We start from the raw sequence: 119,304 nt of genomic DNA, 5'->3' as shown, positions 1-119,304 counted from the left end.
CCGCATGCTGGATTTTCACTCCGCCTCCGCTATACCCCAATGCAATGCACTGTAATAGACTGTACATGGATACATATTGGCTTGTAAAGAGAAAACTTTTCTACCTGTCTCAGCTAAAGTGGTATGGGAATTACTCAGTCGTACATATCCAGCAGCACTTCATATTATTTTTGTTAGATGTTACTATGGAATACTGAAGTATAATTACAAGCATTTCATAAGTGTCAAAGGCTTTTATTGACAATTACATGAAGTTGATGCAAAGAGTCAATATTTTCAGTGTTGACCCTTCCTTTTCAAGACCTCTGCAATCCGCCCTGGCATGCTGTCAATTAACTTCTGGGCCACATCCTGACTGATGGCAGCCCATTCTTGCATAATCAATAATTGGAGTTTGTCAGAATTTGTGGGGTTTTTGTTTGTCCACCCGCCTCTTGAGGATTGACCACAAGTTCTCAATGGGATTAAGGTCTGGGGAGTTTCCTTTGTGGCAGGGCTGAAATGCCCTGCCACAAAAGGACCAGCTGACATCTTGTCAGTGATTCTCTCGTTAACACAGGTGTGAGTGTTGACAAGGACAAGGCTGGAGATCACACAGTCATGCTGATTGATTTCGAATTACAGACTGGAAGCTTCAAAAGGAGGGTGGTGCTTGTTCTTCCTCTGTCAATCATGGTTACCTGCAAGGAACCACGTGCCGTCATCATTGCTTTGCACAAAAAGGGCTTCACAGGCAAGGATATTGCTGCCAGTAAGATTGCACCTAAATCAACCATTTATCGGATCATCAAGAACTTCAAGGAGAGCGGTTCAATTGTTGTGAAGAAGGCTTCAGGGCGCCCAAGAAAGTCCAGCAAGTGCCAGGACTGTCTCCTAAAGTTGATTCAGCTGCGGGATCGGGCACCGCCAGTACAGAGCTTGCTCAGGAATGGCAGCAGGCAGGTGTGAGTGCATCTGCACGCACAGTGAGGTGAAGACTTTTGGAGGATGGCCTGGTGTCAAGAAGGGCAGCAAAGAAGCCACTTCTCTCCAGGAAAAACATCAGGGACAGACTGATATTCTGCAAAAGATACAGAGATTGGACTGCTGAGGACTGGGGTAAAGTAATTTTCTCTGATGAATCCCCTTTCCGATTGTTTGGGGCATCCGGAAAAAAGCTTGTCTTTTGAAAACATCGATATTTTGGGTCCATGGCCAGGAAACTCCCCAGACCTTAATCCCATTGAGAATTTGTGGTCAATCCTCAAGAGGCGGGTGGACAAACAAAAACCCACAAATTCTGACAAACTCTAAGCATTGATTATGCAAGAATGGGCTGCCATCAGTCAGGATGTGGTCCAGAACTTAATTGACAGCATGCCAGGGTGGATTGCAGAGGTCTTGAAAAAGAAGGGTCAACACTGCAAATATTGACTCTTTGCATCAACTTCATGTAATTGTCAATAAAAGCCTTTGACACTTATGAAATGTTTGTAATTATACTTCAGTATTCCATAGTAACATCTGACAAAAATATCTAAAGACACTGAAGCAGCAAACTTTGTGAAAATTAATATTTGTGTCATTCTCAAAACTTTTGGCCATGACTGTACAGTGTATTGCATTGCAGTGAATGAGTGGGTGGATTAAGGAGTCACCAGCACTCTGTATTAAACCCGTTGCCTAGCACAAGGGACCATTTAACATTTTGCAGATTGAGTAAACCAATAACATATAGTTGTATTTTATTAAAAGTGTGTTTCTTTGAATATAGCCTACACCATGACTTTCAACGTACGAGCATTTATGTAAACTTTCAAAATAAATGGTATAAATAATACAATATTACAAACAAATACATCAAACTATTAAAGGTGGTTGCAATGCTGTGAAAAACAGTTGTATTGCCCTAGAGTGCATTTCCCCCGATATTCCCAGTTTAGCATTTCTTTGCCAACCGACTCTGATTTTGAAAAATGAAATCCAAGATCTTGCTGCCATAATATCCTGCTGCTTGGAGAACGATGATGTATTTCAGAGCACAACGAGGGGCGTATCTTCATCACCGGTATATATTGTCATCACTGCTATAAAGCTGACGTCTCTCAATTTACATTTTTGTCATTAAGCAGACGCTCTTATCCAGAGCAATGAAGGTTAACATCGGCAGATGGCACATCAACCGATTTTTTCACCCTGTCGGCTCGGGGATTTGAACCAGCAACCATTCAGTTACTGGCCCAACTGTTTAACCGCCAGGCTGCCTGCCAGCCATACGGTCATAGTTTCCAAATGAAGCCATTATCGTTGCCTTATACCACATATACACCGTGGATTCTCTTTCATAAATCATAATATATATTTTCCATGCACGTAGTTTTGCTACATCTATTTAATAAACTTAATAATCACCCAGTCAATCAACAAATCAATCAATTAACATATCAATCACCACAAGGGTTCTCCCAAGTGTAAACTCTCCCCAGGGTTTACTACCCCGTTGGGCATGTGCGTGCGAGGGCTTACTACCCCGTTGGGCATGTGCGTGCGAGGGTTTACTACCCCGTTGGGCATGTGCGTGCGAGATGTTTTTATGAAATTGAAAGAAAAAAAACTTTCAACAAAACAATAACCGAACTGGTGGACAATGACATTTTTTTGACAGGGCTTTGTTTCAGTGAAAAACACCAAATGCGGATTATTTTCTTCATTCCGGAGCAACAACAATACCTTATTATTTACATAAATGCCATGGCACTGGTAGGCTGCCGTTCACTGAGCATAACAAGGCTGTAGGCAATAGCTGCCATTTGTATTTCGGTTTATGCCTCTGATGGTTTGTTGCTGAGGAAGTGCAGACATTTGGACAGGAATCAACATTAGTCGAAAGACAGCGCGAGTCGAGGCAGACGTTGCTGCGATGGAGGCAATTGGTGTCTCCTACTCGAACCCGTTGGAGGACTACGAGTTGATTCACCGAATCGGGAGTGGTACATACGGAGATGTATTTAAGGTATTTTAAATTCGCAACGCTCTATTCTTTCTTACTTTAGTGAAACTTAGGTCTCCTTCGTAGGCTTCTGGATATGCATCAATCCCCCTGAATTGTGATTGTTTTGCATATGACTGTATTACCTGAGCAGACACATACCTGTTTGAATAGATGGTAATTTATAGCATTAGTCGTATGTTGACTGCGTCAACGTTAAACAGAATGTGATGGTTTTCTTAAAAAAATGCTAGAAATTGTTTTGTGATTAAAACACTTTTTTTGTTGCTGATATAATGTTGCCAGAAAAGTGATATTTCGCCATCCTTAGTATCATCAATGTGTGAATGGAGGCATGCTGCATGGTCTCTCTCCATAACTGTATTGGATGTTGGGTTGTCATGAACACAGAGCTAAACATCAGAATGGCTCTAGTCTCCCTAGGGCTAGGCAGACTTGTTGCCTCCCACTGGATTTTTGCCTAGGGTCGGGTTTACGAGACTAACAAGGCTCAGGGAAATGCTGATTAAGCTTTTACTTTAAGTATACAGTGCATTCGGAAAGTATTCATTCAGACCCATTCACGTTTTTCACATGTTGTTACGTTTACAGCCTTATTCTAATATGGATGTATTTAAAAAATCCTCAATCTACACACACAGCCCCATAATGACAAAGTGAAATAGGCTTTTAACTAATACCTTTACATATTAACTAATTAACTAATACCTTTACATAAGTATTCAAACCCTTTGCTATGAGACTCGAAATTGATCTCAGGTGCATCCTATTTCCATTGATAATCCTTGAGATATTTCTACAACTTGGAGTCCACTTGTGGTAAATTCAATTGATTGGACATGATTTGGAAAGGCACACACGTCTATATAAGGTCCCACAGTTGACAGAGGATGTCCGAGCAAAAACCAAGCCATGATGTCGAAGGAATTGTCCGTAGACCACCGAGACAGGATTGTGTCGCGGCACAGATCTGGGGAAGGGTACAAAAAAGTCGGTAGCGTTGAAAGTCCCCAAGAACACAGTGGCCTCCATTCTTAAGTGAAAAAAGTTTGGAATCACTCTTTCTAGAGCTGGCAAACTGAGCAATCAGGTGGAGAAGGGCCTTGGTCAGGGATGTGACCAAGAACCGGATGGTCACTCTGACAGAGTTCCAGAGTTCCTCTGTGGAGATGGGAAAACCTTCCAGAAGGACAACCATCTCTGCAGTACTCCACCAATCAGGCCTTTATGGTAGAGTGGCCAGACGGAAGCCACTCCTCAGTAAAAGGCACATGACAGCCTGCTTGGAGTTTGCCAAAAGGCACCTAAAGGACTCTGACCATGAGAAACAAGATTCTCAGGTCTGATGAAACCAAGATTGAACTCTTTGGCCTGAATGTCAGGCATCATGTCTGGAGGAAACCTGGCACCATCCCAACGATGAAGCATGGTGGTGGCAGCATCATGCTGTGGGGATGTTTTTCAGCAGCAGGGACTGGGATCGAGGGAAAGATGAACGGAGCAAAGTATAGAGAGATCCTTGATGAAAACCTGCTCCAGTGCGCTCAGGACCTCAGACTGGGGTGACGGTTTACCTTCCAACAGGACAACGACCCTAGCACACAGCCAAGACAACGCAGGAGTGACTTTGGGACAAGTCTCTGAATTTCCTTGAGGGGCCCAGCCAGCGCCCGGACTTGAACCTGATCTAACATTTCTGGAGAGACCTGAAAATAGCTGTGCAGGGACGCTCCCCATCCAACCTGACAGAGAATGAGAGGATCTGCAGAGAAGAATGGGAGAAACTTCCCAAATACAGGTGTGCCAAGCTTGTAGCGTCATACCAAAGAAGATTTGAGGCTGTAATCGCTGCCAAAGGTGCTTCAACAGAGTACTAAGTAAAGGGTCAGCATCCTTATGTATTGTGATATTTCATATACAGTTGAAGTCAGAAGTTTACATACACCATAGCAAAATACATTTAAACTGTTTTTCACAATTCCTGACATTTAATCCTAGTAAAATGTCCTTGTGTGAGGTCAGTTAGGATCACCACTTTTGTTTTAAGAATGTGAAATGTGAGAATAATAGTAGAGAGAATTACTTATTTCAACTTTTATTTCTTTCATCACATTCCCAGTGGGTCAGAAGTTTACATACACTAAGTTGACTGTGCCTTTTAAACAGCTTGGAAAATTCCAGAAAATGATGTCATGGCTTTATAAGATTCTGATAGGCTAATTGACATCATTTGAGTCAATTGGAGGTGTACCTGTGGATGTATTTCAAGGCCTACCTTCAAACTCAGTGCCTCTTTGCTTGACATCATGGGAAAATCTAAAGAAATCAGCCAAGACCTCAGAAAAAAAATTGTAGACCTCCACAAGTCTGGTTCATCCTTGGGAGCAATTTCCAAATGCTTGAAGGTACCACATTCATCTGTACAAACAATAGTACGCAAGTATAAACACCATGGGACCACGCAGCCATCATACCACTCAGGAAGGAGACGCGTTCTGTCTCCTAGAGATGAACGTACTTTGGTGCAAAAGGTGCAAATCAATCCCAGAACAACAGCAAAGGACCTTGTGAAGATGCTGGAGGAAACAGGTACAAAAGTATTTATATCCACAATAAAACAAGTCCTAAATCAACATAACCTGAAAGTCCGCTCAGCAAGGAAGAAGCCACTGCTCCAAAACCGCCATTAAAATCCAGACTACGGTTTGCAACTGCACATGGGGACAAAGATCGTACTTTTTGGAGAAATGTCCTCTGGTCTGACAAACAAAAATAGAACTGTTTGGCCAAAATGACTATTGTTATGTTTGGAGGAAAAAGGGGGATGCTTGCAAGTCGAACACCATCCCAATCGTGAAGCACGGGTGTGGCAGCATCATGTTGTGGGGTTGCTTTGCTGCAGGAGGGACTGGTGCACTTCACAAAATAGATGGCATCATGAGGGAGGACAATTATGTGGATATTTTGAAGCAACATCTCAAGACATCAGTCAGGAAGTTACAGCTTGGTCGCAAATAGGTCTTCCGAATGGACAATGACCCCAAGCATACTTCCAAAGTTGTGGCAAAATGGCTTAAGGACAACAAAGTCAAGGTATTGGAGTGGCCTTCACAAAGCCCTGACCTCAATCCTATAGAAAATGTGTGGGCAGAACTGAAAAGGCGTGTGCAAGCAAGGAGGCCTACAAACCTGACTCAGTTACACCAGCTCTGTCATGAGGAATGGGCCGAAAATCACACAACTTATTGTGGGAAGCTTGTGAAAGGCTCCCCAAAACGTTTGACCCATGTTAAACAATTTAAAGGCAATGCTACTAAATACTAATTGAGTGTATGTGAACTTCTGACCCACTGGAAGAAAAGGGTGCCACTGAAAGGAGTGATTACTGGGGTAGCCATAAATGTAAAAGTTAACCAGCTGAAGGGGAAGATTGCCGGTGTTTGTGATGTTTGATGCGACGCAGACAGGGTGGCGACGCAGACAGTTCTTTTGAGTTTTGGTCTTGTCTTTGCCCGACAAAGTGAGGTTATATATAAGTTTCCTGTATGAGCTTTTGTGCCGAAATACATATTACGTTGTTACAGGTGTCAAGCTTATGGGCATGTGGCAGCAGTGTGTAGGGGGAAGGTTCCTAGGTGTGCAGAAGGGCATGAGACAAAGGAACGTGTACCATTGGGGAAAGTAGTGGTATGTGTTAATTGTAGGGGTGCCCATGGGGCTGGGGATCAGAAATGTCCCGTGTGAAAGAGAGGCAGGTTCAGGTTTCCAGGGTTAGAGTAGTGCAGAAGTTGTCATATGCTGAGACAGTGAAGAAAGTAGAGGAAGATGGTTCAGTGGGGAGGGATCCTGAGAGGAGTGGTGTGAGTAGTAGATCTGTACCAGTACAGAGGTATAAATCAACAAGTGATATGTTTCAGTAAGACTGGATTTTTGGCATTTATAGTAATGGTTATCAACTGTACTGAAGGGATGGAACTTAAGACGCAGACAATTGAAGTTGTGGTGGCAGCTGCAGAGAGGTATTTGGGTGTGCGAGACTTGATGTCGGAAGAGTTACAGGGTGTGTTAAATGGTGGTGTCTCGTCTTTTCAGGATGTTGGCCTGAGGAAGGACTAAATAGATATAAGTAGGGTGGTGTTATTTTTTTATGTATTTGGCAAAGTTGTATGTAAACTTCCGACTTCAAGTGTGTGTGTGTGTGTGTGTCATGCACGAAGTAGATGTCTTAACTGACTTGCCAAAACTATAGTTTGTTAACAAGAAATTTGTGGAGTGGTTGAAAAACGAGTTTTAATGACTCCAACCTAAGTGTATGTAAACGTCCGACTTCAACTGTATACAGTACCAGCCAAAAGTTTGGACACACCTACTCCTTCAAGGGTTTTTCTTTATTTTTACTGTTTTCTACATTGTAGAATAATAGTGAAGACATCAGAACTATGAAATAACACATACGGAATCATGTAGTAACCACAAACTGTTAAACTAATCAAGCAATTATTGAAAGTAGCCACCTTTTGCCTCGATGACAGCTTTGCACACTCTTGGCATTGTCTCAACCGGCTTCACCTGGAATGCATTTCCAACAGTCTTAAAGGAGTTTCCACATATGCTGAGCACTTGTTGGCTGCTTTTCCTTCACTCTGTGGTCCAATGAATCCTAAACCATCTCAATTGGGTTGAGGTTGGGTGATTTGTGGAGGCCAGGTCATCGGATGCAGCACTCCATCATTCTCCTTCTTGGTCAAATAGCCCTTACGCAGCCTGGAGGTGTGTTTTGTCCTGTTGAAAAACAAATGGATAGTCCCATTAAGTGCAAACCAGATGGGATGGCGTATCGCTGCAGAATGCTGTGGTAGCCATGCTGGTTAAGTGTGCCTTGAATTCTAAATAATTCACCAACAGTGTCCCCAGCAAAGCACCCCCACACTATAGCACCTTCTCCTCCATGCTTCACGGTGGGAACCACACATGCTGAGATCATCCATTCAACTACTCTGCGTCTCACAAAGACACGGCGGTTGGAGCCAAAAATCGCAAATTTGGACTCATCAGACCAAAGGACAGATTTCCACTGGTCTAATGTCCATTGCTTGTGTTGCTTGGCCCAAGCAAGTCTCTTCTTCTTATTGGTGTCCTTTAGTAGTGGTTTCTTTGCAGCAATTCGACCATGAAGGCCTGATTCACGCAGTCTCCTCTGAACAGTTGATGTTGAGATGTGTCTGTTACTTGAACTCCGTGAAGCATTTATTTGGGCTGTTATCTGAGGTGCAGTTAACTCGAATGAACTTATCCTCTGCAGCAGAGGTAATTCTGGTTCTTCCTTTCCTGTGGCGGTCCTCATGACTGCCACAGGAAGAACATTTCAAAGTTTTAGAAATGTTCCGGATTGACTGACCTTCATGTCTTCAAGTAATGATGGACTGTTGTTTCTCTTTGCTTATTTGTGCTGTTCTTGCCATAATATGGCCTTAGCCCTATTTGGTAAAAGACCATCTGTATACCACCACTACCTTGTCACAACACAACTGATTGGCTCAAATTACCTTTTAACAAGGCACACCTGTTAATTGAAATGCATTCCAGGTGACTACCTCATGAAGCTGTTTGAAAGAATGCCAAGAGTGTGCAAAGCTGTCATCAAGGCAAAGGGTGGCTACTTTTAAAGAATCTAAAATATATATTTTTGGTTACTACATGGTTCCATATGTGTTATTTCATAGTTGTGATGTCTTCAATATTATTCTACAATGTAAAAAATTAAGAGAAACCCTTGAATGAGTAGGTGTGTCAACTTTTGACGTGTGTGTACATGCATGCACACACTACCGTTCAAAAGTTTGGGGTCACTTGAAAATGTTTTTTTTTGTCCATTTTAAAATAACATCAACTGGATCAGAAGTACAGTGTAGACATTGTTAATGTTGTAAATAACTATTGTAGCTGGAAACAGCAACTTTTTTATGGAATATCTACATAGGCATACGGAGGCCCATTATCAGCAACCATCACACCTTTGTTCCAATGGCACGTTGTGTTAGCTAATCCAAGTTTATTTTAAAAGACTAATTGATCATTAGAGAACCCTTTTGCGATTATGAAAACTGTTGTTCTGATTAAAGATGCAATAAAACTGGCCTTCTTTAGACTAGTTGAGTATCTGGGGCATCAGCATTTGTGGGTTCGATTACAGGCTCAAAATGGCCAGAAACAAAGAACCTTCTTCTGAAACTCGTCAGTCTATTCTTGTTCTGAGAAATGAAGGCTATTCCATGCAAGAAACTGAAGATCTTGTACAACGCTGTGTACTACTCCCTTCACATAACAGCACAAACTGTCTCTAACCAGAATAGAAAGAGGAGTGGGAGGCCCCGGTGCACAACTGAGCAAGAGGACAAGTACATTAGAGTGTCTAGTTTGAGAAACAGACGCCTCACTGGTCCTCAACTGGCAGCTTCATTAAATAGTACCTGCAAAAGACCAGTCTCAACGTCAACAGTGAAAAGGCGACTCCAGAATGCTTGCCTTCTAGGAAGAATTCCTCTGTCCAGTGTCTGTTCTTTTGCCCATCTTAATCTTTTAAATCGCCTCTTCACTGTTGACGTTGAGACTGGTGTATGGCGGGCCATTTTGAACCTGTAATCAAACCCACAAATGCTGATTCACCAGACACTCTAAAGAGGGACAGTTTAAAAAATAAACTTTTATTGCTGCTTTAGTCAGACAACAGTTTTCAGCTGTGCTAACATAATTGCATAAGGGTTTTCTAATGATCAATTAGCCTTTTTAAAATGATAAACTTGGATTAGCTAACACAACGTGCCATTGGAACACAGGATTGATTGTTGCTAATAATGGGCCTCTGTAGACTATAGATATTCCATAAAAAATCTGCAATTTCCAGCTACAATACTCATTTACAACATTAGCAATGTCTACACTGTATTTATGATCAATTTGATGTTATTTTAATGGACAAAAAAATAGCTTTTCTTTCAAAAACAAGGGCATTTCTAAGTGACCCCAAACTTTTGAACAGTGTGTGTGGTATGTATGTATGTATGTATGTATGTATGTATGTGTGTGTGTGTGTGTGTGTGTGTGTGTGTGTGTGTGTGTGTATGTATGTATATACTGCTCAAAAAAATAAAGGGAACACTAAAATAACACATCCTAGATCTGAATGAATGAAATAATCTTAATAAATACTTTTATCTTTACATAGTTGAATGTGCTGACAACAAAATCACACAAAAATAATCAATGGAAATCCAATTTATCAACCCATGGAGGTCTGGATTTGGAGTCACACTCAAAATTAAAGTGGAAAACCACACTACAGTCTGATCCAGCTTTGATGTAATGTCCTTAAAACAAGTCAAAATGAGGCTCAGTAGTGTGTGTGTGTGTGAGACTATCCTCCATGTGCCTGTATGACCTCCCTACAACGCCTGGGCATGCTCCTGATGAGGTGGCAGATGGTCTTCTGAGGGATCTCCTGGGGAACGGGCGGGCCAGTCCATAGCATCAATGCCTTCCTCTTGCAGGAACTGCTGACACACTCCAGCCACATGAGGTCTAGCATTGTCTTGCATTAGGAGGAACCCAGGGCCAACCGCACCAGCATATGGTCTCACAAGGGGTCTGAGGATCTCATCTCGGTACCTAATGGCAGTCAGGCTACCTCTGGCGAGCACATGGAGGGCTGTGCGGCCCCCCAAAGAAATGCCACCCCACACCATGACTGACCCACCGCCAAACCGGTCATGCTGGAGGATGTTGCAGGCAGCAGAATATTCTCCACGGTGTCTCCAGACTGTCACGTCTGTCACATGTGCTCAGTGTGAACCTGCTTTCATCTGTGAAGAGCACAGGGCGCCAGTGGCGAATTTGCCAATCTTGGTGTTCTCTGGCAAATGCCAAACATCCTGCACGGTGTTGGGCTGTAAGCACAACCCCCACCTGTGGACGTCGGGCCCTCATACCACCCTCATGGAGTCTGTTTCTGACCGTTTGAGCAGACACATGCACATTTGTGTCCTGCTGGAGGTCATTTTGCAGGGCTCTGGCAGTGCTCCTCCTTGCACAAAGGCGGCGGTAGCGGTCCTGCTGCTGGGTTGTTGCCCTCCTACGGCCTCCTCCACGTCTCCTGATGTACTGGCCTGTCTCCTGGTAGCGCCTCCATGCTCTGGACACTACGCTGACAGACACAGCAAACCTTCTTGCCACAGCTCGCATTGATGTGCCATCCTGGATGAGCTGCACTACCTGAGCCACTTGTGTGGGTTGTAGACTCCGTCTCATGCTACCACTAGAGTGAAAGCACCGCCAGCATTCAAAAGTGACCAAAACATCAGCCAGGAAGCATAGGAACTGAGAAGTGGTCTGTGGTTACCACCTGCAGAACCACTCCTTTATTGGGGGTGTCTTGCTAATTGCCTATAATTTCCACCTGTTGTCTATTCCATTTGCACAACAGCATGTGAAATGTATTGTCAATCAGTGTTGCTTCCTAAGTGGACAGTTTGATTTCACAGAAGTGTGAATGACTTGGAGTTACATTGTGTTGTTTAAGTGTTCCCTTTATTTTTTTTGAGCTGTGTGTGTGTGTGTGTATATATATATATATATATATATATATATATATATATATATATATATATATATTCCATAAATCTGTTTTTCATAAATCTGTTTTTCTTTTATGGGGTATTGTGTGTAAGGGGGGGTCTGAATATTTTCCAAATGCACTGTATATGATCATGTGTGTTTTTTTTTTGTTTTTTTTTGTTGTTTTTTTACATAATTTTTTTAAAGCTCCAGCACACCAAATAAAGTTAATGAGTTTTTTTCTGTTCTATACTGCATTGAGTTTGTGGTTATGTGAGATGGCGCCTTGGTAGTAGCAGTTGGTAACAGGAAACCAAAAATTTGTTGAGAAAGGAAGTTATGTCAAAACCGTGAGAAACTCACTGTACACACCCAGGCCAGAACCCTGACCTAAACTCTGATATTTGTCATGGCCAGCAAATATAGTCTATAATTTTCACTGTGGCATACCCAAGAAACCCTTGTAAAGTATGGGAAAGATTTCTGTAAAAAAAATATATAAAAATCATCATAAAATAATAGATGGATTAGTTGCCTAAGTCATGTCTTGAGAGTGATCTTGAGCTGAGATTAGCAATAATAGTTTCATTTAGTCGAGGATGTAAAAGTTCTGCTGCATAATATACATTACTTTTACGTGACTTTCATCACAGGAAGTCTTTGTTTCTGTAGTAAAAAACAGGAAGTGAGCACCGCTCCATATCAGATGTTTTTTTTTTTTTTTTCAAGGGTAGCTGACAAGGGCCTCAGTTCCCACATGTCCTTTCACTGCTTTGCTTGGTAACATAATCACTGTGTCTGTATGATCTGTAGACATACAGTAAGGGTGTACTTCCCCTTATCACCCATGTTTTACCAGTGGAAAACAAAGTGTGAGCACGAGGCCCTCAAATAGGATACTTAATCGGCTGAGGTGTAATCATTATCCCACAAAGTTGCGTAACGCAACGAAAATGAGAGTTTCTATCTGACAAATTCAGCTAGTTCCCTCGCAGTTTTTGTTAAGTTTGTTTCCGTTTGGTTCAAAGTGACTAAAACCCTGGTTTAAATCTAATATATCTAGAAGTACTTTCAACTTGATGTGTGGTCGGCTATTATTCGTTTTCCCATTTTATAACTGAGTCCGTGGCCCTCATGACTTGAACGGTCATGCCAGTACCCATAACATTCGCAGCAACAAAAAAAATGAAATCGCAATGTCAAATGATCAGGAAAACGTTCAACTTTTTTGTACTCTCTCTTCTCTATAGGCCCGAGACATCAAGACGTCTGTGGTATCTGCAATCAAAGTTGTAAAACTGGATCCTGGTAGGCTATTTATCCCAAAGTACGGTTGTGTTTTTTTTATCTTCATCACATTATCACAGTATTCCTGAATATAAATCAGTTTGCTCCTCTCTCTTTTCAGGTGACGATATCTCATCTATCCAACAGGAGATCACCATGATTAAAGAATGCACTCACAAGAACATCGTGGCCTATTTCGGCAGCTACTTCAGGTTTGTTCTGCGATCAAACGTTAAAACGTGATATGAAACTCAGACCTATTCCTTTAACGGTGCGCCTCTTCCTTTCGGTAGAAATAACAAGCTGTGGATCTGCATGGAATACTGCGGAGGAGGTTCCCTGCAGGACATTTATCATGGTACAGTAGGGGGAACATCATCCCCCTAACACCCACCCTGATAGATAATGTATATGAATGGCATCATCCAGTGTTTCAAGTAAAGATTCAACCAGTTACTGTGTCCCTCATATTGTCTTTTTTTTGAATGACACACTTAATTGTTACGTTTCCATAGCTACTGGCCCCCTGAATGAGAGGCAGATTGCATATGTGTGCAGGGAAACACTACAGGTAAGAATGAAATGATATGCAGCGTTATTCATTGGATAAAGCGTTTAACAGTTTTCTATTGTGAAACTTTCCGTTTGGATGTAACATTTATTTACATTGTAAATTCGTAAACGTCATGTTTGACTGTTGCCCTGAGATGCCACTGTCATTGGATTTTCTGTGTTTGCAGGGACTGCGTCACTTACATGAGACCGGGAAAATGCATAGAGACATAAAGGTAATGTATAGAATCCTGTTGGAAATAAAACGTGTAAACAATTCGCTCTACCACTCATCTGAATTGAATCATTTGGTCTGGCGCTTTGGAACTACTTAGAGAAAGTAGTTTTGCAAATGTATGTGTCTCTGTGTATTTGGAGCTTGAGACTGTCCTCATGGGAGAGTGTGAGACGGTGCACTCATTGTGTCAATGTGGGTCCTTCACAGGGAGCCAACGTTCTTCTAACATCGCAAGGAGATGTCAAACTGGGTCAGTGACTGTCCTCCACCCTCACACTGTCACTCACTTTCACATATCCTCTCTGCCTCTCCTGTGGACAGTTGTGGAAAAAGTACTCGTGTCATATTTGAGTAAAAGTAAAGATACCTTAATAGAAAATGACTCAAGTAAAAATCATCCAGAAAAATGCTACTTGAGTAAAAGTATTTGGTTTTAAATATACTTAAGTATCAAAAGTAAATGTAATTGCTAAAACTCCTAATATTAAGCAAACAAGGCGGCACCATTTTCTTGTATTTTTTAAAATGTATTTACGGATAGCCAGGGGCTGGCACACTCTTACACTCAGACATAATTTACAAATGAAGCATTTGTGTTTAGTGGGTCTGTCAGATCAGAGGCAGTAGGGATGACCAGGGATGTTCTCTTGATAAGTGTATGAATTGGACCATCTTCCTGTCCTGCTAAGCATTCAAAATGTAACGAGTACTTTTGGGTGTCAGGGAAAATATATGGAGTAAAAAGTACATTATTTTCTTCAGGAATGTAGTAAAGTAAAAATGGTCAAAAATAGTAAAGTACAGATACCCAAAAAAACTACTTAACTAGTACTTTAAAGTATTTTTACTTTACACCACTGCCCTTGGACACACCCAGTCCCTGATTTATATATATTTTTTGATTTACTCAAATATTTGTCTCCACCTCTCACGCCATCGTTTCCCTCCAGCGGATTTTGGCGTTGCAGCTGAGATCAATGCCTCAGTTGCCAAGAGGAAGTCCTTCATAGGCACGCCTTACTGGTGAGTGATCTAAGTCCATCCATGGCACCAAAACAAGGCCCATTATCATGGTTTACCACAGTTATCCACGGACAGCGTTGCTCTTCTAGGATGGCACCCGAGGTGGCAGCAGTGGAGAAGAAAGGCGGGTACAACCAGCTATGTGACATCTGGGCAGTGGGCATCACCGCTATTGAGCTGGCAGAGCTTCAGCCTCCAATGTTTGACCTGCACCCAATGAGGTGAGGGCACAGTTGCTGGGATGTCACCTCTCATAATTATAATTATACAGATTCTGTCATAACAATGTTGTAAGTTAAATCTAGTTCTTGTATCCACTCATATTAACAGATCAGATTTGGATAATGATCACTGCAGCATGTTGCACAACAAGTTATTGTTATGAGATTTTGATTTATTTATTTATTTTATCCCCCCAGGGCCTTGATGGTGATGTCAAAGGGCAGCTTCCAGCCTCCCAAACTGAAGGACAAGTCCAAATGGTAGAAGTTAGTTTACAATTAAAAAGTAAAATGAGCTACATAACTAATAATGTATTTATGTAATGAATACGAACGAGTATGAGAGGCTAAAATGATAATGCATTAAACCTCTTTCTGCAAAAGTTAAACCCAAACTGCTTCTCCAGTAGATTATCTGGCTCATCCTTTGTTCAAAAATTGCCTTTTTGCCTTTATCCAGATTACAAGTTCTCCTTGTCGGTTAATTGAAAATGAAACCTTGTTCAAAGTATCGCCTTTTTTTTTTTTTTTTTCAAACACGCCATACAAAGCTGGTTACAATTTAAATATCATCCTCCTGAAAGCCAGAACAGATATTACAGCAAATATTATAGTTAAACTCAAATATACTGATTGATACTAAAAAAAACGAGTTGCTGAGGGGTGCGATTTAAATGCTCAAGATCCGAAAACACCATATCATGTATACTGGATATGTCTGAGTACCATTTAATGTGTATATCAAAATGTATTTCTGACATGTAATGCTGTGTATAAGGTTATGTAGGAATAATGTATATGTAACAAAATACTAAAACAAAGCACATGTTGTCCTCTGAAGGGAAGGGCCAATAAAATGATAATAAATACAAATGAATAATATAAATGTCACTGTGTGTCTAGGAGCCCATTAGCCCCTGTGGTAATAACCAGTGTTCTCTCTCCTGTTTTAGGTCCGTTGACTTTCACAGCTTTGTGAAAGTATCCCTCACCAAGAACCCTCGCAAAAGGCCCACTGCAGAGAAGTTGTTACAGGTACTACCTCAGAGTTCCATCCTTTTCAGGCGAACAAGAAGATGGCATCAAAGTTAATAAAAACCTGTCGAATTTACAGTGCCTTTGGAAAGTATTCAGACTCCTTGACTTTTTCCACATTTTTGTTAGGTTACAGCCTTATTCTAAAATTTTGTAAATAGTTTTTTCCCCCCTCATCAATCTACACAAAATACCCCATAATGACGAAGCAAAAACATATATATTTTTTTTTAAACATTTTTGCTAATTTATGAAAAATAAAAAAACAGAAATGTCACATTTACGTAAGCATTTAGACCTTTTAGTCAGTACTTTGTTGAAGCACCTTTGGCAGCGATTACAGCCTCAAGTCTTTTTGAGTATGACGCTACAAGCTTGGCACACCTGTATTTGGGGAGTTTCTTCCATTCTTCTCTGCAGATCCTCTCAATCTCTGTCAGGTTGGATAGGGAGCGTCGCTGCACAGCTATTTTCAGGTCTCTCCAGAGATGTTAGATCGGGTTCAAGTCCGGCTCTGGCTGGGCCACTCAAGGACATTCAGAGACTTGTCCTGAAGCCACTTCTGCGTTGTCTTGGCTGTGTGCTTAAGGTCGTTGTCCTGTTCAAAGTGAACCTTTGCGCCAGTCTGAGGTCCTGAGTGCTCTGGAGCAGGTTTTCATCAAGGATCTCTCTGTACTTTGCTCCGTTAATCTTTGCCTCGATCCTGACTAGTCTCCCAGTCCCTGCCACTGAAAACTATTCCCTCATGATGCTGCCACCACCATGCTTGGCATTCAGGCCAAAGAGTTCAATCTTGGTTTCTTCAGACCAGAGAATCTTGTTTCTCATGGTCTGAGAGTCTTTAGGTGCCTTTTGGCAAACTCTAAGTGGGCTGTCATGTGCCTTTTGACTGAGGAGTGGCTTCCGTCTGGTCACTACCATAAAGGCCTGATTGGTGGAGTGCTGCAGAGATGGAAGAAACTTCCATAAGGACAGCCATCTCCACAGAGGAGCTCTGTCAGAGTGACCATCGGGTTCTTGGTCACCTCCCTGACCAAGACCCTTCTCCCCCGATTGTTCTGTTTGGCTGGGCGGCCAGCTCTAGGAAGAGTCTAGGTGGTTCCAAACTGTTTCCATTTAAGAATGATGGAGGCCACTGTGTTCTTGGGGACCTTCAATGCTATAGACATTTTTTGGTACCCTTCCCCATGTCTGTGCCTCGACACAGTCCTGTCTTGGAGCTCTACGGACAATTCCTTCAACCTCATGGCTTGGTTTTTGCTCTGACATGAACTGTCAACTATGGAACCTTTTATATAGACGTGTGTGTGCCTTTCCAAATCATGTCCAGTCAATTGAATTTACGACAGGTGGACTCCAATGAAGTTGTAGAAACATCTCAAGGATGATCAATGGAAACAGGATGCTTCTGAGCTCAATTTAAAGTCTCATAGCAAAGGGTCTGAATACTTACGTAAATGTTGCATTTTTAGTACATTTGCAAAACATTTTGCTTTGTCATTATGGGGTATTGTGTGTGTGTGTGTGTGTGTGTAGAGAGCTGAATTAAAATGCATTTTAGAATAAGGCTGTAACAAAATGTGGAGAAAGTAGTGTCTGATTACTTTCCAAAGGCACTGTATGTCCCTAGTGCAGAAACTATACGTAGTTTCTAAACATAGTCCTTTAGGTGACCGACACTCCCCACATGACCTGTTTTCTTCTCAGCACCCCTTTGTGAGTCAGCGGCTGACCAGGACCCTGGCCATTGAACTGCTGGACATGGCCAACAACCCTGTTCTGCAAACTTCACACACTATGGATGAGAGTGATCTTGAGGTGAGCTCTCCTCTCCTGTCCTAAGATGTATGCTTGGGCACAACACTGTACTATGTGGATTAGTACTACTAAGATAAATACGTCACTAATGGCCTGTATACTACTGTGTATGTGTGGGTTTGCAGACATGCAGTGCATTCCCTGATAAGATCCAGTCCTTAGGGAAACCCCTGTCGGTCCAGAGGACTCAGTCTGAGGAGCAGTGTGAGTAACTCTCAGATCCTAGCATCCACAGCTTCTCAAAGACTCTGGAATTACTGATGAGCCATTGTTATGGCCGACGTAGCATTACCACATGCAGGGGCAAGCAGCCAAGGTCAGGACACAAGGGGATTGTCACTGGCACCGAGACTGAGCATCCACTCAAATAAAATGAGAGTAGTTTTAGAACAAGTGTGTGTTTTTGTTTACTGGTATCTCATATAATTTTCATAACAAAAAATGATGATGAAATTGAGGAGGATTTTCTAGTACAGTATTCAATATTTTAAAGGTGTTATTCTGTATTATATGTACAGTACCAGTAAAAAGTTTGGACACCAACTCATTCAAGGGTTTTTCTTTATTTTTACTATTTTCAACATTGTAGAAAAATAGTGAAGATTTCAACACTATGAAATAACACATATGGAATCATGTAGTAACCAAAAAAGTGTTAAACAAATCAAAATATATTTTAGATTATTCAAAGTATCCACCCTTTGCCTTGATGACCGCTTTGCACCCTCTTGGTATTCTCTCAACCAGCTTCACTTGGAACGCTTTTCCAACAGTCTTGAAGGAGTTCCCACATATGCTGAGTACTTGTTGGCTGCTTTTCCTTCACTCTGCAGTCCGACTCATCCCAAACCATCTCAATTGGGTTGAGGTCGGGTGATTGTGGGGGCCAGGTCATCTGATGCAGCACTCCATCACTCTCCTTCTTGGTCAAATATCCCTTTCACAGCCTGGAGGTGTGTTGGGTCATTGTCCTGTTGAGAAACAATGATGTATCGCTGCAGAATGCTGTGGTAGCCATGCTGGTTGTGTGTGTGTTCCTTGAATTCTAAATAAGTACCATCACACCACCTCCTCCATGCTTCACGGTGGGAACTACATATGCAGAGATCATCCGTTCACCTACTCTGCGTCTCACAAAGATACTGTGGTTGGAACCAAAAATCTCAAATTTGGACTCCTCAGACCAAAGGACAGATTTCCACCGGCCTAATGCCCATTGCTCGTGTTTCTTGGCCCAAGCAAGTCTCTTATTGGTGACCTTTAGTAGTGGTTTCTTTGCAGAAGTTTCACCATGAACAGTTGATGTTGAGATGTGTTTGTCTGCTTGACCTCTGAAGTATTTATTTGGGTTGCAATCTGAGGCTGGTAACTGAAGTGAACTTATCCTCTGCAGCAGAGGTAACTCTGGGTCTTCCTTTCCTGTGGTGGTCCTCATGAGAGCCAGTTTCATCATAGCGCTTGATGGTTTTTACAACTGCACTTGAAGAAGCTTTCAAAGTTCTTGAAATGTTCCACATTGACTAACCTTCATGTCATCAAGTAATGATGGACTGTCGTTTCTCTCTGGTTATTTGAGCTGTTCTTGCCATAATGTGGACTTGGTTTTTACCAAATAGGTCTATCTTCTGTATACCACCCCTACCTTGACACAACACAACTGATTGGCTAAACGCATTAAGAAGGAAAGAAATTCCACATATTAACTTGTAACAAGGCACACCTGTTAATTGAAACACATTCCAGGTGACTACCTCATGGAGCTGGTTGAGAGAATGCCAAGAGCGTGCAAAGCTGTCATCAAGGCAAAAGGGTGGCTACTTTGAAGAATCTCAAACTATAAAATATATTTTGAATTTTTTTAATGCTTTTTTTTGGTTTCTACATGGTTCCATATGTGTTATTTCATAGTGTTGATGTCTTCACTATTATTCTACAATGTTGAAAATAGTTTTTTTTTTAAATAAAGAGAAACCTTTGAATGAGTAGGTGTGTCCAAATTTTTGACTGGTACTGTATATGTGGGGATTGTGACTCTCTTTTTTTCCCCAGTTGATCTGCTAAAATTTGGCCCTCCCATGAGGAAGGAGACTGACCCCTCTCCTGACCTGGTGAGTAGCCTATCATCTGTGTCTAACCTCTGTTTTTATATGAACGTCATGTTCAACATAGAAAAACAATACATTGATTTGTCAAATTGTCAGTACATAAATATATTTTCCCCAACAGGGATCATATGACGAATGGAGCATTACAGGAGATGAAAAGAACTCCTCGTAAGCTATGGTTTATTTTACTTCCTATGACAAATCGGCCGTAATAAATTACAAATGAAGGCAGTAATAACTTAATCTACTCTACATTTGAGGTGCAGGAGTCTACTGGAGTGTGTTGAGGAAGCATTGCTTGAAAGGTGAGGCTATAAAACCATCTACATACATCTCTTTATAGCACTTACCTGCATTACCAATAACACACCAAAGGCAAAAGGGAACAAAATATAATTCCCATTACAAACAAACCAACAAACCAAGTAAGCTGAATGCAAAGGAATTCAAAACAATTCTGCACATCTGGAATTCAAAACAATACTGCACATCCAAATCACTACACATGTTTAATTCCCATAACATGGTCTGTTTGATATCCATTGCAGGAGGTTAACCGTCAAGAGAGCGCCCTCTGCTGAGGTGAGGGGGAACTACAGACTGTATTATCTTATCCTCTCAGGCACTCCACACTGTTTCTTTGGAACCGCACCAGCGTCTGTGTTCATCTGTTGCAGCACTCTCCTGAAGATGATGATGATGATATGGATAAATGTGGCACAGTGAAGAGGAGTGGGGTCCTCAGTCCTGCCCCAAGGCATACCATCCCCCTGTCCACTGACACTACTAGCCCCATAGAATGCGCTGGCAATTGTGACTCCACCCCTCCCACTGTCACACCTCCATTCACAGACCCCACCCTGGCTGACCCCTCTCTCTTCAACTGCTACTCTCCCTCTGAAGGTGAAGCATCCACTCACACGCAACACATCCTGTACACACAGAAACACTAACTAAAACAATCTATGAAGTCATTGTGTAAAGGTAATGACATCAACTACTAATTATGTCAATCTGCATGACCAATTTTTAGAAAAGGCTCAAATCCATCATCCTGAGACACTATACTGCACTGATGGGTCTGGACAGAGGCCGGGAAAGACGGCGGCCAAGGCCCAGCAGCCCCCACTGTCTCCAGAATGGAGCACCCTCAGGAGGAAAACAGAGGACTCGGTGAGTCACCATCAGACAAGTTACTGACACACCTCTTAAATGCATCTCTTGTGCAAAAATTATGACTGATAATTCTGTGGAATTTGTTTTTCTTCAGAGAGGTGATTGCCATGGACTTCCACCAACACCCAAAGTCCATGTAAGTCAAGATGTCTGGAGATATAGCTACCAATAAGAAAATAACGCATTGAAATTATACATATTGAACCACACAATCTTTTCTAGATGGGGGCCTGTTTTTCCAAGGTGTTTAATGGCTGTCCATTAAATATCCACTGTGCTGTCACATGGGTCCTGCCAAAGACTAAAGGTAAGCGCAGGCTATAAAGGATAACAATCAGTCAATAGAGCTTCTGTCAAACCAGTCATAGCTTGGGGAGAATATCTGACTATCCTCCCTCAGATCAACACCTCATCCTGGGGACAGAGGAGGGCATCTACACCCTGAACCTCAACGAGCTCCATGAGGACACAATGGAGAAGGTACCATCACGTTAACACCAATTGTACAAAAATGTAAAACAAAGGTAAAAAAAAAAAAAGTTTTTCTACCAGTCTGTTTTTAAAAAGCTTTTCTGTGTATTTCAGTTATTACCACAGAGGTGCAGCTGGCTGTATGTCATGAACAATGTGCTAATGTCTATCTCAGGTAGGGCCCTCAGTGTTCCTCACACCAGCAACAATGACAACACACCCTAATACAGTGTGTTCTATCTAGACGTGTGTTTACTGTCTTTGTGCTCCACAGGGAAATCATCGCAGCTGTGCTCCCAGAGGCTGACCACCCTGTTTGATCAGCGCAGACACCTGCCGAAGAGGCAGGGCCACCTGTCCATCAACACCCACCGCCTCACAGAGAGGATCAACTCAAGGTAGGGACACCCCACCCCTGGGCAGAGAGAGGCCGTAGAGAAAATACCCAAGCATCGTTGCTTTTCACTGATATTAGCATAAGAGGAAGGGAAATTATCCTGGAAATTGTACATACATTTTTTTTTTATAAATAGGTAATGTTAATGTGTTTTCTCTGTAGAAAGTTTTCTGTGTCTGGAAAGATACCAGACACCAAAGGCTGTCGACGCTGCAGCGTTGGTAAGGAACATGTTATTTTAGTCAAAAATGGAGTGTACCGTCTTTATGACTGAGATGACATCTCTATCTTCTGCCTTATCTATTCTTCTCAGTGCGTAACCCGTACACTGACAGCACATTTTTGTGTGCTGTTGTACCAACTGGCCTTGTCCTACTGCTGTGGTACGAGCCCCTGCAGAAGTTCATGCAACTCAAGGTGTGTATTCCCAATGCATCTCTGTACAATGTTAGCATTGTGTTTTTTTTAAATAGAAAAGCATCACAAAGCATTCTTCCGTTCCGCTTTCTCCTCTCCCTCTCAGCATATCGCTGTGAGTCTCCCAGAAACCCTCCCCATCTTCGAACTGCTTGTCCTGGAGAAAGAGGAGTTGCCACAGGTGTGTGTGGGTGTGAGCAGGTTACAGACCCCTGTCAAGACCTGTGAGCAGGTCCACTTTGACATCATCCACCTGAATGACACACCCAGAGCCCAGACAGGTACCTCCATCGATATTTTATCTAGTTTAATCTAGACCTGTAGTCACCAACCTTTTCTGAGTCAAGATCACTTTCACAGTCAAAAAGCAAGCCGAGATCTACCACTCAGAATGTGTTTTCAACATGACTTAAATGTTTTTATTAGGTTAATGTAAAAAAAAAAAATATGTAGGAATCAGTGGTGGTTGGTGCCGTTTTAAGATGAGGGGGATAATTATTTTTTTTATCAGCATGGTCTTATTTCTATTACAGCATATTGGATGACTGTCATTCATATTCCATTCACCCAGCTCAATGTAACATCGATAGGTTTAGGCTATTACATGATACTTGAATTTTCCCTGTACCCATCATGAGGTTGCTACAACCTAGCCTACGAACGAAAGTTTACAACGTAGAGAATTTTGAGTAATCAAGGTGACAGAGAGTGACACATTCAATACCGCCTTGCACACTCTTGCCTGCATGTAGCTGATCTAGGAGGTAATCATTAGTGAAACAGTTGCAAATGGGAATTTCTATTAGACAAATTCAGATATTTTTATCACCGTTCCGTTTGCTTCCATTTTAAGAAACGCTCTTTCAACAATCGGCGGAATGAATAGTATTGGTATTTTATTAGAATCCCTATAAGCTGTTGTGAAATCAAATCACATTTTATTCGTCACATACACATGTTTAGCAGATGTTTTTGCGGGTGTACCAAAATGCTTGTGTTTCTAGCTCCATCAGTGCAGCAATGTCTCTAACAATGCACAAAAACCTAAAAGTAAAAGAATGGAATTAAGGTGTGTGTGTGTGTGTGTGTGTGTGTGTGTATATATATATATAAATATTAGGATGAGCAATGTGGGAGTGGCATAGACTAAAATACAGTATGAGTAAAGCAAAAATATGTAAGCATCATTAAAGTGACCTAGTGTTCCAATATTAAAGTGGCCAGTGATTTCAAGTCTATGTATATAGGGCAGAAGCCTCTAAGGTGCAGGGTTACGTAACCGGGTGGAAGTTGCCTAGTGATGGCTATTTAGCAGTCTGATGGCCTTGAGATAGAATCTGTTTTTCAGTATCTTGGTCCCAGCTTTGCTGCACCTGTACTGACCTCACCTTCTGGATGATAATGGGGTGAACAGGCAGTGGCCCTGGTGGTTGTTGTCCTTGATGATCTTTTTGACCTTCCTGTGACATCTGGTGCTGTAGGTGTTCTGGAGGGCAGGTAGTTTGCCCCCGGTGATGCGTTGGGCAGACTACACCACCCTCTGGAGAGCCCTGCGGCGCAGTTGCCGTACCAGGCGATGATACAGCCCAACAGGATGCTCTCAATTGTACATCTGTAGAAGTTTGTGAGGGTTTTAGGTGCCAAGCCAAATTTCTCCTGAGGTTGAAGAGGCGCTGTTGCGCCTTCTTCGCCACACTGTCTGTGTGGACCATTTCAGATTGTCAGTGATGTGTACGCCGAGGAACTTGAAGCTTTCCACCTGCTCCACTGCGGTCCCGTCAATGTGGATAGGGGCGTGCTCCCTCTGCTGTTTCCTGAAGTCCACAATCAGCTCCTTTGTTTTGTCGACATTGCGTGAGAGGTTATTTTTCTGGCACCAGACTCCCAGGGCCCTCACCTCCTCCCTGTAGGCTGTCTCGTCATTATTGGTAATCAGGCCTACTACTGTTGTCGTCTGCAAAGTTGATGATTGAGTTGGAGGCGTGCATGGCCACGCAGTCATGGGTGAACAGGGAGTACAGGCGGGGGCTGAGCACGCACCCTTGTGGGGCCCCAGTGTTGTGGATCAGCGAAGTGGAGGTGTTTCCTACCTTCACCACCTGGGGGCGGCCCGTCAGGAATTCCCGGACCCAGTTGCATAGAGTGGAGTTCACACCCAGGGCCCCGAGCTTAATGATGAGCTTGAAGGGTACTATGGTGTTGAATGCTGAGCTATAGTCAATGAACAGCATTCTTACATAGGTATTCCTCTTGTCCAGATGGGATAGGGCAGTGTGCAGTGCGATGGCATCGTCTGTGGATCTATTGGAGCGGTAAGCAAATTGAAGTTGGTCTAGGGTGTCAGGTAAGGTAGAGGTGATATGATAGTTAACTAGTCTGTCAAAGCACTTCATGATGACAGAAGGTGAGTGCTACAGGGCGTTAGTCATTTAGTTCAGTTACCTTTGCTTTCTTGGGTACACGATCAATGGTGGACATCTTGAAGCAAGTGGGGACAGCAGACTGGGTTAGGGAGAGATTGAATATGTCCGTAAACACACCAGCCAGCTGGTCTGAGGACGCGGCTAGGGACGCCGTCTGTGTGGTTTTCCCTTTGTAGTCTGTGATTGTCTGTAGACCCTGCCCCATACGTCTCGTGTCTGACCCGTTGAATTGCGACTCCACTGTCTCTATACTGACGTTTTGCCTGTTTGATTGCCTTACGGAGGGAAAACTACACTGTTTTATATTAGGCTATATTCCCAGTCACCTTGCCATGGTTGTAATAGTCACAGTGGGTACAACATCTCCTATACACTTCGTGATGAACTCAGTCACCGTATTCGGCGATGTTATTCTCAGAGGCTACACGGAACATATCCTAGTCCGCATGACCAAAACAATCTTGAAGCAGCAGCTACTCTTCCTGGGGTCCACACAACATGAAACATTACATAATATAGAACATTAATAGACATAAACAGCTCAAGGACAGAATACACTCCTGATCACACGCAAACACAGTTCACTTTCATAGCAGCCTCATGAAAACAGCGTGATGACTTTGCTCGTTGTATATGTAATTCCTTCTCGCTAATATCTATGCCTTCTCCTCCTCTTACCTTTTTTCTTCGCTTGTGGACTTCTAGCTAACATAGCATCCCTATCTGTTTGAGCTGGGTGTTTGAGTAGGCTAAACTAGTTAGCTGTATTCTCTAGAAAAGTGAAAGTTTTAAAAAATACAACCGACTATAGCTAGCTCTCTCTCTCTCTCGCTTCGCCTTAATTTTGGAAGAAATTACTTTTTTCAAAACTGTTCAACTATTGTATTTTTCTCTTTGAGTCAACTACTCACCACGTTGTATGCAGTGCTAGCTAGCTGTAGCTTCTGCATTCAGTACTAGATTAATTATCTAATATTTTGATTAGGTGGACAACATGTCAGTTCATGCTGCAAGAGCTCTGATGGGTTGGGGGACGTCCTCCGGAAGTTGTCATAATAACTGTGTAAGTCTATAGAAGGGGGTGAGAACCATGAGCCTCCTAGGTTTTGTATTGATGTCAATGTACCCAGAGGAGGACAGAAGCTAGCAGTCCTCCGGCTACACCATGGTGCTACCCTACAGACTTCTGCTGAGGCTACTGTAGACCTTCATTATAAAACAATGTTTTAATCAATTATTTGGTGATGTGAATATAATTAGTATAGTTTTATCTAAAAAGGATAACTCCACTGGAAGGACTGAGTTTTGTGTAGTAGGCCTAATACATTATCACAGCTTATTGGCTATATACCTGGCCTGCCAATATTCTTCTCAGACCATATTATATTAAAAAAAACTTGAGCTTTGATAACAAAATAGATCAGTTGGTGTAGCACTTGCGAGGCACAGCTGAGCATAAATTTAAATAATTCGCAAATTAACTTTTTACTTTTATTTTACTGGACTGATGGTACCTGCATCTCATGGTCATGGTGCTTTCAAGACAATTAGGAACTCTGGAGGGGGAAAAAAAGAGGTCAAATCGTGACGTCGGTGATCTTCAGTTCAGAATTGGAATTCTGAGTTGGATGACTGGTTAAAAAAAAATTATGTCGCCGTCTGATCCCAGTTGTCTTGAACGCTCAGATGTTGAAGATGGCTCAAAATGGGACCACTTTGCTTACCCGGTGCACAGGGCTTCTGAACCAAGTGCACCCAACAACAACAACAGCAAAAGCCTTTATCGTTGGCTTTTCTACAAAAATGTTTGGTGATCGACTAGGAATCGCGATTGACAGGTTGATGACCACTGATCTAGACAGACGAGCAGTGTGCAAGCTGTGATGTTATTTATGTAACGTTTTCACAGGTAGTCAATCTCTGAAGGTGATGCAGGTAACTCAGCTGGACAGAGACACAGTACTGATCACTCTGGAGAGTGAGTTCCTTTCTTTCAATACTCTGCTTTCAGTATAATTTGATCAGGAACATTCTATGTGCTAGTGTTCTATTTAGAGTGGTAAGAACCCTTGAATGAAGAAGAGAAAAAAAAGCAAGATTGAATTGTGACTATTTTCCCATTTGACCTTTGCAGACACTGTGAAAATTGTGAATCTGAATGGAAATCCAAGCAAAGGGAGGACCTCAAAGTTGACCTTTGACTTTTCCATTGAGACTCTTGGTAAGGGAATGGATGAGTGCTGCATTATAATCATTTAGCTTTGTGTCTTTGGATTGGAGGCGACTAAATTGTTCTTTGCAGTATGTTTGCAGGATAGTGTTCTGGCCTTCTGGAAGCATGGGCTTAAAGGTAGAAGCTTGAATAGTGATGAGGTAATGCAAAACAAAACACCAGTCCAGCTTTTCTGTATTGTCAGACTGTATTGTCAACTCACCTATTGACAGTAAAATAACATTGAGACGTTTTACATTTTTCATAGGTTACACAAGAGATCACGGATGAAAGTCGAATATTCAAAGTCTTGGGAACCTCAAGGCATGTCTCTTAACTATGGGAGTTTGATAGCAAAACATTTGTCAAATTACTGAAGCAAAATAAAAAATGTACATTAACATATGCTTTTATTCTTCAGGGACATTATCTTGCAGAGTACTCTCACGGACAATCCATCTGCCTTAAGCAACTTGTACATCCTGACGGGTCATGAGAGTAGCTACTGAGGAAATCCGAGAATGGAGGACATTCTGTCTCGAGGAAGTACACAGCAGTCTCCTACTACTCCTAAAAGGACAAGCACAAAGTCAATAAGGATGGAGCAAGGATGCCTAAAATGGCGGTTGGTTGGCCAAAGAGACACAGCTGGGACTGTCTGAGCTTTGATTGGAGTGGGATTTCCTCACGGCTTCTTCGCATCCAACCGCCAAATGGACCTGTGACAATCAGTGGTTCAAAACAATACCAGTGGCCTGGTCTACATAAAGATCTTGGCATTGCAGTCAGATTTAAAACCACACTTGTCATAACTCTCCTGTGACGATCTGAAGGATCAGGTTACAGTGGGTCTGCTCTACAGCGTGCCCCCTCTAGTAGAGGGGGAGAGCGGGAAGTCGGCTGTTTTTATGACGGTCATAAAATACGCTGCCTCTATGCTCTGTAGTGTTCGATTTTGGAATGTAAACTGTGGAACACAGAGACCCTTGGACATCAAAAGTTTGAATAATTAAACAATATTTCTATTTTTGAGAATGTGGGAGTGGTCCGTGGACACTTAAGGGACAGTCATGACGAGTGTGTTTCATTTGGTGATCTCATGAAGAACAGGAAACCCTCTACTGTGTCTTTGGTTGTGTACACGTCTTAATTATGGAGTTTACATCTAAATATTGTGAAATGTTTGTGATTAAACATGAAACTATTTGTGAAAAGATGTAATGTGACCTTCTAAATGAGAAAATATGGGTTTTCATATAAAGTTAACCAAATCAGTGGCCACGCCCAAATGAGCGTAGACATTACGTCGGCGTCACGGACCGCTCTTTTCTCAGACGTGTATAAAACCCACTCCTGACTAAATTTACATTAGACTAGAAAACATGGAGCTGATGCTACATGTTGAAATGGTTAAGAACTACAACTCTATAGGCCCAGGACACCAGACAGCGTGTAGTGTTGGCTACACGGCTGGAAATGGTTAAACTCTGAGACTATCGATCACTACAGAATAAGAGCAAATCCTAGACGTAGAATTATTAGTCTACAGCTGGAAATTACGTAAATCTAGTACGAGAATAACGACAACCACGGAAGCATCTATTCTATGCAACGGCCATCTGTACGCCTGACGTATCCATTACAACAGACACTATCCAGAGCCGCTGAGAAAGCTACAACCGCGAAAGACATTGTGACTTCTGTGGACGTTAACCAGAGACTCTCTGATGAACTGACTCTCCAGCAGATGGACCGGCGATTCCAACAGAGAAGACGACAACGACATACGGGCGTAAATATATACATTGCAATTATTTTCCAATGAGCGGCCGTTCATGTGCGAAGGATTAGCATTTCAATTAATATAATTATCAACTGGGTAGTGAATCCATTTCGTCTTTCCCGCTCTTTCTGTCCCCACCCCTTTCCATTGTCTACCAAGCCTTACATAATGGTTTAGCCCACTAGGGACTTTTCAATGCGTTGTGTTAGTAACCAATAACTATATTGTTTGTTTATGTATTTCTGTGATTTGTGTAGTTAGTAAATAAATAATTAAGCCAATTTGTATATCGCTGATTCATTATGGAGGCTAGGGTTCGTGCAGATATCCAAGGGTTTGCGATGTTCAGTAATGAGAACTGATGAGGTAATAAAATTCATTAATACAAGACTGTACTCGATAAGTTAAGAAAATATCTGAAGAGTTTTTTTATATTCGGGAATTAAAACTCTATAAACAACATATTCCCGTGGTGCCCTGACTTCCTAGGTAATTGAAGTTACATGATTGTGTAATTTAATTACACGATTAAACTAAAGAGAATTGATTTGATAAGATACAGTCTTCACATTTAATTACATTTTAGTCATTTAGCAGACGCTCTTATCCAGAGCGACTTACAGTAGTGAATGCATACATTTCATACATTTTTTTTTTTTCTTCTCCGTACTGGTCCGTGATAGTCCAGACACAACACTTGTGTGAATTCTTCAGACTGGTTGTAACTGGGTAAAAACTTTGAACTGTAGCCCAAGACTGTCTAAGTCTGCAGTAACCCAATACCATCCTGAGCAATACTTTCCCATAGGGCTGCTGTGTCAGTACTGAAGACAAGTAAAGTGCAGAACCCAGTTTCCATGGATTGAGGTGGAAAACAATGGCATCATGCAGCTCTGTGTGTAGGCTAACTAACAATAAGTTCTATGTGGTGAAAAACACTTATTTACAAGCAGAAAAAAATGTCTGCCTGTTCACCATGGGTTGATATGTTATAACAGAGACAATTGTTTTGTTTTTTTCAACAAAGCTGACGAGAGATATTTAGTACCGTGTCAGGCTCTGAATCACAAATTGTAAATCATTCATAACCATATTGGTTTGTTATTGTTTTTGTCAGTTTTGTCTATATAGCTACAGTATATCTATATACTGTATACACTCGAAGATATGTTGCAGAGTCACTTTTACCAAGGATTGTCTATTATATTGACAAAATATGTGAAAAAAAAGTGACTGCTCTAACAATGGAAATACATGTCCTCAAAGATGGAAGACAGGTGGGAGGAAGCGAGTTCAGGTGGGACCATTCTGGCAAATGAGAGGGAAGATGATACGCGTGTGAACACAGGCCATAGAGATGGAGGACTCTGTATCTGTGCCATTATATTGTCTATGACAGCATAGGCAGCGCCATTTGAGGCTATCTCCATTTTAAAATAGTACATTTTCTTCTTCATTGGCTGATTGCTACCAACTCATAGAGGGAGTACAACTATGACCATAAGTGACTTCGTAGCAGGTTAGAAGAGCATTTTAGCTAACCCTAACCTTTTCCTAACCTTAACCTAGGTCTCCTAACCTACCACGTTAATTATCCTAACCTGCTGCGTAAATTCTAACCTGCTACGAAAAAGTCACTTCCAGTTGTAGCTGCCCGCCAGTCAGGCGTCGCCAGAGCCGCCCGCCAGTCAGGAGTCGCCAGAGCCGCCCGCCAGTCAGGAGTCGCCAGAGCCGCCCGCCAGTCAGGAGTCGCCAGAGCCGCCCGCCCGCCAGTCAGGAGTCGCCAGAGCCGCCCGCCAGTCTGTCAGGAGTCGCCAGAGCCGCCCGCCAGTCTGTCAGGAGCCGCCCACCAGTCTGCCTGGAGCTGCCAGAGCGGCCCGCCGGCCAGCCGCGGCAAGAGTCGCCCGCCAGTTGGGCGAAGTCAGGTGCGGCTACTAGTGTTCCGGAGCAGCCAGGGGCACTACCGAATTGGGCGACGACGAGGGTGGAGCGGGGTCCACGTCCCGCACCTGAGCCGCCTCCAACATGGGGGGGTGTAGCACAGTGCCGTCGTTGACGGCAGCCACCCTCCCTTCCCTCCCTGTAGTTAGGGGGATTTTTTGGTTTGTTTTGGGTTTTCTGTTTTTCTTTTGAAGGTGCATTCGGGGTCTGCACCTTTTAGGGGGGGGGGTGTAATGTCACGTCCTGACCAGCAGAGGGAGTAAGTGTATAAGTTTTGGTCAGGGCGTGGCAGAGGGAGTTGTGTTTTGTATGTTCTGTCTAGGTTGGGTTGTTCTATGTAGAGTTAATTGGGGTGGACTCCCAATTGAAGGCAGGTGTGTTGTGTTGCCTTTGATTGGGAGTCCTATATTAGTAGGGTGTGTTTGTCTGTGTGTTTGTGGGTAATTGTTTGTGAGCACTGCTTGTTTAGCCTGCCACACTGTTTGGTCGTGAGTATCGTTTATTGTTTGTTTTTCCTGTGGATGCTTTGCGTTTTTTTTCATTAAAAGAATGAGTATCCACATTCCCGCTGCATTTTGGTCTTCTCTCCACTACGACACCTGTGACACCAACCTGCCACGGAGTGTCTACTTATATCAGTGCATTCGTAACAACCTAACCATTAACAAACGTATATTCGATCAAATAAGCCTCACGTAGCAAATTTAGCAATGAAATGTTTTGTTGATGAAATTCGACACTCATTGACCTCCAAAAATTCCTTATTTCCGTGGACAGATTTTGGGGCGAAGTAAAACCTCTTGCTTTGCCTCTTCCTCTCTGCTTTTACACAACATTGTCTAGAACATGCCAAGGAGAGAGTGGTGTAATTGCAGACCGCAATTCGGGGAATTTTCTGATATCGGTGTTTCTTGATGTCAAGTTACGCATATTGATGCACGCCATTGATCAGTGGCTGTTTCTTTTAAGTGCATGTATTTTTATCAACTAAAAATTGGTAGTCAGAATTAAGAATAGATTTCGACACTGTCGGTAATTCCACATAAGCAATATTTAACTTTTCAACGTGTTCAATAAGACACTTTACCTACCCAATTCTTTATTTTAAGTTGAAATAATCCAACCTGGTCTCAGAGCATTTCATATTATTCTCTATGTAAATCTGCAAAACTCCTGGTAGATGTTACGTTTTGTATGGTATGTATTAATCTGTCCATCACCCATTTCGTATGTTACGAATTACAATTCAGATGTGTTATGAATTTGCAAAATGCATAATATGTTACGAATTTGAAAAAACGTATGATATGTTACAAACTTTAGCTAGCTGGCTAACGTTAGCTAAGCTAGGAGTTAGGGTTAAGTTTATGAGTTAGGTTATTAAAGGGTTAAGATTAGGGGAAGTGTTGGCTAACATGCTAAGGAGCTAAAAAGTAGTGAGTAGTTAAAAAGTTACTCAAATGCTAATGTTATCCATGATGACTTTTGATCTCACAACCTTTGGGTTGCTAGACATTTGTGTTAAAAGCCCACCCATCCACCCTGACCAAACACCCTACTTAAATTGTCTTAAAGGAGAATTTCATTATTTAAGACACTAATCTTTAGGGTCCTAAATAGTCTCATTCTAGAGATCCAGGGTATCCAAAAACATTAACAAAGGATAAAACATATATTTTTTTAAAAGACGTCAATGCTCTCAGTATCGTGATGCAGGTCTTTAGATGTTGTACACATGAAGTTTTTTTTTGCCAGAGATAGCACTTGTATAGCCTAAGAAAGTACCAAAAATGTGCAGAATGTAGTTCTGAATGCATTTTATTGAAGGGAAACAATAAGTCTTGAACTTTTTTTGGCAACATAGTGATATATTCTTATATACTGTACAATGAGGAATTCAACTATACAATGCTAGTCTTCTCCCATTTTTTTACCATTGCCCCCACCCACAAGGTGTATAAACAATAAATAAGAATAAAATAAGAGTGTATATAAATCAATCAACTCCAGTTAGCACATGTAGGACAGTATGCAAGTGTGTGTGCATGGACTTTGTAGATGTATTTCTCACATGTGCAGCACATAGTATTTGATTTACAGTCCTTTGGGGGGCAGAATTGGCTGCTCCTCCTCTTGCCTGCCCCATCTGCAGCCTCCGGTGGATCAGGACAAGATTTATCCCCCTGAACAGCTTTCACAAGCGCTGCAGAGACTGCTGTGCGGGGGAGACGCTCCCTTCTTTGAATGTGTGGGGTTACAAGTGCCTTTCCCAGCTGCTCCAGGAACACCCTCTTGTTCCGCTTATCAGGCATCCAGGTAGGGTTGATCTTGTTCCATATCACGAAGGCATTGTATGAGGACATCAATGATGATGATGTTATGGAAGATGACCAAGGGCCAGCTGGTAGTCATTCTCCTGCAACTGTAAGTTCCTATCACTTTGTCCAGGTTGTCCACACCTCCTTTGTTGTGGTTGTAGTCCAGGATGATGACTGGCTTCCTGTCCTCATGATCACTGATCTCAGCTGTTTTGTGCAGTGTGCTCAGGAGGACCACATTCTTGTTCCTCTTTGGGAGGTAAGAAACTGATGAGAAGGCCTCTCTCCCCCTTGTTGCGAGGAGTGCAGGGGGGAGCTCAGGCTTGTTCTTTCTAACTGTGCCAACCATGGTGATCTTCTTCAGGAGCTGCTGGCTGAGTTCATAAGAGATGAAGAAATTCTCACACGTGACATTGTGCCCCCTCAGTCCATCTGTCACATCAAGCACAACCCGCATCCCCTGGTTCTTCACCGGGCCTCCACTGGTCGGCTTTCCTGTGTAGACTTGCATCTTCCAAGCGTAGCTGGATTGTGCTTCATAGGCCACCCATATCTTGATGCCATACTTTGCTGGCTTGCTGGGCATATACTGCCGGAAAGGACAGCGACCTTTTGACAAAAAAAGACTACTATCAGTGTCACAGAAAACAATCACATAAATCAATGATATTACAGCAATACATAAAATTAACAGTAAATCATTTACAGTACAGATATGAAATTAAAAATGTACCTCTGAATGGAACCAGTTGCTTATCCACTGTTACTTCAGGCCCAGGGTTGTAGAGGTATGGGAAACACTCCACCCACTTCTCCCAGACCTCTCTTATGGCCACCAGTTTGTCTCTCGCACGTCTTGCAGGTCTTGACTCACGGTTATCAAATCGTTGCATTCTTGAGAAGGTGTGAAGACTTTCAGTGGCATGGAAAATCACCCTTCCACTCTCTGCATCCCAGAGACGACATGTAGCCTCGCCTCAGGACTTATACACACCCGCTAAGATTAGCATCCATATGTAGACATGCAGGTCAATCTCATCCATCCAAATATGTCATCTCCAGGATGATTTTGTTCGATGGCTGGTGTGATTAACATGTAGAATGTTGAGGCGATGTCCTGGGAATTGTCAACTGCATGTCTTGTGGGCCCTAAGGTCATCCTTATGACATTTTGTGCTGCCACCCTGCCCTGGTTGTCATATGGTGACAAGGACCATGTTATTTTGCTGTTCTTTGACAAAAATGTCTTTCAGTTTGGGGGGATTTCTTCTTCATCTGAAGATGATGCATCGTGGTCTGGGTTGTATTCTTCCCCATGTTCTTCTTCAGATACCTCCTCCTTTTCTAAATAATTTTTCTCTTGTTCCTCCTGGATATCTGAAAAAAATCAGATCTACGACCTGTTGGGCATTGAAACGTGCACTCATGGCTTCCGCAAAGAGAGAACTGGGGGGGACTGTCATCTGCAGCACCTTTATAGCCTCTGACTGCATTCCCCATTAGTAAACAATGCTTTCAAGAAATGTTTATTTTGTCTGAATTTTTTTTACATTTTGTCTGTGAACTTGAGTCATGTGTGAGGTCGTGGAGGGGAGATGCTGCACATGCACAAGAACGTTTTAGTTTTGTCTGAGTTCAATCAGAAGCACACTGTGTGTGTGTGTGTGTGTGTGTGTGTGTGTGTGTGTGTCTTTGTAGTGTGTAAATGATTTTATAACTGCTGGGTCAAAAATGACCCTAGGACAATCTTTGTACCCTGGTGGTGTACAGCCTTCATGGAAATATGAATAAAGGCGATGTTTCACTTTTTCTAATGTTGGGGTCTGTCATGTCTGGACTATCCTTACATGTGAAGACTTATATCAAATCGTTTCTCTAAGTTTAATAATTACGTGATTAAACTAATCACACAAACACATGAATTAACTAGGAAGTCGGGGCACCACGGGAAAATGTTTAAATGTTAGTTATAATTTCCAGAATATAACTCATCAGATATTTTAATATCTTATCAATTGGTCTTCCGTTAATGATAATTAATTGCCTCATCATTTCTCATTACTGACGTCGCAAACCCTTGGATATCTGCACAAACCCTAGTTAAAATCATAAATCAGCGATATACAAATTGGCTTAATTATTTATTTACTAACTAACTAAATAATCACACAGAATTACATAACAAACAAACAGTAGATATTGGCTACTAACAATGATAGAAAAGTCCCTAATGGGCTAAGCCAATATGACGGCTTGGTAGACAAAGGAAAGTGGTTGGGACTGAGAGAGCGGGAAAGACTAAATGAATTCACTACACACAGTGGGTAATTATAATCATTGAAATGCTAATCCTTTGCACATGAACGGCCACTCATTCGAGAATAATTGCAATGTATATATTTACGCCCGTATGTCGTCTCTCTGTTAAACACTTGATCATCCTGTAGAGTTCATCAGTCTCTGTTTAACTTTCCCAGAAGACCACGAAAGACATTGTGACGTAGGTGGTTAGAATGGCTACCATTAGGCTACCATTAGGAAATGTTCTCATAGAATAGGTGCTTCGGTGGTTGTCAGGTATTCTCGTACTAGGTTTACATAATTTCTCGCTGCAGACTAGTAATTTGTGTCGTCTAGAATTTGCTCTTTCTGCTGTAGTGCTCGATAGTCTGAGTTTAACCATTTCCAGCCGTGTAGCCAAAACTACAGCTGTATGGTCTCCGTGGCTTATAGAATTGTAGCCATTCCAACATGGGGACTCTGTCCCGGCGTTCTCTGACTCATCCTTTGGTAGAGTTGTAGTTTAAACCATTTCACATGACGCGTCAGCTGCATGTTTTCTAGTCTAATGTGAATTTTGTCAGGAGTGGGTTTTATACACTTCAGAGAAAAGGGCGGTCCATGATGCCTAATGTGATGTCTGGGCTCACGGGGGTGTGGCCACTGACTAGTTAAAACTACTTCGGTATCGGAGTCCCGTCCATGGGACGGTTGAGCTAGTGTAGGCTAATGTGATTAGCATTAGGTTGTAAGTAACAAGAAAATATGCCAGGACATAGACAAATGTGATATTGGCAGAAAGCTTAAATTATTGTTAATCTAACTGCCCTGTCCAATTTACAGTAGCTATTACAGTGAAATGCTATTGTTTGAGAAGGGTGCACAGTTTTGAACAAAGTTATTAATAAACAAATTAGGCACATTTGGGCAGTCTTGATACAAAATTTTGAACAGAAATGCAATGGTTTATTGGAATGTCTAAAACTTTTCACATACACTGATGCCATCTAATGGCCAAAATTGTTATTTTCAAAAAATAAAAACCTGTTTTTTCTTTGAAAACAAATGATTTAATCGATTTTAGAATAATGCTGCAACCAGTGGAGGCTGCTGAGGGGAGAACAGCTCATAATAATTCCTGGAACGGAGCAAATGGAATGTCTTCAAACACATGGAAACCATTTGTTTGATGTATTTGATGCCATTCCACAATTTCCAGTCCAGCCATTACCACGAACCCATCCTCCCCAATTAAGGTTCCGCCAACATCCTGTGGTTGTACCATTACAGAATGTGGAGGGGTCTGAATGCTTTCCTAATGCACTCTAAGTTAAGTAATTATATTACTTTCAGAGAGCACTGTATGAGTGTATCAATAACCCCCATCCACAGACATTCATGCAAAGTATGATATCTAAAGCATTCCTTTAAAACGAGTGCTTTTTAAACATCGTAAATCGAGTAGTCTCCTCAATATCAACTGCATGGGACTGTGCAGGAACTGACCTTTAATGATGGGTCATTCGTGAACGAGTCAGCTCTAAGTGCCAGTTTTGTAGGTGAACGTTGGGAGCCGGCTCGCATAACAGAAGAGCCGAAACTATTTATAAAAATATTTTAAAAATAAGATATGAATAATCAAAAGATTTAAATGAATAGAATGAACTAATTCAAAGAACAAAAAAAATGTAATAATATAGGCCTAAATGCTCAAGCTGACTGTCTGCTCAGACTAACAGCCTTACCTGTTGTTCCTGTAGATCAGACACGCAGTGTCAACCAATGAACCAAAGATGCGTGAGGAAGGGCTGAGCCAACAGTCACAGTCACAGTCTAGTGATGGGCATTCCGGCTATTTTTAGTGTGCCGGCTCGTTCAGCACAGCTCACCAAAAAGAGCCGGCACTTTTGGCTCCCAAACGGCTCTTTAAAAAAAATATGTTTTGTATTTTTTTCAAGTCAAACAGTTTGCGATAGTTTGACTATGACTGGTGTTAAAACAATTATAATTAAATGATTAAATGAAATCATACTCTACCTTAACCACAATGTATTTAAAAATGCATTGGTTTGTTATGAAAAAGAATGCTATTAAACATTTGCATTTAAAGTATAACTTTTTAATTGTGTGTGTGTGTGTGTGTGTGTGTGTGTGTATAAAACAAAGTGCAAAAATTGATGAGGCTCTTCAAAGAATAACCTCAGCAGCACGGAGGGGCAGCCCCAGCAGTCAGCTGGCTCAGGCACCAGGGCAACAGGAAGAAGAGGGATCAGATGGAGCGGAAGCACCAGCAGTAGTGCCACAAACGTCTGCTGTTTGGATGCTGTTTGACGAGAGAGCAACTGGGGATGCAGCACGAAGGAATCCCTCAGCAGATGCCATAATGGAGGTCCGATCCTATTTGGAGGAGCCCCTCCAAAGATCTGTAGTCATGACAGGGAGACTCTGCATAGTTGCCACATCCGTTCCCTCTGAGAGGGTCTTCTCTAAAACGGGACAAATAATTACTGAGAGAAGAGACCGCATCAGCCCCTCGAAAGTGAGGCAGCTTGCATTTCTGAATGCAAATCTCTCATAAAAGACAGAAAAATATGGTCAGCATTGCTGTGTGCTGCTGGGTATAACGTGGCAATAAAGAGAAACAAGGGACCAGTTTAATGTTTTAAGTGGGATGCTGCAGTTTTGCACATTGTTATTTATTTTTCTTTGATATGGTGCAGTATTCTATTATTATGCTGTTCAGATTGTATTCGTTTTGAATGGTTAGATTTATATGCACTTTGTTTATTACATTAAAAAAGTTATACTTTAAAGGCAAATGTTTACTAGCATTATTTTTCATAACAAACCAATGCATGTTTAAATACATTGTGGTTAAGGTAGGGTATGATTCATTTAATAATTGATTAGAATTGTTTTAACGCCAATGATAGTTTGACTATCGCAAACTGTTTGACTTGAAAAAATACAAAACACATTTTTTTTTTAAGTGCCGTTTGGGAGCTAGACGTTCTGGCTCTTTTTGGTGAGCTGAGCCGAACGAGCCGGCTCACTGAAAAGAGCCAGAATGCCCATCACTACTGACCAATGGCAGGCACCAGTGGGCGTTTCCTGGTGAAGGCCCACATCAAGAAACGGCCGGAATTGAAATTACGCGATTTTAGAGCAAATTGGCAAAAGCAAAAGGGTGCAATTGCGGCCAGCAATTTGGGGCGTTCCTGCATGTGGGCATTCCTGCATATGCAGGAGCCCTTCTTTACTTTATACTAGTTTTAAACTAGAACTCCGGTACACAGCAGACGTAGGAATGCCCACACGCAGGAACGCCCCAAATTGGGGGCCGCAATCACACAATTGGAGAGAAAGCAGTGACGCAAATGTCTCTGTACAGTTTTCGGCTCCACCCAACTGCTGAGCGCTAATAACGTTTGCTGCGTTCAACTACTAGTCAGATCTAGGAAACTTAGAAATGTTCGACTTGCTGACTGATTGAACGCAGCACGTGTATAACGATAATCAGTTTGCAAGTTGGAAATTTCCGAGTTCCCACTTGCATATGGACGCGGCATAAAGCCAGCCAGCCACATCAACGTAGTTCTGACAACAAGTCGTCGACTGCTTGCACTTTTGGATTGTATTTTTTACTCGCTAAATACACAGATGAATAGCCTGTCGTAACATCAAAGACATTGTTTTACAACTATAAATTAATGTTGAAACATCAAGATCGATGTCATGGAATAGTCAGTCGCCTGTTGTTTTGAAGTAGCTAGCCTAGCGTTAAGGCTGGGTGTGTAATGTCAGCTAGCTACGACGACTTTAGCAGTTAGCTACGTTTTTCAAAGGAAAATAGGTTGCTACCGTTAACTAGCGAATAATAAACCGCAAACTGGGTTGCCTGACGTTAGTTCGCTAGGCTAGTTATCTAAAACGATTAACGTTAGTTAATCGGTTGGTTTTCGGTTATTCCTTTGGATGCGGAAGATGGCCCAGTCACCGGTTGCGGTGCAAGTGCCTGGGATGCAGGTAAGTGGAGGCCTCCCAACTTTTTCAACAACAACCATTTCACGTTGAATAGCTTTCTTGCATTTAGTTGAGTAACGTCAGCTAGCAAGATTGCAGGACGTTGTTAGTGTGTAACTTCATAACTAGCTAGTTTACTAACGTTAGCGGCTGTAGTTAAGTTACTTAGCTAACTTAGCTAGTTTTGTATCCAGTTGGTGTATTGTTGCTAGACCGTTTTGAGGGCATGACACAAATCAGTTAGCTAACCAGCTTTATGAGCACTCAGGTATATATCGGCAGTTCACAGGAAGGAATGACACGTCTGTCAACGTACGTTTAGCTACACGTACACTAATAATTTGATATTAAACTGATTATGGCAGTACAAGACCGAGTAACGTATGGAAATAGTCATGTACACACTTTACTCTGCTTATCTTAATCGGCGTAATGTCAAAATCAAAGTAAGCATACGCCGATTAAAACGCCTGGTTTTCTGAGCAATCTTTAGGCTTATTAGGACACGTAACTAAACTCAACAGTTTAATCAGCGTTCCAGCGGTGTGTTTGATCTGCACAAGACTTCGTAACCTATGCGTCCCAGTCGGAACAGTTCGCGCATATATTATCGCGACATTTTGGGACGTTTGTGTTCGTTTTGGTGTTCGGCAGGGTTCAAGCACTTTTTGTTGTTGTTGAGGCTTGCCGAAGTCAACTCCCCTTCGTCGGTGATTGGTTGACAGTAGGGATTCTTAAATGAAGTGTTTGCAGTTCAATGACAGATGACTCTTCCGTTCACGTTTGATCACGTGAGAAATACATAACCAAACGTCATAGTTAGACGTAAAATTGAACATGCGAAAATAAACTGATGACACTGACATGCCACCACTGCCAATGGCAGATCTGGGTTAATTGTGTGAATTATTAAATCGTTTCAATGCCTGTTTTTTTTTTTTTTAACGTTTGCAATGCATCAGTGCAACAAGGTATGGATTTAGCCAATGTGATCATATCACACCAGAGCTAGGCTACATGTCACTCTCGCCATTCAAACTTCCCCTCCAGTTCATTGTCAATTTATAGTACAATATTTACATGTGTTGGGGGAAAGTGTCTTCATGACCCCCATTGCTTCACTAAAATTGATCAATGGCTGATCATTAGGCTATGGACAGGCTGATCATTAGGCTATGGACAGGCTGATCGTTAGGCTATGGACAGGCTGATCGTTAGGCTATGGACAGGCTGATCGTTAGGCTATGGACAGGCTGAACGTTAGGCTATGGACAGGCTGATCATTAGGCTATGGACAGGCTGATCGTTAGGCTATGGACAGGCTGATCGTTAGGCTATGGACAGGCTGATCGTTAGGCTATGGACAGGCTGATCGTTAGGCTATGGACAGGCTGAACGTTAGGCTATGGACAGGCTGAACGTTAGGCTATGGACAGGCTGAACGTTAGGCTATGGACAGGCTGAACGTTAGGCTATGGACAGGCTGAACGTTAGGCTATGGACAGGCTGAACGTTAGGCTATGGACAGGCTGAACGTTAGGCTATGGACAGGCTGAACGTTAGGCTATGGACAGGCTGAACGTTAGGCTATGGACAGGCTGAACGTTAGGCTATGGACAGGCTGAACGTTAGGCTATGGACAGGCTGAACGTTAGGCTATGGACAGGCTGAACGTTAGGCTATGGACAGGCTGAACGTTAGGCTATGGACAGGCTGAACGTTAGGCTATGGACAAGCTGAACGTTAGGCTATGGACAGGCTGAACGTTAGGCTATGGACAGGCTGAACGTTAGGCTATGGACAGGCTGATCATTAGGCTATGGACAGGCTGATCATTAGGCTATGGACAGGTTGCGTGCATGTTTCTATTTTCTAATAGTTGTCAATTGTCTCTATATCCTCGTCAGTGGCGTTAAGTTGTTTTTTTGGGGTATCTGTACTTTACTATTTATATTTTTGCCAACTTTTTGTTCACTACATTCCTAAAGAAAATAATGTACTTTTTACTCCCTAAATTCTCCTTGACACCCAAAAGTACTCGTTACATTTTGAATGCTTAGCAGGACAGGAAAATGGTCGAATTCACGCACTTATCAAGAAAATACGTGGTCATCCCTACTGCCGCTGATATGGTGGACTCACTAAACACAAATGCATCATTTGTAAATTGTCTGAGTTGTGCCTGTGGCTAGCCATACATTTAAAATAAGAAAATGGTGTCGTCTGCTTTGCTTAATATAAGGAATTTGAAATTATTTTTACTTTTGATACTTAAGTATATTTAGAACCAAATACTTTTACTTGAGTAACTTTCTATTAAGGTATCTACAGTGCGTTCGGAAAGTATTCAGACCCCTTGACTTTTTCCACATTTTGTTATGTTACAGCCTTATTCTAAAATGTATTACTTTTTTTTTTTGTAAATGCCCTCATCAATCTACACACAATACCCCATAATGACAAAGAGAAAACAGGCTTTTAGAAGTGTATGTATGTATGTATGTATGTATGTATGTATGTATGTATGTATGTATGTATGTATGTATGTATGTATGTATGTATGTATGTATGTATGTATGTATGTATGTATATAAGTATTCAGACACTTTACTATGAGACTTGAAATTGAGCTCTGGTGCATCCTGTTACCATAGATCATCCTTGATGTTTATATAAATTGGGAGTCCACCTGTGGTAAATTCAATTGATTGGACATGATTTAGAAAGGCACACACCTGTTTATACACTGCTCAAAAAAATAAAGGGAACACTTAAACAACACATCCTAGATCTGAATGAAAGAAATAATCTTATTAAATACTTTTTTCTTTACATAGTTGAATGTGCTGACAACAAAATCACACAAATAATAAATGGAAATCCAATTTATCAACCCATGGAGGTCTGGATTTGGAGTCACACTCAAAATTAAAGTGGAAAACCACACTACAGGCTGATCCAACTTTGATGTAATGTCCTTAAAACAAGTCAAAATGAGGCTCAGTAGTGTGTGTGGGGCTGTAAGCACAACCCCCACCTGTGGACGTCGGGCCCTCATACCACCCTCATGGAGTCTGTTTCTGACCGTTTGAGCAGACACATGCACATTTGTGGCCTGCTGGAGGTCATTTTGCAGGGCTCTGGCAGTGCTCCTCCTGCTCCTCCTTGCACAAAGGCGGAGGTAGCGGTCCTGCTGCTGGGTTGTTGCCCTCCTACGGCCTCCTCCACGTCTCCTGATGTACTGGCCTGTCTCCTGGTAGCGCCTCCATGCTCTGGCCACTACGCTGACAGACACAGCAAACCTTCTTGCCACAGCTCGCATTGATGTGCCATCCTGAATGAGCTGCACTACCTGAGCCACTTGTGTGGGTTGTAGACTCCGTCTCATGCTACCACTTGAGTGAAAGCACCGCCAGCATTCAAAAGTGACCAAAACATCAGCCAGGAAGCATAGGAACTGAGAAGTGGTCTGTGGTTACCAACTGCAGAACCACTCTTTTATTGGGGGTGTCTTGCTTATTGCCTATAATTTCCACCTGTTGTCTATTCCATTTGCACAACAGCATGTGAAATTTATTGCCAATCAGTGTTGCTTCCTAAGTGGACAGTTTGATTTCACAGAAGTGTGATTGACTTGGAGTTACATTGTGTTGTTAAAGCATTCCCTTTATTTTTTTGAGCAGTATATAAGGTCCCACAGTTGACAATGTAAAAACCAAGCCATGAGGTCGAAGGACTTGTCCGTAGAGCTCCGAGATAGGATTGTGTCAAGGAACAGATTTGGGAAGGGTACCAAAACATTTCTGCAGCATTTGAAGGTCCCCAACAACACAGTGGCCTCCATCATTCTTAAATGGGAGAAGTTTGGAACCAAGACTCTTCCTAGAGCTGGCTGCCCGGCCAAACTGAGCAATCGGGGGAGAAGAGCCTTGGTCAGGGAGGTGACCAATAATCCGATGGTCACTCTGACAGAGCTCCAGAGTTCCTCTGTGGAGATGGGAGAACCTTCCAGAAGGACCACCATCTCTGCAGCACTCCACCAATCAGGCCTTTTATGTTAGAGTGGCCAGACGGAAGCCACTCCTCAGTAAAAGGCAGATGACAGCCCACTTGGAGTTTGCCAAAAGGCACCTAAATGACTCTCAGACCATGCGAAACAAGATTCTCTGGTCTGAATGCCAAATGTCACGTCTGGAGGAAACCTGGCACCATCCCTACAGTGAAGCATGGTGGTGGCAGCATCATGCTGTCGGGATGTTTTTCAGCGGCAGGGACTGGGAGATTAGTTAGCATCAGGGGAAAGATTAACGGAGCATAGTATCGAGAGATCCTTGATGAAAACCTGCTCCAGAGCGCTCAGGACCTCAGACTGGGGCGAAGGTTCACCTTCCAACAGGACAACGACCCTTATCACACAGCCAAGACAACGCAGGAGTGGCTTCGCGACAAGTCTCTGAATGTTCTTGAGTGGCCCAGCCAGAGCTCGGACTTGAACCCGGTCGAACATCTCTGGAGAGACCTGGAAAAAGCTGTGCAGCGACGCACCCCATCCATCCTGACAGAGTTTGAGAAGATCTGCAGAGAAGAACGGGAGAAACTCCCCAAATACAGATGTGCCAAGCTTGTAGCGTCATACCCAAGAAGACTTGAGGCTGTAATTGCTGCCAGAGGTGCTTCAACAAAGTACTGAGTAACAGGTCTGAATACTTATAAAAATTTAATATTTCATTATTATTTTTATGCAAATGTATTACAATCATTATGGGTGTGTGTGTGTGTGTGTGTAGATTGAGGGAAAACACGATTGAATCAATTTTAGAGTAAGGCTGCAACGTAACAAAATGTGGAAAAAGTCAAGGGGTCTAAATACTTTCTGAATGGACTGTATACTTTCACTGAAGTATGACAATTGGGTACTTTTTCCACCACTGATCCTCGTCAATTTATATGATGGGCTACATTGATTTAGCATTAATTTTGATATTCTACAGAAAGGATTTGAAGGCAAGGTTTTTAATGTTTTTGGGAAAGGACAAACAGGATTTGCTTATGTGTCTGAGTTAGATGCGCTGCAGGCAGCTTGATTGATGGGTCCTTTTAGGTGGGTGGTGTGCATGTATGAGTTCACTTTTTCCTTACGTCCACTTCCTGAAATAGGCCTAGCCTGTCTGGACTTCATCTCTTTAATCAGATGGGTTGTTGTCTTGTTGCAGAGTCAGCATATGTGCGAGGAATGACGACAGGTGCCAGTTTTGCGTTTCTTCTCATATTAAATGTGGTGCAACTGAATGAAACGTAGCCAAGCTCTCTTCATGATTCATCCGATAGGATGCATAGCCTATATCATATTTTCAGTAGTGTATTATTTTTCCAGTAATATATAATTTTTCTGTCATTACTGCGTCCTCTAGCCACTTTGAACAACATATTTCCATAGAGAATGACCACAGTAGCATTGGTGACGTTATGCGACTCGATCGGGGAAGTGGAGGGAAAAACGTATCGGACGTGGTGGGAATGGTTTAGTGCGTCAAAATTGGAATCTGCATTTTTCCAGAATTCCTCTCCAATCTGACATTATTTAATTTGTATACTAGACTAATATTTAGAGGTAAAAACTTGAATAATAATAATAATAATAAAGTACTACTGATAATAACAAAGTGTAATAGCGAAGTTGCAGAGAAGCCCCTCCATGGCTTTGCCCACAGGATGATAAAGCCCCCATCCATCCACAGGGCACGAGCGGTCACTGAATGGTTTGATGAGCATGAAAACGATGTAAACCATATGTCATGGCCATCTCAGTCACCAGATCTCAACCCAATGGAACACTTATGGGAGATTCTGGAGCGGTGCCTGAGACGGCGTTTTCCACCACCATCAACAAAACACCAAATTATGGAATTTCTCGTGGAAGAATGGTGTTGCATCCCAGCAATAGAGTTTCAGACACTTGTAGAATCTATGCCAAAGTGCATTGAAGCTGTTCTGGCTCAGCCTGTTAAAGAGATTCACAAAGCCGTATTAAAGAGCATCTGTACTTTCTGTATACTTTTTAGCCAGTAGTTCTGAAGTAGCGCTCATGAGCCAAAAGTGGTCCCAGAAAGTTGCGTACTACGTCACATATGTGCACCATGTCATTGCTCTTGCTCTGCTGTGTGTATCTTGCTCGCTGTCACTCAGATGGCGAGGGCCGGAAGCTCATTGGCTAGTACTTGAATTGCTAGGGGGCTGGCCCACGTGGGGGAAATGGCACAGCTTCCAGAAAAACGGTCTCTTTCAAACAAGGTATTTCTGTTTTTAATTTTAATACATTTCCCAAAATGTCTAAACCTGTTTTCGCTTTGTCATTATGGGGTATTGTGTGTAGATTGACGAGGGGGAAAAAGTAATTTAATACATTTAGGAAAAGGCTGTAATGTGGAAAAGACAAGGGGTCTGAATACTTTCCGAATGCACTGTGTATATGTGTATGTTCTTATATATATATATATATATATATATATCACACACACGCATACACGCATACATACAGTTGAAGTCAAGTTTACATACACCTTAGCCAAATACACTTAAACTCAATTTTTCACAATTCCTGACATTTAGTCCTAGTAAACATTCCCTGTCTTTGGTCAGTTAGGATCACCACTTTATTTTAAGAATGTGAAATGTCAGAATAATAGTAGAGAATTATTTATTTCAGCTTTTATTGCTTTCATCACATTCCCAGTGGGTCAGAAGTTTACATGCACTCAATTAGTATTTGGTAGCATTGCCTTTAAATTGTTTAACTTGGGTGAAACGTTTCAGGTATCCTTCCACAAGCTTCCCACAATAAGTTGGGTGAATTTTGGCCCATTCCTCCTGGCAGAGCTGGTGTAACTGAGTCAGGCTTGTAGGCCTCCTTGCTCGCACATGGTTTTTCAGTTCTGCCCACACATTTTCTATAGGATTGAGGTCAGGGCTTTGTGATGGCCACTCCAATACCTTGACTTTGTTGTCCTTAAGACATTTTGCCACAATTTTGGAAGTATATTGGGGTCATTGTCCTTTTGGAAGACCCATTTGCGACCAAATTTAACTTCCTGACTGATGTCTTGAGATGTTGCTTCAATATATCCACATCATTTTCTATCTTCATTATGCCATCTATTTTGTGAAGTGCACCAGTCCCTCCTGCAGCAAAGCACCCCCACAACATGATGCTGCCACCCTCGTGCTTCACAATTGGGATGGTGTTCTTCCGCTTGCAAGCGTCCCCCTTTTTCCTCCAAACATATTGATGGTCATTATGGCCAAACAGTTCTATTTTTGTTTCATCAGACCAGAGGACGATCTTTGTCCCCTGTGCAGTTGCAAACCGTAGTCTGGCTTTTTTATGGCAGTTTTGGAGCAGTGGCTTCTTCCTTGCTGAGCGGCCTTTCATGTTATGTCGATATAGGACTCGTTTTACTGTGGATGTAGATACTTTTGTACCTGTTTCCTCCAGCATCTTCACAAGGTCCTTTACTGTTTTGGGATTGATATGCACTTTTCGCACCAAAGTACGTTCATCTCTAGGAGACAGAACGTGTATCCTTGAGCGGTATGACGGCTGCGTGTTCCCATGGTGTTTATACTTGCATACTATTGTTTGTACAGATGAACGTGGTACCTTCGGGTGTTTGGAAATTGCTCCCAAGGATGAACCAGACTTGTGGAGGTCTACAGTTTCTTTTCTGAGGTCTTGGCTGATTTCTTTAGATTTTCCCATGATGTCAAGCAAAGAGGCACTAAGTTTGAAGGTAGGCCTTGAAAAACATCCACAGGTACACCTCCAATTGACTCAAATTATGTCAATTAGCCTATCAGAAGCTTCTAAAGCCATGACATCATTTTCTGGAATTTTCCAAGGCACAGTCAACTCAGTGTATGTAAACTTCTGACCCACTGGAATTGTGATACAGTGAATTATAAATGAAATAATCTGTCTGTAAACAATTGTTGGAAACATTACTTGAGTCATGCATAAAGTAGATGTCCTAACCGACTTGCCAAAACTATAGTTTGTTAACAAGTCATTTATGAAGTGGTTGATAGGCTTAGGTTGGAGTCATTAAAACGAGTTTATGTAAACGTCCGACTTCAACTGTATATAGAAAGGCACAGGTGTTTGCCTCTGGTCTACTGAAAGCATCTTTTGTGTATCCCTTGCCTTGGCAAATTATACATTGTTTGGGCTGCCATATGGTCACCGTTCATTCGATTTGGGACTTGAAATAGGCCTAAGCCACTAGCTACAACTGCTGTTCTGCATTTACAGCCTGTAATCCGATATGGATGAGAACATTTCAGTGCAATAACGTTACATCATTAGGTCTAGTCTCTGTCGTTGATGATTTGAACATTAGAGGGAAGATTGCTCCGTGAGAAGAACCCTTGTGGGCGGAACTATGACATTGGTAAAGTAAAGTGAGATGTTGAAAGATTCCATGCTTTTTCAGTTATATTTTGTATACCAATTTATTAAATTGGGGATTAGGCTTTAGGTGTTTTCTATTTCAGTTTAGCCACACTTATCTAACACGTCTGAAATTTAACATATTATAAGGCAAGGAAAGTCAATTGTGACAAATATGGACATTCTCTCATTGTCCTATCTGCAGATTATTCTCTCCCTGCCAAGTTCTAGTATGGTCATAGCAAAACATAGGCATTAAGGCTACTTTGCAGAACTCCAGTACACAAGCTGCCTTGTGCAACAGCAGGAAGGCTGCATTGATAAGAGGTGGTTGATATTAGTAATTTCCCTGGGGCTTTAGTAATGACGTTTGTTCACCATGCTTCATTGCTCTGGCAAATGAATTCCTAACTGCAGGATACCCACCTGTCTCTCTCCCTCCAGGGAGATCAGCAACTCCCTTGTGATTTCCTCTTGTTTTCTCGTATAGGCATTAGGCCTACCTGCAGTCCAAAGTCTGATGCTAAATCAGGTGGCAAGCCTTACTGTTTTGTGAGACTGGTATGATACTGGCAACAATGACCAGTAGCATTGGCCACATTGAAGTGTTCTGTCATCTTGAAGAGGGTGTGGCCTGAGAGGAAGTTTTCCTTACTCTTGTTTGCTGTGGGTAACACCCGAGTCTGCGCTAGGTTAGTTGTCAACAGTGCATTGGAAACGGGCCCATGCACACGACGTGTGTATGTTAAATGTTGAGCATGCTGCCTGCTTGTTCTTTCCAAAATATCCACAGGGGCCTATTCTCTTAAGCTTTTAGTTTTGAATCAGAATAGGCCTGTTGAATTTAGACGGCTAGCTTCCTCCCAACAAATTCTGTTGACTGAAGTTATTTCCAGCCAAACATGTTCTGCCATGTGGTGGTAACAAACTGATTAAGGTCCTGGCCTGGCCAGTCTCCAGATTAGTCTAGTGCTCACAGCTTTATCTGAGACAGAACGGTCTAGATGCGTGAGACTTGGTGAAGGATACAGCATCCTATAGCTGCTCTGGCCCTCTGTGACACCATGAGCCAGGCTCTGCCCAGACACTGACGCTGCTGCCATTCTAGGCAGTCCTGTCACACTGAAGCCCCACACACCCAAAGGTGACCAAAGACAAAGTCCTCTATTCCTGCCTCTGTGCCAACCTGCCAGACAGGGCTCTTTAGGGACAGACGTTCCGCTAGTGGAACGCCTCACCAATATCCAATGGTAGAGCGTGGCGCAAAATACAAATACCTTAAATGATATAACTTCAATTTCTCAAACAATCAACTATTTTACACCATTTTAAAGATAAAACTCTTGTTAATCAAACCACATTGTCCGATTTCAAAAAGGCTTTACAGCGAAAGCAAAACATTAGATTGTCAGGAGAGTACCCTGTCAAAAATAATCACACAGCCATTTTCAAAGCAAGCATATATGTCACAAAAACCAAAACCACAGCTAAATGCAGCACTAACCTTTGATGATCTTCATCAGATGACACTCCTAGGACATTGTGTTATACAATACATGCATGTTTTGTTCAATCAAGTTCATATTTATATCAAAAAACAGCTTTTTACATTAGCATGTGATGTTCAGAACTAGCATACCCACCGCAAACTTCCGGTGAATTTACTAAATTACTCACGATAAACATTTACAAAAAACATAATTATTTTAAGAATTATAGATTCAGAACTCCTTTATGCAATCGCTGTATCAGATTTTAAAATAGCTTTTCGGCGAAAGCACATTTTGCAATATTCTGAGTAGATAGCTCGGCCATCACAGGCTAGCTAATTTGACACCCACCAAGTTTGGTGCTCACTAAACTCAGATTTACTATAAGAAATTGGATTACCTTTGCTGTTCTTCGTCAGAATGCACTCCCAGGTCTTCTACTTCAACAACAAATGTTGTTTTGGTTCGAAATAATCCATAATTATATTGAAATAGCTCTGTTTTGTTCGTGCGTTGAGGTCACTATCCGAAGGGTAACGCGCGGGCGCATTTCGTGACAAAAAAATTCAAAATATTCAATTACCGTACTTCGAAGCATGTCAAACACTGTTTAAAATCAATTGTTATGCTATTTTTCTCGTAAAATAGCGATAATATTCCAACCGGGCGACGTTATATTCATTCAAAGACTGAAAGAAAAACATGGAGTCGTCTCGTGGACGTGCATCTCCAGTGTCATTGTTCCCTGCCTGACCACTCACAAAAACTCCTGCTGTTTTTCGCCCAGAGACTGCAGAGACGTCATTCCACTTTCTGGCGCCTTCTGAGAGCCAATGGAAGCCTTAAATGTCACGTTACAGCAGAGATGTCCCAGAAGGAGAACAAATTGTCAGACAGGGCACTTCCTGTATGGAATCTTCTCAGGTTTTGGCCTGCCATATGAGTTCTGTTATACTCACAGACACCATTCAAACAGTTTTAGAAACTTTAGGGTGTTTTCTATCCAAATCTACTAATTATATGCATATTCTAGTTTCTGGGCAGGAGTAGTAACCAGATTAAATCGGGTACGTTTTTTATCCGGCCGTGAAAATACTGCCCCCTATCCCAAACAGGTTAATAGTCAGGGCAGGGAGAGATCAAGGCTGGTGCCACTGACTTCCACCACTCTCTGTACAGATTAATAAATTGGTGTTTCCCCTAGTATTTTTTTTTCAGCAGCGGTGGCTACCAGTTTGCTGTTTTTAAAGCAAATTTCTTGCAATTCTACACATTTTTCCATGGGGCTGAGAAAAACAGCAGTTTTAAAGCAAATTTCCTGTAATTCTACAAATTTATCCATGATGTTCTTATGCCATCTGAGTGACTCAAACATTATAACCATATCAACGGGGGCCCCATGCCATGACTTTTTTTGAATTTTAGATTCTCCCTGACTGTCTAGTTTTTATTTAGTTGGTTGTTAGTTCTCAAAGTTGATCTTTTTTCAAAAATATATAGCTCCATTATCTTTTCCACGTACTTAGTTTTTTGGAGTGGAGGACATGATTAAAATATCGAAAACACTGAGAAATGCACTAGGGCATAAGTCTGTCTGTTGAACCTCATTTTCAGGTCAAAACACGTCTGCTTCCAAGTGAACTCAATGCCACACCCTTTCACCTTTGCTGTATTTGAAATGTCCCACATTTCGAACGAGGTTTGGCAATAATCTTCTGTTAAGCTTATAATTTATTTGGATCCAACAGGCTCTCTTTGCAAACATGCTTGTGGTTATCCAGTGATAGGTTACATTGCAACAACAGTGCAGATTAGGCTATATGGATTTTTCAAATTGGTTAGGCTATTCTTTTATAAAACAGTTGATCATCGGTTTTATATAGCCGGCCTATCAATAAACTATGTAGCCACACCGTTCAACGTTAAAGAAATGGCAACTTCCTGTTTGACTCATTCAGCAGTACAAACTAGTATCGTCGCCTGTTGAGGTGTCCTGGGGTAAGGAATGTTTTATTTTTTTGCCACATAACTGCTATGTCTCTGTCTCTGAATCTTCAGAACAGCCGGACAGACCCTGAGGAGCTGTTCACCAAGCTGGAGCGTATTGGGAAGGGCTCCTTCGGTGAGGTGTTCAAGGGCATAGACAACCGCACTCAGAATGTGGTTGCCATCAAGACCATAGACCTGGAGGAGGCTGAGGATGAGATCGAGGACATCCAGCAGGAGATCACTGTGCTCAGCCAGTGTGACAGCCCTTACGTCACAAAGTACTACGGCTCCTACCTCAAGGTAACACACACGCACACTGCAGTCGTCCCACCTCAAAAAAGCACCAGAAAGAGGATTTGACACCCACCGTCTCGGATTGTTCTGAAGTCGTTAGTTGTTAGAAACATCAAATGAATATTCCTGAAAGATTTGGTTGAAATATAATTTGATATCTGAGAAATGAAGATAATTGATTGCACCCAAATTGGCATTTCTTTTTTATTTATTGGTTTCATATAATCGTCAACAAATATAGAACCTTACATCCGATTTGGCTCATAAGTTATCCTAACAATGAGTAAGACATGAGGAATCCAATAAAAATGATCAAAAGCCCTCCATGGACCCCCCCACACCCCCCATCCCACCCCAACAACCAGTATACAGTATCAGTTCTCTGTCTGATAAGTAGTATGGAGCTGTGGCTTGGAGTATTGCTTTTTTATCCTATGTGTTTTCTGTAAGTATATGGCGTAGTCAGCCAAGTAGAAAATGTAGCCAGCCAGGGAGTTCCGGGCTGGGGGGGCCATGCCCGTGCAACATTTTTTTAAATAACGATAATACATTAAAAAAAATGTATTAAAAAAAAGTCTGATTGCGCTCTATTTTGGTGGCCTCTGGTAAATTTGAATGCCTTGATTCTGTCCGAAATACACAGCTAAATTATTGAATACTTTAGCAACTTTACATCCTAGATTGGTAAAATGAGTTGTGGTATTGAGTAGAAAACATGACTTTACAAAATTACTGAATTTATGAATTCAGTGTGTTGTTTTGGATATCGTCCTATATGATCAGAACTATTTTCTCAAGTAAAATGACCTTTTTAACATTAAACCTGTCACCTCTTGAGATTAATCATATTTACAGTTTTACCTTAAAATATGAATAAATTGCCACAATGATGTTTGTTCTTCAAATTATGTATTTTATTTGCTCTGTTGCTGTGGACACTTAGGGTAAGGAAACAAATGTAATTTGGGTGAACTATCCCTTTAACAGTTCGGCCTATCAATCACTGTGGGTGGGATTGTCAGGGAGGGGGCAGGATGTTTGAGTCACAGTTGGTAGGGTTTTAGACCTGTCAATCAATCACTGTGGGTTTGACTTTGTGGGAAGGCAGTAGATTAGTAATCTACTCAGAAAAAGGAGTCTACTCTTTCAATTTGATTTGTGGCAAAAAGCTAAAAAAGGTTGTGTTCTGTCAAGTAAACATGGATTCCCTGTTGAGAAACAATATAGAATGGCATATTGTAGCACACAATTTCAGGGGGAGGAAGTAGGGCTGTGGTCGTGAAATTTTGTCAGCCGGTGATTGTCAAGCAAATAACTGCCGGTCTCACGGTAATTAACATAAACACATTTAGCATCTCCTGGCCTACAAGCCGCTGATGCAGACCTTTGGAACATCTCCATTTAAATCCATGTTGCCTACACCATCACAATAAATCCATTATTTTAGACCGGGCTAAAGAAACATGATATGATGAAAATGTAGTCTATTTCAGAACAGAATAGTATACTCTGAGATGTCCTTATGTTAGGTCCTGATCTGGCTATGTCATATGGCTGATGGCTACAATAGATCATTTAGCAGACAAGATTAGCTTAGAATGCCGTGGCATTTTTTTTATATTATGAAGATTACAATTGAACATAGCTGAATAAAATATAAATAATATTTTCTCCAAGCGATTTGAGGGAGTGCGCACATGCAGCTATTCTGTGTTGAGCGGTTAACAAAGAAACAGGAACTCCTATATGCTTAATTTTAGAGTTATTTATGTTACTTTAGTTGTGATACAAACGTTGGGCTATATGTTTTGATTTTTAGTACATTCTAAGGCTACATGATGCGACTAATGATGATTTGAAAAAAGTCACATGAAAGGCATGAGCTCTGCTTTGTTTTCTGCACAGGTTGTACACACTTCATCAGTCTCGCATTCACAATTAGACAAGCACTCGATAATGCCTCGAATTTCCCGGAGGCATCCCCTTTTTGTGGCCGTAATGCCCCCTAAACAAATCCATGCCTTTTGCTGCCAGTGGCCGTTGTGCCCATGGGTTGAATACAATAATGAATTATAATTCCCTCCTCCCGGCTGCGTGCTCCAAAGCACCTCTCACTCACATGGCTCTCTGTGACGTGATCGGGTCTTTCTCACAGGCTACAAGTGAAGACCGAGACATCGGGGATGCAACCGTGCATCCTTATCCAATTCCGTGGCGCATATTTAAGATATGGAAAGAACTGTCTACATTTACTTTTCGTCAGCTAACGAGGAGTATGCCTAATGAACAGCAAAAATCTACTATCCCCAATAGTCCAAAAGTTGACCTATTCTGTGCAATAACTTTTTTAAGCAATGAGACTGACACAACAGATCAGAACGTTTAGCTTAAAACTTTGGTAAACTATTCTGGTATTTCTTCACATTATAAGCGCAGCAATGCACACACGGCAGTAGGCTATAAGCGTGAGTATACCATTAGTGGGAAAACAGCATTCTCAAAGTGACCGCAAATGCGATTATGCATGTAATGCAGTTATTATCAAGGTGCATTTTTCTGGTGAAAATAATATTCTCCCAACTTGAAACTCGTGCTGCGTATGTTTGCCAGTTAGGCTCTACACCCATTGTAAAGCGGATTAGTGTGCTTAATTTTAAGAAGTTATTTGGCCTCTTCAGTTGTGATACAAACCTCATCAAAACATATAGCACTATGGGCTAGGCTACATGAGGTCACAAAAAAAGGCATGGACTGTTTTTTGCCTTAATCCACACAAGCTGGGCATCATTCACAAGTGGTAATAATACAGCGCGTTCGGAAAGTATTCAGACCCCTTGACTTTTTCCACATTTTGCTACGTTACAGCCTTATTCTTAATTTTTTACCTTGTCAATCTACACACAATACCACAATGACAAAGCAAAACACTTTTGCAAATTTATAATAAAAAAATAAAACTATCAGTCAAAAGTTTGGACGCATAGTAGAATAATAGTGAAGACATCAGAACTATGAAATGACACACATTTTATATTTGAGATTCTTCAAAGTAGTCCCCCTTTGCCTTGATAACAACTTTGCACACTCTTGGCATTCTCTCAACCAGCTTCATGAGGTAGTCACCTGGAATGCATTTCAATTAAGTCTATTACTTTAAGACATGAAGTCCAGTCACTTTGAAAGTTTCTTCAAGTGCAGTCACAAAAACCACCAAGCGCTATGAGGAAACTGGCTCTCATGAGGACCGCCACAGAAAAGGAAGCCCCAGAGTTACCTCTGCTGCCAGGGACGGACTGGGGATGAAAAAGTCAGAATAAAATAAACATATTTTCTACCTCAAATTAGACATTTCTGCAGCTCACTTCTCTCAGCAATGCCATCTATAACCAGGTCACTGTCCAGGGCCATTAAAACATATCGCTCGGTAACCACGAGCATAAAAGCCTCCAGGTGCTGTTGAGTGCTCCTGAGCATACTCTTGATGAATTTCAGAGTAGAGAAGCTCCGCTTGCAAGCTACCTGGGTTATTGACAGGGTAAGTAGGAACTTGTAAGCAAGGACCAGGATGTGGTACGTGTCAGTCAATAGGTTGTACTGACTAAAAATACAGTAGCAACACACTGGACAGTCCTTGCAAGATGAACAGCTCTTGTTCACCATCTCCACCTCGTCTTAATTTCCTTCAGGTCCATGATCCTCCATAGTCCAGGTTGTGTATTCTTCAAATCCATATTGTTTAAACCTAGACTCATGAGCTCACTCTGTAAATTGGCCACCGTTGCTCTGCTGTCAAAATTTGATCAAACATTTGCTTAGTTCTTGAAGGGCTCTCTGTGGAAGGCCACTGGCACTGGATGTTATCTGACTAAAGTTTTTAGGGTCCAGAAGAGCCATGTCCGCATACAAAGTGCCATTACTCAGAAATCGCCGATGGATGCTATCTATAACTATATATCCAGAATTTGAGTATGGACACCAATCCTGTATGCTCACTCTGCCCCAGTAAAAGTCTCATCTTGTGCCATCTCTCCAGGAATGGTTTTCTTCTTTCGAGCACTTTTCGTTTAACTCCAGCTCTGTTTCCTCATCCTGTTCCTGCAACTTCCTGTTGGCCCACTGAACAAATGTGTCTGCAGTTGCCTTGACTTTTTCAAAATCTCCTGCCATTCCTTTCAGCTGCTCCTCTGTAGACACAACCATACGCAGACGGAATGTCCATTCCACTTGTTTGAAGATATTTTGGGACTGGTGAGGTGACCTGAAATGTTCTGAGGAATATCTGAGCTGTAAGTATTGTTTCATACTTCAGCAACCCCTCAATGTATCCTTGTGCCTTGACCCGTGCAGTAGTGTTGATGTTTTTCTGAACTTGTATGGTTGAAAGAGTGAGAAGGACATCAACATACAGACCCTCATCTGGATTTCCAAAAGCCCCAAAGACCTTCTTTAAGGTACAGTCTTTATCCCACCAGCGTGTCTCTCCAATTGGAGCAAGACTTCTGTGTCTTGGGTCCTTGCTCTCCTTTTCCCAAATGTTCATCCTCTGGTAGGATTCACGGAAGAACGGAGCTATGTTGTTAATGAGAGAGAAAAAAGTGACCCACTTACCAAGACACGCTCTGTTGTCTACCAAAACAAGGTTCAAAATGTGTTCATAGCACCACACATGCACTTAATTGTTGGCATTTGCAGAGAGCAGGGCAGAGAAGCCTTTATACTGGCCTTACTGGAGGCTCCATCAGTGGAATTGCCAATGCACTTGCTGATGTCAAGCTTCATGTTTTCCAGCACTTCACACAGTACCTGGACAAAGTATTGTCCAGTGGATGCCTCGCATTTCACCACAGCCACAAGCCTCTCATGGATGATGTTCGTCACATATCTGACTATGACAGAGCATTGATCTTGTTTTGTAATGTCCTGCGTAGTGCCAATCTGGATTGAAGACATACCAGCTTCCTGGATTTCACTTGCTATGGTGGCCTGTATTGTGTGTTGGATGACGGTATCGATGGTAGTCTTTGATAAGAGTGATTAGAGAGCCTCCGCCGCCTCTTGACCCAGACTCATGCAGTTTTTTTATTTTCTCTATGCAGGCAGAGAGATGCTCTTTCATACACAGGTCGTACTTTCCCAGCAAGAATGATCGTCTCTAGAATGTTGCCATGGTCAATGCTGCTGTCATTTAGCGTATAAGCTGCTTCAGACTGCATGCCTCTGTAGCTCAGACCCCTCTTGCCTATGACTTTAACGTCTATAATGCGCTCTAGCACTTGCCTTCTTCTGCGCACTTGCTCTCTATGAGCAGACATCTGACTGCCGATGAGCAGGCTCTCAATGTTACCGTTGGAGTGCCTTAGAAAGTCTGCATAACCTCTATGCATGACGCTCTTCTCATGTTCTCCCACTGTCTGATGGATCTGCTTCCAGTCTGCCATTCCATTCATGAAAGGGCTGTTCTCTGTGGGCTTTGCAAATGCCGTACAAAGGAAGCAGAATAAAGCATGGTTCTTTTCGCTGTATGACAGCCACTTCCTGTTGGTCCCATTTTTTTTACAAAAGAAAACCTTCTGCAACACAGACTTTTCACACTTTTGTTGGGGGTGGAAACTAAAAAAAAACATCTAGATCACCTGACTTCAGCCTCTTTAAAATAATCAAAAATTAGAGTGGCATTGGTATCCTGACTCCGGTTCAGTCCACATCTGTCCACTGCAGATGCACTATCCTCAACCTGGATGAGTAATTAGTATAATATTAAATGAGAAGTATAATGTTAGTATATTCATATAATTTCATATAGTATACTATATACCACTAGTATAATATTAATTCCAATTGGACAATACAGCAGTTTAAGAAATAGACAACCAACATTTTATAATTTTTGTAGCTTTTGTTCTGTCCTTAAATCCTTGTCTCTAATTGGTTAATGCTAAGTACTAACAATGAGTTTAACATTTCCAAAGTTTGCTGTAGTACGTCAACCTTTTTAATGTCCCGCCCCATCCAGGCTGTGATTGGTTGGTTCACGAAAAGTGACATTGACGAGAGCTTGTTTCAACAAAAGGCACCCGATATAGCTGAATAACCAGCTAGCCAAACCCAAACATTGCTTGTTCTATCCCTATTGTCTTCTGTCTTACCGCTTCAGCTGCAAAACCTTGGCTAACAGTTGAACTGGTATCGCTGGGCTCAATGGGCTCCTCTCTGCTGCCAGTGCCTTCGGGCTCATTAGGCTGAGATTAACTGGTAACGGCGCCAAATGAATCATTTATTTTAAAACATTTGGCTGCATCAGCCTCAAGGGACGTCAACCTCTTCCCTCTCTGCTTTTCAGCACCACCTTTACGTTATTTCTCTTTTTGTTTGTCCGTCTTGCTCCACTCGACTATTAATCCAAATGTCACCACTTTACAGAGATGGGAAAGGGGCAGGGCCCAGGTAAAGTTAGAATGGACTGGACCAAAAGTAATTGGCTGGGGGAGAGAGGCTGACAGATGTAATACCCAACCAGAGTGGCAGAGGGCCGGCAGCACTCTCGCCTGGGCCAGTCAGACATACAGCACTTGGTTATTTTTATTTAAGCGGGGGCTGGGGTTATTTATATTTTGCTTTGCTCAGGCCCAAATTGTCAAGCGGCCCACGGGGAAAACTCCCGGCGTGCCAGATGGCCAGTCCGTTATTGTCTGCTGCAGAGGATAAGTTCATTAGAGTAAATAAGAATTTGTTCCCAACTGACTTTCCTGGTTAAAATAAATATAAAACATTTTAAAAAGGTAACACATCTCAGCATCAACTGTTCAGAGGAGACTGCGTGAATCAGGCCTTTATGGTCGAATTGCTGCAAAGAAACCACTACTAAAGGACACCAATAAGAAAAAGAGACTTGCTTGGGCCAAGAAACACGAGAAGCATGGTGGTGCTTTGCTGTTGACACTGAATTCAAGGCACACTTAACCAGCATGGCTACCACAGCATTCTGCAGTGATACGACATCCCATCTGGTTTGCGCTTAGTGGGATTATCATTTGTTTTTCAACAGGACAATGACCCACCATACCTCCAGGCTGTGTAAGGGCTATTTGACCAAGGAGAGTGATGGAGTGCCGCATCACCCGACCAGAACCAAATTGAGATGGTTTGGGATGAGTTGGACCCAGAGTACAGGAAAAGCCGCCAACAAGTGCTCAGCATATGTGGGAACTCCTTCAAGACTGTTGGACAAGCATTCCAGGTGAAGCTGATTGAGAGAATGCCAAGAGTGTGCAAAGCTGTCATCAAGGCAAAGGGTGACTACTTTGAAGAACCTAAAATATATTTTGATTTAACTCTTTATTATTATAATTTTTTTTTGGTTACTACATAGTTTTGATGTCTTCATGATCAATTATTGTTCTACAATGTAGAAAACAGTAAAAAATAAAAACCCTTGAATGAGTAGGTGTCCAAACTTTTGACTGATACTGTATTTATTGAATATTATGTGAACCCCAAAAATTCAACTGGCCGATTGAGTACAATTAATTTAATTTCTCAGCGATCAAATTACGTTATGTAAAGCTTTGTTTCACAGTTGCGAGTGTAATCGGCTACAATTCAAAAGGTGTTGATTGTCTGTTCGACTCAATCCGTACCATTACAAATACAGTGACGCTTAACAGAAGAACCCTCTTCTGCTATGTTACAATACCTGTATTTCTAGAAGAGAGGGTGAACGTGACCCACCCCTGATTTTGCCAGGGCCTTGAAATGTTTGCTGAGAGTGGTGTGGCGTGATGAATGCCAGATTTTCCACCTTTCACTCTTAAGTATGCTCTTGTTCTACAGCCCACCTTCTCCCTCGTGCCTCAATCTGGAGCGTCGCGTGATTTATATGCATCAGTTAGGGAGTCTTATTGGATGATCTCCCAATATATGTTTGAAGTGGACAAATCCCAAGCCTCGCACATGTCAGGACTTGGCAAGGACTTGGCATCTGGGCTTGGGTTGAGGGCATTGGTGAGGTTGCCGCATACAGTAGGTTATTTCTATTTGCGCATAAGACATTCTGGCATGAGGTTGAAATGAAAATCATCGGAGTGGCTGGGGATCTGACTTTTCTGGACCCCTCTTCCCGGAAGTGAAAGGTCCCGAAGCTTCTGCGCGTGTGCGGAATTCTACTTATATACACAGTCTCTGCTTTACTCGTAGAGGACAGGCTACTCTGGTGAATGGCGCTCGTTTTAATAAAGTTAAATCAAAGATAAAAAATGACTGCAAGATCATATATAATGATAGTATTGTACATGAGAACCGACTATAATAGTATAACGTTACTGTAAGACAAAACACCACGTGTATTATGAGATTTTAGGATGATTGTGCGAATGGTGGCATCTTCCTGAACAGCGTGCGCCACTAGGCAAAATATGGGCATAATCTGAAGATTTAAATGCATATTCCCATGAAACCGATTTGAGATCAGATGGTCGGCAATGCAAATGCTGCATGGACGTTTTCACCGGTAAAACCGTGAGAAATGTGAATGGAGAGTGACAACTGTAGCCTGGAGGTAAAGAAACCGGTACAGAACATGATACAAATATTTCACCGGTTGGGGGGGGGTTTAACCTACGGCGCCTCAGCCTAAAATCATGTCTAATGGTTCCCTCTTTTCTACCTCTCTCTCTCTCTGTACAGGGCAGTAAACTATGGATCATTATGGAGTACCTTGGTGGTGGCTCTGCTCTGGACCTGGTAAGAGTTACAATATGTCAGTTTTTTTTTTTTCCCCCCAATGTCTGTTGGTGGGTTTGCGTATGTGTGCTCACTGTATGTCTTGTGTCTAGCTGCGAGCAGGGGCATTTGATGAGTTTCAGATTGCGACCATGCTGAAGGAGATCTTGAAGGGCCTGGACTACCTCCACTCTGAGAGGAAGATTCACAGGGACATCAAAGGTGTGTGTGTGTGTGTGTGTGTGTGTGTGTGTGTGTGTGTGTGTGTGTGTGTGTGTGTGTGTGTGTGTGTGTGTGGAATATCTTCCGTAGAGACGAGCTGCAGTATTAGGATTAATATATCCGGTAGTCTAGCTCTTGTGCCAGTAGTGTGTCATGTATTGATTTCACTCATTGCTGTTGACGTGATCATGGTTGTGTGTGGGGTTTGGCAGCGGCCAACGTGCTCCTGTCCGAGTGTGGCGAAGTGAAGCTGGCAGACTTTGGCGTGGCGGGCCAGCTGACAGACACCCAGATCAAACGGGAGACGTTCGTGGGCACGCCCTTCTGGATGGCCCCCGAGGTCATCCAACAGTCTGCCTACGACTCCAAGGTTACCAGCTTTCTGTTCTCTTCTGTGTTTAGTGGAGGGTACTTGGAATTGAAGGCGTGTCCTCTTTTCATGACATGCTGTCAAATCCCGCAAACTTACTTTCACTGAATTCCAGTCCCTCGCTAACACATTCGCCCTCCTCCAGGCTGATATCTGGTCTCTGGGCATTACTGCCATCGAGCTGGCCAAGGGTGAGCCTCCCAACTCAGACATGCACCCCATGCGGGTCCTCTTCCTCATACCAAAGAACACCCCACCCACCCTCAGCGGAGACTTCTCCAAGCCCTTCAAAGAGTTTATAGACTCCTGCCTCAACAAAGACCCTTCATTTGTAAGTACAAGGCCTGAGCACTTTGTCTTTTATTTCTCATAGTTCCATTACTTGACGATCTTGCATTATTTAGGGGTAGTCGATGGTTAGCCTGCCTTTAATTGTGGGCCAATATTCCCCTTTATAGAGGCCAACAGCTAAGGAGCTTCTGAAGCACAAGTTCATAGTGAAAAATGCCAAGAAGACATCCTACCTCACTGAGCTGATAGACCGGTTGAAACGCTGGAAAGCCGAGGGACACAGTGACGGAGACTCCAGCTCTGAAGACTCTGACTCGTGAGTAGTGAAGGCTCTAAACATTGTACCCTTGACTAAGAGTTGGTAAAGGTTTGATCTGAGACCCTGTCTGGATTACAGTAACATTAAACCTGTGGATAATCCTATCTGTTGTGTGTCTCCCAGGGAGTCCAGCAACAAGGAGAACGACTCCTCCCAGGCAGGCTGGTTCTTTACTACTGTTCGCAAGAAGAAAGACCCGAATAATGTGTCCAATGGAACGGTGAGTTGGCCTGAGCGGGAGGACAAGGAAGTGAATGTAATTACAATGTTAGTTGTGGGATAATGCAAACAATTCGGGAGAGTATCATGGGTCTATAATGTTCTCCTCTGATGACAGGACCAAGACCTCCTGAAGAAGTCTGCCAGCTTGACCACACTGATCGCCCCGGTGTTCACTGAGGTAGAGACTCTACATCGGCGCTCTTTTATAACAGTTGGAAAGATAAGTTGAGTAATCTGTTGTTTTGCCTTTCTGTCTCTCCATTTCCACCGCTCCTAGCTGCAGCGCAGGGATGGCCAGATGAAGGGAGGGATAGAGGAGCTGGAGAAAAACCTCCACCTGGCTGAGGACATCTGCCCTGGAGTCACAGACAAGATGATCAACCGGATCATCGACAAGTTCCAGAGGTGAGTTAGGGGACAGCAGGGGAGGGGGGGACTATAGTTAGTGACGTAGACTAGACTATTGGCTAGATGGTTCTGCTGGAGATTACATGTTACAATTTGGAGCAGGTGGCCTTCAACTGTGTTTTTCTTTCTGTGGACTTTTCCATCAGATTTTCTGTGAGTTAGTGGCATGTGGAGGGCAGGTTTAGACGCTTGATGAGGACCACGCCTCCAGAGTGCATCATCAGCCTCTCTGCCTTTTCCCATCATTCCCCCATTCCTTTTCCCACCATCCTCCATGCCTCTCCTCTGATCAGCTCCCCCAGGACCATTGGATGCAGGGAAAGAGGGAGGACTCCTGCTGTGCACACTCACTGATCTTATAACCAAAAATGTCTTCTATTTTTTTTGTCTTTTTTTGTATATTTGTTGAAATATGTTTATGCTATTTTATTTAACCCCTGTTAAAAGTAGGCGCCCAAAGCAGAGCGTGTTACTGTTATATTAGTCAATAGTATTTTAGTTTTGTAATATTTTAAGTCTTATAAAAGATTATAAGGACGTAACATCAATCTTCTGCTGAGCATAAGACGTCTACTAAGGATAGTTTAGTTTTTCAATTTTGAGTTCATTTTTTTTTTTTTTTTTTTACTGCTACTAAAAATGTTTTAAGTAGCTATATTGTAGATGTTCAGTGTACTGCACTTGTTTCTGATATCTAGCTTACCATCTTCATGTCACTTGTAGCATTTAGAAACCTGCTGTTTGGAGAATTGCATATCTAGTCAAACCACAGGAGTTCAGTACCTCTGCTGAGAGTAGTCCGTGGGTGGGGGAAAGGCTCAGACCAGTGGATGTCCATAAATGGAAACTTCTGTTCGGTGACAATTGGAAAGGGGGTCACTTGTTTGGGCATTAGGAAAGACTGTATAGGAAATGGGAAGACTTTGCTGCGCAAAAGATGTATCACGCTCTCTCATTCCAAAAGATACAAATCATATCTATCTTATGGGATCTTAGCTCTAGAAGGGCAATCCTATTGGAGGCTTTGGAGATCTACTTCTGAAGGAAATATGCACTGCACACACTTTGATTGGGAGGGTGCAGCATTTTCTAAATATGCTTGCTAGTTATTTCCCTACTTAGACTAGAGCTGAAGGGAGACGGGGGGTACTTTTCTGTCTTAAAGACACTACGCTCTCTACCAAAAATACTTGACAAGTGAAATGGCAATGTCGGTATTGTAATGTTGGTCTGAGTCCTTGAGTACTCGACCGGGGAGTCGCGTCCTTTTTGAACAAATCCCAAATGAAGATTTTCTTATCAGCCAAGCTCAGACACATACAAAAGGGTGCCATCTTTGGTGTGGTGGTGACAGAGCCCCTTTTTGGAAGGGAGGAAGGATGCCAACTTAACATCCAATGGTGCCTAAAACTTAATTGTAGTCATGTATCATCGAATGCATTAAATAGTTATAATGTTTGAAGGCAATAATGCATTTGATCATTGCATATTTTTGTATTTCCTCATCAATTACATGCAGATGGAAAACAAGATTTTTTTTTTTATATTTCTGTATCTGAACTTTATAAAAGAAACTTGACTTAGCTTTACAGTAAGCTGTCAAATGTATATATTGAATAGTCTGCTTCAATCGTTGCAAAATTCATTTTGGTTTGGTCTTGAAAATAAATATTTAAATTATGAATTCCTGTGTTTTTTTTATTTTTATTGATTGTGTCAGTATTCCATGAAAATACATTTAATTGCATCAGTATCTTTCAACGGCAGAAGGGTGGACAAGTCTACAGTATTCACATTTTGTTTCTGTAGACGGTCCACTTTTCCTGTTATGTGCAGCTAAGTAGTTCATAGAAACGTCTTATTCTTTCCACAATCCTTGCAGTCTTCGGAACCAGTGTCTATGTGCAGAAACCACATTTTCAAAAGACTTGTTTCATTAGGAATATTCCAATAACAGTTGACAGTGAGGTGAGACCAGTACAGTAGCCTATAGGGCCCATCAAAATTCAGCTCTCAAATATTAAGACTCAGGGAAGCGGGGCTATTTGTCTTTCATCAAAGTACTCATCTTATGTGGTGCAAGTAATTACATTTGTTAATGTAAAGTCTATTCCCAAAAAATGTTAATTGTCTGACGGTTTCTTCAAGGCATACTTATTAAGTCAGGTCCATCAGTTTGGTGTGTCTCTCATGCCTTCATCTTCAAATATGACTAGTGACCGGAACCATCAGGGCCTGTGGGAATGGTCACAACCCTTTTTTAGAGATTTATTGGGTCAGGAGGACTTCCCATTGTGACCACAGGCCCACCAAAGAGAATAAGCTGTGATTGACTAGGGATAGCAAGGGGGTTGTCCCAGTACTAACGCTCTGATTGGCTCATGACCGCTTTGTTGCTGCACTGCCTTCAGGGTCACTTAAGTTAAAGGAGTCTTCCTCCCCCTCGTCCAGCTGCAGACTACCAGATGAAATGCGCATCCGAGCCAGGGGGCCAGAGCGCACCAGTTTCCCTAGCCCTGGGCAGTAGTATGGGAACATGACGTCTGAGTCACTGAGGCTGATCTCTCCACTCCCTGTCCTGCTCCCGGCCCCTAGCACGCACACAGAGGCGGGCCGTTCAGGCATGGGGGACAGGTTAAGAGGGAGGTGTGTTGGGCGTGCAGGCGAGTGTCGGCGTGATAGGTGAGGGTAGTGACCTAGAGGGCGGAACTCTGCTGCTGGGGCAGAGGGTCGGAGGACCTTCATATCAGACTGGCTCCAGGAGCGCTTGGGCAGGCCTGCCTGGTAGCTGGAGTCATCACTGAAGTGGCCTGCCGTCTCCTCTCTGCCAAATTCCCTTCGACCAGCCCCACAACCAGCCAGAGTGGCAGCATACAGCCCCGGAGCGATGGCCATTCCTGGAGGCACGTTGTAGCGATGACGCTGGCGCCGCAGACAGGGAGACAATGAGGAGGGGTTGGAGAAACTGGAGGAGCGGATGAAGTCGTCCAGGAGGGCGGCCTGGGGAGCGGGCCTGGGGCCGTAGTGGGACAGAGGCAGTGGCGCTGGAGCGTGGTCCAAGGAGAAAGAGGAGCAGCCGGACATGTAGGCCTGAGCAGAGAGGGGCAGAATGGGGTGCAGCTCCAGGCAGGGGTAGGGGTAAAGGTGGGAGTGAGGGCTGGGGTAGAGCAGGACCAGCTGCTGTGTATTGGCCAGCAGTCGGCCCCTCTGAGGCCCCTCAGCCACACTGCTGCTGCTTCGGTTGAAGCTCTGGGTGGCCCTCTCACTGTGGCACCGCAGCCCCTGTAGCGCTGTGGTCCCTGGCTCAGCCCCAGCCCCAGAGAAGGAAGAGGAGCGGGACTGGCCGAAGGCAGAAGTGTGGGCAGAGTGGGGCGGGGGGCCCTCCAGATCCATAGTGGTGAACAGCACCTCCACAGCAGACTGACTGCGCTTCCCACCCGGGGCACAGCCAGCATGGGGGAACCCACAGGTCTGCTCATACACCTGGAACACACACACACACCCTGATATCACTGACAGCAGGTGTGTAACTTTCACCATTGTACATGACCCCCCCCCCCCACATTCATAAATGTATTTTTTGTCCCCCAAAATGTTATTTATCACAGTGTGATACAGGACCATGCAGAAGCCTTAGAGCGTTGGGTAGGCTGTTTTCCGGCACAGCGAGATGAACAGAGGCAGCTGCTTTCTGTTGCGCTTTTTCTCTGAGTTTTATAAGAAAGCAGAGCAGAAACTTGTCTACTCCTTAGTTGATTGATCTAGCTGGCAAGGTAACTGCTGTTTGAAAACAATTATTTACTCCCAGTGCTGAGCTAGTAGTGTAACTGACATGTTAGCTAATGTTTAATACCCTCTCAACTGAAGTGAATGAACTACTAGCAGCTAGTTAGCTTTCTAGTAGCTGGTGCTTCCACAGCCAGTTCAGCTTTAGCTAGCCTCTAGCTATCTGTCAGGTAGCCGTATTTAACAGCTGTTGTGTGTATGGAAATGTTTGTAGCCTTTGTTTTGTCCCGTTTCAACAGAAGTCAGTTTGATGTTGGCTAACTTTAGCCTCAATCACACTACACCTGAATCAAACAATGAAACCAGCAGGCAATCAATTGAAGACTAATATTCTGATGTTTTTTCAGAGCAATGTGAGTTTTTATTAGTCACTATAGCAATGTAAGATTATTGAACTGTCAGTTGTCCTAGCTAATTCCTTACTTTTTACACTGACACGGTATAAACAGCTCTACAGGCATCATTGTCACAATGCACAGTCAGTACACAACACTATGCTCATCATGTCTTAGCAGAATCAGATGGTGTCCCTGCAGCTTACGTGAATTTTGAGCTATAGTGAATGGACGCAAAGATCCATCTTGTGTTGATGGGTATACCTGCTACAGTCTGGGATCTGGGAATAATGGTCATTTCAATTATTGAACCGTTGATTCTATTCTTGGATAATATAATGTATAAATATACACCAAGGTAATTCTTTGTGCAGGATCAGATGGTGACAGGGGTTTCAGCAGGGTCAAGCAGCCAGGGAAGACCAGTCTGTGACAGCGCAGAGGTGAACTTTGCAGATACAACACTTTATTCTCTCATTGCAGCAAACACTGGACAAGCAATAAGCTTCAAAGATTGAAACTATTTTAAGGCAGTCTGACAAACCTTTAAAGTTGATATCCAAACTGTATCAAGGGTTGCTAGAGGCTTTTCCCGATGACACAAAACATGTCAAACAAAAATGTGAGGAAAACGCTATTGATGATGATGATGATGAATGGATACAGATGTTAGAATGCCCAGTCGTGCTCATATAATCTCAGACATAAATTACTGCAGTTTAGGATCATCCATAGAACTAACTATATACCAGTTAAACTGAATATCATGCACTCAGAAATGTAATTATTCTGCTGGAGGAGTAAAACACAAAAGGGGACATATTTACGGTCTTGTGAAGGCTGGCTGAATTCTGACAAAGAGTAAATTCTTTAATCTCTGCATATTCTCACTGTTTTGGTTTCCTTGGAAATGTTGATACTGGAGGCTGTTATCAGATGAAACTGTGTAATATAGCATTTATAGCGGCTAAGAAATGCAAATACCATTAATTGGGAAGGTTGGTTATCCTCCCACAATGGATGGAAGAAATGACAAGTTATGTATCACTAGATTTTATTTATTACAAGATTAAGGGTACACTGTGCAACTTTCATAAGGTCTGGATGCCTTATATGGAATACTGTACAACAAAAGGAGTCTGTATTGAAAACATGTCCACGTCAGGGGAGATACCTATTTAGGAAATCCCAAGGTGCTAGGCTGCTCATTCCTGGCCCTGGGGGTCTGCCGTACTGTTGGTTGCCACTTTGGCCTTGGCCTAACACACCTAAAACCAGCATTGTGCTCGAGACCACCTAAAGCGAGACCGATTCAAGACCAAGACCGGAGCAAATCGAGTCCGAGTCAAGACCAAGACCGCAGAGGGAGCGAGACCGAGTCAAGACTGAGACCGGGATGGGGACAAGGGTTCTGAGACCAGAAAAATGTGAGTCCAATTCAAGACCATGATTGTAGTGAAGAGGCGACTCTGGGATGCTGGCCTTCTAGGCAGAGTTCCTCTGTCCAGTGTCTGTGTTCTTCTGTACATCTTAATATTTTATTTTTATTGGCCAGTCTGAGATATGGCTTTTTCATTGCAACTCTGCCTAGAAGGCCAGCATCCTGGAGTTGCCTCTTCACTGTTGATGTTGAGACTGGTGTTTTGCGGGTACTATTTAATGAAGCTGCCAGTTGAGGACTTTTGAGGCTTCTGTTTCTAAAACTAGACACTTTTCACTCTAATGTACTTGTCCTCTTGCTCAGTTGTGGACCGGGGCCTCCCACTCCTCTTTCTATTCCGGTTAGAGCCAGTTTGCTCTGTTCTGTTAATGGAGTTGTACCAGATCTTCAGTTTCTTGGCAATTTGTCACATGGAATAGCCTTCATTTCTCAGAACAAGTATAGCCTGACGAGTTTCAGAAGAAAGTTATTTGTTTCTGGCCATTTTGAGCCTGTAATCGAACCCACAAATGCTGATGCTCCAGACACTCAACTAATCTAAAGGCCAGTTTTATTGCTTCTTAAATCAGGACAACAGTTTTCAGCTGTGCTAACATAATTGCAAAAGGTTTTCTAATTATCAATTAGCCTTTTAAAATGATAAACTTGGATTAGCTAACACAATGTGCCATTGGAACACAGGAGTGATGGTTGCTGATAATGGGCCTCTGTACGCCTATGCAGATATTCCATTAAAAATCAGCCGTTTCCAGCTCCAATAGTCATTTACAACATTTACACTGTATTTCTGATCAATTTGATGTTATTTTAAATGGACAAAATATGTGCTATTCTTTCAAAAACAAGGACATTTCTAAGTGGCCCCAAACTTCTGAACAGTAGTGTATGTCAATCTAGCAAACCAGGCAACTAAAAGCAACTTTATAAACAATGTTTTGGTTCGTTGTTAGCTGGCTAGCCAGTTCAAATAATGACCACATCATATAGCTGACAACGTCTTAACTTTAGCTAATTTGTATTTCTTATTACAGGAAGATAAACTCGCTATAAGATCATTATTTACAAGTTAATGGCGAGCTAATTACAGAAAATAGCTCACGGTTCTGAGTGTGACGAAATAAAAGCAGGGCATTCTAACTGAGAATTTTTTAACTTAGACACTGTCTCGTTGGCCTAACGTTGTATCCTAATTTGACTTTGGTGCAGGTCATACTGTTCTTCACATTACCGTCTCTGGTAAACACACATATCAAATAAAATCTGTTTATTTGTCAAATGCACAGGATACAGAAGATGTAAACAGTACAGTGAAATGGTACCTTGCATAGTGGAGTCTTTTTTTTAGACATGTAGCTAGCTAGCTAAACAATTAACCATAATCCCAACTCATAACATTACTACCCTACATGAATCTGCAGGTAGTTAACCAACTAGATTCAATGTTAGCTAGATAGCTGACATTAGGCTATAACTAGCAATGCAAATGGCTCTGAGATATGAATAATATTACTACACAGATCATACATGTAACGTTAGTTAGCGAGCCAGCCAGCTAATGTTAGCTAGCTAGCTAAGAGTACGATTTAACTAGATGAAAACTACTTTCTAACAAAATTTGAAATGTATAATATCTGAAAATGTAGCTAGGTAGACTCTCTTACCTGTATACATGGATGAATGCTTCTCCCTCTCTGCCACAGATGCCATGGTTGCCCTTAGTTTTGAAAATGTAATCTGGAGACAGGTGTTTTATAGAACAGCCTGTATGTTCTCTTTTTGACTCCCTCCGCATATTTGAACTTTCGACCTACTAAGCTATCATACTCTACTTCCACCGTGCATTCCACAAATTTCAAAGCTCTGACCTCCAGAAGGTGGAGGGCAACACTTTTGCAGTTATTTGTGCCATCTTTCAAAAAATCCACGTTAGAAAGCATTACCTACACATACTGAGCAGCCCTTTGTTATAGACAGAAGCGCGCTACATAGCAGACCAACCCAAACTCATCTCTCGGCATGTCCAGCGCAGCCATTATCTCAGCCAATCATGGCTAGCGGGAAGGTTCCTGACTTTTTCTTTGGCTAAACCAACTAGGCTCCTAATTCAACAATTTGATTTGTTTTTACAGATAGCATACAAGTTTGTTATTAAGGCTCATGAAAGTTCACATTTTCTGCCCAAAAACTAATTTTGATAAAAAGAAAAAATACCAAAAATTGATGGTCTATGTCCAAAACAATGCTTACACCACATCAACCTGATTGGGTGGACCTGTCAAGGGCCTGGCCCCCCAGTGGGTGGGCATCTGTCCAACCAGGCCCATCCCATGTCTACGCCCTGATGCAAACAGCGCATGATGACAATTCCACATCGCAAAATGTGTATTGAATAGCGTGACCAACACTTCGGACTAAACATTTTCAGTACTTGGTTTACATACACATTTTGTCTTAGTTAGCATTTACTGGTAGATATCAAACGTTGTAATGTCTTTCCTACCCTACCAGCTACCGATGTCATTCTTCTGTGAGCTGCTTCATGCCAAAATCAGTTGAGAGCTGCACATGATAGTTGAGAGCTGCAGATGATATTCCGTTGAAACTAGGGTGTGTGCGGCGCGCATGTGAATATTTTTAAAGTGCTTTGCGATTGTGTAGGCTACTTTGTGCATGTTTCTCTATAGTACTACATAATCAATAAGTCATATACCTCCACTACACTACTTTTGATATGCATCATTAGGGATTAAGAAGAGAGTATAAGCAATGCCCACTGAAAAAGTGGGTAAACGGTTTATAGCTGTGTATACCCTCCACTACACCACTGGCCCTTTTGTGTTTTACAAAAAGTGCACACTTCTACATGTGACACTCAAGATGTGGTCTCGAATACTACAACACTGCCTGGAACAAATAATGAATGTTTCACTAAGCTGCTAAAGCTGAGTGGGGTGTGTTGAGTTGGGGTGCTACAGGGCCGTGGACCCCTAGGGGCAGGACAGGGTGACCCAGCTATATTGTGTGCAAGTAAAAAGAGCTCTACGGTACTATTAGGCCTATGATATGAATTATATGGAGGATATACTGTTTGTGTGTGTTAATGTGTATGTGTGTTTGTATTAAACGCTGGTTTTCCTTGAGACATAAAATAAAAAAGATAGGAAGGAAGTTGTGTTATTGACTAGACTGGTGGGGGTCGGGGGTGCAGGCGGCTCCGGCTGGCTGATATTTGATGTAGAGGATGTGTTAAAAAATACAATCAAAAGTCTTTGTACTTTATTTGTGAGGGTTGTTCATTCGTGAGACTATTGGAGAATAGACATTGTCGTGCCCTCTTCATGGCTGTCTTGGTGTGTTTGGACAGGATAGTTTGTTGGTGATGTGGGCACCAAGGAACTTGAAGCTCTCGACCCGCTCCACTACAGCCCTGTTGATGTGAATGGGGGCGTGCTCGGCCCTCCTTTTCCTGTAGTCCACGATCAGCTCACGTTGAGGGAGAGGTTGTTGTCCTAGCACCACACTGCCAGGTCTCTGACCTCCTCCCTATAGGCTCTCATCGTTGTCGATGATCAGGCCTACCACCGTTTTCTCGTCGGCAAACTTAATGATGGTGTTAGAGTTGTGCTTGGCCATGCAGTCCTGTGTGAACAGGGAGTACAGGAGGGGACTGAGGGAACCTGTGTTGAGGATCAGCGTGGCAGATGTGTTACCACCTGGGGGTGGCCCGTCAGGAAGTACAGGATCCAGTTGCAGAGGGAGGTGTTTAGTCTCAGGGTCCTTAGCTTAGTCATAAGCTTTGGGGGCACTATGGTGTTGAATGCTGAGCTGTAGTCAATGAACAGCATTCTTATGTAGGAGTTCCTTTTGTCCAGGTGGGAAAGGGCAGTGTGGAGTGCAATAGAGATTGCGTCAACTGTGGATCTGTTGGGGCAGTATGCGAATTGGAGTGGGTTTCTGGGATGATGGTGTTGATGTGAGCCATGACCAGCCTTTCAAAGCACTTCATGGCTACAGACATGAGTGCTACGGGTCGGTAGTCATTTAGAAAGATTACCTTGGCGTTCTTGGGCAAAGTGACTATAGTGGACTGCTTGAAATATGTAGGTATTACAGATTCGTCACAGAGAGGTTGAAAATGTCAGTAAAGTAATTTACCAGTTGGTCAGTGCAATCCGTCTGGCCCTGCAGCCTGTGAATGTTGACCTGTGTAAAGGTCTTACTCACATCGGCTACGGAGCGTGTGATCACAGTCATCTGGAACATCTGGTGCTCTTATGTATGCTTCAGTGTTGCTTGCCTCGAAGCGCACATAGAAGTCATCTAACTCGTCTGGTAGGCTTGTGTCACTGGGCAGCTCACGGCTGGGCGTTCCTTTGTAATCCATAATAGTTTGCATGCCCTGCCACATACGACGAGCTTCAGAGCTGTTGTAGTATGATTCAATCTTAGTCCTGTATTGACGCTTTGCTTGTTTGATGGTTCATCTGAGGGCATAGCGGGATTTCTTATAAGCGTCCGGATTAGTGTCCCGCTCCTTGAAAGCGGCAGCTCTAGCCTTTAGCTCAGTGCGGATGTTGCCTGTAATCCATGGCTTCTGGTTGGGATCTGTGTCATCTGACCACTTCTGTATTGAGCGCATCGCTGGTACTTCCGGCTTTAGTTTTTGCTTGTAAGCAGGAATCAGGAGGATATAATTATGGTCAGATTTGCCAAATGGAGGGCGAGGGAGAGCTTTGTATGCATCTCTGTGTGTGGAGTAAAGGTGGTGTAGAGTTTTTTTCCCCCCTCTGGTCGCAGTTGTAAATGAGAACTTGTTCTCAACTAGCTTACCTGGTTAAATAAAGGTGAAATAAAAAAATAAATGTGACATGCTGGTAGAAATTAGGTAAAATGAATTTAAGCTTTCCTGCATTAAAGTCCCCGGCCACTAGGAGCACCGCCTCTGGATGAGCATTTTCTTGTTTGCTTATGGCTTTATACAGCTCACTGAGTGCAGTCTTAGTGCCAGCATCGGTTTGCGGTGGTAGATAGACAGCTAAGACAAATTCTCTTGGTAAATAGTGTGGTCTACAGCTTATCATGAGGTACTCTACCTCAGGCGAGCAAAACCTCAAGACTTCCTTAATATTAGAGATTGCGCACCAGCTGTTATTGACAAATAGACACAGACCACCACCCCTTGTTTTACCGGAAGTAGCTGTTCTGTCTTGTCAATGCATGGAAAACCCAGCCAACTGTATATTATCCATGTCGTCGTTCAGCCACGACTCTGTGAAACATAAGATATTACAGTTTTTATGTCTCATTGGTAGGATAGTCTCAAATGGAGCTCATCCAGTTTATTCTTCAATTATTGCACGTTGGCCAATAGGAAGGATGCTAGAGGCAGGTTACCCACTCACCGACGAATTCTCACAAGGCACCCGGATCTGCGCCCCCTGTATCGGCATCTCTTCTTCATGCGAATGACGGGGATTTGGGCCTGGTCCGGGAGCAGCAGTTTATAATTTGCATCAGACTCATTAAAGAAAATGTTTTTGTCCAGTTCGAGGTGAGTAATCGCTGTTCTGATATCTAGAAGCTCTTTTCGGTCATAAGAGACAGTGGCAGAAACATTATGTTCAAAAGAAGTTACAAACAACACGAAAAAAAATAAACTATTGGTAAGGAGCCCGTAAAACGGCAACAATCCCCTCCCACGCCATTATTAATAATGATCTCTTACCTAGCTTGATGACTGTGGGCATTTTTGCTTACTTTTTGTTATTCTAAATAGAATGGCTAGAAGTGCCATGGGTCATATTAGATTGTGTAGAAATGCAGGAAATTAGCTTTAGATGCCCCCAAAAATGAGGACCCCCAGACCCCCCGCCAAGTTATGTCCCCCCCACTTCTAAAACTAAAGATGCGCCCATGACTGACAGAATAATATTTACAGAAGCAGGGATGAGGAGTCCTAGGTACACAGTCGGTGTCTGTATTCACTGCACATCAAACGATAGTGTATTCTATCCCGTCCTCTATGTTCTGTACTAGCATTGCCGTTTAGCCTACGGTAGGCTGTGTCTGACAGTATCAACATCGATTTGGCTCACTTATACTTGGCAGAAAAAGATTGCATTGGCAAGATGGTGAAACCCATTCAGAAGTAGAGTACACAAAGTGCTGCTTGCTTGATGGCACATGTAATCATAAATGATTTATTTGGCCGTAGAGTACGAGGCATGCGGACCAATTTAAGGGAATGGAGGTGGCGTGTATAACACGTTGCAAGAAAATTCAGCTTCAGCAAGAACAGGAGTCCATTTGCACCTTGAGACACAGGAATGCATTTAGAACAGAGACTGGCACTGAGCCGGAGGTTTGAAACGTATACAGGAGAAACTGAACTGTGTGACACCAAGTTCTGGCATCTCAAAAGAGCCTGCCTAAGGATATGTGGTCATACTACAACTTTACCTCACATTACAAACTTCAGTTGTCAAAACAAACTGACAAAAAAAATGCAGAAGTGAGCCGTTGGAATTGACTCACAGGAAATCTCCTGTTGCACTTGTGCATCTACAAGTTTGGTTTAGAGCACATGCAATTCTGCTAATGGTTTATCTATCAAATCACAATTTATTTCAAGTGTATTTCACTAGGCCTCAACACCCTTTCAATTCTGTTTATAATAATAATAAATGAAACAACAAAGAAATCAACATGCAACAAAGAAATCCATATAACAGAAGGCACTGTACCTGTTTGGAGACATCAGTGAGGAGGTCAGGAGAGGACCTGCACTGCCTGTTGTCATAGTGGGCCTTGTAGAACTTCCTGGAACGTAGAGGTTTAGAAAGACAAGGGTTTATTGCTTTGCTTAACCATTTTCAAGCAACGCAAACTCTTTCTTTCTGGACTTAAAAACATCTTCAATGAAGATTCTCCATTAAGATTGCTTTTCAGTCCAGAACTAGGCTTAATCCGTGTTCGGGAAACCTCCCCAATAAGTTTAGTAACCTTTCAAAAGGCAGGTTCTTCCTCCCACCTCTCCTGACACAGTCCAACAGTTGTTTCTGCGTCCTACCACTAGAGAGAGGGGTAGCACAGTGTTATCAAACTGAGTAAACGGTAAAGGCTTTTGACAAATGAATAAACTCCCCCTTACGTATCTAGTGGTCTGACCTGTATCTAAAGCAAGAGCCTTTACTGTAGAGGAAGGACTTGTGTCGGGACTTGGGCTCCTCAGAGAGACGGAAGAAGGCATGGTACTCTACACACGTCTTCCAGAAGGCCTTACACACATCACGGCTGGCCATGGCTAGCTCTACCGTGTCCTTACGAGAGGGCTGAACACACACACAAACACACACAGATGTAATAGAGGTCATTTCTATGGAAATAAAGCAGCATGTTGTTTGAATAAAACCACATGTAACCAACAAACAAACAAACACCTGGTAACTAATGAAATCCTATTTGACCACTCAGTCACACTTAACGTCTCAAACTAAAAAAAACTCACCACAATCTTAGCATGGAGTTTTATCAAAAAATGCTTTCTTTTAAAACTCAGTTTGCGGATTGAGGCCCAGCTGAAAGTATTTATCTTAGTGTTGCCCTGGGAGAAGAGAGAAACATAGATCAAGAGTACAAACTGACAAACAGTCCAAATGTAAACCTCGGTAATAAAAACTTCTCTCTTGGTTCTGTTTACTTCTTGGCATATCCGTTTCCAGCGCCTGTCTCTCTAAAAGAGACATAGTCCACGCTGTACAATCCACTGTAATTGCATGAAATAACATAGTATATTACACATGCCCGATGTGCAACTCCTGTACATCTCATTAAGAGGTCTTTGTGACGAGCCCAGCCATTACCTGGAAGACCAACACTCCAGAGTGTGTGATGGCCAGGTTGATCTTGGTGCCCTCTCCATCACTGGCAGCCTGTGGGCGGATCCCGTACATGTCCAGCTTCCGAGCCACCTCTAGCAGCTGGCTGTCTGCCTCACCTGGTGTCTGGCCCCTGGAACACACGCAGCACCAGCAAAATCCTAAATTCACCTAACCACCAAACCCCCTGTCACCTCAACACGATGCGACAGTCACCTCACCACCAGAAGGCCAGAACCATCACACCTTCACACCTGGTATGCCTGAGTCACTAACTACTTCAGTAAGCAGTGTTGGCCCTATTCTGCCCCCTCCCAGCTGCCAGAGAGCCTCTAGCCTCTGACCCTTGAACCCGGGAGGTATCTACCTGTGCCTCTTGTGGAAGCGCAGGATCTTCTTGTGGAGGCACTCCTGGTTGGGTACGTACTTCTTGCTCTCTAGATGTTGCAAGTCAAGTTCCTCCTCGTAGTCACCTAGCTCTGCTACAAGTGTAAGGAAATAGTGGAGACATCACCACAAACACAAGCCACTATTATGATAAAACTGTAGTTCAATTGTAATCATGATCATATTTTGTGACTTTACTCTTCAACGACAAACCCCAGGGTACCCAGGGTACTTACACTGCAATAAATGTGAGACGAGGAGAGCAGCGCTGTTATCATTGCACGTAAGACTCCCATTGGACAAATCCTGTTTAATCTGCAATGCAAACAGGTACCTGCAAGAGGGAACTTGAATAAGCTTGAATGTGTCTTGAATAAGCATCATGTCTCTCTGTACCAAATAAGTTCCCTTAGTCAAGAGGTCGAAACCATTTGTATAGCTGGGGCAAATGTCAATTGGCACAACCTTTTTCAACAAAAGAACAAGAGAGAGCGACCTACCTGGTCAGTTCTTTCTGCAGCTGCCCTGGGTCTGGGGGGAAGAACTTCACTATGAAGCGGAACGTTGGATCACTGGTGTCTGTAGGAGAGAGGAGCAATATCCTTGATGCTCATTCCCCATTGTCGTAGTACGACAGATAGCATGATTCAGGCCACAAAGCAGAATTCACAAGCCTTTGCATGAATTACAGTTGAAGTCGGGAGTTTACATACACTTAGGTTGGAGTCATTAAAACTTGTTTTTCAACCACTCCACAAATTTCTTGTTAAACTATAGTTTTGGCAAGTCGGTTAGGACATCTTCTTTGTGCATGACACAAGTCATTTTTCCAACAATTGTTTACAGACAGATTATTTAACTTATAACTCACAGTATCACAATTCCAGTGGGTCAGAAGTTTACATACACTAAGTTGACTGTGCCTTTAAACAGCTTGGAAAATTCCAGAAAATTATGTCATGGCTTTAGAAGCATCTGATAGGCTAATTGACATCATTTGAGTCAATTGGAGGTGTACCCATGGATGTATTTCAAGGCCTACCTTCAAACTCAGTGCCTCTTTGCTTGACATCATGGGAAAATCAAAATAAATCAGCCAAGACCTCAGAAAAGAAATTGTAGACCTCCACAAGTCTGGATCACCCTTGGGAGCAATTTCCAAACGCCTGAAGGTACCACGTTCATCTGTGCAAACAATAGTATGCAAGTATTAACACCATGGGACCACGCAGTCGTCATACCGCTCAGGAAGGAGACGCGTTCTGCCTCCTGGAGATGAACGTACTTTGGTGCGAAAAGTGCAAATCAATCCCAGAACAACAGCAAAGGACCTTGTGAAGATGCTGGAGGAAACAGGTACAAAAGTATCTATATCCACAGTAAAACGAATCCTATATCGATCTAACCTGAAAGGTCGCTCAGCAAGGAAGAAGCCACTGCTCCAAAACCGCCATAAAAAGCCTGACTACAGTTTGCAACTGCACATGGGGACAAAGAGTGTACTTTTTGGAGAAATGTCCTCTGGTCTGATGAAACAAAAATAGAACTGTTTGTCCATAATGACCAGACCATTGTTATGCTTGGAGGAAAAGGGAAGAGGCTTGCAAGCTGAAGAACACCATCCCAATCGTGAAGCATGGGGGTGGCAGCATCATGTTGTAGGGGTGCTTGCTGCAGGAGGGACTGGTGCACTTCACAAAATAGATGGCATCATGAGGCAGGAAAATTATGTGGATATATTGAAGCAACACCTCAAGACATCAGTCAGGAAGTTAAAGCTTGGTCACAAATGGGTCTTCCAAATGGACAATGACCCCAAGCATACTTCCAAAGTTGTGGCAAAATGGCTTAAGGACAACAAAGTCAAGCTATTGGAGTGGCCATCACAAAGCCCTGACCTCAATCCTATAGAACATTTGTGGGCAGAACTGAAAAAGCCTGTGCGAGCAAGGAGGCCTACAAATCTGACTCAGTTACACATGCTCTGTCAGGAGGAATGGGCCAAAATTCACCCAACTTATTGTGGGAAACTTGTGGAAGCCTACCCAAAACATTTGACCCAAGTTAAACAATTTAAAGGTAATGCTACCAAATACTAATTGAGTGTATGTAAACTTCTGACCCACTGGGAATGTGATGAAAGAAAAAAAAAGCTGAAATAAATCACTCTACTATTATTCTGACATTTCACATTCTTAAAATAAAGTGGTGATCCTAACTGACCTAAGACAGGGAATTTTTATTAGGATTAAATGTCAGGAATTGTGACAAAATGAGTTTAAATATATTTGGCTAAGGTGTATGTAAACTTCCGACTTCAACTGTACCTGCAACTTACTTTTTACTTGCTTGGCCAGGGGCTTTAGCAGCTCCAACCACATCTGGGATTAGAAATACAGATCAGATTAGCATCCAAATCTTGGAGTGACATAATTTAGTGTACCTTCTTTGTTCACACTTTATTTGGATGTTCCATCTGTAGATGCTCGACAGATGGTCATAATGTCAACAAACTATCTGTTGATAAGCAACGGCTTGCTTGCGTTAGCGCAGTGACTGAAAGTCTATGGATATCTGCTAGCATGTTAGTTAGCTAGCTAGTTAGCCAATGCTAACTAGCTTGCAAAACGACCTCGAACTTCCTTCATACTGGACAGAGAGACATAAGAATGTTATCCACAAGTTCATCTGACTCTGAGGAAGTACATCAAGGGCCTCATTGCCAAAATTCTGAAGTATCCCTTTAAGTTTAGAGTTAGGATAAGGTTTAAGGTTAGGGCCAGTGGTGGAAAAAGTACTCAATTGTCATGCTTGAGTAAAAGTTAAGATACTTTAATAGAAAATGACTCAAGTAAAAGTGAAAGTCACCCAGTAAAATACTACTTTAGTAAGTCTAAAAATATTAGTTTTTTAAATATACGTAAGTATCAAAAGTAAATGGAATTGCTAAAATGTACTTAACTATCAAAAAGTAAAAGTATAAACCATTTCAAATTCCTTATATTAAGCAAACCATTTTTATTTATTTTTAATTGAGGGGCACACTCCAATACTCAGACATATTTACAAATGAAGAATTTGTTTTTGAGTCCATCAGATCAGTGGCAGTAGGGATGACCAGGGATGTTCTCTTGATAAGTGTGTGAATTTGACAATTTTTCTGTCAAAATGTAATGAGTACTTTTGGGTGTCAGGGAAAATGTACGGAGTAAAAAGCACTTTTTCTTTAGGAATGTAGTGAAAGTAGGCAAAAATATAAATAGTAAAGTAAAGTACAGATACCTCAAAAAACGAGTTAAGTAGTACTTTAAAGTATTTTTACTTAGGTACTTTACACAACTGGTTAGGGCTAGGGTTAGTATAGTTAGTTGAAATGTTAGTCTGTAGAGCATCTACAGATGGAGTATCCAAATAATGTGTTACTCACTCTTCTTTTCATCCCTTAGTCAAACCTATATTTGAGTTACAGTACAGTATGTGTTCTACTGAACGACTTACATAACTGCCACACTGGTGACGGAATTCAAGGCCAAAATACTCTTTTTCCAACAGCTTCAGGTGCCCACATACTTTGTTGTAGAAATCATTTCCAAGGATCCTTTGCTGTAAACAGTAAATATTAAAGTTATACTTTGAAGTGTTTATTTGGCATTTCCTTTACAAAAATAACAACGTAGAGTAATTCAGCTTACACAGATCACAACCAGATCTTAAATCATTATTTATTTCCCCAACTAAGCTGTGTGAAGATGAGGAGTTTCGACATGACTTGACCATGCATTTCACTGCAGAATAACGAAAGAGCCAAATGATGAGAGGTAGGCTGGAACAAATGAAAGCGCTTTATGTTCAATATCCAAAGGGGGATGAAGAAATCGGGCCACCTTAAAACCCTGCTAACTCAAAGCTGCCCTGCAGTCATTCGCATCCGTCTGTACTGAACCACTCAGCAACCTCTTCTTTTATTCACTTATTATCCCTTCACTCATGACATAGATGCACAAAATGCCCCTTGGCTTGGATGGAAAAATACTGCATGCGGTCAACAGGGATAATGGGGTCTTAAAAGGAAGTGAAATGCATTGCCAACAGAGTACAATTGGAAGAAGAATCAATTTAACTGTAATAATAAAAATGATAACATCTGAGTATACTTCTGTTTACAATAAGCAGAGGTATTTGCATTTACAAACACATAAGGCAGTGACTGTCTTTTGGCCTGTGTGTAAATAAATGTATGAATACGTGTAACTTCTGGTCACAAGTTGACTGGAATATAGTTATGAAAAATACACTTCTCACCTCAACCTCAAATATGCTCTCACTGTCATCCAAGAAGATGACCCGCAGTTTGAATGTGCCCTCTCTTTGTTTCTTGCGAACAACGACAGCTCTCAACTCTTGAGTTCGGTTCGGCTCGTGTCCACCTTGGCTCTCGGTCATCCTCACCCACTCGTCACGAGCAAAACACACTGACACAAAACAGCAGAACTGATGACATTTTGTCAGGCCCATCTTACAAACACTTTCTCAAGGAGTATAGATGCTCAAAGCGTTTTTTTTTTGTTGTTGTTGTGTGTTCTGTCAAAATATGACTGAATAACTCAAATGTAAGTTTGATGAAACTATTTGGACTCCACTAAAAGGTATTTCAACAAAATGTTTTACATACCCTTTTCTCTTCTGTGGGTTTCATCATCCCCTCAATGATCCATCCTCACCAAATTCCAAGCAACATCGCTCAAAACCCATTATGAAGAGGGGAACCATCCTCTCCATCCTCTCCTCACTAACATCTCCAGGCACAGCTCCAAATAGATGGCTGCACTTTGGAAAAGGTCACGCACGCATTAAATGTGTGTGTGTGTGTGTGTGAGAGAGAGATTACTGCAGCGATGCAAGGTCAGGTGGTCACTGGTAGAGCATCATCAGGATCTCTCTGGAAAAAGGTACAGTACCGTAGAACGCCACTAGATGTCAGTGAGTGCATGCAACATGACCGCCATGTTCACTCAGGACAGTGAACTAGCTGGACGGTCTTAAAAAAAAAAAAAAATCTGACTGAAGGTCTATCATCTATTCTACATAATATTTCACTGGAGAGTAACATTCTAAAGAACCTGTTGTGTTTTCCATAGGCAGAATGGCTAATGATCGTTTAATAGTACAAATGAGATCATTCACTCGATCGGACCATGTAGGTAGGGACAATGCAAATAAACAAGTTAAGAATATGAAAAATGCGCTCTTGCAAGCCATTGAGGCATAACTAATTACTGTACAGGGTTTGTATAGTAATTTCACTGACTTTCGTGTTTACCAATGATCAGGTTTGAATTCCTAAGGAACTCTTCTGCAGCATTCCACAGAAAAGGACGTCTGATGTAAATTATCTTTGAAGAAATCTACAGAAAGCATTTCCTGTAACAAAAAAATCTACTGTGCATAAGAGCACATTCTCTGCCGTCTCTATGAGTCTGCCCCCCACAGAGTGAGTGAAATCTGCCCCGCTAGGTGTCTAGCCTGTGGCTCTCTTTACCCTTTTGCATTTTAATGTCACGACTCTCCATGCAGAAAATTGATTCCCAATGATACCATTGAGAGGCTGGGTCACTAAGTGGAGAAAAACAAGAACAATGAGTCTACAAACACTAAATGGTGACATTAAATTAGGAAAATATCCTGGAAATACAAGCGATATTAAATGGGAAGTATGTTTGAATGAGGATATGTCAGTTTGATTTGATGCCCTGTTCTAAAAGGTCTTTGACTGCCGTAACAGATGAGGGTGACATTGCAGTGTTTGTTGATGTTACTGAGGAGACAGTAAGGCCTGCTCCTCTCTATAGTTTTCAGGCCCAGATATCCAGCACAAAAGCCATACATTGTCTCCAAGAAGTCAGATATGCGACACTAAACTAAGCAAACAGAACATATACCGTAAGAAAAATACTACTAATATATTCCTACTCTACATGTAGCTTGATAATCCTTGTTTTTAGTTTTATCCTCTCCTCCAATAAGAGCATATTTGCCAGCTCTTAATGACCCAGCCATGTGTTTTACAGTAATTCATCTCCCTTGAATCTGTAAATACTCTCAACAGAGCGGAGATCAAATTACGGCAAAACAAAGCCCCGTGAGCGGAGCGGAGAGACTGTGCATTCACAGGCGTAATGAGCCATCTGTTCTGTCACGCCACCGCAAAACAAATGTCATCAAACCCTTCGCTCTCTACCTTCCCTTTTCGCTCCTCTCTCACCTCCCTTTCTTTCCAGGTAAACTGTGGAGCTTTGTTTGTTCTGGAAGCAGGAACACCTTGCTAATGCGAGAGTGTGTCGTGCTCCGTCGACAGCTGCAGCCACATCACACATTGTTACAGTTGTATCAGATTTTCCGAACGGAAATTGGCTCACACCTGTCAAAGCCACAGAGCTGGGGCGTGTCATTGGAGCGCTCCTTCTGCTGTTGTTGCCTCTGTTCTGTTACCTCTCCTCTTCCAATTCAGTTGGAAACTGATCTCCAACTTCACTGTAAATGACATTGTAAAACGAGATACAGGAGCAGTTTTTCAGTAGCACTTTAATGTTGTCAACCTTTTAAAAATGATAGTGACAGCGACAATACATATGAGAGAACAGAGTTTAAATACTTTAGCACATTAAAAGAGACATGGGGTTCCAGTACAATTGGATGGCACAGCAGAGTGTGTGAAAACATGCAAGTTCAGTTGCGAGGCTATCCCCTGCCCAGTGTTTTGGGAGGGGTTCTTATTGAGGAGTCTCATATTTCCTGTAAGCAAGTACTGTAGTCCTTAAAACACCCAGAAACCCATTCCAGACATACACAAGAGGCGGGAAACAAAACTGCATCAGGCCCTCTGGCTGAGCAAAACTCGAACATGAGTACAAAAAGGAAAAAGGCAACCATTTCTTTGGGCTCTACACCGGAGACCCTGATTAAGAACACACATCACAATGGAACGGCAAGTAGAAAGAACAGGCTGCTGCAAAATATTTCAGTAGCAGCAGACGGGAAAAAAAACGGGACAAATATAAATAAATGAAGAAAATGGGGGTAACCCATTAAAACCAATCACATCCCCAAAGCAGACCTGAAACAGCACCCCCCCACCCACTCGGAAGAACCTTTACATCAACCTCAGGTGAGAGGAAAAATACAGTGAGTAGAGTGTTATATAGTGCCCAGTAAAGAAATGACTCCATTAATATACTGTGCATATCAATGTAAATACTGTATATATATATATATATATATAATGTCTCTGCAGGTGACCACATCAAAGATGGTGAAGATGATCCCTCTAAGGCTTTCTGGGGATGAGAACGCTATCTGGTTACCAAGACCACAGAGTCCAGCCATGCCTTCGAGGAGTGCTGACTGACTGCTGTACATGCCAGGACTCTGAGGCAGAAGGCAGCAGTCTGTTTGTACACGGAAGGGTGCGTGGGGTTATTCCTCACTGGTGGGGCTCGGCTCATCCCCAGCCCCAGTTTCCTGTGTTACTGCATCTCCCGCCCCCTCCGTTTCTTCCACTGCTTCCTTTCCCTCCTGTCTCTCAGCGCTCTCTCCTCCTTGGACACCAGCACCCTCTGCTGGTACAGCCTCCTCAAAGCCCGGGCCCTCCCCCTGGGGCCCGTCCCCATCGTAGATGATGTCCTCGGGGTTTGGGGCCGGGGGGCAGAACTCCTCGTCAGGGAGAAGCTGGCGGAACACCGCCTCGGCCTGGAGAGAGAGATGACAACACACACACACAAACACAAAGACGGGTGAGGACAACTCAATCTACACCAGCCCCATTGGACAGTACACTTCCAGGCTAGTGACGCAAGTCATCGTTAGCCAATTATTTGCTCGATTTTTAACAATGATATAAACGTTAAAGAACGCAATTCTTACAAGTTTAGCGTGACAGTAAAAAAAAATAATAATAATATCCCCGGGACATTGTCACTTACCAGTTTAATGGAGTGGTCACTGCCCAGGGCGGTATCAGGGCTGGCACACACATGTACGTTACTGGGCAGGTCATAGCTGCTCCTGTCCACAGCAGAGGTGTCCCTCATGTTGAAGTACAGGGCCCACAGCACCGTCGGTCCCCTGCTCTCCTCCTCTCCTGGATGGGGAAGGACCGGCGTCATGAATGTAACGTAGTGTTCTGATTTCTACGGAGAGCCGTGCACGGACAGAAGTCGCACTGAAGATCAATGGAGGAATCATTTGATATAGTTGAAATGTTTCGGGAACGTATGATATATATGTTACTGCTATACGGATGCAGCTCATGTCTGCCGTTGAGACAAACTCCCGGAGTACTAGATAACAGGGCATTAGTAACAGTAAGCTACCGAACAATTGAATCATTAATGCAATTCATTTTTTCAGGTAGAAATGCTCGGCCATAATGGTGCCAATTTAGTCTTGTAGGAATATTTCCTTCAGTGTTTGAGAAAGAGACAGGAACTTAACAGGCTCCTTTCAACACAGCTTATCTGTGGGGAAGCATGATTTCTGTTAATGGGGTGACATTTGGTTTGCCGACAAGGCACATGGAAAGTGTTTCTTGACACTCTTTGATCGGTCCGTGAGTGAGACTTGAAGCGGTCAAACAAAAACGAGAGAGGATGATTTGGAGCTGCAAGAAGGCTCCTGGTTTTCAAAGCGTAAAACCGTCATTCTGTATCATTACCCTTTAAAATGTAAGGGACCAAAAAAAGGTACCCAAAGAAAGAGAGAGAAAAAGGTGTCAGTCTGAAATGTCAGTGTGGTCATTACCAAAATGTCACACAATTATAATATGTGTTACTTTTCCTGCCTTGGGTAGCAGAGTGATTTAGTTAATTTGGAGAGCAGCAGAGGTGTGGCACCATCAACGTGACGACACTTCAAAAGGCCACCCAACCTCAAAATACACCCCTGTCCATCCACACATCTTCTCCATACACCCACACACACCTGACCAAATACACCCCTGTCCATCCACACATCTTCTCCATACACCCACACACACCTGACCAAATACACCCCTGTCCATCCACACATCTTCTCCATACACCTACACACACACCTGACCACATACACCCCTGTCCATCCACACATCTTCTCCATACACCCACACACACCTGACCAAATACACCCCTGTCCATCCACACATCTTCTCCATACACCCACACACACCTGACCAAATACACCCCTGTCCATCCACACATCTTCTCCATACACCTACACACACACCTGACCACATACACCCCTGTCCATCCACACATCTTCTCCATACAGCTACACACACACACACACACACACACACACACACACACCTGACCAAATACACCCCTGTCCATCTACACATCTTCTCCATACACCTACACACACACACACACACACACACACACACACACACACACACACACCTGACCAAATACACCCCTGTCCATCCACACATCTTCTCCATACACACACACACACACACCTGACCAAATACACCCCTGTCCATCCACACATCTTCTCCATACACCTACACACACACACGAGCAAATACACACCAACACACACACCAACACAAACAACACCTACACACACCTGAGCAAATACACAACAACGACACCTACACACACACCTGACCAAATACACACACCTGACCAAATACACACACCAACAATGACACCTACACACACACACACCTGACCAAATACACACACCAACAACGACACCTACACACACACACACACCTGACCAAATACACACACCAACAACGACACCTACACACACCTGACCAAATACACACCAACAACGACACCTACACACACCTGACCAAATACACACCAACAACGACACCTACACACACCTGACCAAATACACACCAACAACGACACCTACACACACCTGACCAAATACACAACGACACCTACACACACCTGACCAAATACACACCAACAACGACACCTACACACACACACCTGACCAAATACACACCAACAACGACACCTACACACACCAACAACGACACCTACACACACCTGACCAAATACACACCAACAACACACCAACAACGACACCTACACACATCTGACCAAATACACACCAACGACGCGTTATTAGACATCATTGTTTAGTTTTTCCACACAGCTCCGTCACAGATGTGAGAAATGTCAGATTAGCATAGAGCTGTGCTCCTGACGGGGCCCTCCACACGCCTGGAGCTTAACACCCCCAAATATCAGCCACCTCTAACACCCACTGGCTCTCTGCCTGGGCGGCCTGCCACCACACATCAACACAGTCTCTTCTGGAATGCATTCGTTCTTAAAAACACCAGATTTCACAACGCTGCATTGGTTCAAACTGTCATTTTCCAACGAAGTGGCTAGTGCAGGATCATCTAGAGTGGTGGCCAGTGGGATCATCTAGAGTAGGGGCCAGTGGGATCATCTAGAGTAGGGGCCAGTGGGATCATCTAGAGTAGGGGCCAGTGGGATCATCTAGAGTAGGGGCCAGTGGGATCATCTAGAGTAGGAGCCAGTGGGATCATCTAGAGTAGGAGCCAGCCCAATCCAACCTGTCCTCATCCTGCTCATAGATGTGCACCTGCCCCCGACTGCTCCAGCCCAACCCCGAACCTTCTGCAACCCCCCCCCCCTCCCCCCCCAGAGCCTCTGCTGTGCACCCCTCCACTCCATGTCCCTCTCCAATCCCCCCCCCCCCCCCGCACCACCACACCTCCTACCCAGTGGATGAATGAGGAGCCGCCAGCCAGCCAGGTGACTTTGTCTCTTTGACCTGTTCTGGCCCACTGCTCCCCTTATCTAGTGATTCATCCTCAATAACTCTCACAGTATTTGTTCTGACATTTTAATTAAAATACTACTACCTCATTCCTGTGATAAAAAGGGTGGCGTCACAGAGCACAGCCCCACACTGCACGGCGATGGCCTACCACCTGAGAGACTCGTGTACACACACAGGCAGGGAGAAAGCAAAATGAAGGAACAGAGACAGAGATGGGCTGAAAGGGAGAGAGATTTTTTTTTTGAAAAAGGGGGAGCAGAATAAGAGAGAGATGATGAGTCAGAAAAGAGATGTGGTGGAGAAAAGGGAATGAGGATGTCAGAGAAAGAGGAGACAAGGAGAGGGATCTCAATCACGCCTGTCACTTTCATGATGACCTTGTCTCACAGCCGTAGAGAAACAGCAATAAAACAACAAATGGCTTCAAGAGGCGATTGTGGATCTCTGTGTTGGTTTCGGTCAGAATGGAGCTGCTATTTTAACTGACCTCAACGAGGTTTGAGAAAAGCCATAACCTACCACGGACAGAGCAGATCCCTGCCTCAGTAAAAACAACTGACTACTCCAATATATTAGATTGATCTGCATTAAGTAGCAATAAAGGGTTTCAAATCCAAAATGGCAAAAGTTATTGGTTCTAGAGGCAAATTCGTTCCCCATGAGGAGACAGACTCATAAATTATGAGTCCAGGCCAAATGGGATGCTGGAGCTAATTAAACATTACATTTCCATTGCATTCCTTGCTAAGTAAATACTGCGCCCAATTCTGTTCTGTAGGTAGAAAGCCAGCATGAGGGTTTGCGCTCAGGCTAGAATGAATGTGGCCGGTGTGTGAGAGAAAAAGATTAATCTGTTGAGTTCCAAAAAGGTAGGCTACTCACAATCAAACCATACAAAAAGGAAGCACCCAAGGAAGCCAAGATGATCAAATGATATGCTTAATTTAATCCATGCTCAAAAAGATCCATGCTCATGTTCTGTATGTTAAATGTTTTGTTGTTGTTGTTGACAAAAACAACGCAGCTTCATGACAAGTAAGAACCCTAAGGATATAAGCTAGGTCTAGGCAAACATCTCTAGAGAAACACGTTGAAACAGAACATCTATAACTCGGCGTAATAAAGGAGGTTCCGTCCGAGGTCACGTGCTAATTCGCCATCAAGGAACCAAGCCGAGCCTGACAGAAGGTAATGGGAATCAATGGGACAACGGGCTAACGCCAGTTCGGCACGCAGCCATCAATATCAATCATCTGTATTACTGATAACGTCTCAAAGCAAGCCCGACAAAATGGCAGCGCATTCTCACCCAACTACAAACTAGCCTGATCTTTCTTCTTTAGGAATGGATATCACGAGGTACTTAGAACATCTGAGCACATTATTCTGAATCAAGTAGTGACAGTGATGTGTGAAGGTGATGGTATGTAAATCGAGCCAGGAGAGAGGTTAGATGGATATTTGACGGTATAAAAAAAATAAAAAATAAAAAACGGGGTCAAGTGAGCGTTTCCTACTGTACCTTCTGCGGGTTCCTCTCCAGGACTAACTGGTGTGTAGAAGAGCCTGGACACCACAGGAGCCAGGTCTTCTTGGGCAGAGCCAGAGGCAGAGGAACATGTCAGGTGCACCAAATCTGTGTTAGGAAGGTAGAGACGAAGAGCACACATACAACCCGGTGTTATTAGCCAAGCAGAATATCATTGTTGCTTCATTAGCAGATGTTGTCCTCCAAGTCCACATCAGCCCGTCTATCCTGTAGCGTGTGAGAGGGACCTTCCCTAAAGAGATGGAACATTGTCTAATTACTCTCCACAGTCAGTTCCCTAACAACCTGTTCCTTAACACACTGCACAGCTAGGCCATATCAGTATCTCCTCTGCAGCATGGCTGGGACTGTTCCATGAAAAGTGCCCAGAGAGGATGGGGTTGGAGGGAGCTGGGCTTTGGATGCATGGTGTTGGACCTCAGAGGGGGAAGAGGTGGTTTCATCTTCAAAGCGTTCAGCCCCAGTCCTGCAGGGCGGTATTGTGAACACCATGTTAACGGTGGCAGCACTGGGATCCAGAGAGTAGGATCCTGGGCAATCCCAAGAGCTCAAGACAACTGTAGGGCTCCTTCTCTCCTTTTTGTTCTTTCTCGCAGGTTGACAGGTTTTGGGGGGGGTTCAAAAGGAGCAACTATAGCATTGGGAACCAGATAGCTCCTGACTGTGCCGTGCTGGCTGGGGGGGGAGGTGTAGAGGGTGGATGGAGGATACAGGCCTCCCCAGTGGGATGAGAGGTGCATCATTGGCCAGAGGGTCCATGGAGATACTGCTCAGAGGACGTATGTGACACTCCACTCACACTGGGACTCTGGAGGCCCTCCACTCTGTCAGCTCAGGGCCCAAACAAAAAAGACCAGGAGAGTTGGGAGGATAGACATTACTCTGTTGTACAGCAGGGCTGTCCACTGAGACACTTGATGCTCGTTCTGTGGGACACTAACCTAGCGGATGGAGAATCGGGTGCATATCTGCTGTCTTCAGGCCTTTAAGTTTTAAAGTAGCCAGGGAGAGAAGACTTTACTGTTAAGACAGCTCATTTCATGGCCAAATTTCCATTTGAAAATGGCAAAACACCATTGTTCCCATTGGGTTGCTAGTTCAAATCCCAAGAAGCCATGTTGCCCTTGAGGAAGACACTGATCAGATTGGCCTGGTACATATTCATCAGTATAAATAGGTATTCTGTAGACTGTAAACTCTGCAAGTATCATTCAATGCAGATGAATGGTTTACCTTTTGTGTGTGTGTGTGTGTGTGTGTCGCAGGCCTGTCAAGCTCATCATCATCTTATGATTGCAACTGATCCACTCAGGTAGAACTACATTACTTAAGGGATGCTACAGCTATCCATCTCCATCCTCTCACACACACACAGTAGGAGCAATGGCTCCACTTCACAATTCCATCATTCCAGACTCTATTCCTAGAGTGAGGGAGTGGACTTCCGCTGATTACTCCTCTCTCGCCCACAACCAGCTCCCCTATGGAGATGGTCACTGGGCAGCTGTCACCATTGCTCATCTATCTAAGTGTGATGACTGACTGGGAAATAATACCAGGATTGCTAAAAACAATAACACTCATAAATAACACTACGGTTAACGATGGAATCATCATCATCATCATCGTCGTTGCTACTGGAGCCACAATTCAAAGGGAAAACCGGGTCATATTTCCAGCTGTCTGAGCAACTGATTCAGTGACCCGGTAAAGCAGCAGCAGTTTGACCCAAAGCTCTATACACACACAGGAGATGGAATGTTCAGAGACGCCATCATTCACTCACCCCACTTCTCTCAGTCTTGGTTTTCAATCTCATTTCCTCCATTAATTCTAGTCTGCCTTTACAACCCTGATGTCAGCTGGTCCGCCAGAACAACTGCCTCCTCTAAGCATCGTCGGAATTAGCTTTCTAAAACAACGGCCCTCTATGTAGATGGCGCTGCCTAATACGACCCCCCCCCCCCTGTCCTGGGCAGTGGGTGGGTGAGAGGGGCGAGTGGCCGGGGTGCAGCTGGACTCACAGGTGTCTAGCATGCAGGTCATGGTGGAAGAGCAGAGCTCTATGATACGGACCAGGGGACCACCAGGCTCCACGGGAGGCACAGTGACCAGGGAGATCTACAGTGCATATAGAGACAAGACAGGTACGTTAGACAGACAGGTACGTTAGACAGACCGACAGAGAGTTGAACCACACAAAGTGCAGTGCTTCCGTAAGGCACTCACACACACAGCCCTAATGAAGTGTGCAAGACAATCCTAAAGCCTATTACCAAACTGCAGTTCTAAGTAATGGGATCCCTGTAATCCTTTTATATGAATCCCCTGGATGTTATTATAATGTCCTTCCTGGCTGGAGCAGAAGTGAAATCACTCCTTTTTAATCAAGTGGACAAATTTAAGGAAGGAAAGTCAGTTTCTCCCATGAGGGGGAAAGCAGGGGACAGAGACAGCCAGGGCCAATCTCCCCCTTGTATCTGCCTCGGTCCACACTGTCATTCCACAGGACCATCCAACAGCTAATTACAAAGAGACCATATTTAATTACGTTTTGTCACACAGTCATGTAATATTCCATTTCCACACTGTGTCAAGACACAGAAATTAATTTCATATTCTCCCTCCTACCTAATGAGCAGAAATTACACACGGTTTTCCCTCTGTCCTTTGTGAGTGATATTCAAAGCCGGATTTCAGCCGGGGAAGAAAAAAAATAAATAACAAACTTGTGCCATGAAAGAAGGGATGAAAATTCAATGGATATATTCTCTTTATGCAGACACATTAGGGAATTGGATTGATCAGATTTCATTCAACGTGTTCTATGCCATTATTCCATGTTTTTCATATCCATATCGAAGACTGGCACTCAAATTAGCGTACCTAATGCTAGCATGTCAATTCCCATTCTCCAGCCGGTAGGATTATTTTATCAAATTCCAAACCAGTCACAACAAACAGCATTAGAGGGGGCTTTCATTGAACTGGTTACTTTTTCCGCAATTTATTTGGAGATCTTAAATGGTAGACAGCCGCACGTCAGAACTATTGTAATGATCTCCCAAATTAGCTTTGATGTTTTGCTGTTTCTTCGCTGAGAACTTGGACGCGGACCAAGAATCTATACAAATGTGATAGAGCATAAAATATAATGTAATGCAAAACAACAGGAGTAGCAAAAATGCAGGCTCGGCAGGAATACCGCTAAGCCACACTGGATATCTGAATAGCATTTAAATGTATTTTGTGCTTGTAAAAGGGGGGGGGGGGGGGATGTGTGTTCCCTTTGAATATGTCAAAACATCTCTTTGTGTGGGACACAGGATAGGGGATGAGCCATATGGAGAACAACAGTATACTACCTGCTGTTCAGAATCAGATGGCAGAATTGACCGGTCTGTGATGAGAACAGCTCTGGATATCTGCCTGTGAAAAGAGAGAGGATGGATGAAAGAGAGGAAGGGGGGGGACAACAGTAGAGAAAGAGAAAAAAAAAACAGCAGCACCAATATTATTAGATTATTACTGCACTGTTTTCCTTTCTCTTTTTTGCGGTAGATTTTGGCTGTGAGACAGTCCAGTCTGGGCCGTGCTACAACAGAACAGTGGCTGGGTTGGTTCTGGCCGGGCCGGCCCAGTCATTCTGCGCTGCCGTCTTTAAGAGCATTAGTCATGCTCTAATTGGGGTCAGTGGTGTAAATGTCAAGGTCTCCATTGACGGAGGCAGGCGGCGGTGTGGCGAGCAGAGCAGAGCAGAGCCCAGTCACCTGCAGCCAGGTCTGTGGAGTGTGTCTGGGATAATCAGCCCTTTCACCATGACACCACTGAAAAGTGTCCTACCGCACGAAGACCTGAGGAAAGATCCTCCGTTATCGGCACAGAGACCCCTCCTCCCAAGTTGACTTCACAAGAAATGTCACCTCTATGTAGGCTATGCACTGTTCTCACTAAATTAATGTGCTGCCTGAAACTGTAGGTGAGACCAGCATCAATGGCTAGGTAGAGAAGGTGCTGAGGAGGAGTATTGGGAGCCACTCTCACCTGGAATCCGTGTTCTTCCTCTGGTCTGCCCCAATGTAGCCATCCTCCACCACAAAGTGACTGCAGCTGATTCTCTGACCATGAGTGTCAATCACAGCTTTGCACCTTGAACAAGAGAAAAAAAAAGGAAAAAAGATTAAAGTAACTGTCCAGTGTTTCCAGATTTTTATGAAATATGACCAAAAATTGAGTGAAAGTTTTACTTATATTTTTTTTAATTAATTACCTTTTTAAATTATGTTATATTAAGTATGTCACCCGCACCCACCCGCAATTGCTAATAACCCATCTGCAACTGCCCGACTATAAACTCTTTCCATGAAAGCTGTGATCCCTTATTGATGTCACATGTTAAATTCACTTTTAAATCCACTTTTTTTTAAAGTTTTGAGACAATTGAGACATGGATTGTGTATGTGTGCCATTCAGAGGAGGAATGAGCAAGACAAAAGATTGAAGTGCCTTTGAACAGGGTATGGTAGTAGGTGCAAGGTGCACTGGTTTGAGTGTGTCAAGAACTGCAACGATGCTGGGTTTTTCATGTTCAACAGTTTCCCGTGTGAATCAAGAGTGGTCCACCACCCAAAGGACATCCAGCCATCTAGACACAACTGCGGGAAGCATTGGAGTCAACATGGGCCAGCATCCCTGTGGAACGCTTTCGACACCTTGTAGAGTCCATGCCCTGACAAATTGAGGCTGTTCTGAGGGTTAAACGGGGTGCAACTCAATATTAGGAAGGTGTTCCTAATGTTTTGTACACTCAGTTGTATGCGAGTGAAAATCGGAGGCCTGCACCTGATTCTAACCCGCAAATAGAGAAAATGTACAGTTCCAAATGTATCCTATTTGCCTCAGTGGGACGACTTTAACTTTTTCTGCCTAAGTCCCAAAAGCATTTGGTGATTGGCGTGTATTTGGCACTCATACAGTTAGGCCCTAAAGCTTAGGCTTACACACAAATGCCAGATACAAATAATGAAAGTAAAACTTCAATGTAGCCTATAGATATGAATTGCACTAAAACTATACATTTCTACCAGCCGCCCTTCATCCACACAATATTTCATGACCCTAAACCCTCCCCACGGATTTAACAGCGGGGACTGTGGCTTTATGAGTCAACCCGTGAACAGAATGGTGTGGGCGTATACTGGTCCTCAGGAGTATGCCATAAATATGTTGCTTAAGTCTACAGATGCGGTTTTGATTTGCATCCGTTGAGTGGCTACGGATACGACTTGTCCCTGACCCTTTTTTCCCCTGGATTAAAAAAGGTCCCAAAGCTTCTGCACATGTTCGGATCAAGTTCTGTGCATGCGTTTCTTTACCTATACATTACGGACACATTTCTTTGGTCTCCTTCCCTTCACATTTCTCACAGTCAATCATGAATGATAATTCTTACAAGTTTTACCAGTGAAACGTCCATGCAGCATCTACATACCATCCATTAAATCTCAATCGGTTTCATGGGGATATGGATTTAGATTTGGAGTTCTGCAGTGTTGTTCCGAAGTAGCGTACAGTGCTGTTTTGAATGATGTACAGTGTGCACGTTTTAGCATATCGTGTTAAAGGGACATTTCTCAAAATTTCTACTTCATATTCATCACCTCCAGCATCAACATATGTGAAAAGGACGCGTTTCTATGTTTTGTGGGGGGGGAAAAGATAGTGTTTCTAAATGATGTCATCAATGTGCGTCATGATTTTAACTAATTACGAGTAGGCATTGCCTGCTTTTTTTTTACTACAAAACATAGAAAAGCCATTTTCACATATGTTGATGTTGGGGTGGTGCCGTTTGAAAAATTGTGAAATTTCCCTTGAAGAAACTAACATAGCCTCCCTGTGTATTTTGCCTAGTGGTGCGCGCTGTTGAGTTTTGGCCACATGAAAGAAAAATGTAGTGGTGTTTTTGTATTACAGTAACATTATATTCTGTCATTGTGTGATCTTGCAGACATTGATTCAGCTTTGATCTAACTTTATTATTTATTATTAATTGAGAACCATTCCCCAGAGTGTTCTCTACGAGTATTTATTTTTAATTTAAATTGAACCTTTATTTAACCACGCAAGTCAGTTAAAAACAAATTCTTATTTACAGGGAACAGTGCCCTGTAAATACAGGGGCAGAATGACAGATTTTTACCTTGTCAGCTCGTGGATTTGATTTCGTTTACTGGCCCAACGCTCTAACCACTAGGCTACCTGCCGCCCCAGTAGAGCAGAGACTGTGCGTAAAGTAGAAAATAAACAAATAAACGCATGCGCAGAACATGATCTGAAGCGTCAGGACCTTTAGTCCGGGGGAAAAAAATAAGATCTGTGGCCACGTCATTTTTTTCGTTTGTTGACAACACAAAAATAAACACTCCATTGTTATACCAAACACCTTTACCGACCTGAGCTGTATGCTTCATGAGATGGTATTAATTAATGACCTTTGTCAAGAAAGGGAATACAGTTGGCATCTGTGCCTCAGAACATTACAGCCTATAGTCCAGCACAAAAGAGAAGGATTGTTTTGGCAGCTTCTCAATGCACCACCGTCGAAACAAATACAAATGGCCTGGGCTGATTCATTAATCTTTGTAAGAAAAGCCAGAGTTGAATACGTTCTCTTTTTTTGTCCAAACAATGCAAGCACAAAACAGAACCCAAAACATTGGCCAGATTGGTGCAATCTGTGAGTTAGCCAGTGTGAGCGAGGTGAGGCTAGGAGAGGCAGGACGAGGGCTCTCTGAGCCCCCTGTCCTGGGCAGCAGCAGTGTGACCTTCCTGCGTTGCTCCTCTCCGACAGAGGGGGAACGGTGGGGAATCTGTCTGCTTGTTATGTCAAGAGTTATAAATGTGCTTTATAGGGCTCATTATCCAAACTAATGGGCTTGGGGTGACATCCTTGAAATGGACTTTCACAACACAATAAAGGAGAAGGCAAGCGGCACTCCAAAACGCTCGCTCCCACCCCCCTCCAAACCCGCACCCCTCCGAATAATCCTCACCTAGGAGAGATTGACTGCAGGACGGACTGTTTATGTAAATGAAGATTTATTTACTAGGAGGGGGCTTGGCAGTGGGAGCTGGCAGTTCAAATCAATCCTAAACCAATGGAGTGGGATATGGGATATAGGAGACGGGATACAGGCCACAACCTTCACATCCCTGAGAGAACACCCACTGTTTCTTGAAGCAAAAAATACTGCACATCCTGGAAACTACCTTCATGAGTGCTATATATCTAAATAAACATAACTATTTTCATCTTAAATAGGAGGATAAAGTAAATGTGCTTCAACACTAAATGTATATCCACTGTCATCCGCACACCTGCAGGCATAACCTGAGCCGAGACATAAAAAAAAAGGTAAGGTCCAGCTTGGAAGTAACCACTAATAGTATGATTACCGTCCCCCTACCCACAAGGCCACGGCAGGCTTTATTGATCAGAACTGTAGTTGATAAACAGTGTTCATAAAGCACGCAGGTCATACACATAGCAATCATGGTCACAGCCTTATACACAGTCATGCACAGTTACGACTTTGATAAACATCTCAACTGGAAGGAACTCTTTACTTCGGCCAAGTGAAACAAACTAACTCTTCCCCCACATGACTTACTGGACATTACTGTCACAGTCAAGTTCTCCTCTGTTGGAAGTGACTAGGATCAAAGCGCATTAAGACTAAGGGATGGATAGTGACAGGAGTGAAGCGGCTGGTCAGTGGAGTCAGGAGAGACAGACAGACAGGCAGGCAGACAGACAGGCGGTGCAGGTGTCTGCTGTAGTAGTATGGAGGAGCAGGTCCAGGACAGGATAGGACAGACAAGTGGCAGCTGGGATGTTAGGTCACATCATCCACTGCTGGTGCTGCATTATTAATCTCCCTCTACCCTTTTCAGCTTTATGTATGTAATAAGAGGAGACATAAGGAGGTAATTTATGACGCCGGGGAAATTAAAATCATTGTTCAGCCTGGCAGACACCTTGCCATTTTTTTGTATTTTTTTTCACCTTCGCAAAACTTTTTCCCCCACTGATGATGAATTAGGCTTGCCTTGGAACAAGGAGCAGAGTAGACACCTGTGCGGCGCACGTGGAGAACGGCGCGGCCCTCTAGACAACGCCTCACCGCTCGTTTATGGACTTCTCTCTAGCGCTGACTGACATGGCATTGGATCAGCTCCAACCTGAAACGCCGTTCACACAGAAAACTAGGAGAGACCGCGGCTGGTTCTGACTCGGGTCTGTGCTTTAGCGCTTGCCATTGACTTTGCACGTATCAATGTGTTAAAATGGCACTTCTGACTAGAGGGGACGAGTCAGTGTGTGGCGCGCATTAGGATTCGCAGAGCGCTGGGTAGTAAGTAGATAAAAACCATGAACCACGAGCACTCTAGGAAATCCCAACCGGCTGCACGTGGATACGTCAAATGAAAAAGAGAGCCGTAACCAAAGACTTGAGTACCATTAGCATTTTGCACAAAGAGGGACACATTATCAAAGGAACTGCACTTTCCAGTCTGAGGTCCCAGAAGGCAGTATTTCCCCAATGGCCAACATCAGAGACCGGCTGTAGAGACAGGGGCTGGGAGTTTCAGTCTTTGGGCCGAGTATTAGAGAGAGAGAGAGAGCACATACAGTATTACTCCTCACGACGCTGCTCCACCACAAGATTCCTGGCCCCCAGGGTCACCCACCACCAAGATGAAAGAATCTCAATATCGAGCCTTCCAAAAAAAAACTAATCTAACCTAGTTTATGACAACAATCTACCTTTGAAACTCATTAAAAGGGCTTTCTAGTAGGGCCTGACGCACATTATCAGCACAGATTAATCAAGGGAGACTGGAGATGAACTCTCATTTTTTAAGAGGCAGTAACAGAGGGCTTTTTTGTCTTCAGATGAAAATCAATTAGTGGAGGTAAGGCCACGAGGAAAAACCAGCATCACTCATCGCCAGCCCAAGTGGCAGGGCCTGTGATTTGTCTTCCGAGCTTGGCTGCTTCAGGTGGGGGGTGGGGGGGGGGGGTTGGTTCTCCCGTCTCCCAGAGAATTAATTTCGTATCTATATTCCGGACCCCCTCTTCTTTCCTTGTTTTGGAGGACCACATACACAAATTACTTCTAATCGAGGTTGCTCCCTGATTGGAGGGCTGGAACAAAGGGGCTTGACGAGAACAGGGCAGCTTTTTTGTTATCTCAGCCCTGAACACAAATCCAGCTCTCTTTTACTGCTTTGTTCTCACTTTTTTTTGTTCTCACACTTCTTTATTGTGGTGGGGGGAAGGGAGGGGACTGGTGTGTGTGTTGTGGTGAATTGGCGATGGAATACTCACTTGCCGGACTCCTTGTCCAGAACCAGACACTGAACTGAGTGGCGAAGACAATAGATCCCTCCAAAGACAGCACACATCCTGAGAAAAATATACAAAAGAGACAAGTCCTTTAAGACAGTGGCCAGTCAGTGAATAAACATATAGGATATTCACTGCAATGCACTATAAAATACTCCAAAATGTGTATGACAAATAAATGTGACTTTTTTCCAAATCACCTCAAACGACTTAATGTGGTGACAATTACATATAAAAACTGTGGATGATCCTTGCTTTGGCAAAACTTTGCAAAAATCAAGTATACTTGGGTTGAATTACTTTGAAGTAAAACAGTGGCGAACACAGTGCAGACTGTGTGCTTTGGCCAGGTTCATGTGTGCTCCACCCACAGAGACGCAGCTGCATACAGACAGCACAGGTCTATGAGCCTGGCACTGGCTCTTTCAACACAGTGGGAATAACGGAGAGAGATGGCTGGGGTTTAAGGGAGCTCTGCCAGCTGTGACGGACTGGGGAGAGCAGGTCGAGAGAAAACAGAGGGAGGAATGGAGAGGAGGGACCAAGACACGCCTACCTCACAGACAACCATCACCGTTGCTCCTAAAAAGGTTTGTACCTGCCCCATAGATGAATTACCAGACATGGCATCTTAATAAAACATCAAGAGAATAAAACTCACAGGCAATCATCCAGGCCCATCGCATGGCCTCTACAGAACCCCATTCAGACGCCAGGGAACCCCTTTTGATGTCATTAACCCTAACTGACAGACGTTTAAGCTGATATTACTCTAATTAACTGGCCGCTGTCTGTCCCAATGATGCCATCCCCCGGCTGAAAAGGCGCCGCTGCAGCGCGGCCGGCCCTGACTCGCCCCCCCCCCCCCCCCCTTTGGCATCTGCGACATCACTCTGCATCGCTGCTAAATTAACAGTTGTGAAAATCTGGGACCCCTCTGAGCCCCCGGTCTTTATAGCCTCTAAATGGCATTTCAGTTCCTATCAAGGCGGGAATCAGGGGACGTGATTTTTTAATACGGTGGCAAAACAATAGGGGCCATTAATAGCCGAACTCCGTGACAGTGCGCTCGGCGATGATTTATGAGTTTGTGTATAATTTGATTACGCTATTAATTCCACTGATTACAGCTGTAGCTAGTGTGGAGAAGGTCACATCCAAAATAAATCTTCGACAACCCTCCTCTCCCCTCTCATACAAAACAACTGCCTCCAACTAGTTATTTCTGTAATTAAAAGGTAATGTAACAAGAGCAGAAATAAGCTCGAGGCTCTAGCGGCAGTATCTCAAGCAAGGCAGAAATAAATAGAACAGCCTTAAAAAAGGCTGGCAGTCCTCATTTTCTTGACAACTCAATCCCATACCTTAGATGATGGCAGAGAATGCATTTACAAGTTTACACTGGACGTGTCCACCTCTAGGTCTTGAATCGCTGCAGTGTTCGCTAGACTTCTCATCTCTCAGTCATGACATTGACGTCCGGGGGTGTTTCTCTCAACGTTCGACAAACCTGTAGGGCCAGCAAGTGCTGTGCATACCTCCTCCTCAGATGGAGAAATGCTCGAAAAATGATCCACTCGGTTCCTTTACAGTTCAGAGACAAATCTAAAGTGTATGACAGAGTAGGTGTATTGAGTAGCACTGCTTAGCAATACCGTGTGCTTCAAAGTTCACTTTGGGTCTCCTGTAGATGTTCCAGTGCTGAACTAAGCCCCCCGACTCAACCCTTAGAAGACCAGGTGGAAGAGAAGCTGCAGGTTCTGTAGATGCATGCATTCATCCACCACGGCCAAGCAGGAGAAAAGGGTGGGAGGTTTTAAAGGGTCCTGGGAGGATTTCAGATGGTTTTCAGAGGGTTTAACCGGCAGTCACGGACGTGGACAATAAATCCTCACCATGTCCAGGACACGCTAAACAAACAAAATTACAGTGCGTACACAGAGCACTTACCTGTCAAAATCATTGCTGGAAGATTCTGCTGTAATCTGGGGAGCTGGGAGGCAGAGTGGGGGGCTAATGGTTGGCCAATAATTAAAAGAAAACAAAGCACCATGGCGCCTGGCGAGGCCTTCTGCACAAAATTAAATCCTGTTGGATCCGAATAAATTAGATGTTTATTGCTCCATGAGTGGGAAAAAAAAGATGAGGAAATATGATCTGTGACTGAATGCTCAACAGACAATCATCTGCACTAATTAATGCATTTCCCCCATCCTCTCAATCTGTTTCATTCTGACTGCTGTCTGATTGGAGCGTGGCAACACGGCATGCAAATCAAAGCGTGTCACGGCCAAATTCTTTTTCAGGGTAAATGAATGGAGGTCTACCCCCCACCCCACCACCACCGCGGTCACACGCCATAGAACGGTGCGAGGGACAGAGGCAGAAGACGGACTACTGCAGTCAAAGCGCCAAAGGTTATTTAGAAATTAAAAAGAGTCTTCCCTGTCAAAACTTGAGGAATAATCCAGGCAAGGACACAAAAGCATTTCATCACTTTATTAGCAGTGCTGCTCGCTGATCTGTGAATAACCTGAGAGAGTGAGCATTATTGAGTTTGCACGGCCATCTATCCATCCATCACCTGCAAGGCAGGTATCACATTGATGGATGATCCCGCCTCCCTACCACCCCTCACTCACACCGCTCTCAAATACTTTTTCTCCCTATACCTCGTACTCCCTAGCTCCGCTTCTTGTGTTCATCACTTTCAGACTCCACCTTACCCATCAGACATTTTCTACTGCTTCTTCTTGTTCTCTCCAGCCACTTCTTCACCGTTCTAACGTTCCAAAAACACAAACATTGGAACCGTAGCTACCTAAAATGTTTGGGAGGAGACACTGAGAATAAAACTACCTCGCCTACAGACCAACAGAGTCAGGGTTTGAACTCAAGGTGAGGCGTGACGTTTTCATTCAAACAATATAAAACTAGGGAGGTTAAAGTAACAGCTCAATTCCAACTATTATCACCTGTAGAACAAAAATAAAAGACATGGCAATCCAGTATGCATGAACAACAGATATTCACTGCCACTAAGAGGGAGGGAGGGAGAGAGGGAGAGAGAGTTGTGCAGCGACAGACAGGTGTGATCATGTGTCGGCTCTTTACCTTGCTTATCTGAACGTCGGAGGAGTAGATTAGGGGGGAAGGAGTGGGAATCAAATATGCAAATGACTGAGCCTCGAGCAGAGGACCTTTATTAAAATTCTAAAAGTCAGGTGGAAGATGAATCCAACCTCCATCTCCTACATTGTTGGAGTTATGTCTCTACATGTACTCTGACAGGTAAAAGCCCGACGAGCAAGACATGGCTCCATTCCGTTGCTCTAACTATGTATTCATAATTGTCTATGAATTACTAGAACAATATAGGAAGAGAAAAAGTGTATTATAATAAAGCAACAATTCTGCTATAATTGCTTCAACCAAAACCAGTTTCTCAGGGAATAAATGCATTACACAGCTCAAGCACATATTGCCCTCATTTCCAACATGATTCATTTAAGGTTAAAACCTGGTCTGTGTTATTACACCTCTGTACCGTGAGGTGTGCAGCCAATCTCCATGATGGATTTAGTTGGATGCAAATTGATTGCGTCGCAGATAGATCGGCGGCATGGCACTGACTTTGACAGCACTGCAGCTGCAAAAGAACATTACCTTCCATCTCCAGGGTCAAGGCTGCTCTGTCGTATGTGCAGCTCCGCTCGGGATGTTGGCACCCATGCATTCAGCTCAACACACCTCCATGGTGTGGATATCTCCCATTCAGAGGATGGAAACACATGCAGGCAGGCAGGCAGAGTCATATGCATAACCCCGAGACAAGTGTTCAAGGCTAGGCTATATCCAGCTGCATCCACGGCCTTTGGGGAGCTGTTCTCCCATTGCCTGGCTGTGAGCCGCCATGGCCCCTGCAGCAGTATGAGCAGCAGCCGTGGGGGACACATCCTGAAGCTCACTCGGCTCTAAGTGCTACAGTTTCACAGGAGAGCTCCCTGAAGACCTGCAGTGCTAAAAGCTGCCATCCAGAGCCCAGCGGAGCAGAGAGCCTCGGAGTCAGAGCACAAACCCAGGTCTCATCCCCATATCACAAAGATCACCTCCCATCTCTAGTACCCTGTCAATATAGGTCTGGCACCCAATCCAAACACATAGCTGGAATTCAGTGACTTTATAGTCGTGTGTACATTTTGTTATGTACAGTAGGATAGATTCATCATCATGTACCAGTGGTGTGAGGTAAACCCAGACATGAGGAACCACTGACCTGCAGAAGCACTGAGGGATCTCCCCCAGGCCGTAGAGGGGGAACAGGAAGGGCGTGTTGCCGTAGCGCCCCAGACAGCGCAGGAAGTGCTGCGTGGCTCTCAGGCCTTCCACCGTGCACACCTCCGGGATCACCATGGCAATGGAGTGAAGGATGAAATGCTGCAGGTTGTCCGTCAGCTTCTTGGTCTGCAGGAAGTCCCAGAAGGAATGCTCCGAGAAGTCTGGAGAGGAGAGAAGGTAGGAGTGAGGGAGAGGCCTAAGATGGAGAGAGATCAAATCATCATCATAAGCAACAGGTTTAGAGTTACACAAGTGAAATGCTTACTTTACAGGCCCTTCTCACCAATGCAGAGAGAAAGGAAATATAAAAAAAAATTACACACTGAACAAAAATATAAAACGCAACATGTAAAGTCTTGGTCCCATGTTTCATGAGCTGAAATAAAAGATCCCAGTGATTGTCTATACACAAAAAAAACTTATTTCTCTCAAATTTTGGGCAAAAATGTGTTTAGGTCGCTGTTCGTGAGCACTTCTCCTTTGCCAAGATAATACATCCACCTGACAAGTGTGGCATATCAAGAAGCTGATTAAATGGCATGATCATTACACAGGTGCACCTTGTGCTGCGAACAATAAAAGGCTATTCTAAAATGTGCAGTTTTGTTACACAACGCCACAGATGTCTCAAGTTGAGGGAGCATGCAATTGGCATACTAACTACAGGAATGTCCACCAGAGCTGTTGACAGATAATTGAATGTTCATTTCTCTAGCACAAGCCACCTCCAATGTCATTTTAAAGAATTTGGCAGTACGTCCAACCGGCCATAGACCACGTGTAATCGCGGCAGCCCAGGACCTCCACATCCGGCTTTTTCACCTGCGGGATCATCTGAGACCAGCCACCCAGACAGCTGATGGGTTTGCACAACCAAAGAATTTCTGCACAAACTGTCAGAAAGTGTCCCAGGGAAGCTCATCTGCATGCTCGTTGTCCTCACCAGGGTCTTGACTTGACTGCAGTTCGGAGACGTAACCGACTTCAGTGGGTAAATGTTTACTTCCGATGGCCACTGGCACCATGGAGAAGTGTGCTCTTCACATATTAATCCCGGGTTCAACTGTACCGGGCAGATGGCAGACAGCATGTATGGCGTTATGTGGACGAGCGATTTGCTGATGTCAACGTTTTGAACAGAGTGCCCCATGGTGGCGATGGGGTTATGGTATGGGCAGGCATAAGCTACGGACAACGAACACAATTGCATTTTATCGATGGCAATTTGAATGCACAGAGATACCCTGACAAGATCCTGAGGCCCATTGTCGTGCCATTCATCTGCCGCCATCAACTCATGTTTCAGCATGATAATGCACAGCCCCACGTCGCAAGGATATCTACACAATTCTTGGAATCACCAGACATGTCACTCATTGAGCATGTTTAGGATTCTCTGGATTGGATCGACATGTACGACAGTGTGTTCCAGTTCCCACCAATATCCAGCAACTTAGCACAGCCATTGAAGAGGAGTGGGACAACATTCCACAATCAACAGCCTGATCAACTCTATGAGAAGATGTGTCACGCTACATGAGGCAAATGGTGGTCACACCTGATACTGACTGGTTTTCTGATTAATGCCCCTTATTTTTTATTTTAAGCATCTGTGACCAACATCTCCATATCTGTATTCCCAGTCATGTGGAATCCATAGATTAGGGCCTAATGAATTTCTTTAAATTGACCAATTTCCTCATATGAACTGTAACTCTGTAAAATCGTTGAAATTGTTGCATGTTGCGTTGATATTTTTGTTCAGTATAAAGTTAAAACACGTAATAATAAAAGTAATAAACACACAATGAGTAATGATAACTTGACTATATACACGGGGTACCAGTACAGAGTTGATTTGCAGGGGATACGAGGTAATTGAGGTAGATACTGTATGTACACATAACTAGGAATAAAGTGGCAGATAAACAGTAGCAGCAGCGTATGTGATGGGTAAAAAAAGGGTGCAAAAAGGGTGAATGCAGATAGTTATATAGCTAACCAAATAGCTACCCGGACTAACTATTTAGCAGTCTTATGGCTTGGGGGTAGAAGCTGATCGGGGTCCTGATGGTTCCAGACTTCGTGCATCGGCACTGCTTGCTATGCGGTTGGAGAGAGAACAGTCTATGAATTGGGTTGCTGGAGTCCGACAATTTCTAAGGCCTTCCTCTGACACCACGTGGTATAGAGGTGCTGAATTGCAGGGAGCTTGGCCTCAGTGATGTACTGGGTCATATGCACTACCCTCTGTAGTTTTTGCAATCAGATGACAAGCAGTTGCCATACCAAGCAGTGATGCAGCCTGTCAAGATGCTCTCAATGGTGCAGCTGTAGAAGTTTTTGAGGATCTGAAGACCCATGCGAAATCTTTTCAGCCTCCTGGAGAAGAGGCGTTGTTGTGCCCTCTTAACGACTTTGTTGGTGTGTGGACCATGATAGATCCTTAGTGATGTGGACACCGAGGAACTTGAACCTCTCGACCCGCTCCACTACAGCCCCGAGGTGAATGCGCATGCTAAGCCCTCAGTTTCCTGTAGTCCACGATCCGCTCCTTTGTCTTGCTGATGTTGAGGCAGAGGTTGTTGTCCTGGCATCACAATGCCAGGTCTCATCATCATCGGTGGTCAGGCCTACCACCATTGTGTCACCGGTAAACTTAATAATGTTGTTGGAGTCATGCGCAGCCTCTCAGTCATGGGTAAACAGGGATTACAGGAGGGGACTAACCACACACCCCGGAGGATCCCCCGTGTGGAGGGTCAGCGTGGCGGATGTGGTTGTCTACCCTCACGATCTGGGGGAGCCCGTCAGGAAGTCCAGGATCCAGTTGCAGAGGGAGGCGTTCAGTCCCAGGGAACTTACCTTAGCTTTAGTCAATGAACAACATTCTCATATAGGTGTTCCTCTTGTCCAGGTGGGAAAGGACAGTTTGGAGTGAAAGAGAGATGGCGTCATCTGTTGGGGTAGTATGCAAATTGGAGTGGGTCCTTGGTGTCTGGGATGATGGTGTTGAGACCAGCCTTTCAAAGCATTTCATGGCTACAGATGTGAGTGCCAAGGTGGCGATAGTCATTTAGACAGGTTACCTTGGCGTCCTTAGGCACAGGGACTATGGTAGTCTGCTTGAAACATGTTGGTATTACTGACTGGGTCAGGGAGAGGTTGAAAATGTCAGTGAAGACAGTTGCCAGCTGGTCAGCTCATGCTCAGAGAACGCATCCTGGTAATCCGTCTGGCCCTGTGGCCTTGTGAATGTTAATCTGTTTAAAGATCTTACTCACATCGGCTACGGAGAGCATGATCACACAGTTGTCCGGAACAGCTGGTGCTCTCATGCATGGTTCATTGTTTCTTGCCTAGAAGCGAGCATGGAAGGCATTTAGCTCTCCTGGTAGGCTTGCGTCTCTGGGCAACTTGTGGCTGGATTTCCCTTTGTAATCAGTGATAGTTTGCAAGCCCTGCCACATCCAATGAGCGTCAGAGCCAGTGTAGTAGGATTCGATCCTAGTTCTGTATTGATGCATTGCCTGTTTGATGGTTCGTTGGAGGACGTAACAGGATATCTTATGAACTCCGGATTAGTGTCCTGCTCCTTGTAAGCGGCAGCTCTACCCTTTAGCTCAGTTCGGATGTTGCCTGTAATCCATGGCTTCTGGTTGGGATATGTACATACGGTCACCGTGGGGATGACATCGTCGATGCACTTATTAATGAAGTCGACGACTGATGTGGTAAACTACTCAATGCCATCGGATGAATCCTGTAACATATTCCAGTCTGTGCTAGTGAAACAGTCCTGTAGCTGAGCATCAGATTCATCGGACCACTTCCGTATTGAGCGCGTCACTGGTACTTTCCTGTTTGAATTTTTGCTTGTAAGCAGGAATCAGGAGGATAGCATTATGGTCAGATTTGTCAAATGGAGGGCGAGAGAGAGCTTTATATGCGTTTCTATGCGTGGAGTAAAGGCAATCTAGTTTTTTTTCGCCTCAGGTGACATGTTGGTAGAAATTAAGTATGACGGATTTAAAACTTTTTTGGTAAATAATATCGCCTACAGCTTATCATGAGATATTCAGAACCTCAAAACATCCTCCAAAGAGAGACACACCTCTCCCCTTGAGCTTACCCGATGATGCCGTTCTGTCCTGCAGATGAAATGAAAAATCTGCTAGATGCATATTATCCATGTCCTTGCTCTGTCACCACTCCGAGAAACATTGGATATTAAGGTTCTTCAGGTCACGTTGATATGATAATCTCGAACGGCGCTCGTCCAGTTTGTTCTCCAGTGATTGTACGTTCGCCAATAGAACAGAGGGTAGAGGCGGTTTATGTACTCGCCGACTTAGTTTCGTCAGGGTGCCCGCACGTCAGCCTCTCTTACACTGCCTTTTTAGAGTCTCGATGATTGTGGCCTGGTCCGGGGTAAGCAGTAAGTCCTGCGCCTCTGACTCTTTGAAGTAGAAATCTTCATCCAAATCGAAGTTAGTGACTGGTGTTCTGATGTCCAGAAGCTTTTTCCGGTCATAGGAAACAATAGCGGAAACATTATGTACAAAAAAAAAGTTCAGATCAACACAAACACCCCCACAAAGTAGCAAAATTGGACCAGAGCCTGTAAAACGGCTGCTATCCATTGTAGCGCCATTCTGAGAAAGTAGAGGACTGAGGGATAGAGGACTGAGATAGGGAGAGAGAGCACTGAAAAGAGAGTACCAGGGGTAAAGGACTGGGATAGGGAGAGAGAACATTGGGGGTAGAAGACGGAGAAATATCACCAGGGGTGGGGGGGGGGGCGGGTTCCTACCCTGGTACTCCTCTGGGTGCTGCTCAAAGTCCAGGCAAAAGGTGAGGAACTTCATCAGCATCCTTTTCTCCACCACAGTCAGCTGCTTGCTGCCAAAAACATCAGCCCTGGAGCAGGGCACCTGGAGACAGCCAGGGAGGGAGGGAGAGAGAAAGAGAGGGAGAGAGAAAGGGCGAGAGAAAGTAATTGTGAGGTTGTGTGAGGGAGGTGTAAAAATAAAAAAGGCAGGGGGGAGGGGAGAAGTGAGAGTGTGTGGGGTCAAACATGGGACAGCTATCTTGAGCAGAGTGATTGAAGTACTCAAATTAAAAACCGATGGTCATAACCACCACTCAGTAAATCAAACGTAAACACATTGAAGATAATATAAAATTTTCATTCAGCAGAGATTAAAAAGCTGTTTGTGCCACAGCATTAATCTGACATTAATCGGAAAGTCACTTAAATCTGACAGATCTTACATCACAGTTCTGCATCTGTGTGTGTGTGTGTGTGTGTGTGTGTGTATGTGTTCTCTACCTGTTCCACCTTCCCGTTACGGTAAGTAAGGATGCGGGTGACGTTTTTAAACTCTGCGTATCTGCTGACGTTGGACTTGATGAGGAGGTCCACCAGTGAGCCACGAGAGAACATGAGCTGGGGACGGTCACAATTTAACGAATAAGCAACAGAATGCATTTAGCTGCATCATTTAACCTGTTTGGGATAGGGGGCAGTATTGAGAATTTTTGAAAAAATATGTTCCCATTTTTAACTGCCTCCTACACCAACTCAGAAGCTAGAATATGCATATTATTGTTCAGGTTTGGATAGAAAACACTCTGAATTTTCTAAAACTGTTTGAATGGTGTCTGTGAGTATAACAGAACTCCTATGGCAGGCAAAAACCTGACAAGGTTTCAAGCAGGAAGTACCCTGTCTGACAAGGAGTCGTGCGTCTTGCATCTTTTTATTGAAAAGTAAGGATCTTAGCTGTAACGTGACAATTCCCAGGGCTCCAATAGGCTCTCAGAACCCGCGAAAAACCTGAAGGTTTACGAGGGAGCCTCAGGCTGAAACACATTATCACCTTTTGTAAGTGGCTGCTCAGAGGACCTTTGAATGAGGCGCGTGCACGATTCGCTCCTGAGGAGAAATTTTATTCGGCTGTTTAGGCTCAATGCATATTCCCGGTCGGAATATTATCACTTATCTACGAGATAAATGGCATAAAAATTGGTTTTAAACAGCGGTTGACATGCTTCGAAGTACGGTAATGGAATATTTAGACATTTTTGTCACGCCAATGCGCCATGCGCGACACCGCGATGAAGCATTCTGATAGTGTCTAGAACTCACGAACAAAACGTCGCTGTTTGGATATAACGATGGATTATTTGGGACCAAACCAACATTTGTTATTGAAGTAGAAGTCCTGGCAGTGTATTCTGACGAAGAACAAGCAAGGTAAGAACATTTTTCTTATAGGAAATGTGATTTTGGTGGAGGCTGACCTGGGTGGGTATCTAAATAGCTAGCCCTGTGATGCCGGGCTATGTACTTAGATTATTGCAAAATGTGCTTCATCCGAAAAGCTATTTTAAAATCGGACATATCGAGTGCATAGAGGAGTAATGTATCTATAATTCTTAAAATAATTGTTATGCTTTTTGTGAACGTTTATCGTGAGTAATTTAGCAAACTGTTAGTAAATTCCCCAGAAGTTTGCGGGGGTTATGCTTTTTCTGAACGTCACATGCTAATGTAAAAAGCTGTTTTTTGATATAAATATGAACTTGATTGAACAGACATGCATGTATTGTATAACACAATGTCCTAGGTGTGTCATCTGATGAAGATCATAAAAGGTTAGTGCTGCATTTAGCTGTGGTTTGGTTTTATGTGACATGATATGCTAGCTTGAAAAATGGGTGTCTGATTATTTCTGGCTGGGCACTCTGCTGACATAATCTAATGTTTTGCTTTCGTTGTAAAGCCTTTTTGAAATCGGACAGTGGGGTTAGATTAACGAGATTCTTGTCTTTAAATAGCTGTAAAATAGTCATATGTTTGAGAAATTGAAGTAATAGTATTTCTAACGATTCAAAAATCGCGCCACTGGATTTCAGTGGCTGTTACGTAGGTGGGACGAGTTCGTCCCACATGCGCCAGAGAGGTTAAAATGGTCTAGCCTTAAAGTCAATTAAACATTAGCTTACAGGGGGAAAAAATGCACTTACACAGAACAATGTGTTAATTTGCAGCATTGCCCCTCAATGTTTTAACACCTCAATATACTGTACCAACCTTAGACACAAGGTCAATGTTGAACCTCCGTCCCTCCTTAACAATCTTGGTATAGGTGATCTTTTTCTTGGGCTCTGGTTGGCTCTCAGCTGGAGAGGGGCTGGCCTGCTGCTCCTCCGCCTGGGTCTCCTCTGCCTGGCTGGGCACCTCTCCCTCCTGCCCCTCCTGTTGTGTGTGCTCTGCCCCAGCATCAGGTCCAGAGGCTGGAGACGCCTCATCACTGGCCACCACTGGCTCTTCCTCCTCCACAGAACTGCTCTCGAGCAGACACCTCTCTACCTCCCCCTCTGAGTCTGGTGTTTGAGGGACGGACCAGGCTGCAGCCGCAGCCTCAGCCTCATTCACCTCCTCCTCAGGCTCCTCACTGCCAACAACACAAAGCAGGTTAGGAGGACATTAAACAGGTTTGTAGGTGTGGAAACAAAACTAGAAATGGCCATTGGCAGTGCCGTGTAAGCTAATTCCTGTAGGAAGAGTTTTCTGTGGTCCTTTATTCTGAATGAAGCCCTCGTCAAGGAGACTGTTTGAAAATGAGAATAATGGAGAGGTGGGGCAGAGGTTTGTCCCCTGTGTGTGTGTGTGTGTGTGTGTGTGTGTGTGGGGACCTGCTGTCTTCAGTGGTACCTGGCGTAGCAGAATACTTCCAGGTTGGAGATGGACGTGTCCATCGAGCTGAGCGCCAGGGCCTCCTCTCCCTCCTCCAGCTTCTCCTTCCAGTCCTCTTGTACAGCCTCCTCACTCTGGCCAGCCTGCTGACACAGGACACAGGAGACAGGCTACAGAAAACGTGTGACATCCAAATGGGAACACAATATATTGCACGCGCCCACAAACGCGCACAGCCTGTAGGACAACGTGAAGCCATTACCCAGGCCTCTCACAAGAACCCTCAGGACGATCGCAGTTAACACATTATTTTCTAAAAAAGGTCAAAGCAGGCGCACCATTTAATATTCACACCTCCAGTTAGTCACATTGGTTGAATCAGTTAATGTCATGCTTTGTGATGATGTGCTACATTTATAAAAGATAATAGCAAACACAGCTAAACTCACTTTGTACTCCTCAATCCAGGACAGCAGTCCATTGAATGTGAAACTGGCCCAGTTTCCAGCATAGTAGTTTCTCCTGTAGGATTGAGCATACAGTGCAAGTAAGAATTGGGGTCATTTCTTGGTTCATGCCTCATACACAATCATGCACCAGTAACTTTCAAATGAATCAATTTGACAAAATATTCACCCCAGAATGTACTTTTAAAATAGGCTATTTGGAATTTGTATCTAAAATAATCACACAGAATGAACGCCTAACCAGAGCACCATCTCACCACAGTGCAATTCAACATACCATTACCCACCCACCCACCCACCCACCTCACCCCCCCTCAGACTCACCTGTCAACATGCAAGACCCTCTGTCCAACACGGGAGCATGCCGCTGCAATAACAGACTCAGACAGGCCTGAAAATGAACATAGACAGGAGACACATTGTCAAGCCCAAGACGAAGCCATTCAACCCATTATTTCCACGTGGCTTTTGTCTGAATGGAATAGTTTCAATTTAATTTAAGAATCCCCCCCCCCCAACCTGAACCAATTGGCAAGCAATTCACTGCATTGGCAGTGCCTGCTGAGTCGGGAAGTGATGAGTATTTCTTTTAGTGTATTGCTTATTCTATTGTCAAATGGGAAAGAAATGTCTAGAATGAGACTCTTAGGGCATTTGAAGGCCTAGTGGAGTAGGCAGTTGAACAAGGTTCATGAACAATAGGCATCAAATAAAATGAAGAGATCCATTTCAATAGCACTACATTTTCCACGGCACAAATGGCTCCTGCCCCGAGGGGAAAGAAAGCGTTATCCTCTGACGTGAAGAGCACATCAAGGAAAAATCCACCTGGTATTCATTTAGCCAAGAGAAAGATCCTAATTCATTCCGGAGGTTTCCGTTTTCCTGGAGAAGACAAAAGGTAAAATGGCCAGGCAGAGGAGTCACACCACAGAGATAGGGGTTAGGGTAAGCGAGATTGAGAGGCAGTGCCACAGATAGAGCCCAGAAAACAACTCCATTAAGCCACCAAGGCATCCTGGTCTCTCCATCGCTCTTCTTTCTCATCTGGCCTTGCACTGTCCCATCTCGCACACACAATGGGAAAGTGATTTATTCTCATGTACATGCCGCCACTTCCAAACCTCTCCCTGTGTCATTTAACAGAGAGCATCTCTCAGTCACAACGGAAAGCCAGAGGCTTACACCGTTTCACCTTGGCACTGTACGCTCTCATTCCACATATGCTACTCTTGTCCATTTGTGTCCTCACCATTTCAACATTAGGCATATAGGCTACCAAAGATTTACACAGCTGTAAGCATCACCAAGGACTATGCAAGAACATGAAGTATAAGTATCCAGTTTCCACTCGTATCAATGTTGGGACAGCACAAAGAAAGATTTAAGTGGACACTTAAGTATAAAATACACTCCCTCAATGAACTGCACCGCGTAAAAAAAACGACATAGTTGTATCTCTAACCACCAGGCCATTCTTGAGATGTTTTTAAAAACTGTAAATAACCTCCGATGTCATCTTTTAATGCCATTTATCGGGGTCCGGTATTGATTTTTCCACATCATGTTTGCTAAAGACAAACATTACCTGCCATAAAGCACTGATGCCACACAGACAGGCCTCACGATAAATAATAGATCGGGGCCGGCAGGACTTTGATGACCGAGCAAAGCCAAAATGCTTTCAGCAGGAATTGTATGAAATCATAAATCACTCTTCATTTCAGAGAACATTCCAAAATGGATTCTCTCTCCACCTTGAAAGTCATTTGACGTGTTATTTATAGTCTGGCTGAGAGCGCTTGGGAAGGCAACAGAAACTAGCAAGCCTTCAGCAGACAGAGCAGGATGGGAAGGCACTTCAGTCAACACCACCCCGTCACATCCTCTTCTCTGTCACTCGTATACGCACACACACGCACGCACGCGCACTGTTAAAATGGGATTCAAATGAAATCCAGCCATTCTATTCAGTCCAACTGTGAAGTCTTCGTAGTTGATAGACTTTCTTAACCTGTGCGGTAGGCCCATCTTGTTTTAACATCCAGCTTACAATACAAGAAGATGATGACCCAGTGACTTGAATCGCCGTTGTGTTTTGTGTTTGGGACGTTCCGTGTAATTTCTGCAAACCATGACACTCACCGTCTCAGATTGCTCTGAAAATAAGATAAGCATTCCGGGAAACATTATTTTGCTGAAATATCATTTGATCTCTGACAAATTAAGCTAATTGATTGCATCCCAAATTGGCCATTTTAAATTTATAGGATTCATATTATATTAAATCATTTTTGTACCTAAAATCTGATTTGGACTAAACTCTTTTCTAACAATGAGTAAGACATGCGGAATCCAAAGAAGTGGTCAGAAGCTACCCACGGTTCCCCCTCCACACCAATCCCACCCCAACGACCAGTACATAGTTTCAGTTTTCTATGTCTGACAAGTAGTATGGCGCTGCGGCTCGGGAGTATCGTTTCTTCATCCTGTGCTATATATTCTCAGTGAATCATTTTTTTATAGATTTTTCCCCCCCTGTTCAGATAAATGAGTCATAGAAGATGTTGGGTTTATGTCCCATCCTATCATCCTGATATAACCAGGTTCTGACCACAAGATGGTGCTGTTCCTGCTATTAGGTGATTCTTTGTTTAAGAAGCCCCCCCCCACCCCACAGTGGCAGTATAGGTGCAATGCTGAAAGGGAGGCACCATGAGACCCAACATGTTGCTGGCAGCAGTGCGATAAGGGACAGAGGGAGAAAAATCACAGCACTGATTACAGAAATTATTGCAGTTGATATGCAGCCATCGTCAATTGTAGAGGATGTCGGCTTCAATACCCTAATGGCATATCTGGAACCAAAAGACGCCATGTGGAAAAACCGTGATGGCCCTGATGGAGAAATTGTACAATGATTGCTCTGCAAGTACAAAGCACGAGCGCTCAAACACCATACGTGACGTTAACAACAGATTGTAGACGTCTGAACACACTGTGGTACATCACTGCAACGAGCCATCACATTGATGAGAAGTGGGACATGAAGTCCCATGTACTGACAACTGAAAACATGAAGGAGAGGAACACAACAGAGAACCTAAAACTGCATTAATACCATCGTTGTTGAGTGGATGGGGAAACAGCAATAAAGTGAGCGCTGTCTGGTAAGTAGCCATGACTGCTGTAGATTGAACTACACTGACCCCTAGTGGTCGTACGCAGCACCATATCTGAATTGTGAATTCACATAATTTTTTTTGTCACACCCCTAGTTTCAAATGCTAACTTTTTAGCATTTGTGGCACAAATCCAATGCAATCCAATGCTAGATGTGAAATGAGGTGACGTTTTTTTGGTATTTTATTTCCATTTTGTGACACAAATGCTAAAAAGTTAGCATTTGAAACAGTGCCCAACAAAACCAAAGCATGCATTGCTGTCATAACTCAAACGGGAAACCAATATGTTATTTTGTATTTTGGGTGAACTATCCCTTTAACATCGAGAATTCTTCAAACTCTTACCATCTAGTGGTCAGAACCTGGTACTATCAGGATGTAATGTCTATGAACAGGGGAAAAAAACGTCACAAAATTCACGGAGAAAACATTACGTAGGATAAACAATACTTTGAGCCGCAGCTCTATACTACTTGTCAGACATAAAGAACTGATACTACATACTCGTTGTTGGAGTGGGATTGTGGTAGGGGGTCCATGGTCAAAAGACAGCCCTTTCTTTGGATTCCTCATGTCATACTCATTGTTAGAAAAAAGTTTGGTACAAATCGGATGTTAGGTATTATAATTATTTAATATTTTATGAATCCTATTAAAAAATATATTTTTTAAGCCAATTTCTGTGCATTCAATTAGTTTAATTTCTCAGAGATCAAATTATATTTAAACAAAATAATGCTGCAGGAATGCTAATCTTATCTGTTTCTAACAACAAATGATTTCAGAACAATCTGAGATTGTGGGTGTCAAAAGTCGACTCGCTTGTTATTTTACCAGACAATTTGTTGTCGTTTTTAACCTGACGACAGAGCAAGAAGTCTAAGCGCAAGTCAGAGATGTGTCAACTAGTAAAGCTGGTGATTGTTGGCTCTGTTCCATAATCACATGTCCTGCTAATGGAGGCCCTTCATGGCAGTGACTGGAGGTCCTACCAAGATGGATAGTTACATTAACACAACAGCAGGGAACGGCTCAGCAAGATGCCGCCTCCGTTTGCTTTATTGTCTCTCTATTAAGACTCTGCACAAGACCAGTTCCACTATGAGAACGAGAATAATTGTGAATCTCTGTCACTGCTGTCCCGGGAACACAATCGATTTGCCATGATACCATTCCACTTAGGCTAGCTAGTAGAACGTCCTTGTAGGTTTTACCTGTGCTGACTTGCTACCTCCCATCCAGCTGACTTGGCTGTAGTCGAACATTTCAAAATAAAAGGTCCCGTGTGGCTCAGTCGGTAGAGAATGGCGCTTGCAACGCCAGGCTTGTGGGTTCGATTCCCACAGAGGACTAGTGCAACAAAAAAAAATCTGAAAACGTTTGCACTCACTACTGCGGATACACTCACTAGTCTGGATAAGAGAGTATGTCAAGCAAATAAAATGTCAAACGTAGGCTATTTAAGGGATATGAATCTAACGACTGTGCAAAAGATCTGCAATGGCCCAGGGGTGCTATGCTCATGAAAATTATTTCAAGGTTAAATTATTTAAATTACAAAAACAAATGGACAAAATATTTGTAAAACAGAGAATTAGGCCTACAATTGGCTAAACTCGCAGATGTCCAAAAGAGAACTATCCACGTAGACCAGAGGTCCCCTGTGTCACCCCCTGGTGAGCGTCAGATGTGTGTGAACAGGGGACTGACGGGGTGCAACCAACAGGAACACCCTGCCTCACACAGGTGAAGGGCCAGCAGATGGAAAACAGGTGTCATTAGGGGGCCACTATATTCATAAACAACTGTTCCTTGTCCACAGCCACCTATTGCACACAGACCCAACACAAAGACATAGGCTGGGGAACCTGGGAAAAAAATGCTTGTCTGACCAACCTTGACACAGAACACTGCCTGCACAGAAATAGACTGGGTCATCAGTGCAGTGTTGTCACCCACAGTATGGGGACCAGCTGGCTTCAAGTTCTGCACCAGCAAAACCAGAAGTGGGCCAGAGACATTCAATTTGCACACCATCAATCATAGTGCTGAATTATAGCAATAGGCATCTGAGCTGTCATTTTTAATATTTATTTTCCTCCTCCATTGCATAGCGAATCCCAGCACTGGTGAGCTCCTACAGTGGATCCCCTGCTGGCATCAGTTCTGTGCTTTGTACCAGGCCTGTGCATGGACTGATTTCTGAACATAATGAATCAGAGCACCTGTATCCTTTCCTGTGCTATTACTGGGGCTAGATTCTTATTGGTAAGCCCAGGTCATCATTCTGAATGAAGACAAACCATTGCATTGTCTTGCCAGAACATTGAATGAAACCAGTGCTGGGGATTCATCAAAGAGTAGGCCAACTAGCCTATAGTGAATTACAGTGGAGGCTGCTGAGGAGAGGACGGCTCATAATAAAGGCTGGAATGGAGTGGTATCAAGTCAACCACATGGAAACCATGTATTTGATGTGTTTGACTCCATTCCAGCCATTATTATGAGCCGTCCTCCCCTCAGCAGCCTCCACTGGTGAATTAAAATGTAGCCTAAGATCAACCCAGTGATGTGAACGGAGTTCATATCATTACTGACACCGTTTGGGAGTAATTGATTACATGTAATCGGTGACATATAATCTGATTACAAAAAAAAAAACTAATCAGTTACGTAACCAGCAAAAATATTGTAATCAGATTACAGAAACTTCTGAAAAACTAGATGATTACTTTTCGGATTACTTTTCATTTTAGAAAGGATGTTTGGAAAAAAAAATACACTATGACACATTTCTGTTTACTCAATGACATTCAATTCAGCATTAAAAAAAAGCTGCAAGTTTGTTCCTCCTTAGTGAGTCTGTCCACAAATCAGAGACCACGATGACAACAAATGCGTTTGTTAGATAATTTTTGTGTTCTTTTAATGTCCTTTAAGGGCATCTGCATACCAAGTTATGTTGGCTCCTAACAGAACTCCGCTAGGTGAAGTGAAAGTCTGTGCCTTGCATACTCCCTTAAAAGACCTGCGCTTGAAAAACAAGAAAAAAGCAGCAATAGTGTCCCTCTTGAGATGCCGTAGCAAGTATACATTTCTTAAAAATAGTACAAATTAATCTTAGATAACTATGACTTTTGGGGTAGTATTTCTCAAGTGAAAAAATTCGCATGAAAATGAGTCTCTCATTGAATGACAACAAACACTTAATTGAAGAATCCATACTGTTGACCAAGGGGTAAAGACCTCAGCTACCGAACTTTGGCTTGCCTCAAGACATTTTTTGTGTGTGCATTATCAGACGAAAAAACATATGATGGGAAGCATGCAGACATCTTAAAGAGAAAATCATTAAAAAGTAACAAAGTAATCAGATTACGTTACTGAGTTTGGTTCATCAAAAAGTTACATTACTGATTACAATTTTGAACAGATAACTGGTAACTGTAGGCCTAACGGATTACATTTAGAAAGTAAAATACCCAACCCTGAAACAGTCATGGGTGTGTTAGGGATTTGAGAAATAAGCAATTAGACGTTTTAGTTACAAAATAATGATGTAGAATTACAATTAGCTAGGTGCAGGATGTGTAAGATGGCATCACATTAGACTCATCTGTGACTGAACATTTGTTCAAGCGATTTCTATTCTGAAGAACCTGATAATGACATTTTACATTTCTTATCCTGTATTGTCTAGTTAGCATTTATAACAGGTAGATAGGAAAATATACTGTATGTGGTGGTTGGACACAGACAGTTGTACATTTCATTGGCTAAATATAGGTTTAGCGTTCGCTACCCAACAGTAGCCCAGGCTAGTCACAATGACAGTGCATGCTTCTCTCAACTGGGAGCAGTAAGTTAGAGAGATGCCTTTTCTAATGCCTAGCTGTTTGGCTGTATTTACCTTGTGTACCATGTGCAAACGTTGGTTGTTTGGGTTAAAGTTAGTTAGCTAGCTCTTCATATCAAACAGGGACACGATAGCAAGAATTCAGATAGCTGATAGCTAACATTCACACAGATGTTGCCATCAAGGAAGCTGATGACGTTGTCAAAGTTAGCAAACCTTAGCTACTGTAGCTATCGATGTTGAAATGGTGAGCTTATAACATACACACACACACACACACACACACACAAATATTTTTTACTCGTTCAGAAAATGACACGAATTGCTAAGTCATTAGCTATAGCTAGCTATCCGTTTTATATTCAAATGGTACAGGTATACATGTTAGATATTCCGTGCTCCTAATTAGCAAGATAACTCGCTAGCTGCTAACGTCAACAACAAGCTGCTAGCGTTAGCAACCAATGCTATCAGCCATTTCACAGTTTTGGATGAAACCTTTAGACAATATTCTTGCACCCTCCCCAATTTCAGAGGCACAGTTATCAAGAAACAGGTTGAAAGTACACAGACTGGCAAACCAAGAATAGTGTATTACCTGTCCCGAGTATGATAACATCAAATTCGGATGGTAGGTTGTCTGCAGCCATGTTGAGCACTCTATCATGTGACAGATTAGCTGTGACGTTACATGTACGTACACACACACTGATTAAATAAAAAAGTATCCCATGTATTTTCTCTTAAATAATAAACATGAGTAATATCATATTAGTAAAGATGTAACTATAAGTAAACTAAAATAGAAACACCATACCTTCAACATCCAATATTCCATAATATAGTAGGCAATGGGAGATTTAGGTGATAACATAAATAACAACAAGATACACTGCATCAGCACTGATGAACTCCTCCAGTGGACCTAACAGCTTTCCATCAATCCCTAATATCTCAGGCATTCATATAGGGTCCATGTTTCTCAGGGGACCCTAATTGGTGGGGAACATGTACAACATATAAAAGCACCCCAGACCCACCTGCCCAGATTAGAGCTTGAGGGAGTTCGATTAAGCTGAGCTGCGGTGCAGCGGTCTATGGACCAGCCCGTGACATGAACGGGCAAAAGCGGTAAGGGAGGAGCGCCCTTCTCAAATCGAACAGTAATCTATACCGCTCGGTCATGTTGTCAACAATCGTTCAGAAACGTACAACATATTTTTTCCATACAATATACAGTATGTTGAAATTCTCTAACTAGTTTTCATTGGGAAGGCAGATTAAACATTTATCATCAAAAAGCAATACATTTTGCATGTGAAAACACAGAATCCTATTAATTACTCCACATGCTTAATCTATGTCACTTTTGTTTTGAGCTGACTTTGCCATCAGCCACGAACGTGGCACCTGCAATCACTTTTCACCCGGTGCAAACTCCTCCCACCGGGGAAACCCGGGCCAGATAATCGCATCCCCTCCTATTGTCCCTGAAGGTGGTTTGTGTGTTTTGTGCTGTGTTGTTACTCTGCAAGTCTACTTCTGAGCCAGGGTAACCATTTTGTGACTATGCTGTTTTGAATAAATGTTTTTGGTGTGGTTGGAGTTTTCTGATAAGGTAGGCTATTTGTATCATTGCTGATCGACACAATCGACACTGGCCGACACAATCCAAATGTTTATTGCTTTGTAAGTTAGGGCTGTGACACTGCAATAAGGTCATTTTGTTTATCAGTTGGTTTCATGTGTTTGGAGACACCTTTGTGGTCTAAGCCGTCTTAAGGTGATTGTCTTTTGAATGAAGTTGTATTTCTATTCACTGTTTCTTTTTAAATGCAGTGGATAACTGTTTTCTCTTTTTTCTTTCATCCTGAAATTATTTGTCACCGCTTTTGATCAGTTGTAAATCAACCAGGAAAGTCTGTGAACACATTTTCACACTTTAGTCGCAAGTCAGTTTTATTGTAGGAGTAAGCTATAAGAACCCCATTGTGTATCTTCTTTACTGCTATCCTGTTTTTTAACAAGCAAACCTGAACTATACTTGTTTTTCATGTATATATATATTACGATTT

At 43.1% G+C, this 119,304-nt stretch overlaps 4 protein-coding genes across 5 annotated transcripts; 2 read left to right on the top strand and 2 right to left on the bottom strand.

Annotated features, from left to right (window-relative positions):
- The first annotated feature begins 2,485 nt into the window (after nucleotides 1-2,485).
- LOC115154878 (mitogen-activated protein kinase kinase kinase kinase 2) lies at nucleotides 2,486-28,188 on the top strand. Its single transcript, XM_029701564.1, has 32 exons — nucleotides 2,486-2,992; nucleotides 12,850-12,907; nucleotides 13,008-13,098; nucleotides 13,180-13,244; nucleotides 13,402-13,457; nucleotides 13,627-13,674; nucleotides 13,884-13,926; nucleotides 14,627-14,699; nucleotides 14,789-14,920; nucleotides 15,119-15,181; nucleotides 15,874-15,955; nucleotides 17,663-17,773; nucleotides 17,899-17,977; nucleotides 19,823-19,881; nucleotides 20,000-20,046; nucleotides 20,145-20,183; nucleotides 20,427-20,460; nucleotides 20,556-20,781; nucleotides 20,912-21,051; nucleotides 21,149-21,190; nucleotides 21,277-21,361; nucleotides 21,455-21,534; nucleotides 21,640-21,700; nucleotides 21,800-21,923; nucleotides 22,085-22,143; nucleotides 22,236-22,339; nucleotides 22,446-22,620; nucleotides 26,672-26,740; nucleotides 26,897-26,983; nucleotides 27,065-27,135; nucleotides 27,243-27,298; nucleotides 27,396-28,188. The coding sequence occupies exons 1-32, from the start codon at nucleotides 2,900-2,902 to the stop codon at nucleotides 27,481-27,483; spliced, it is 2,640 nt and encodes an 879-aa protein (XP_029557424.1). The 5' UTR covers nucleotides 2,486-2,899; the 3' UTR covers nucleotides 27,484-28,188.
- A 10,661-nt stretch (nucleotides 28,189-38,849) lies between these two features.
- LOC115154877 (serine/threonine-protein kinase 26) lies at nucleotides 38,850-63,769 on the top strand. The gene is made up of 11 exons (XM_029701563.1): nucleotides 38,850-39,322; nucleotides 51,311-51,541; nucleotides 60,218-60,274; nucleotides 60,367-60,475; nucleotides 60,688-60,845; nucleotides 60,991-61,176; nucleotides 61,304-61,452; nucleotides 61,579-61,675; nucleotides 61,793-61,855; nucleotides 61,955-62,082; nucleotides 62,232-63,769. The coding sequence occupies exons 1-11, from the start codon at nucleotides 39,272-39,274 to the stop codon at nucleotides 62,245-62,247; spliced, it is 1,245 nt and encodes a 414-aa protein (XP_029557423.1). The 5' UTR covers nucleotides 38,850-39,271; the 3' UTR covers nucleotides 62,248-63,769.
- On the bottom strand, nucleotides 63,770-80,354 carry LOC115153773 (FERM domain-containing protein 7-like). The gene is made up of 12 exons (XM_029699350.1): nucleotides 80,214-80,354; nucleotides 79,410-79,514; nucleotides 78,250-78,292; nucleotides 76,412-76,490; nucleotides 76,148-76,245; nucleotides 75,892-76,006; nucleotides 75,510-75,657; nucleotides 75,155-75,250; nucleotides 74,815-74,978; nucleotides 74,650-74,718; nucleotides 74,391-74,466; nucleotides 63,770-65,568 (listed from the first exon to the last, which is right to left on the bottom strand). Exons 1-12 carry the CDS (start codon nucleotides 80,352-80,354, stop codon nucleotides 64,465-64,467), a joined length of 2,238 nt encoding a protein of 745 aa, XP_029555210.1. The 3' UTR covers nucleotides 63,770-64,464.
- A 2,121-nt stretch (nucleotides 80,355-82,475) lies between these two features.
- Nucleotides 82,476-117,909, bottom strand: chm (CHM Rab escort protein). 2 transcript variants are annotated; one of them, XM_029701560.1, is made up of 15 exons: nucleotides 117,828-117,909; nucleotides 110,513-110,579; nucleotides 110,171-110,243; nucleotides 109,740-109,867; nucleotides 109,116-109,479; nucleotides 107,349-107,465; nucleotides 106,830-106,950; nucleotides 101,955-102,177; nucleotides 97,661-97,738; nucleotides 92,311-92,415; nucleotides 91,632-91,695; nucleotides 90,291-90,387; nucleotides 88,240-88,353; nucleotides 83,891-84,048; nucleotides 82,476-83,657 (listed from the first exon to the last, which is right to left on the bottom strand). In XM_029701560.1, exons 1-15 carry the CDS (start codon nucleotides 117,877-117,879, stop codon nucleotides 83,385-83,387), a joined length of 2,034 nt encoding a protein of 677 aa, XP_029557420.1. In that variant the 5' UTR covers nucleotides 117,880-117,909; the 3' UTR covers nucleotides 82,476-83,384. The 2 variants fall into 2 exon arrangements, with proteins under 2 accessions (XP_029557420.1, XP_029557421.1); XM_029701561.1 differs by having other exon boundaries at nucleotides 109,740-109,864.
- Between the last annotated feature and the right edge of the window lie 1,395 nt (nucleotides 117,910-119,304).

Source organism: Salmo trutta, chromosome 19 (assembly GCF_901001165.1).
Source record: "Salmo trutta chromosome 19, fSalTru1.1, whole genome shotgun sequence".
Classification (NCBI taxonomy): Eukaryota; Metazoa; Chordata; class Actinopteri; order Salmoniformes; family Salmonidae; genus Salmo; species Salmo trutta.
This window is presented reverse-complemented; position numbering and strand designations above follow the sequence as displayed.

Excerpts from the sequence above, each read along its gene's own strand:
- LOC115153773 (XM_029699350.1), bottom strand. The coding sequence starts at position 80,354 with ATGACCGAGAGCCAAGGTGGACACGAGCCGAACCGAACTCAAGAGTTG. Across the intron at positions 75,658-75,891 it reads CGCTTCCACAAGAGGCACAG|GGGCCAGACACCAGGTGAGG; the intron begins GTAGATACCTCC and ends CGTGTGTTCCAG. Across the intron at positions 75,251-75,509 it reads CTGGAGTGTTGGTCTTCCAG|GGCAACACTAAGATAAATAC; the intron begins GTAATGGCTGGG and ends CTCTTCTCCCAG.
- LOC115154877 (XM_029701563.1), top strand. The coding sequence starts at position 39,272 with ATGCGGAAGATGGCCCAGTCACCGGTTGCGGTGCAAGTGCCTGGGATG. Across the intron at positions 51,542-60,217 it reads ACTACGGCTCCTACCTCAAG|GGCAGTAAACTATGGATCAT; the intron begins GTAACACACACG and ends CTCTCTGTACAG. Across the intron at positions 60,275-60,366 it reads GTGGCTCTGCTCTGGACCTG|CTGCGAGCAGGGGCATTTGA; the intron begins GTAAGAGTTACA and ends TCTTGTGTCTAG.
- LOC115154878 (XM_029701564.1), top strand. The coding sequence starts at position 2,900 with ATGGAGGCAATTGGTGTCTCCTACTCGAACCCGTTGGAGGACTACGAG. Across the intron at positions 13,927-14,626 it reads GCAAGGAGATGTCAAACTGG|CGGATTTTGGCGTTGCAGCT; the intron begins GTCAGTGACTGT and ends GTTTCCCTCCAG. Across the intron at positions 15,956-17,662 it reads CTGCAGAGAAGTTGTTACAG|CACCCCTTTGTGAGTCAGCG; the intron begins GTACTACCTCAG and ends TTTTCTTCTCAG.
- chm (XM_029701560.1), bottom strand. The coding sequence starts at position 117,879 with ATGGCTGCAGACAACCTACCATCCGAATTTGATGTTATCATACTCGGG. Across the intron at positions 110,580-117,827 it reads TGTTATCATACTCGGGACAG|GCCTGTCTGAGTCTGTTATT; the intron begins GTAATACACTAT and ends GTTCATTTTCAG. Across the intron at positions 97,739-101,954 it reads ATCCCTCAGTGCTTCTGCAG|GATGTGTGCTGTCTTTGGAG; the intron begins GTCAGTGGTTCC and ends TATTTTTCTCAG.